General features: G+C 55.9%; 6 protein-coding genes and 1 pseudogene across 20 annotated transcripts; 3 read left to right on the forward strand and 4 right to left on the reverse strand.

Annotated features, from left to right (window-relative positions):
- Positions 1 to 7,851: 7,851 nt before the first annotated feature.
- Positions 7,852 to 17,038, reverse strand: TSPAN17 (tetraspanin 17). Of its 2 annotated transcripts, XM_023617166.2 has the most exons (9): positions 16,782 to 17,038; positions 13,351 to 13,401; positions 13,115 to 13,261; positions 12,083 to 12,253; positions 10,116 to 10,241; positions 9,266 to 9,313; positions 8,535 to 8,651; positions 8,385 to 8,446; positions 7,852 to 8,000 (listed from the first exon to the last, which is right to left on the reverse strand). In XM_023617166.2, exons 1-9 carry the CDS (start codon positions 16,866 to 16,868, stop codon positions 7,946 to 7,948), a joined length of 864 nt encoding a protein of 287 aa, XP_023472934.1. In that variant the 5' UTR covers positions 16,869 to 17,038; the 3' UTR covers positions 7,852 to 7,945. The 2 variants fall into 2 exon arrangements, with proteins under 2 accessions (XP_023472934.1, XP_070089002.1); XM_070232901.1 differs by lacking the exon at positions 13,115 to 13,261 and having other exon boundaries at positions 16,782 to 17,023.
- Positions 17,039 to 17,771: 733 nt separating this feature from the next.
- Positions 17,772 to 21,683, reverse strand: EIF4E1B (eukaryotic translation initiation factor 4E family member 1B). The gene is made up of 7 exons (XM_005599205.4): positions 21,557 to 21,683; positions 21,273 to 21,463; positions 20,937 to 21,032; positions 20,209 to 20,272; positions 19,363 to 19,476; positions 19,088 to 19,227; positions 17,772 to 18,737 (listed from the first exon to the last, which is right to left on the reverse strand). Exons 1-7 carry the CDS (start codon positions 21,572 to 21,574, stop codon positions 18,623 to 18,625), a joined length of 738 nt encoding a protein of 245 aa, XP_005599262.2. The 5' UTR covers positions 21,575 to 21,683; the 3' UTR covers positions 17,772 to 18,622.
- Positions 21,684 to 31,518: 9,835 nt separating this feature from the next.
- Positions 31,519 to 41,471, forward strand: SNCB (synuclein beta). Its single transcript, XM_023617169.2, has 6 exons — positions 31,519 to 32,146; positions 32,767 to 32,896; positions 35,793 to 35,834; positions 36,048 to 36,166; positions 40,362 to 40,451; positions 40,823 to 41,471. The coding sequence occupies exons 2-6, from the start codon at positions 32,776 to 32,778 to the stop codon at positions 40,853 to 40,855; spliced, it is 405 nt and encodes a 134-aa protein (XP_023472937.1). The 5' UTR covers positions 31,519 to 32,146; positions 32,767 to 32,775; the 3' UTR covers positions 40,856 to 41,471.
- A 17,577-nt stretch (positions 41,472 to 59,048) lies between these two features.
- Positions 59,049 to 62,987, forward strand: GPRIN1 (G protein regulated inducer of neurite outgrowth 1). Its single transcript, XM_023617177.2, has one exon. The coding sequence runs from the start codon at positions 59,188 to 59,190 to the stop codon at positions 62,020 to 62,022; it is 2,835 nt and encodes a 944-aa protein (XP_023472945.1). The 5' UTR covers positions 59,049 to 59,187; the 3' UTR covers positions 62,023 to 62,987.
- Positions 62,979 to 98,787, reverse strand: CDHR2 (cadherin related family member 2). 2 transcript variants are annotated; one of them, XM_023617171.2, is made up of 32 exons: positions 98,674 to 98,787; positions 88,584 to 88,650; positions 88,243 to 88,314; positions 83,612 to 83,751; positions 83,412 to 83,465; positions 82,181 to 82,270; positions 80,301 to 80,390; positions 79,547 to 79,672; positions 79,308 to 79,454; positions 79,150 to 79,225; positions 78,936 to 79,051; positions 78,600 to 78,818; positions 77,466 to 77,621; positions 77,222 to 77,383; positions 76,883 to 76,944; positions 76,379 to 76,619; positions 74,160 to 74,399; positions 72,212 to 72,281; positions 71,459 to 72,064; positions 70,603 to 70,674; positions 70,170 to 70,219; positions 68,665 to 68,816; positions 68,416 to 68,524; positions 68,236 to 68,324; positions 67,712 to 67,777; positions 67,527 to 67,604; positions 67,380 to 67,440; positions 67,169 to 67,293; positions 66,532 to 66,645; positions 66,371 to 66,451; positions 65,914 to 65,971; positions 62,979 to 63,294 (listed from the first exon to the last, which is right to left on the reverse strand). In XM_023617171.2, the coding sequence occupies exons 2-32, from the start codon at positions 88,633 to 88,635 to the stop codon at positions 63,160 to 63,162; spliced, it is 3,909 nt and encodes a 1,302-aa protein (XP_023472939.1). In that variant the 5' UTR covers positions 88,636 to 88,650; positions 98,674 to 98,787; the 3' UTR covers positions 62,979 to 63,159. The 2 variants fall into 2 exon arrangements, with proteins under 2 accessions (XP_023472939.1, XP_023472938.1); XM_023617170.2 differs by having other exon boundaries at positions 62,979 to 63,297.
- Positions 98,788 to 103,655: 4,868 nt separating this feature from the next.
- Positions 103,656 to 120,433, forward strand: RNF44 (ring finger protein 44). Of its 13 annotated transcripts, XM_070233850.1 has the most exons (13): positions 110,480 to 110,749; positions 111,046 to 111,273; positions 113,493 to 113,788; positions 114,956 to 115,107; positions 115,309 to 115,498; positions 115,894 to 116,061; positions 116,458 to 116,631; positions 116,738 to 116,899; positions 116,978 to 117,102; positions 117,361 to 117,448; positions 117,536 to 117,657; positions 117,786 to 117,885; positions 118,040 to 120,433. In XM_070233850.1, exons 4-13 carry the CDS (start codon positions 115,001 to 115,003, stop codon positions 118,100 to 118,102), a joined length of 1,299 nt encoding a protein of 432 aa, XP_070089951.1. In that variant the 5' UTR covers positions 110,480 to 110,749; positions 111,046 to 111,273; positions 113,493 to 113,788; positions 114,956 to 115,000; the 3' UTR covers positions 118,103 to 120,433. The 13 variants fall into 13 exon arrangements, with proteins under 13 accessions (XP_070089953.1, XP_023472949.2, XP_023472950.2 ...); XM_070233849.1 differs by lacking the exons at positions 110,480 to 110,749; positions 111,046 to 111,273 and adding an exon at positions 107,597 to 107,696 and having other exon boundaries at positions 113,493 to 113,848; XM_070233848.1 differs by lacking the exons at positions 110,480 to 110,749; positions 111,046 to 111,273 and adding an exon at positions 109,659 to 109,950 and having other exon boundaries at positions 113,493 to 113,848.
- Positions 120,434 to 123,959: 3,526 nt separating this feature from the next.
- On the reverse strand, positions 123,960 to 124,189 carry LOC100629300 (mitochondrial import receptor subunit TOM7 homolog pseudogene; annotated as a pseudogene).
- Positions 124,190 to 135,849: the final 11,660 nt, after the last annotated feature.

The raw sequence follows: 135,849 nt of genomic DNA on the forward strand, positions 1-135,849 counted from the left end.
CTGACCTTGACCATGACCCTCCTTGCCGTACGGCTGCCGATCTCTCAGCTCATCCCCTCCTCACGGGCCACGCTCCAGCCCACTGGCTGTTTCTTTTTCCTCAACCCCCCACACTCATTCCACTTCAGGACCTTGGCACTGCCTGTTCCCTCTGCCTGAAACACTTTTCCCTCTCACCACTCCGGTCTCAGTGACATGTTGCCTCCCCAGGCCACTCCTTAAAGGAGCACCCCCATTCAGTCACCCTATCACACAGCTCTGTTTATTTTCTTCTGAGCACTTGTCACCATTTATTAGCATCTTAAGTACTTATTTTCCTAGTTACTGTCTATCTCGCCCCACCTATGGAAGGATCTTGACTGTCTGGATCACTTTGCAGCTACCCAGTGCCTGGTACACAGTAGGCACTTAACAAATATTTGTTGACTGACTGTACAATGGAATCCTTCTTTCTGGTTGGCCCCATGACTGCCTGATCCAGCTTTGGAGTGCCTCCCTCCCTCCCCCACACATGACTAACCGGGGACACTGCCTGACATTGGAGCCCCAGTGCTCATAGCTTTCCTGGAATGCCATCCCAGAACTCCAGTCTCACCTCCTAGACTGGCCTCTGCCCCACTCCAGCAGGCAACTGAGTCCCAGAGCACCTCTGCCCACATGTGTGCTCGTCCTGCCCCAGGGCCCAGGCTGGGGCTGGATGGCAGCCTGTGGTGGGGTCGGAGGGCAGGGGACAGAGGCAGCTTCAGACTCCCCGGCTGAATCGAGGGCCCGCTAGGTGCATCTCCAACTCCTGCCCTCCTCTGTGCCCTGTGCGAGCCTCCAGGTGAGCGTCCCTTGGCGGCACCTCCCGCCTCATTCATCCCCATTAGCTGCTGTCCACACCGGGCTGGAGGGAGATCAATTACCGGCGCTGGCCACTGAACCGTGCTGATGAGGATGTACGCTTGCCCGGCTGGTGGCAGGGATGGGTGGGAGGGGAAGAGGAGGCAGAGGGGGCAGAGGGGCGGAGAGGGGTGATGAGGTCTACCTACTGAAGGCTTGGGGGGCAGGGCCCCTCTGGGGGCCCTGGAAGAAGCCTCCTGCCAGGTAGGGACCTTCAGGAACAGAGGTTTAGCTCAAACTGTGCAAGGGAGCAGAGGAAATGGCTGGCTGAGAATTAGAGGCTCAAGGAGCAGGGGTGACACTGGAGAAGAGGGGTTCCTCAGGCCTGGTCAGTCCAGGCATCCGCTGCCTGAGCAAAGGCCCTCTCCTCTGCCAAGAAAGCCCTCCCTGCATCTACGCCACGCCCCAAGGGCCAGCTCGGATGTCTCCACCCGCAGTGCGCCCAGACCACCTCCACCCTCAGCCCAGACGGAAGATCCCCTCCAGCCTTGTGGCTCCCCAGGCCCTTTGGACCTCGCTCTGTGTAATTCTGACTATACCAGAGTGTGCCGATCTGTATGGAAAGACACTGGACCTCTCATAAGAGCAACACAAAGGAAAACCATGGAGAGAGACAGTTTTCCTCTACCAGAATGGCAGAGATAGAAACATGGACAAAGGCAGTGGCCGCTCTAGCTGTGGAGCGGTAGGGCCAGGTGCCCCTTACTCACGGGCTGTGACCTCTTCAGAGGGCAATTTGGCAATAGGTTTGCAAATTAAAAGCACACTTGCCCTTTAACCCAGCCATCCACTTCCAAGCATTTATCCTCCGAGATACAAGTGCCCAAAGATAAGAGTGTGGGGTGCTCACTGCCTGGAGACATCCTGCACGCCCACCAGGGGCCGCCCTGCAGGCCAGCCAGGCCGCCTCTGGCGGCGGGTGTCCCAACCTCCTTGCTGTCAGGCGAGATAAGCAAGGCCGAGGCCGTGGCTGAACCGTGTGAGGAGTGAGCCAGCTAATACAGACAGAGCGCTGAGAGGAGCATCAAGCGTCCAGTAAGCACACGTTCTTGCTACATTATCGGTTTGCTGTTGTTGAAAAGAATTGGGTGGACCTACACTACAGATGTGTAATGGTTGCTGTGAGCGCTGTTGAGCCGATCCTGACTCCCAGCCACCCTGCGGACAGCAGAGCGGAACCCTGCCCAGGCTTCTTGCGCCATCCTCTCACCTCCCGATGCTGGAGCAGACAATGCTCTGCCGCTATCCATAGGGTTTTCGTGGTCAGTTTTTTTGGCGGTGGGTGGCCAGGTCCTTCTTCCTGGTCTGTCTTAGTCTGGAAGCTCCGCTGAGACCTGTCCACCATGGGTGACCCTGCAGGTATGTGAAATACTGGTGGCTCAGCTTTCAGCATCACAGCAACACACAGCCGTCACAGTATGACAAGCAGCAGATGGGTGGTGCAATTCCCTGACCAGAACATGAGCCCCGGCCGCAGTGGTGAGCATGCGGAATCTCAACCACTACACCACCAGAGCCACGATACGCAATTACCTCCCAGAAACGCTGGTCAGAGAAAATGCCAACAGCAGAGCGTGTGGAGAGGCCACCGTGGCACAGTGTGTGAACTGGGTTCTGGCTTGCTTTGTTTCCTGAGATCTGCTTTTGAAAGCACCGGCTGTCTCCTGGAGGACACGGACACAACCGAGAACAGTGGCTGCTTCCGGGGAGGGGAAGGGGACCAGGAGACGGGGGTGACAGGGAGATGTGTACACATCCTTCCACGTGGTTTGCAGGGGGGTTTCTGTTTTTGTTTTTTGGTGAGGAAGATTGTCCCTGAGCTAACATCTGTGCCAGTCTCCCTCTATTTTGCATGTAGGACACTGCCACGGCACGGCTTGATGGGCGATGTGTAGGTCCGCACCAGGGATCCGAATCTGCGAATTCCAGGCCGCCCAAGTGGAGAACACAAACTTAACCACTAAGCCACCGGGCTGACCCCAGTTTGCAGTTTTTAACTACATGCCTGCACCACCTATTCAAACAAATAAATCTCTTGTAAAAACTGGTGATTCACCTATCTGCGGCCCCCCCCAGACTATGAACCCCCTGAGGACAGGAACTATGTTGGAACTGCTGCCAAATTCCCAGTGCCCAGCACAGCCTGGCATATGGAGGTCCAGGGCTGGCAGGCGAGCAGCTGGCACTCCGCATGCCTCCTCTGCTGGACGCCTGCCCCCAGGAGATTCCCGGAAGACCCCTACAGCTTGGGGCTGGAGCAGCCTGGAGAGGGTCTGGCCCGGGGAGAGGCAGCCTGGAGAGCTAACTCCCAGAGAGGATTATCCCTTGAAGCAGGACCCAGGTGTCCAGCTGCGTCCAGGCCTCGGGGTGGCTACGGAAGCTTCTGTCAAAGGCTGGCTGCTCGGGCCACAGTGGAGGCCCCTCTGTACACAGGGTCCCCATCTGCCTGCACAGCGGCACAGGTGACCAGGGAGGAATTACCATGGCAACAGCCTCAGCAGTGCCACAGGGTTAATTGTGTGGCTATCACACCTCTGCTGGGCTGAGGTCCGGGCCTCCAGATCTGTGATAACACTGCCCATCGGGTCAATGCATGGGCTGAGGAGCAGAAATGAAGCCCCTGGGCCCGGAAAGAGACCTGCTGGGACCACCTCTGCCGTCTGCCCCAACTTGGAAATGGCTTGACTATCCACCATCCACAGGGGAAGGGTCGGAGAAGCAAAATATGGCTCATTCCAGTGGGGAGCCACCCGCGGTCAGGCGAAACGAAGCAGTTTCACGTGCATGGACATGACGAGGTCTTCAAAACACGTCATGGGGGGTGGAAAAGAAGGCACAGCAAGATGGGGACAACATTCTCCATTTAATGCACACACAAAATGATACTGGACATTTTCTACCGGTATGTAATTTGAGTGCAAAGTTGTAAAAATGTAAAATGTCTGGAAGGATCTACAGCTCACAGCAGTGATGACGCTGGGGGAGCGGTTGGGAAGGGAACAGAATGGGGCAGCGAGAGGACTTTTGTTTCTTCCATTTTTAAAGTAGATTGGCTTCCTATTTTACTGTGCTATCAAAATAATTTAAAAAACTGTGTCTTTGCTCCATCTCTGTTTCTCAGCGAGCTCCCCTCTGACTGCCCCATTAAACCCCGAGGCTGGCCCCACCCCCACTCCCAGGGCGCGGTGCTCTGACATTTCCACGGCACCCACCCTCCCCAGGGGACTGCTTATTACCAGGCCCCTGTGTAGGGTCTTCTCCTTTCCTGGGGCAGAGGGCAGAGCCCGTGAGGCAAATCCAGCCACTGCCTGTTTTTATATAGCTCCAGAGCTAAGAATGGTTTTATGCTTTTTAATGGTTGAAAAGCAAAAGAGGGATAATATTTTGTGACACATGAAAATTATGTGAAATTCAATTTTCAGTGTCCAGAACATTTTACTGGAACACTGCCATGACCATTTGCTTGTCTAAGAGCGGCTTTCTGCTATTAAGGCAGAACTGAGCAGTTCTTTGGCCCCAAAGCCTAAATATTTACCCTTTAGCCCTTTGCAGACAAAGGCGCGGACTCCAGGGGCTCGGGGGTGGGGGGGCGGTCTTCATGTTGTCCCTTTTTGTATCCCAAGTGCCTACAACAGTGTCTGGCACACAGCAGTGCCCAATCAATCTGGCTGACTGGGGGAATGGAGGGGTGTGTGGTGGAGCATATTGCTCTGGCCTCCTAGAGGGAATGACCCCCCAGCTCTGGCTGGCAGACATCACTGCCTGGGGCTGGGTCTCCCTGAGCACTGGGAGAGGCATCTGTGGGGCAGGCAGTGTCATCTGCCCCAAGTCCCCGGAGGAGACAGGGGCCTGGACTTGACACCAACAGGCTGGGCTCCCGCATCTCTGGAACAGTGGCAGTGTTCACTCAGCCACAGGGGCCTCCCCCAGTCACCCCCACACCTACAGCCCCTCCGCACCAGCAGCCCATCCTGCTGTTCTGTGCGGGCTATACTTTGGTGCCCTCTGGTGGTCACCGGGAGTGGCTCCCTCCGAGGTCTGCGCAGCCTTAGCCTTGCTGGCCATCCTCTGAGAGGGGACCCTGGCCCAGCCTCCCTCGCCCATCTGACTTCCTCACCCAGAGAGCCAAGGGCTCACCAGCTCAGGCTCCCTCAGTCCCTTCAGGTCTCTCCCTCTGGCCTTCTCTCTGGGGTAGGCTGAGGACACAGGATGCCCTCCCTCCACGGGAAGGGGGAGCCGCTAGCAGCCTCTCCTCTGGTTAGACCAGGCAGGCCCACGGCTCCTGGGGGGCTCCCAGGCTGCCGGACAATGTCCACCCATGTCGTCACCAGTGTGCACCCCTCCCTGACAGAGGGCAGGAGGGTGACCTTGGTCCCCATGGGCCACAGACCCACCTAAAAGGATGGACAGGGGTTAGCCTTATGAACTTGTTTTTTCTACGTCTGGAGGTGTCCCCATCTGGGTAAGGGTTCCTCAGTGCAAGGAAAATAATTGCTGTAAGTTCTACTCTGGGGACAGGAAATTTGTCTCTAGCCAGCGCGAAACACCACCTAGCAGTGACCATCACGTGCTGGTTACCACGTACACACTGTACCACTAGCAACTGTCCCGTGTGCCTCTGCCAAGAGACTGCAGGCTCCTGGAGGCAAGGGCAAGCTGGAGCCGCCCGCCTGCAGCCAGGGCCACCTGAGTGCCGCCAGCAGATGGGGGATGAATGAATGAACAGATGAGCGGGTGGGTGGACGTACCATAGCAGAACTACGCTTTGGAGAACTCCGGGTTCCCAGCCAGGGTCGCGACCACTCCTATCAGTCATTCCTATCCCATCTCATCTATCCTATTTCCAAACATATCCTGGTCCTACCACTTCCCTGTCCGTATCCTCTGGCCCTCACCCACTCCCACCTCTCCAGCACCCCAGGCTCCCGGGCCTCTAGGGCAGCTGGTACCAAACCTGGAACACCGTTCCCCTGGAGCTTTGCAGAGACGGTACCCCCTCCCCTGGCCACCCTATTAAGGGGACCCTTTTCCCAGGCCCCCTGGCTGTTGCACCTAGCCCGTCACTCTTACTTTCTTCATAGCATCTATTACTAACCCAAATGCTCATTTGCTTACTTGGTTGTCCCCCGTGCGAGAACGCAGCTCAAGGGTGGGAGCCTGCCCTCCTCCCCCTCCATCACCCCGACTGGGTGCTCTGGATCCAAGCTTCTCCCAGATGGAGCAGAAGGGAGGATAGGTGAGGTGACAACTCCACCAAGAGGGGTCAGCTCTGGGGGCCTCCTCCCGCTGCGTGCTCTGGGGAACTCCCTCCCCTGCATGAGCTGCAGCTTCATCAGGAAAAGGATCTCCACCTCACAAGGGGAGAGGTTTGACAGGAAATGAAATCAGAAAAGGAGAGACACATGTGCAGCATTGTGAGCCGCATTTATTGTCAGGCGTAGACACCGCCCACGCCGGTGCCTGTCAGGAACCCCAGGACACTGTCCCGCCTGTGTCTGGGAGCCACAGCGCAAAGTGCGTGCCCCACACACTGCCCCTGCAGCAGCTCCCGGCATCCCTGAATGGCAGAGCAGCCAGGGCCCTGCGGGTGACTGTCCCAAAGGGACCTATGGGGCACAGGGGCCAAAGCGGGGCCCCAAGCCTGTCGTTCAGCTTGCAGGGTTTTAAAATTTTTTTAATTAGTTGCCAACAACTTAAAAATCAGGACATCTCACATAAAAATCTGGATTTCTGGTTTCTCCAGATTCCTGGCATTAGCCCGCATTCTCACTTTACAGCACTTAGCTACAATTCAATGACAGCCGCCAACTTCAGGTGGGGACCTGTGCTTTGCCACAGTCCCCACCACACCCTATTGTCTCTCAAGGCCAGTTGCCATTACAACTTGATTGTGCAGATACTTCTCTTGTCCCAAAGCCATGTCTCTGTGTCCGTCTGCAGTAACAGCAGGAAAGTCAAAGTCGCACTGCAAAGGCCTCACAACTCAAAGGCCTACGTCATTCGCTTCTATAACCTGCCTGGCTCCAAGGGCATCCGAGTTGGAGACTGGAACTAGCTCCAACCCCTCCTCTCCTCCACCAGGGGCAGCCCGGGGCGGGGTGCGTACAGCCACTCCACACACAGCCCTTCACGCAGCTAGGAGTCAGAGCTGAGAGCAGCAGCCATACTCCAAGTCTGGGCCAGTGCGCTGCTTTAGAAGTCTTCCAGCTCCCCAAAGCCCAGAGCACCGGCAGTACCAGGAGGGCCGCAGCAGACGCTCGGCCCACCGAGCCCGACCAGGAAAGCTGTGCTGGCGCGCCCTCTGGTGGCCAGGAGGCAGTGCTGCAGGCCACCAGGAAGACAGTTCCAAGCTAGGGCCGAGGAGTCAACCATCCATGGCCCCCAAATCAATCTCCTCCCAACCCCAGGGGTGCCAAGCTCTGGGCTTCCAGATGCTTCCTTCCAAAAGCCTTCCTGATGTCTATCCCACCCCTCCGCCACAGTCTTGGGCACACGGGCAGCCTCTCAGTCCCAGGAGGGCCAGACCCCTCCCAGGCTGTCTCTTCAGCACAGGGTCCAGCCTCCCGTTCTTCACATTCCTGGGCCTCACCCCGGGCTTGGCCCACAGCAGCCCCACAGTGTCGACAGGGAATAACCCTACAGAGGCGTGGGAGGCCAACCCCAGGCTACCAGGTCAGGCACCGCACTCAGGCGAGCAGAATGAGCCAGGGGGCCTCAGGGAACAGGAAGCGCATGTCCCAGGAGACGTCGTCACTGAAGAGCCACTGTGGCCAGATGGCCAATCTTCACAAGAAGCCAGAGATCTGGACTTTCATGTGAAATAGACCAAGTGTTAAAGCTTGGCTTGAATGTATACACCACCCAGGCCGAGAACACGCGCTGGCAGGGTGGGCTGGGCCGGGCCCCAGGCGGAGAGCTCTGCCGAAGCCCTGCGCTGACAGAACCTCCAAGACGGTGGGTGGAAGCCAGTGCTTTCAAGGTTTTGTTTATTTGAGTAGTTTGTAGCCATCATCATGTTTGATCCTGAGAGGCAAGCAAGGGAGAGAAAATTCTTGGACCCAGGTTAGAATCTGAGACGCTGAGGCCAAAGTGGGCTCCTGGCAGGGTCAAGGTCACGGCTAGTAGAGAAGAGAGTTATGAAGCTACATGTGGCTCTGTCCTGACAACAGCAGACCCCCAGCTCGCTCCACAGCCATGCACAGAGGAGTGTGTCCCAGCCTGCACCGTTCCTAGTCCCCTGGAGAGCCCACCACCCAACAGGAGCGGAGACAGTGGCTCCCTGTGCACACCCCACTGGCACGCCCACCCTCCATGCACACAGCTCCAGGACAGGCAGCCCAGGCACAGGCACACGGCCTTCTCTATGGGCGCACGGCACATCCACACGCGAGCCCCATGTGGGGCTCGGGTCCAAGCAGAAACACCTCCTGCAGCCCCACAGGCACAGTGGGGGCTCCCTGGGTAGGCCGAGCGGGTGGCCATGGCCAGCGTGGCAGCCTCACCAGTTGGCCTTCACTGCCTTGATGTCGCTCACGAGGTTCTGGGCCAGGCAGATACCGAAGATCTGTAGGACAGAGGGCAGGCAACGGAGAGGCTGCCAGTGGGGCAGGAGGGCCCAGGGCAGGGTGGGGCAGGCAGGGCCGTGGCAGTACCTGGAGGAGGGCGATGCCCACAAAGACCCCAGCCACGACGATCAGGTTGTCCTGCAGCCACTTCTCGAACTGGCCCACACAGCCTTTGGTATGGATAGAGCCCTGCTGCTCCAGCTCCTGGGAACACACAGGCACCAGGCTTGGCGCGCCTGCCCCTGCGGGCCTCGTCTCAGTCCAGCACGCGAAGCTCAGCCCACCCGGAGGCCCCACACCTCAGCACCTGCTGCCTGGAGCTCTAGCACAGGCCTTTGCGTGGCTGGCTCTTTCTCATCACTGGGGTCTCAGCACAGACGGCCCCTCCTCCTGGCTGACCTCCTAGCCCCACCCCCATCACCTTTATTTCATTCTCTTCCAAGCTCTTAGCTGAAAACGTTACATGACTGTTCACATTTACTTATCAGTGTCTTTCTCTCTCCACTGGAGTGGGAGCTCCTTGAGGGCAGGGCCTCTGTCTGTCTGTTTGTCTCATTAGATGAATCCCCAGTGTCTAAGGCAATGCCGGGCACCCAGCGGATGGGCAACAGAATTGGAATGAGCACATGCACACATCCCCGTACCCACAGTCGCTGCCCCGTGTTTGGCAGTACTGAGCCCTATGTGCCTCAATGGTCCCTGGGACTCAACACTCCCTCCCCACAGAATCCCCAAGGCCTTTCAGAGGAGCTTATGGGAGGCCCCCTTCCCATTCCAGCACCTCCAGCAGCCCCCAGCCCTGTTCCCGCCCCTCTCACCAGTTTGAGCCGGACATCGTAGCCGCACTGGGTGTTGAGGACATCTTCCTAAGGAGAAACAGGCCAACGAGCGGCTTGGTGAGGGGCGCCCAGCACTGGAATGGTTCCTGCTTCTCAGGGGAAGCAGACAGAACCGCGGATTCCGCCACGCCCACTGCTCCTAAGCGAGGCTTGCTGAGGCCCATGCGCCTCTTCCCCTGGCACCTGGGCACACGGCTGCACACGCCAGCTTGAGCTGCCTCCTGTTTAGGAATCCTGCCTGCTTGAGTTTTCTAAGAACGGGAAGAAACCTGGCCCTCAGTGTCCCGGGTGAACCGTGCCAGGAGGGATGTCACGGTGAGAAGCTGCTGCTCTGAAGAAAGCCGCAAAAGGATCAGAACCTTCACCCCCTGCCACCCCAGCATGACGGCCCAGCGGCGTGGCAGCTGACTGTGGCCTAGGCAGCCCCTGCCTCACACACTCATGACTGAGGGAGGCACCCAGTCCTCGGCCCCCAGACAATGTCAAGGCTGGCCAGGAGCAGACCCTGCCTGGAGCCGCACTGAGCTGGGAACACAGGGTGCGTGAGCCCTCTGGGCCAGGCCCTGTGCTCCGGGGCCCTGCGTTTCTATCTCACTACCATCAAGGAGACAGGTTTTGCTGAAGAGGCACGGCCCCCACCCCAGCAGGCCTCAGTGCTGCCCATGGACGCAAACTTCCCAGCTTGGCAGGCACACCCATGTAAAATGACCTCCCCCAGACACCCAGGGCGCCCAGAGCGGGCTGAGCTGAGCGAGCCCTGGGGTGGGTTTTCCCAGGCTGGGACTGCACACTGCAATGCCCTCACCCCTCCTCACCAGACCCCACTCACCGCAGGGTCCCTGACGCAGCAAGAGAAGGGCACCCCGCAGCGCTCCCGGCTCGGGTTCAAGTCAGTGCAGTTGAAGTAGATATTGAGGTTCCAGTCGTTGGGCCCTCGGGCTCCGCAGCAAGACCACTAGAGGGCGGGAGGAGAGCCGCAGGTGAGCCAGGCCCACCCAGGAGACCCATTCTGTTTGGGGGCAGGCCCAGGCTGCAGGGACACAGGGCTGGGCTGGGAGGGGTCCTAGAAGCAGTTAGGCAGGTGGGCACCTCCCCACCGCACCCCCAGGAGACAGGTGGGCCTGGGCGCAGGGCCATCAGAGCAGCTCTGAGCGTCTGCCTGGGCTGGATAGGCAGTGGAAAGGGGGAGTTACCCCCCCGCCCCCCGATCTCCAGAGCTGTCCCTCTAACACAAGAGTGGCAGAAAAAGGGGAAGCAAGCATGTTGGTCCAAGACTGGCTTCCTCCAGGCCACACTGAGGAGCAGGGGTCTTGCCAAACGCGGCGGGGAGAGGCGCCACTGAACCCCAGATCTGTGCTGGGTCTCCCCACACCTGCCCCAGAGTTCACGGAGACCTTCTCCCCTCTCCGCAGGGACAGGAGGGCAATGCTGCCACCCTCAGAACCCTCCCATTCCACTTCACAACTGCTGCTGTCAGCACCCAGCCCCATGCCCCGGTCCAGAACATCGTGGGCCACCTCCCAAGGTGGGACAATGGCAAGTGGGGCGGTGATAAAGCAAGGAGCTCATGATTGAGTGGAGGAGAGAGGAGCACGTAGCCTTAACTCGCTGACGCGGCACAGGCTGCTGGAAAGCCGGCCCTTGAGGAGCCAGCCCAGTGGTAAACTCAGGTAGGCCCCCTGGGCTGAGTCGGGGGCATGAGGCAGGGCCATGTGGCTCTGTGCACGGGTCCCAGCACACAGCCTGGCCTCTGCCTGCCTCCTCATGCCCCGCTCAGCACCTGCTACTTCACAGCCCCCTCCTTCCCCTCCTCCAAGGTCGCCCCCTGAGGCCTTCCCTTCCCCACCCTTCCTCATTTCAGCCCTAACCACAATTTATAATTTTACACACACACACATTTGTTTACCATCTGTCTCCTTCCCCAGACTGCCATCCCAGTGAGGCCTCAGCTTTTTTCACCACTGAATCCCTAGCAGTGGCCCAGGGCCTGGCACGTGATGGGCCTGTAACAATTCTGTGTTGGAAGAACAAATAAATCCCATCCTAGCCTCCCGGCTATGTCTGCTTCCGCCCTGGGCTGAGACCTCCTCAAGGCAGGCACCGGCTCTGCTCCATCTCTGGATCCCAGAGCAGACTCTCGGGGTGATGTCAAAGGTATGTGACTGTGTACGTGGGTGTGAGTGGGTGTGACTGAGGGCGTGAGTGGGAGAGACTGTGCAGGCGGGAGGTGTCTAGCACGTCATGAACTGTTCACTGACTGCTTTTTCACAAGGGTTAGGTTTGCAAGCTTCAGGGCAGAGCTTCCGTCGGGGGTCTCAAACTCTAATATGTTCAGAGGCCAAATAAATGATATAAACAAGAGAAGGGGGCTGACAGGTGTAATAAAATACAGTGGCGGGGACGGTGGCAAGCAGAGAGCCCTTGTGCCAGCAAAGGAGACCGTGGCAATGCAGCCCTGGCCAACACTGTGGGCCCAGGGTTTAGTAGAGGGGAAATCTATATTTTTAACCCAAATTTCCTCCTGTAAGTGTGTTATATGCCCCGGCCTAGGATTCTAGTGCGGAGCCTCTGGCTTCTCTTCCCCAATCCCGTGTCCCTGCAGGGCTAGGCACATGCTGACCCGCAGGGATCACCAGGAGCTGGCTTCCCCTTGGACAAGGGGACTCCTGGCTCTCTTCCCTGGGGTCTGCCTGGCCTAGGTTGGCCAGGGAATGGTCCCAAGAGGGACCTTGCTCCATCACTCATCTGCCTGGCAGGTGCTTCCTGCACATGGCCCCTGCTGGACGCTAGACTCACGTATTCCTGAGCAAAGTCAATGAGGTTCTGGAGGTCAATGTCGTCCCGATAGGCCTTGACGTTGTTGTTGATGAAGAGGTTGAGCTGGTCTCGAATCCAGTCCTTGAAGACAAAGGCCAGGATCCCTGTCGCCAGCTCCAGGAAGAAGATGAGGCCAAGGAACACGGAGAACTGGGGTTTGGGGCAAACAGACACAGGGGTCAAAGACACAGGGCTTGAGGGTGCCACAGGACAGAGCGGACCCCAAGACAGCCCAATTCCCACTTTCAATTGCGTTACTATTATTTTATGGTGGTAAGAACATGCTGCTCTCACCTACCCATCCATTCCCCTTCCTCTGCTACTCACCCCGTTTTCTTCAAGAAACCACCCTCCACACATATTCAGTTTACGTGATTCAAACGCAGACACCTCCACCTCTTTCCTCATTCCCAGAGAGACAGCTGAGCATGCGCAGGACCCCACCAATGAGAGCACTCCCCTCCCCCCCCCCCCCCCCCCCCCCCCCCCGCCTCCCCGCTCCCGCCCGCGGGGGCCGCAGGGATTGGTCCAGAGCTGGCCAATCAGAACCAAGGAGATGCAATTAAAGGACTCGGCAGAAGGGTCGGGAAGAGGGAGCATCCGCCTCTAGGAGGACTTCCTAGGAGGGAAGCGTGAACCCAGCACCCGCCACCCGCCCGTTCCTGGGCATCCTTCCACCACGGTGGAGCCAACCCAGAGGGACAGAGCTAACAAACAGAGACCAGGCCAAGTGACACAATGGTGGACCCAAAGGTACCAGTGGCCAGTACACCCCTGGGCTTTTCTTAATGAGCCATAAATACCCTTCTATGCTTAGGCCACTGGGTTTCAATCACTTAGAACAGAAAAGATCCTATAAATACAGATAATACGAATCTGATTATTGTTATAATAACATAATAATAAAAGTACCCATTATTAAGCACAAACTATATGCAAGAAGTGGTTGGGAGGAAGTTGGGGTCCCCAGTGGATCTAGGCGGTGGGTGGGTGGGTGAGGGGGGCACTCACAAACTTGAGCAGGAAGGTGTTCTCCCGGAGAGCCCCTATGCAGCCAGCAAAGCCCAGCACAGACATGATGCCTCCCACTACTACAAACAGCCACACGGGGTCAAGGCCTCCCAGATCTGTCAGCGCCGAGAGGTTGGAGAGAACGCCCTGTGCCGGGAGGAGCAGAGGCAAGTGGGCGGGCTGACCTCCCCCCACTGCAACCCATAGCAGCCCCACACCCTATCCCACCATCTTACCTTCTCACCCCAGGCCCAGAGGCCGATGGCCAGAAACAGGGCTCCCAGCACCTGCAGAAGCAGCAGCAAAGAGCTGAGGGTGAGGCACCAACAGCCCTCCCCACTCCCAACAGAGCCCCCTCCCCACTAGTGCTCAGGGTCTTCAGGAAGCCAGGGGGAGAGAGAGGAAGAGGGGACAGGGCTGTAAATGGGATCCAGGGTCCTTTCCATCTTCCCAAGAACACATCCCAGTGCTCCTTCCCCATAGAACACCGCCTGGAAGACTGAACCCTCCCTAGCCCTGGGATGGACATCAGGGGCCCTTCCTGGAACTCAGAACTAGAGCAGAGGGTGGCTGAGACACTCCCGCCGAGCAGCAGCAGCAGTGTCCTGAGCCTCTGCTCCCACCCCAGGCCCGTGCTGAGTTCTGGGCTCCTACCTCCTTTCTGCCCCCTCCCAAATCCAGCCCTCCTACCCTACAACTGGGCCCACCACCCCACCTCCACCCACCATTTCAACCTCCCTCTGCCAGAGTCCAACCAAAGACCCCTGAATGACAAGGAACCTCGATGCACAGCAGGATCCAGCTGAGGGCCCCAACCTGGGCCAGTGGCTGTGTCCTAGAAAACATCTGGCCACAGCTCTGCCTAGGCCTTCTAGACACCACCCACCATCCTGCCTTAATTCCTTACTGGGATGAGCCCTGGAGGTCAAGGCCGCTGCCTGACCCTGGGCAGACTCTTGGATATCCAGTCTCAGAGGAAAAGCCCCCCTCCTGCTCTGCAGCCCTCCCCTACCCACCTGCTTTCTCTATAGGCTGCTTCCCCTCAGCACACAGCCTTGGTCAGCTCTGGTCACCTGCACCCATGCCCACCCACTTTCATCCCTTCCCTGCTTGGATCCCAGGCTCCTCCCACTGCTGTACTCTTTCTCTAGAAACGTCTTTTCTTCCCTCCTCCACACTGGATCTGGGATGTGAAACCAAACATCACTTCTCCTGCCTCATCCCATCTGAGCCTTTAAACAGGTGACCAACCACCACTTTCTCCTTCCTGAGCCTCTTCATGGTTAACTCAGTACCATTCCTTCCCCCTGCCGCTTCTCAGCCTCCCTCCCAGGACACACTTCACCTGCCCCGCGCACATGCCCGCCCCCCAGGTTCCGCCCTCAGCCTCCTGCCCTTCCTCCTCCTCCTCGCACTCATTTTCCACTCCATCATGACACTGGCATCTCCCGGATGTCCACCCAAACCTCTCCCTGGCTCCAAACCCCTATGTCCACCTGCCTCTGCAAACCCCTCCATGCCCCAGGCTCTGTTCCACGTGCTGGGAATAGATCAGCGAATAGCACAGATGAGCTCTCAGCCCTCACGGAGTTTACACTCCAGTGTGGGAAACCTACAGTGAGCCAACGAGGTAATTTCAGACTCCAACAGATCCTTGCAAGAAAATCCAACAGGGTGATGCAATGGGGAGGGCCCAGGGGCGGTGGGGCTGCTTTACAGAGGGTGTTAGGAAAGTGGTGACATTTTAGCTGAGGTTTGAAGGATGAAAAGCTGGAGCGAGGAGACGAGAATTCAGGCAGAGAGACCACAGGCAGAGACCATGAGGTAAGATCATGTTTGGTGGTGCAAGGGATAAACTGAGGGCTGCAGGGCCAGACCCTATGGGGCGCTGGAGGCCGTGGGGAGGAGTCTGGGCCATGTTCTAATGAGTGAGAAACCACCAGTTCTCACTGATTCTGTGCAGGCCAACACCAGGGTCTGCTTTACATTAAAACAAAAAAACCTCTGACCTGTTTCCTAGGCACCTCCCGCAGGCCACCTTTACCCAAACCTGAAACCCTCCCTCTGCCCCCCAAGTGGCCCAGTCCTGTCAATTCAGCCTCAAAACTCCCCCTGGAGCCTTCCTCACCTCCCCCCTCCCCCAGCTTGCCCCAGCCCTCCTCCCTGGTCTCCTCACCTCCAAGCCCTGCCTCTCATCCACCCTCCCCACAGCAGCCAGACAGATCTGCTAGAACAGACCCACCACCTCCCACTGAAGCCCTCCTTGCTCCACACTGCCCTCAACATAAAACTCCAATTCTCGGCTCCAGCCCTGGGGGCCTTCCGTGCTCCAGTTCCCCACCTCCAGTCCCCTGCCTAGGGAGCCCTGGAACAAGCCTAAGTCTCTCATGCCTGTCTCCGCTTGGCATTCCGGGGCTCCCTCTGCTCAGTGCTCTCTGCCTCACCTCCACCCACTGCCCACTAGGCTGTCACTTTGACTCTGTACTTACTGGCTGCATGACTAGGTTAAATGACTTAACCTCTCTGTGCCTGTTCCCTCATCTGTAAAATGTGGATAATAATAACGTAGATTCGAGAATACAATAAATTAGAATTCATTTAATCTGCCTAACAACCCTGAGGGCCAGGCTTCACCATCACCCTCTCCCAGGCCGGGAAGCTGAGGCCCAGAGAGAAGTGACTTGCTCTCAGTCTTACAGCCAGGCCTGCTCCGCCCAGGCCTCCAGACTTCCCCACACACTCCAGAGCTAAGCACCGCTGGGGCCAAAGGACACCCACGCACGGGTGGCTGCATGGTCAGCACGTGGGGAGAGGGCACTGCCACTGAGGTCTGCTTAACAAAAATGAATAGGCCTGGCATTTTGACCCAAGACGGCAGAAGCAGAGACTGCAGAGGCAGCATGCAGCCCTGGAGAGATGGGATGGGGGAGGGAGAAGAGAAAGATGACTTGGCAGGGCCCAGGGGCACAGATGCCACCCCAGGAGGGGCACCACCAGCTCCCTTCCCCAGTCAGGGGCAGCCGGCCCCAGCCTCGGTTTTGTCAGCTGTGGAATGTCGAATTCTGTTCCCCTGGGCCAGCTCCCGGCCTCTCAGCAGGGGAGATCCCCTGCCCCCGCTGAAGACTAGGGCTATTGGTCCCCCGGCCAGAAGCCTCTTAGTATGGGCCTGGGAGGCAGGGCTTTGACCCACCCTACTTTGCAGGAGCTTAAAGTGAGGCAGCAGGACCAGGTGCCGGAGGGGCAAAGGGACGGGCGAGCGGACGCAGCCCTTCCCCTCGTGGCACTTTCCTCCCTATGGGGGAAACCAAACCCTACGGGTGTTGGGTGGGGCTCCGCGCGCACCCCACAACCCAGAGTAGCAAGGGGGCTGGGCGGAAGAGGAGGCGACCTGCACCAAGCGTGTCCCAGGGGCCTTCAAGGAAACGCCTCCCCTTCCTCCGCCGGGCCCAGAGAAGACATAGGCGACTCCGCTTCTCCACCGCACCCCGTGCCATCCCCCTGCAATCCGGGCCTCTCTGTAGTTCTCGTGGGTGGTCCTGGGGTGGGCGGGAGGAATGGGGGCACGATCCCAAGCCCTGCTGGCAGGAGTGGTCTCCCCGTAGGAGGGGACTGAACCTCCTTCTCCTGCCACTGCTAGCACCGGGCCCAGAACCCACCCCGCGCTCACCCAGAAGACAATGTTGAAGCCAAACAGGAAGTATTTCCCGCAGCAGCCGACCTCGGGTTCCTGGAAGTGCTGGTGCTTGCCGGGCATGGTGAGCGGCCGCCCGCCGGCCCGGGAACCGGAGCCGGCGGCCGGGCTCAGCCCTCCGCGGGCCGCCCTGGGCTAGCGCCGCCCGGGGCCTAGCCCGGCGGCTGCGGCTTCATGGCCGCGGCCACACAGAGCGCCCGTCGGGCCCCGCCCACCCCGCAGGGACCGCCCCCGGCGCCCGGACCGCCCCGCTCCGCGCCAGCGGGGTCCCCTCGGAGCCGCACCGCCTCCAGGCCTGGCTCCGCCCCCGCCAACTCCGCCCCCTCGGAGCCCCGCCTCTGTGCCTGGCTCCGCCCCTGCCCTAGGCTCCGTCCCCTGCGCAGGCAGCTGCCCCGAGCTGCCCAGGATGGCTTGGACTCGCCTGAGACGCTTCCTGATGGCCCCGCAAACCACAGGCACCAAGGACTCCGGTTCCCCTCAGCCCGCAAAGCTCAGTACCAGCGCCACCCTGTCCCCGGCCTTGCTGTCGGAACCCATCCCTGAAGAGGAGTAACCACTGAGCTGGTGAGCGGATGGAGATGGTGATTCGGCTCGTGTTTTTCACACACGTGCAGGACACTTTATTACAGTGCAGTCGGTTCAGTTGTGTGTTTCACTCAAAAGAAATCCAGCCCTACCTATCCTGGCTCGCGCTCAGGCCGGATGACACCTGGGTCTTGCGGGTGCCATGCCCGCTGCTCCTTGCCCCTTCAGTTTGGGCAGAGGCAGATACCCCACACCCTGGCTCACACCACTTTGGTGGTTGAAGCCCTCCAGTCTTACCCCTCTCCGCATACCAGCTTGGGCCCTGAGTCTTGGAAACTGGGAGTCTCACATGAGTCCCTCCAAGGCAGGACAGGAGCAGATCAAGATTTTGGGGGCCTGAATCTTACTCAATTTTAGAGCCCTCCTTAAAAACCATTCCAATTTTGTTCAAAGTGAGTATTTATTTAGAACAGGAATAAAGGAGCTAAGTTAACCCACCTCTAGCAGAACCATGGTGAGGCCTGACCACCACTGTCCTCCTCCCCTTGGTGAGCCCCCTCCACCCACCTCTGGTTCAGCGTAGCCCGGAGGCAGGCAAGGCCCAGACCCCGGCCACAGCTGAGGAAAGGGCGAGAGCTCCAGCCCCCACGTATCCCTCTGTGAGACCACATTCGCCTCTCACCCTCCAGCCCTTGGGGTGTGGGGTCACCACACTCCAGGAAGGGATGGGGGACAGGCTGGGCTCTTAGGACACAAATCCGCAGAGAGGCAACCCACAAAGGTTTATAAGCAGAGTGATCACAAAGAGGAAATGTCCCCCACTCCTGTCCCTGCACTCCAGCTCTCAGTGTCGGTGGCCTTGAGCCCCCCCCCCCCCCCTGCCCAATAGAAGAGTCTGGCCCTCAGGCCCCCTAGCCCACTTAGGAGTAAGTGCTGGATCAGAGGATTCTCTCCTGTCATCTTTCCACCTGCGGTTGAGCTCTCCTTCCCAGCATGACTCACCTTACCCACTCACCCACCCCGGGGTGAGACAAGGAAACCCAGAGGTGTCCTCCCCTTTCTGCTGCCCCAAGTCCCCAGGCTGGCCCCTCCCCCAGAGCTGCCCCTAGGCCTGGCCCCCAATCATGTTAAAGAGTGTTCATATTCACTCCAGGAAGGTGAGAACCGGGTGATCTGCCCTCCAGTCCTGCCCAGCATCAGCAGGGTAGCCTAGCACCCCCTCCACACACACACACACACAGACAGCAGGGAGAGGCTCAGGGACGCTGTATGGGGAGTGGTGCCAAGGCCCCTCACAGCACAAACTTGTTCTTGGCTAGGGAGTTGCTCTTGGTGGCTGTGTCTGCGTGGGCCTGGTACCCGATGATGGTCTTTGCGGAGAGGCCCAGGCGCTCTTTGTAGACACGCCTGAGGTGAGTGGGAGAGGAAGTGAGACAGCAGTCAACAGCGGGTCCTGGAGATAACCCGGGACCCTGCGTCCTTTGCCCAGAGCTCCTACCCTGGTTCCAGCCAGTCACTCCTGTTTTGTAGTCTTACCCACATGTATACCCAAAACATGACTCTAAGGCAAAAGAAAAGTGTTCTGCTAGAAATAGTTTCAAATCTAGATTCCAAACCCTCTATACAGGTGGATAAGGAAGAAGCAGGAGATGGCATGGAGAGTTCCAGAGGTCTCGCTTGCAGGCCAAACCACCCCCCATTTCACCTTCTCCCTACAAGAGCCCCAGCCCCCACCCTGTGCCAGAGACGCCCCTTACCCAATGTGCAGCACGCCTGCCTGGTTCTCTGCCTCCCTCGTCCACACGGCAATCTTGTCCCCCTTGGTGCGGACGTTGACAACAGCGCCACACACCTCCCGGCTGTGCTCCTCAAAGCTCTCCCCAATCAGACACAGCAGCTGGGGCCAAAGAGGATGATGATACCTTCAGCTGTGGCACACGGATTGCCATCCTTGAGGCCACTGCCTCCGGGGGACTCAGACCAGCCCTGCCCCCTCCCTTGGGGACCCTCCTCTTCCAGCTCCCACACTCACCGTCTCCAGCCACAGGCGGTCCAGCTCACTGTGGCGCTGCTGCTTGGCGAGGCTGACCAGCCAGCGGCCACCCCGCTTATTCCTGCTGTCTTCCCACATGGGCTGGATGCCATCCTGGGAGGTGGACGGCAAGTCAACTGCCTCCCTCTGTTCAAAGGGAAGTGGAGGCCCAACCACCTTCCCAGGGCCTGCTCCAGCCCCTCCACAGGCCTCCACAGGCCCAGGTCTCTTGTGCCTCCATCCCCTCTGTACAACAGGTTCCACCACCAGCCGTTCAGCCCCCCAGCCCCTTCTCTGAGCTCCCGCAGGCCCAAGCCTCAACATGTGTCACCTTTTATAGGTTTTCATATGTGTGTGTTTCTCTCCTTTACTGAACCAAGTTCCTTGTGACAAGCGTTCAAATGGGAGTGATCAAGGACACCTCTGGGTGTTCCTAGTGTAGGCAACGGCACATCCCAGGCTTGGCAGGGCACAAGTCACCTGGAGAAATCTTTAAACACTGATGTCAGGGCCCCACAGCACATACCTCTAGGGAGGGGCCTGGACGTTGATGACGAGTGTCCTGGGGCAGTTTGATGCCTGTCCCTAGTTAAGGAGCCAGGCCAGAAACCCGGGCTCCTTCCCCCTTCCCCCTTCTCCCCTCCCCTTCCAGACTCTTAAACATCCTCCAGGGTGCAGCTCAGACATAACACTGTCCAAGCTTCAGTACAGCATTTCCTCCCATCAGAAATCATATCTTTGCTCCAAGGGAGGCTGTCCTCGGCACCCCACCCCCAACCCCATGAGGGAGGATGCAGAAGCCGGGAAGAATCAGGCCCCTGGGCCGGGGGGGACAGCAGAGCTTACCTTGAACAGGGCATAGTCACAGCCAGAAGAGAGGTTACTGGCCAGCTGGATGTGGCTGTACATCCTGGAGAGAGCCCCCGCCCCAGGGTGAGGCCAGGCTTCTCAGGGCCTGCTTCCAGCCGGCCTCAGACCCCACTGCTTCCCACGCACCTTCCCACCTCCAAGCCTTTGCCTACACTGCTGCACCCTGCCTGGAATTCCATCCCTCCTGACCCAAAGCCTCCAGCCCCACCTCCTCTCTGGAGCCTTCCTGGCCCTCCAAGCCCGTGGGGTGGCTCTTAGACCCTGGGGCGGGCACCTCTCCAGCTGGAGCCCTGGGGCACCTCACCCGCCCCTAGGGTTTGCACAGCGCCTTTCAGATTCCCTCACTTGTCACCCACAGACACTCTGAGGCAGCCTAATCCTCACTTTGTGGCCAAGACAAGCACAGAGAGGGGAATGAACTTGCCCAGGGTTGCAAAGCATGGAGTGGCAGAGTAGGGTCTACTCCTTGCTTCTCCCACCTCCGGGCTCTCTCCCTAATCCTCAAGAAGGCTTCGGAGGGCCTGTGCCCCAATGCCCTCGCCACCTCCCACAGAACCCAGCAAGGCCCAGCCCTCAGCAAGCACTGCAGGCCCCGGGGAGTCCTGGGAAAGGTGTGTAGGAAGCAGCCCCCTGGAGGAGTCTGGGAAGGACCTCGAGCCCAGAGCCCCTGGCCCCGGCCTCCTTCATGAGGGGCAGACACTCACGCCCAGAAGTCTTCCACGGTGTCAAACTTGGTGACCAGATGGAGGTTGTCCTGCCAGGCCCGGCTGCGATCGTTCTTGAAGAACCACAGAGCCCACCTGGGGGTAGGGGTGGCAGGAGAAAGTAGAGAGACCCTCACTCCCACCCCCAGCAGCACCTAGGCTGACAGGGAAGTCCTGCCCCTTCAAGGACAAACTGGCCCCCGAAGTGACTGGAGGCAGTTATCCTAAGGGGAGGAGTAGGGATTCTCGGCAGGGCTACGGCCAGAGGGGCCAACAGGGCGCAAGTCTTCGGCCAGCTCTGGCCTTTCCCAGACGAGGCCCTGGGGCCTGCCCTACCTGTTCTGCAGCGGGTGCAGCTCCGGCCCTGCCTCCGAGGGGCCCTCACCGCTGGCCTTCCTGCTCCGGGACCGCAGAGCCCGGGGAGAGCTCGGAGCTGCCTCTCCCATCGAAGCCTCCACTGCTGCCTCCTCTTCCTCTTCCTCTTTCTCCTTCTCCCACTTTCGGATTCCACCCTTAGCCTCTCTGGCCTGACCAAAGAAAGGCGTCGGGGTGTGCTGTGAGCTCGGGCCTCGGCGCCCCAGCCCCGTCCCTTGCCGAGGAAGGCTGGCGGGTGGACTTACAGGGCTGGCGGTAGCCATGTGGCTGTAGCTGGGCACCTAGCATTGGAGGAGAGGATGGGAGAGGTCCCCAGCTGCTGGCTTTTAACCTGCCAGTGCTCCGCCCCCGCCTGCCCAGGGCAGGGGAGGGGAGGAGCCGGTGTAGGGGAGGGGCTCAGAGGGGGAGGGCTTACCCTGTTCCCACCATCAGCAAGCCTTTAGTGAGCACCTTCTGCATGCAGGCCTGGGGCTGGGAACCCAGCTGTGATTAGGCAGATCCAGCCCTGCCCACATGGTGCTGGCCACGTCGGGGCCGAGACAGGAAAGTAAGGGTCATTATTAGCAGTTTGCCGTTAGTGAAACCACATCCCACCCAGGGCAGGTCCTGGATTTAAAGCAGACTATTCCAGAGAGGGCAGAAGCAGTGACTGACTTAGGGGGGCTGCGGCCAGGTCGGAGACCTCATACATGCACTGTGGTGTCTCCTTGTTTCTCTCTGCTGCCATTCACCCCCTGGATTTGGCCACCACTGTCATCTGACTCAGGCATTTATCTGGTCTCTGGAAGCATCTGAATTTTCTAAAAGATGTAATCATTTAGAAACAGGAAGACCATATATTAAAAATCCACACTTTTGATTATTCTTAAAAATTTGGAAAGGTCTGGCAACACTGGGCCTCCACCTCAAGGTCCACAACCCGCCGCAGCTGAGGCAGCCTTTGGACGGGCAAATGGGGCTCTATGCAGCCTGCCGGCCACCCTGCACTCAGGCTTCTTACCTCCTGGTCCGTCAGCTGTTCTCCACCCAACATTGATGGTGAGGGGCAGTGCGCCAGTCACACAGCCTGGGGTCAAGTCTTCCCTGCCCTGACCTCAGCCAAGTACCTGAACCTCACTGAGTCTCAGTGTCACATCTGTAAAATGGGCACGTTAATGATACACAACTCAGCAGCTTATTGTATTAAATGATAGAAAGCATGTAAAGCCCACAGAACGAGGCCTGGCTCAGCAGTCAATGGAAGTCAGCTGAGGGCTACCCCAGGGTAGGGGCTGGGAGGGGAGGGCGGAGGCAAAGCTCTGGCCCTGGATACCCTTTCCCTGCCTTCTGAACAGCACCCTTTTCTGCAGGGGCTGAAGCCCCCTCATTTCTTAAGCTTTCTCACCCTCCCCTTGGCCACCTCTAGGGTCCCAGATCTGTAAGGGGACCAGTCCCTTCCCCTACCCCACACCGCGGGAAGCCCATGACCACCTGGAGGCTGACAATGAATGCCTGTTCAACCTTCAACCCCTAAGCTCCAGGTATGGGCTCTGGTCTGTGATGGGAGCCAGACATCAGACAACCGCACAAAGACCTAGGTGATGACAGATGCGGAGCTCCAGAGGGAAGGGACTTGCAGGTGGGGGAAGGGACTTGCAGGTGGTAGAAGGGAGTCTACGACCTGAACTGGGGCCTTAGTGCACAGCAGTTCTCAAGTGCCCGGATCAGAATCACCTGCAGGCCTTTTTAAACACGGGCTGCTGGGCCCTGCCCCCAGGACTTCTGATTCCTTAGCGCTGGGCTTGGGCCTGAGAATTGGCATATCTAACAAGTTCCATGATGATGCTGGGACTCCATTTCAAGAACCACTGGCTTAGAGGCAGTTCACAGAAGAGGTGATGTTTGAGCCAGACCCAAAGTGTGAGCGAGAGTTAACTGGGTGGGCATCTCAGGGAGTGGAAACAACATGTGCAAAGGCTCTGGGGCCAAAAGAACATGGGGTACTGGAGGAAGAGAAGAAAGACCAGTGTGGCTGAAGCCCAGAGGAGGAAAGGATGATCAATCTTGATCCTAGGAGAATGGAGAGCCACTGAGGGCTTCAAGTGGGACAGGAGGGCTGGGGTGGTAATCAGATGGGCAATCAGTGAGTTCTCTGGACTGCCATGTGGGAAACACATGCCGTGGTGGCAAGAGTGAGTGGAAGGCAATCTGTTAGGCTGCTAACACAGTTGTCCAGGTGACAGGGTGGCAGGGAAGCTGGAGAGGACATGATGGGTTTCATAGGCATTTAGAAGGAGGACTGAGTGGTTTTGGTGATGGGTATGCCCTGGGGAGGTGGGCCATGCTGTCCCAGCCACCCATTGCTGCATAACAAACCACCCCAAGCTTAGTGGCTTAAAACAACAATAATCATTTATTTTGCTCACAATCTGCAGTTCGGGTGGCGCTCTGTAGGGACAGCTCTTCTCTGCTCCAAAGTGCCATTGCTTGGGGCGACTCCCAGGCGGGGGCTGCGGTCATCTGCTCATGCTGATGCTGGCTGTGAGCTGGAACCTCAGCCAGGGGTGTGCCTGGGACAGCTCTGCGAGGTCCCTCCCCATAGCTTCTTGGCTTCCTCACAGCATGGTGGCTGTGTTCCCAGAGTCAGGCTCCCAAGAGGCGGGAAGCAGGAGCTGCCACTTCAAGGCCTGGGCCTGCGACCTAGCTCAGCATCACATCCACTGCATCCTATCAGAGCCCCAGGGCTCACGTTCAAGGACGGGGACACAGTCCCACCTCCCAGTGGGGGGAGTGTCAAATTTTGGACAGAGGAAGCCCTGGAGGAGGGGCCAGCTTGGGGAGGGATCCTGAGTCTACATTTGATGGAGGAAAAGGGAGAAAGGACCCTCCCCAAGTGCCGGGTATGGTCTCAGTGCCTTCCAGGACCTGGCATGGAAGGACCCTGCCAGCCACAGCACCCCTTCCCACCATCTGCCACATCTTTCCAGCCTGGGATGACTAAGGAGAGACCCTAGGAGCAAACCCCCTGGTCCTACTGGGGTCCTGGTCCCTACCCAAGGCCTACCCAACTCTGTCTGTGGGGGACATCTTCACAGTGGGGTAGGACAAGCAGGGACTCTTAAAGCCCAATCCTGCCAGTCTGTTTCTAAAATGTCTTGAATCTGTCTATTCCTCTCCCTCCCACTGCCCCACCCAGGCAAGCCCTGCCATCTCTGACCTGGGCCACTACCTGGGTCTCTCCTAACACTCTCCTTGCTTCCACTCTTGCCTCCCTACAGAACATTCTCCATGTGTCTCAGAGGGATCATATGAAATATTAACCTGATCATTTATCTCCTCTGTTTAAAACCCTCCGGGACTCCCATGATTTAAAGTCCAAGTTCTGAGCCTGCAAATTCCTACATGATCCAGCTTCACAGTGCCCCAAGCACACTGATCCTCCAACAGGCCCGATGCTTTCCTGCCTCAGGGCCTTTGCACATACCATTCCCTCCACAAGTCTTTACATGACTGACTTCTCCTCCTTGTCCTTCAGGGCTTAGCTCAAATGTCACCTTCTCAAGAGGCCCTCCCTGACCACCATGTCTAAAGAAGACCACTCTTCCCCATGCACTCTTTAACTCATCACCCTGTTTTATTTCCTTCTTAGCACTTACCACCACTCATTCATTCATTCATTCAGCTATTCATTCACAAATACAGACCCAGCAGTTATTTTGCACCAGGCACTGGTTAGGCACTGGGGAACACAGCTCTGAATAAAATTGGTGGTTCCTCGTCTTTGCTTCAGAAGGTGCCCGGATGGAGCCCTTGGGCCTCTTCCCTGCTCTGTCAGCACTTGGTGTTTCATGATCTCATCAGTCATGGGCACAAAATGCCACACATACAGTGATATCTCTGGCCTCGACCTGAAACCCAGAAGAGCGTGTCCACCTGCCTGCTCCCAGCTCCACCTGGGTATCTAATGTGCATCTCAGGGTTCCTGCATCCAAAGCTGAATTCCTGACCTTGCCCTGTCCCCACACCTGCTCCTCCCATGATCCCCTCCATCCTTCCAATTGCTCAGCCAAAAATTCTGGAATGGCCCTGGACTCCTCTCTTTCCAGCCTATCAGCACATCCTATCTTCAGCTCTACCTTCAAAATAAATCCAGGAGCCAACCACTTCCCTCCATGTCCATTGCTACCACCCTAGCCCGAGCCACTATCACCTTGCCTGTATCACGGCGATGCCATCTGAACTGGTCCCCAGCTTCCACCCTTGCCCAAGAGCGAGCTACCCCCTACACAGCGACCACTTAAAATGAAAGTCAGATCATGTCGCTCCTCCACTCACAGGACAAGGGTCTGCAAGGCCCCGTCAGCTCTCTGCCCTCCTCTCCTGCTCGCTCTGCTTCAGCCACACTGGCCTGCGTGCAGGTCCTCAGCGTGCCAGACCCCTCCTGCCCTCAGGCTTTACACACCCGTCCCCCCCAGGGCTCACTCAGGCGAGGCCCTGCCTGCCCGCTGTGTCTAACCGCTCAAGCCTCGGCCCCACTCCTGCTCTCTCCACACTTCTCTTCTTCGCTTTCCCTCCTAGCTTTTATCACCAGAGATTTTACTTATTTATTTTACTTATCATCTGCCTTCATAGAACATAAGGTCCCCAAGGCCTCTTTGGTTCACGGCTGTGTTCTCCAGTGCCTAGAACAGGGCCTGGCTCATAGTAAGTACTCAGAGGTCAGAGTGAGGAGGGAGAGACTTAGCAAGGTGAGCGCGGCTGATTCTGACAAGAGCAACACAATCTAAGCATCTCATTTAGTCACTAGTTCATTTGTTAATTTGTTGCTTCCTACTAGAAAGTCAAGCTCTGGAGAAGCAAGCACTTCACTGGGCTTGTCCTCTGCTGACTCTCCGGTACCTAGAACAGTACCTGGCACACAGTAGGCAGTCCAGAAATGCTGATCGACAGGACAGAGCCGAGAGGATGCGCCCCCTCCTGGTGTCAGTTCCCTCTTCAGTCAGACAGGGACGGAGGCCAGCCTTGAAGGACTGTTTCAAGGGCTTTGTGACACAACGGATGCCGGGCCTGGCACACAGTGGGTGCCCAGAGAGTGCCACTCATTCCCCCTCTGTTCTTAGCACCCCTTCCTGCTGGCCTGGCTTCCTCCCCAGCCTGAGGCCTCTGCATAGCAGGAGGGTGATAAATGTTTCATCACACGTCAGGTACTGCACACGGAGTTATAAGGGTGCATCTTAGGTCTTTGCAGCACCCAGCAGGGCTGGGACCCCCCGGGACTCTCTTAAGAGAATGGCTTCTGCTCCAGCTGCTCCAGCTGGGACTTTCTCCCAACCCCTTCCCATACTCTCCGCCCCCCCCTCCCCTGAAGCCTCAATAGTCATTCTCTCTAGGCCATTCTTAGGGAGGGGAGAAGGCAGAGAGGAGGGGAGAGGCCCATTTTCCCAGGGCAGAGAGAACTCACAGGTCTAGGGTCTGGCCAGAAAGAGACCCAGGGGCCTGGGCTCTGCCATCCTAAGCCCTGAAGGGGGCCGGCAGTGTGACACGGGTGCAGAATCCATTGTGGTAGAAAGTGGTGACCCAGTAGCCGTGCTACCTTTTTCTGGGGACAGCACAGCCGGAGAGAGAGAAAGAAAAATGTAGCAAACATTGACAACTGGCAAATCTAGGTGAAGGATATTCGAGTGTTCACGGTACTAATGTTGCAACTTTGTCCATTTATTCTGGAGGTTTTGTTCATTGTGCTATTTTTGCAACTTTTCTCTAGGTTTGAAATTTTTCAAAATAAAAAAGTTGAGGGAAAAAATAGTGATGGAGGTGCTAGTGGCCCGCTCAGTAACCGTTCTTTCTCCTCGACTTGTACTTTGATTCTGGGTTAGCTAGACCTGGATTGATCCAGCCTAGCTAGATGACCACACTTTCCAGCCTCCCTGCAGCTAGGCAGAGCCAATGAGCGAGAAGCAAAAGTTTTTGGCTTCTGGGGAAACTCCTTATGAAAGAGACAGACAACTGCCAGGTGTTCTTCTCACCCTACTGCCCCTCCTGCTGCTTTCTGTACAGACATAAGGGCTGGAGCTGCAGCAGCCACCTTGGAGCATGAGGTGACCTTGAAGGTGGAATCCATGTACTAAGAATGGTGGAGCAGGAAGGTAGGAGTCTGGGTCCCTGATGACTGTGAAGTCATCACACCCACTGTGGACTACCTACTGCTGACTTCTTCTTTTTTATTTTTTTTGTGAGGAAGATTATCCCTGAGCTAACATCTGTGCCAGTCTTCCTCTACTTTGTATGTGGGATGCTGCCACAGCATGGTTTGATGAGCAATGTGTAGGTCCATACCTGGGATCCGAACCCATGAATCCTGGGCTGCCGAAGCAGAGCATGCAATCTTAATCACTAACCGCTATGCCATGGACTTCTTTAAGTGGAAGGATAGACACTTGCTTTGCCTAAGCTTCTGTACTAACAGCCAAGTGAACTTCTCAGTGATTGAGAATGTAACCTGTTTTCTGTTCCCTCTACACTCTGGCCTCTTCCACCTGCCAGATCCTCTCCTGGGAATGCTCACCACCACTTGTGAGATCCTTCTCATCTTTCAAAACCTAGCTCAAATGTCTCTTTCTCCTGGAAGCTTTCCCTGGATGCCCCTTCCTCCTGGGCTCCCATGGGCCCCTGTGCTGCTGTTGAACTCCCCACAGCCCACCAGCTGCCAGTCCGAGGGCTCCTCACTGCTCATGGCTTTGGCCTCTCTGTAGCACTTGTCCAGCTGTCCTCTGATCCCCTTGGCGTCCCTGCTCCCACTCTCTCCAGCTTCTCCTCCTCTCTGTTCTGCTCCTTCTCAGTCTTTTCCCCAGGTCCCTCTGTCCCTGGCCATGCATGAGGGGTGCAGTGCCTCAGGATTCTGTTCTGGACCCTGTCTTTTCACCCTCCATGTTCCCCTGGGCAGCCGTGTCCTCCCCGTGGTTCTAGCCATGACCTCCATGCTAGTGACTCCAGATCCAGTGGTGCATGGGGCTAGGTTGGACCAGCCGTGAGAACAATTATTAAAGTTTCAGGAATTTTCTGAGCCAGTTGTTAAAGCAATCATTAAAAATTAAATTATGGGCCAGTCCAGTGGTCACACGTTCCGCTTTGGTGGCCTGGGGTTCGCCGGTTTGGATCCTAAGCGTGGACATGGCACCGCTTGGCAAGCCATGCTGTGGCAGGCATCCCATGTATAAAGTAGAGGAAGATGGGCACAGATGTTAGCTCAGAGCCAGTCTTCCTCAGCAAAAAGAGGAGGATTGGCAGCAGATGTTAGCTCAGGGCTAATCGTCCTCAAAATAAATAAATAAATAAATAAAAATTAAAAAATAGTAAAAATTAAGTTATATAAACTTATGATTATATAAATTGTGTTAGAAACAAAGATAATAAACAGCTGAAACATAACATCCTATTTTTTTCACTATTATCTGTGCTCTTAAGATTATTTTATCTATTTTATCTGTATGGTGAGGACGCCATGAAGGACGTGCTCCCGTGTGTCTCTTCCTGGTCCTCTCATCAGTGACATCACACTGGCAGCTTGAAATCGACCACGCTGGGAGAGACTACACCATGGGTGTTGGCAAACTCTCCAAATCAAAGTGTTTCCCCCCCGGAGAGCTGTGTATTAAAGATTTCCCGGTTCACCGTGGCCCAAGTCTTAAACCTGAAGCCATCCTGGAGTGACTTCCTGAGCTCGGGGCTCAGCTGTCCTACCGTCTGCTGGGCACCTCCTCGAGCTCGTCCACCAGGCACGGCACATCCAGCATGCCCCAAACAAGCTCGTCGTCACCCCCCAAAGCTGCTCCCATCCCCTCGATGCCTATTTCATTTTGCAGCAGCATCACTCACCCTGTTGTCCAAGCCAGAAACCTGCGACTCTTCTTAGGCTCATCCCTCGCCCTCCTCCCCAGTAAGTTACCTCCTAAATGACACCCACATCTCCCCCTCCGGTCCTTTTCCAGCCACGCCGGGGCCTCCCTGCTGCAGGCTTCTGATCCCTCCCGTGGATTCTGCCCCAGCCTCCTTACCATCTTGCTGCTTCTAGCCTTGTCCCTCTCCCACCCACCTCCATTTGGCCCCCTAAAATGCAAATCTCACTTAGATCTCTCTTGTGCTTAAAATCCTTCAGTGACTTCCCAGGTTCCTGCAGTCGGAAGTACACACACCCTTCATATGTCCTTCTTTCTCTCTTCCTCCTCCCCTCCCTCCTGCTCAGTCTTTCTTCATCACCTACTCTGACATTCAGGGGTTCTCAGTCGAGAGTCACAAAAATCACTCCTGGCTAATTAAAGCAGATAAGTTTATTAACAAATAGTGGGCAGCGCAGAAACTCTCTGGGAAGGCCAGAGGATCCTCCTTGGGGACCAAAAAGCCAGGAATGGGGCCCCGAATCACACTGCCTAGCAGGCTCAGAAAGACTCCTTGATGCTACAGCTTGTCCTGTTGGTGCTGGATGCTCCCAGAGGCAGTGTCACTGCTGCTCGTGGTCCCTGGTGGGAGCTGCCACCGCAACACCGCCGGTCCTCACCAGACCAGACCCTCCTCCTTCCCTGCGGCTTCTGGCCCTAGCATCAGGCTCCAAGTCTGGGGCTGGAGCGTCTGGAGGCTGAGGTCACATGTCCTGACTGCAAGGAAGGCTGGGAAAGCATTGTCAGCTCCTAGAGAGAGAGGCAGGCTCTGCCTCAAGGTGGGGGAGCCCCCAAACACAGGAACGGGGCAATTCCTGTGCCGAGATGACAGATGCGCCCCCATGCTAGCTTTTTAAATTATACAAGTCAAATACTATTCAAGGTACAGTAATCAAACAGCACAAGAAGGAAGGCGATGGATTGTGCAAGCTTCTCTCCCTGAAGCTCTCTGTCCCCTTTGCTGGGGGCAACTCCTGCTGACAGTTTTGTGGAAGTCCTTGCAGATGTGTTCCTTGTATTCAGGGATGAGTAAGTACGCATAATTTGTATATAAGGTCTCTGTATAATGCATACAGTATGTGACAAGTGTGTGTGTATAAATTGTCTATGTATCGACGTCGGCTCGTCCCCCACACTACAGTTTGACACTACAGTTTGGCACTTTGCTTCTCTCCCTTCACGCCGAATCCTGACACACTCCCACGTCAGGACACGGGGGTTTGGCTCGTCCTTTCTATCGGCAGCATAGCATTTCCTGGGTGGGTGTCCCATAATTAACCAGCCAGTGCTCTGCGGTTGGACAATGAGATTGCTTCCAGGTTTGTGCTTTAATAGACCATGCTGCAGTGCACATTCTTGCACAAATGTCTCTGTGAACTTGTGTGAGTAGAGATCCAACAGATAAGTTCCTGGAAGGGGAACTGTTGGCTCGAAAGGAGCCTGCATTTATGTCTCCAGGAAACATCGCCAAATTGCCTTCCAAAAACCATGCGCCAATTTGCAGCTCTCCCAGGGGCCTGTGAGCATTTCCTCCCAGGCCCTGCATGCTCTGGCTGCTGGCTGCACCCTCGCCTCACCACCTGTCACTTACACACCCTGCATTTCCAGCCACAGGGACTTTGCCCATGCTATACCCACAGACTAAATGTCCCTTCCTCCCTTGTCTGCCAGATGAAATCTTACCTGTCCCACAAGGCCCACCTCAGATGTCACCTCCTCTGTACAGCCTTCCCTGACCCGCCTAAGCTGTCAGAGTCCCCTTCCTCTGGGATCCCACAGCTTCTTGGGCATAATTCTGTCACAGCCCCGACAGAGGGCCTATGTGTGCCTGGCATTCTATGGCCGTTGTGACAGTCCCCATCATAACCACACAAAAAAGGGTTTTGTCCACCCTCCCCCCTGCCTCACCAGCTGCACTGCCTTTTATCTGTTCCTAAGCACCGTCCTGCCGCAGGGCCTTTGCACTCGCAGTTCTCTTTCTATGGATCTCAGCCTTGGGGCCTCTCTGGCGTCTGATCCCGCTCACCTCCTCACAGAGACCTTCCTCGGGCACTTTGTCTCCAGCACCCCTCCTCTAGTGGCTCTGTCACATCACTGTGTTTTTATCTTCCTAACACTTCTCACAAGCTGAAATAACCTTGTTTGGTTTAAGTGTTGACACACGTTTTCCATCCTGTGTCCCATCTCTGCACACACACAAACACATCACTGTGAACCCCCTGAGAGCAGGGACCTTGTTTACCTGTCCCACTGTCCTCAGCCTCAAACCTGGCCGGCACCTGTCTAAGCGCTCACTGGATGTTCGTTGAATGAACCGTGTGTGTTGTACAGAAGAGGAAACTGACGTTCAGAAAGGAGAGCTTGAGCAGCCCAGGGTCCCACAGTTAGTACTAAGCGCACCCGAGATTCCAACCCGCCTGAACTCCGAAGCCAACTGCAGTATTTCTGGCCTACTCTTAGCACCCCGCATTGTCTCCCCCACCAGACTAGGTTCTTGGGAGCAGGACGCCAGTCTGACTCCCGGGGTCCCCCGCGACGCGTCCCGGGCCCGCCCGAGGAGGCTAGCGGGCTCCGTGGAGATGTCACCCTCCCCGCCCCCTGTCAGTCAGGCCGAGGGGGCGGTGCGGCCGCCAGGGGGGGTGCTGAGCTCAGAGTTGCCGCAGCGCCTGAGCCCGAGCCGGAGCGCGCGAGGGAGCAGGGCGCACGGCGCGAGTGGTGACTGGCGACGCACCCAAGGCCCGGGCACTGCTGCGCCCGGCTCAGGGCCCGCGCCCCGCCTGCTGCAGACCGACCTGAGCGCCTAGCCACGGCTCGATCCCCCATTGGCCCGGAGCCCCCCTAGCCCGGCCTAGCTGAGCCCCTTCCTTCCGCCCGCCGCAGCCGCAGCCGCCGCTCCATCCCCAGCCGGGGCCCCGCATCCAGGTGAGGCGGCCGCGCTCCAGGCGCCAGGGATGGGGAAAGGGCTGGGAATGGAGAGGGGACTGGGTGGGACGGGGAAGGGGCTGGAAGACAGAGAGAGGGCACCGGTGGGTGCTTGTCCGTGTGCAACCCGGGATATACGTGACTGCTGCTCTGTGTCTGCAGCTGCCTGGGTGGCCGTGTGGACGTGCGTCCGCGCCCGTGTGTCTGTGTGTGTCGAAGTGTCCATGCGCGTTTGAACGTCTGCGTGTCCTGTATGTGCACGTGAGCGTGTCCGTGGAGTATGTTTGTGTGCATGGCCGTGTGACTCTGTCATATGTGTACAGGCAGGCCCCGGGGCTTCGCACCGAGCCCAGCACTCCGGTTCCGCGGGGCTGCAGGTTGCAGGGTCCCAGATAACCCAGCCGGTGGCCCCTCCCGCGTCCCCAGCTTTCAAGGACGCTAGGACTCGCCGCAGCCCTGTGGTCTCGCGCTGGGGAGGGGGTAAGGTGGGAGGGGGCTCCGGGCCGGGAAGGACGCCTCAGTCTCTGGAGAGAACGGAGTGGGCACCGGCGTCCCTCGGGAAGGGCTGGGGTGAGGGTGCGGGGCCAGAGCCCCCGTGCCCTTGTGTTCGCCCTCCCCAGGCCGCCAGGATGGACGTGTTCATGAAGGGCCTGTCCATGGCCAAGGAGGGCGTCGTGGCCGCCGCGGAGAAAACCAAGCAGGGGGTCACCGAGGCCGCGGAGAAGACCAAGGAGGGCGTCCTCTACGTCGGTGGGCCAGGGGCCTGGCTTCTGGGGCGGCAGGGTTCAGGCGTCCTCCGAGGGAGTGGGGCTGAGGGAGTGAGGCCACGGTCCTTAGGAGGACAGAGCGGTGGGCTCTGGACAGAATATGAGTCAGCAGATGGGGCAGGGTCAGCAGGGGTCACAAGGGACATAGCCAGCCCTGGAAGCCCGGGTCAGTGATGGGACCCCCGGGAGGAGGATGAGGAAAGTGTTGGTGAGGATGGGGTTCAGTGGAAAGGCCAGGACCAACGCAGTGATCAGAGCAGAGAGCCTTCTTGTTCTGGTTCTTTTTTGCGTTATTCATAGTTACCTGGTGTTGAGCCCTAACTCTCTGCCAAGCACTGCACCATGTGAAGTGCCATAACATCCACTACCTGCCCATTCCATAGCCAGGAACACTGGGGTTCCGCAGGGTTAACTGTCTTGCCCAAGGTCACACAGCCGATAAAACCTGAGGCTGGAGTGAGCGCCAAGCTGTCTGGTTTCCAAAGCTCCATCTCTCCCCTTGCCTGACCCTCCTGTATTATTCGGGCTCCCTTCCAGCCCCCCCTGCGTCAGCTGCTTTCACCTCTGAGTTGCTCTCTGGGTCTCCCTGCCTCCCAACGCCTATGGTTCCACCATCGTCATCTCTTCTCTCGGTCCACCCTGCTTTCAGATGCCAGCTGTCAGGAGGAGAAAGGCCAAGTGGTTAAAATTTCTCACCCTAAGTCGAGGAGAGGGAGCCTGCAGGGGCATTTGCATAAAGGGAGGCAAAACCCAGAAACTGACATTTACTGAAGGCTGTGGTGACTCAGGGCTTGCCTGTGTGCAGAGGGAAGGATGCTCCCCTATGCAGGCTGAAGAGGGGTGGTGGACTTGCCCAGGGTTGTGGTACATTTGGCATTGTGGTACTTTGAAAAATATTTATTGACCACCTACTATGTGCTGGGAGGTGCTGGCTTTCCTGATAGTGGTACAGAACATTCCAATAGTGGGACCTGACATCAAGTGGCTGGGATGGGGACCACTTTGGTAGGGTGATCAAAGAGGGTGGCATTTGAGCTGAGCCCTGAAGAATACGGAGCCAGGAGAGGAGGGCAGGGAACAGTGGTTGGAGACGAGCTCAGAAAGGTAGGCGAGAGCTGGCTCATGAGGGAGCCCCTGCTTGTAGGCCAGGGCAAATCGTAATTAGAATTGCCACGAGACATTATAAGCTGGGAAACGGATGTGATCTGACTTCAGTATAGAAAGGGCCTTCAGCCTTCTGGGGACAGAACACATTGCGGGGAGGCCCACTGGAGGTAGTGGACCCACCAGACAAGGGTGGCTGGAACCAGGACAGAGGTGGTGGAGACAGGGAGAAGGCCTGGGCCCACACCTACCCGGCCCCAGCTCTGCTGTCCCTCCTGCCTCCTCCCCCGGCCCTTTTGCTCCTGTGGACCCCTAGCATCCCGACACTGCCTTCCTGCTGTCAGACTTGCCCCCCCTTAGACTGGCCCCTCCTGCTCCTCCCTGTACTCAGGAAGCCCCAGTGGCCCCCAGTCCCTACACGTAAAGGCCTCAGCTCCCTGCAGCCTCGCCTTCAGTGCCCTGCATGGTGCTGCCTCTGTCTGCGCTTCCATGGCTCCAGGCCCTGAAAGCACCCCTCTCTGAGCCCACACGTCATGCCTGGAAGGCCCTCCCAGCCTCCTTTCTGCATATCCGTCTGCTCCCCATTTGTCAAGTTCCAGGCAGTGCCCCCTTCCCTGTCACATAGCCCCTGGAGCCTGGAAGTCTGCTCCTCACTGCGTGAGGTCCCAGGCACTGAATCTGTTCCTCTCTTACCCCCTCTGACAGTGAGCAATTGGCCTGGAGCCTGGCACAGAGCAGGTGCCAACAGACGTCTGTGGGAGGAATGAATGGGTGCACACGCAGCCCCCCATCTCTGGGTCTGTCTGGCCTTCCGCCTGAGACTCCTGTCTCCCCAGGCCAACCTGTCCTCCTCCTCCCGCCTCAGCCTGCCCAGACACCCATGTCTGAGTCTCTCAGCTGTTGTCTGGGTTGCCAACTCCTTAGGATGGGCGACTCCCAACTCCCCTGAGGGCTCCCACTCCCCACCTCACATCTGGCCCCCTGGCCTTTCCCAGAAGCCCCACATTTTGATGTGACCAAGTCGCTACCCTCCCAGGAAGGCCCAGCCAATGCTGTGGGTCTCAGTCACAATCTGCACATCACCCATCCTGCACCCAAGACCCTCCCCACTTCGGCCAGAAGGAGGGATCGCACCCTTGTTACGAGAAGAGTCTTTAGAAGAAATGGGGTAGGGGTAGTGGATGTGGGTTTCCACAGGTGTGATGCGGGCAGTCATGCACGGGGGCACCGGGGGGGAACTTTCTGAATACACGGCCTGTCTGCATCTCCCAGGTCCACCCCCACCCCCACCCCCGCCCGCTCCGTCCTGGACTTCACAGGGTGGTGGCTGAAGTTTTAGAGTCAGACCTGAACTTGAATGTCAGTTCAGCCACTTACTAGTTGTGGGAGCCTAACTGAGCTTCTGTTTCCATCTGTGAGGCAGGCACAGTAACGGCACCACTTCCCAGGGCTGGGAGAGGGTTGCCCGAAGTGGTGAGAGGAGAGCACTTTGCCCAGTGCTGGCACTCAGGCAGCTCCCCCTCCACCCAAGGGGTGTGGGTGTCTATCAGGTGGGGGTGGGGGACAGACTGGAAGTCCTGAGGAAGTAGGCATGGGGGCCTCAGGGTGGTGATGTGGAGGGCACTTGTGGGGTTTGGGGGCCCAAGGAAACAGTGATGGGGCCAGATGCCCTCTCCCGACTGGGTCCCTCTGCTCACTCTGTAACCACCGTGTTTGCCAGAGTCTCTGTTCCTTAGCTAAGAGCCCTTAAATGTGCTCCTTTTTTCTCCCAACAGGAAGCAAGACCCGAGAGGGGGTGGTACAAGGAGTGGCCTCAGGTACCAGCCCAGCCCTGGCACAGCCCTCTCCCCTCACCCCAGCCTGGAGCTGGCTGGATTTGGGGGGTGGGGGTGGGGAAGAGGGCACCTCCAAGGCTTGTGGGGGGGAGTGTTCCATAGGAAAGCAGGTCCTGGGACACTACGGGGAGGGGGGCACCTTTGCCTCCTTCACCCTAGCCCCCAGCCCCCTTCCCCACTCTCCCCCTGCTCCAGTGGCTGAGAAAACCAAGGAGCAGGCATCACATCTGGGAGGAGCCGTGTTCTCTGGGGCTGGAAACATCGCGGCAGCCACAGGTCTCGTGAAGAGGGAGGAATTCCCCACGGACCTGAAGGTGAGCAGTCTTGCCACACACGTGCGCACGCGTGCATGTACACACACATGTGTCAGGCACACCCGTAAACCTGCCACTAGGCTCCCCACTCCCCCAGCCAGCCTGGGGCACAAGGCTTCTTGCTCCTGCTCTGCAGGGCCCTGCTGTACTCGGCTCAGGATGAGTCTGCATCGAGGTGTGTATGGGTGTGGCGCTCCCTGCGACAGTGACCCAGATCTGCCTGTATACGTGTATTCTGCTCACAAGTGTGACCCAGACCACTTCTGGCCATATCTGCATGTGAAACTGATTATTCATTCAGCAAGTATTCATGCCAGGGAAGAACTGTTTTAGGGGGTGACTGCAGTGAATAGGTTCCTGCATTCATGGAGATGACACTGTAGTAGGAAGAGATAGTAAAAAGCCAACCAATAAGCAAGATGATTTCAGACAGGGATAAGTGCTCTGAAGAAAAGACAAGGGTGACGGGATGGAGAGTCAAGGGGTAAGGGGGCTACTTTAGCTGAGAGGAGGTGACATTTGAGCTGACACCCAAGAGATGAGGCAAGCCACGTGGGAAGTGTATTTCAGGCAATAGGAACAGAATGTGCAAAGGACCTGAGGCAGGCCTGAGCAAGTGGGGGCAGGGTGAACTGTGTGTCACATGTTTGCATAGGCATGTTGCCCCAGGAGAGTGGTAGTGGCTATCCATGTGTGTATGAAGACAGATGCTTCCATTAGGACACGCTGTAGAATAAGAGATGAGAGCTCTGGAGCCCCACAGAGCCGGATTTGAATCCCAGCTCCTCTGCTTCCTGACTGTGTAACCCTGGGCAGGTCCTATCATGTCTCTGAGCCTGATTCTTTGCCTATAAGATGAAAGATGAACTCAAAAGGACTCTTATGTAGATTAGAGATAACATAGATCAGAGGTTCTCAAAACTGAAGTGTGCGACAGAATCGCCAGGAGGCCAGGTTACAATGCAGACTGTTGCCCCATCCTTAGAGTCTCTGATTCGGTAGATCTGGGGTGGGGCCTGAGAACTTGCGTTTCTACAAGTACCCTGGTGAGGCTGATGCTGCAGGGCTGGGGACCACACTTCAAGAACCACTGATAAAAAGCCTGGCTTGCATACTGTGAGTGCTCAGTAAGAGATAATGGCCCCATGATCATGTGAGTGGTCCATGTCTGCCCACGGGGGCTCATGTGACCACAGGTGTATGTGGAAATGTACCAGTGTGACAGTGCACTCTGAGGGCCTATACGTCCGTACAGACATTCCTCTTGTGGGGCAATCCGTGTCTGTCCACGTACACGTGCAGACTCTGCCTCCCCGGGGCCGGGGGGCTCCTATCTCAGCGTCCGGTCTGGGAGATCAATGCGCATTCTGCCTGAGCATATCTGTTGGGCTGGGGGAGGAGACCCCACACCACCCTTCACTCCAGACGTTCTGCACAGGTGGTTCCTTCCCCTGTCAGAAGTCTGAGACTCGGCTCAGAAGTTCTGGTTCAAGTCCTGCCTATGCATTTTACCAGCTTTGTGACTTTCCATTTCTTATCATTCTGCTTCCAGTGATCACTCCCATCACTGAGCTCTTATATGGGCAGGCACTGTTCTAGACATTTTACATGGAGTAACTCACTGAATCTTCATGGTGTCCCTATGAAGACGGCACCACAGTCAGCCCATTTTATAGATAAAGGAACTGAAACTCAGAGAGGTGAAGTGACTTGTTTGAGATCCCAGTTCCTGCCTGCCTCCCTGAGAAGGCGACTGGTAGGACAATCTCAGGTCCATGTCATCGGAGTTGCTTGGTGCTGACCCGGGGCCGGGCCCTGGGCTGAGAGCTGGGGTGCGGAGAGAGGCGGGTTTGGGCCTGAGCTGTGAGCCTCCAGGCTGTCTGTGAGGGGAACAGAACCATCTCTCGGGCCGCCTTCCTCCTACCAGCCCTCGTCCACACCTCAGCCTCCTCTCTCAAGGGAGCTCAGGGTCGTAGATTCACCATCCAGACTACAGCGCTTTGGGGGCCCCAGGCGTGGGGGACCCTATGCAAGCCCAGGCTGCACATTTCTGAGTGTGTCTACCTCCCAGGCTGCTTGGGGACAGTCATCCCTCAGTATCTGTGAGGAATCACTTCCAGGAACCCCGCCGATACCCAAATCCGAGGATGCCCAAGTCCCTTCTATAAAACGGTGTAGTGTTTGCATAGAACCTACGCACACCCTCTTGTATACTTTAAATCATCTCTAGATACTTATAACACCTAATACAATGTAAATGCTATGTAAATAGTTGCTATTCTGTATTGTTTAGGGAATAATGACAAGAACAGAAAGCCTGTACACGTTCAGTGCAGATGCAGCCATCGTAGGCCTTTCCATACGCCACTGGTTGCCTCTTCGGATGCAGGACCCGGATGCGGAGGCCGACTGTACATTATCATGGAATCCTCCGCGTGCTCCCACAAAGCAGAGAGCACCGTCTGGTTTCCCATCCGAGGCAGCTGAGCTCAGAGGGCAAGTGACTTAGCTGACGACACAGAGCTAGTGCGTGGCCAGGCAGGGGTGTTTTCTAAGTGAACTCTTTATTGAAGTCCAACACCCATGCAGAAAGCAAGCAGCCCCATGAAACGTTCACAAAGGGGACTGCCCACTGTCACCAGCACCCAGATGGAGACACAGAGCAGCAGCCCCTCAGAAGCCGCCGTTAGACCCCCTTCCGGTCCCTAACCCCAGGGCCAAGACAGGTGGGATGAGTGAGTGTCTGGGGCACAAAACGTAAGGGGGGCACTCATTCTGGGGTCTCGTTCGCATGGCTCTGAGAGTGGACACCTTCCTCACCTCACCTTCGACCTGGCCCGGCCTCCCCTCCAAGGGTGACTGCTTCCTGCCTCCTATCGCAAACACCGGTTGGGCGTTCTTAGCCCTAAGTACATGCTCTTCCATCCCGGGCTTCTTTCACTGGACAGTCTGGGTGAGATCCCTCCATGCGTCGCATGCGCTGTGGTTCCCTGTTCTCCTTGCGCAATATCCTTCGTGTGATCAGACGGCAGCGCATGCATCGCCCGTCCGTTCTACTGTTGTCGGACGTTTGAGTTGTTTCCAAACATTGTGCTGGGGCTGGGATTTTAACGCTGTGTTTCTTTCCTGGTCACAGCTGGGTGACTTTGAACAAACTAACATTTCCCCACCTCCTGGGCCTTGGTGTACCCATCTGTACATTGGGGAAAATGAGCCAGGGCAGGAGCTGTAAACTCATGTGCCTGCAGGGCCCGTCTAGCCAGGTCACGTGAAGGAGCTGAAGCTGCCTGGATGGGGCTGGGGCAACGAGGCAGAGGTGGTCAGGGTGGGCCTCTCGGTGCTGGCCAGCCCTTCAGGGTCTCAGGATTCCTGTCTCTACCCAGTAGGGAGGGACAGGGGTTACATGTGGAAGTGGGGGAGGTGCTGTGCCCCCAGAGGTTCAGGCATGTGCCAGTCCACATGTGGCCTTGTGTATGAACCCTAGGTTATTGTGTGTGCCTGTGTACGCAGCCAGCTCAGTCCCGTGTTTGTGCACATATGGTGCTCACCTGCAGGTGACTGGCCCTGTGTCTGGCAGCCCCCCACTTGCATGCCTACTGGTCTGCACCCCTCTGGGCAGCAGATGCAGGGGGGCGGGGAGAGTCTTAGCTCACACATCCAAGCAACACCACGAGCTGTTGCTTCCAGCTTATCTTAAAATAGCAACAGCTGAAGAAACCAGGCCACACAGGGCCCTGGGGGAGGGATGGGTGGAAAGTGGCAGGGGAATGGCTCAGAGCCTCTGCCCAGCCCTGCCCCGAGCCTCCATCTCCCTCCAGCCCAGAGGAGCTTCCAGGGTTGTCTCAGGGGACCTGAAGCCCTGCAAGGAACCTGCCACAAAGGGGGTACGGATAAATGAGTGACAGGGTGCTATCTCGCCATCCCATCCAGTCCAAGTGATGTTAGCACAGGAGGCTGCCAGCTGCTGGGACCCTGCTTCCCCTTCCCCGCCCCCCACTTCAAGCATGATTCCGAGGGCTTTCACTCCTCATACCTTCATCCCACTTGCGAGGGACTCCAAATAATTTAATTAAAAATTCTGGTTGCACGCCAACAAAGCCTAGCCTTGCCCCAATCAGTCCAAAGCTTCCCAGGGTAGGAGTTTGGGGGGCATCCCCAGCTGCCCTCACAGGTCCTGTCCTTTTTCTCCCCACAGCCAGAGGAAGTGGCCCAGGAAGCTGCTGAGGAGCCGCTGATTGAGCCCCTCATGGAGCCAGAAGGGGAGAGTTATGAGGAACCACCCCAGGTGAGGGGCGGCAGGGCTGGGTGGGGCTTTGGGCATCCCGGAAGATGGCTGCCATCCCAGCTGGGGTGGGAGGTCTCTGGCAGGGAAGGGTTGGGCAGGGAGCTTCAGGCCCCCCTTTTCTAGAACCCAGGCCCCAGGAGGTGGCAGCAGGGAGGGAGAACAAACGCGGCCTAGCACTGGGCCTTAGGCAGCCCTGCCCAGGAATGTCCAAGCCCTTTCCAACTTCCAGGTTTGTCCCTTGCCAGGGAGGAGGGGCATGCACTGTTCCTCCTCGAGGGGGAGGGTCTCAGGGCAGCTGGGGCCTGGCCAGTTGGTCTCCAACCCCTTCCTCTTTTGCTCTTCTTCACTCCACCCCCATCCCTCTGATGCAGGAGGAGTATCAGGAGTATGAGCCAGAGGCGTAAGGGCCCAGGACGGCCCCCCACCAGCAGCACAATCCCTTCCCTGCCCTCTGACCGCCCCCCCCCCCCCCGCCAGAGCCAGGGCTGTCCTTCTACCCTTTCCCCCCAAACACGAGATCTTCCTTCGCTCCGAGGCACCCCTCGGAGCCTGTGTTAGTATCTGTCCATCTGTCTGTCCTACCCGCCCGCGCGTCCAACCCTGGCGCGTGGACAGGGCCGGGGCTGCGGCCGTGGCTGGGAGCCTCACCTCACCTGTGTTGCCTCCTCCCTGCCCCATCCCGTCCAGTGTCTGAGCGGATGTAGCATGTTCTATGTGTTTTTAAACGAAGATCGGAAAGGGACGGCTTCCCCCGACCCCCGACAGAGGCTCTCCAGGGGCCCCCGGGCAGCCCCAGAGCTCCCCACCCCACTCTCACGTCGACCCCAAGAAACATTTTTTTAACCAAAACCAGGAACCAGGCTGTGCCATGCCCCCTCCCCCAGCCGGCCCGGTCCGAGGGCGGGCGTCGTGTGTCGTGATTGTGGCATGGAGAGTCCCCCACCCCCCGTGTGAGCGTGTCCCGGGCGGGCGGGCCCGGCCGCCCCCCGCGTGTCCATGAATAAAGCCAATCTGTCTGTAGCCAGCGCCGCAGGGCAGGGCTGGGGTGGACGGCGGGTGGGGGCGGCCGACGCGAGCTTCCAGGTCCCAGCCTGCCCCACTCCCCTCTTTGAGGCTTGGCATACTCAGCCCAGGTACAAGACTGACCGCCTCGGGCCTCAGCTCCTCCATCTCCTACCCTCCCCCCGCCCCATGACCGGCGGGGAGAGGGTTCCCCCAGGCTGAGACAAGCAGTTGCCTGGCAGGCGGAAGATGGCCTCGGGCGCCATCTGCTGGACCGTAAAGGGCCTGCTGGGGGTGCAGGGCGGAGGGAAGCCCCGTGCCACCGCAGGGCAGGGTGGACTGGCTCACACCTCGCCGCACACGCAGCGCGGGCACGCGGATGGCCACGCACACGCGGAGATGCGTGCACGTACGCTGGTGCAGGAGCGCCGCCCAGCGTGTCCGCACGCAGGCCGACACGTGCAGACCCCCGCGTGCACCCAGAGTTGCACACGCCCAGCGGAGAAACCCTCGGAAACCAGCAGCGCGGGCACTGAAAGACCTCTCCCCCCAGACGTTTACACGTATAGCACACACCCCTGCGCACACCTGCCCAGCGCAGAAAAACCCATCCAAGGGGATAGGGAACGCGCAGCTGCCTCACAAGGAGGCAGAGCTCCGGCATCCTCCTCCCGGAAAGGCGCCCGCAGGCTTGCGGCGGGCTTGGCTGAGGGCGAGGGTCCGCAGAAATCTGGGAAGCCAGCCTGGCGCCTCCAGTGGATCAGGATCAGCACTAGAGGGCCCCCAATACCGCCTCGCTGTGGGGAAGAAGGGGGCGGAGAGGCCGCCGAGCCGCGCAGAGGCCCCGCCTCCCTCGAGGCCAAGGCGCAGTTTTCATTTGCACAGAAGCTCGGCGCCGAGGCTCCGCCCCCATCGCTGAGGCGCTCCTGCCCCCTTTTGCCGCAGCCGCCCGCAAACCTCGCTGGGACGAAGCTCCGCCCCGCCCATGCGGGGACCAGTCTTTGCTTTGCCCCGGGGGTCTCCCACTCGCCTGCGCAAGACCTCGCTGCCGTCCCTGCCTCCGTCCGCCCTCCTTTCAGACGCCAGCCCCAAGGCTAGAAGGAGCTTGCTCTACTCAATTGGTCCCCAAGTGTCCTTCCCTGAATCCTTGGGGTGGGAGATGGTGTCAGGCTCGGGAAGGCCTTGAACGCTGCGGGAGACCGGTCCACTCGGGTCACCTTGGCCTGCAGTGTAGGAGCCTTTATTTCTGGAAGCAAGAGGCAGCTAGCAGACGTGACAGGGAGAACAAACCGAGGGGCTTGGATTCTCTGCCTTCAACTGCCGGTGCCAGGAGCTCCAGATCCCTCTGGCTGAATTAAGACACTATTTACAACCCACAGTCCGTGGGGGTTGCAAACTCATGGCCCTTAGGTTGAATTTGGCCTGTAGAGATGTTTAATTTGCTAGCACAAGGTTTAAAAGTGTTTTCATTTGATTCTAGTTGGCGACAGTCCCTTTGCCTCCCTGTCGTATTCCTCTCATCCACTTCCCTCATTTTCATGAACCGTTTAGCCTCTAAAGAATTTGAGTTTGCCACCTCCTCTCCAGCTATCAGCACCTGATCCCCATTTTTAGATGCCAAAACCAGGTTCGCCATCTGGCTTATGGAGAGGTTTGTTCCTTCCTGGGTGCCAAGCCACGCACCTGATTTTCTGCGCCTGGTTTTCTGCCCAGAGACCAATGTGCTCATCTGCTGGGGTCACTTTAAATACATTCCAGGCACAGGCCCAGAAGCATCAGCGGAAGATGCCAGCCTGTGTCAGATGGCAGTCCTGACTGTGGGTACGTGTGTGAGAACACATGGCTCACGGGCTCCCTCCTCGTGACAGGGCCAGAGCTGCTTCCCAAGGGCCCCGTGTGTCCCAGGTGTCCAACACTTGTCTCTGCTAATCTCACTTGAAACCGTCCTCAAGGATTCCTTGTTATTTAGCCCCAGTTTACAGATGAGAGAATGGAGGCCAGAGAGGCAAATTTACTTGCCCGAGTTACCTGCCTTCAACCCCAAGTCTGACTCCAAAGCCCTACTCCTTTGGAATTTTCCTAAAGGGCAAATTACTTACTTGCTTTAAGGGGAGACCAACAAACAAGCAACCACCAACAATAGGAAAATGTGGAGGCTGCCGAGCAGAGGTGACAGAGGCTTGTGCAATCTCACGGAGACTGCAAGTGAGATGCGGGAGGTGGTGAGCTGTGTGTGCACACCTACATACATGATTCGGGTGTATCTGTGCTCATACATGCACACCTGTTGCCCCCCTGGGCCATGTACCTTTATTCAGTCATTTGACAGTGTCTGCTGCACGCTTGCTCTGTTCCTGGAAGTGAGGGCCTGTGGGGAACAGCCACATCCCGTGGATCAACAAATACACAGAACATGATAATTTTGTTTCATAGAGGACAGAAAACAGAGTGATGTGACAGACTGTGACAGAGCGGGGGTGGTGAGCAACACTAAATTGGGATGGCCCGGTCAGCAGGTGAGCTTGGTGCTGAGACCTGAATGAAAGGGAGGTGGCATGGGAGATGTGGGGATACGAGCCTTGTGGCAGAGGAGGAGCCCACCTCTCTGTGTCTGCGTGGACACGGGGCATGTGATCAGTGAGGCTGAGCCCCCCGGGCCTCCTGAGATCCGTGGGTCCGGATCCCCACCCCGATCCACACCTTCCTTCCTTTGCCTGCACTCTGTCCTCCACCTGGACGTCTGCCCACAACTCCGCCTGTTGAAATCTTTCCCTCTTCTGAGCTTTCTCCAGGCCTCCAGCAGAAGCGGCTTCTCCTCATCACCCCCATCCCACTCAGCTGTGCACGTGGAGACCCCCTCCCCCGTGTGTCAGCACTCTGCGGACCTTTGCTGGCTGGCTAACCTGAGAACTGCCCTTTTCCCTTTAGGAAGGGCTGGGGGCTGTCTGCATGTCCCCACCATTCACCCGTCTCCCTCCCCGTCTCCCCGCCCCCACCCCCTAGTAATGCGGCTCCACAGCTTTCTCTGGAACTTTATTTTTGTTTTCTCCTTTCCCTATTTATAGCTCTCTCCCCTCCGAACCATCCCTGCATCCATCCCGTTGCCTAGAAACCAGCTCTGGGCTGAGGGTGGGGGAAGGCCAGGCCGAGCCCAGGCAGGGGGAAGGCAGAACTGTCACCCACTCCCCCTCTCAGCACCACCCCCAGGCTCCCGGAATCCCACCCCACCCTCTGCCCAGCACCCACAGGTGTTTTTTTTTTTTAAAGATTTTATTTTTTTTTCCTTTTTCTCCCCAAAGCCCCCCGGTACATAGTTGTATATTCTTCGTTGTGGGTTCTTCTAGTTGTGGCATGTGGGACGCTGCCTCAACGTGGTTTGATGAGCAGTGCCATGTCCGCGCCCAGGATTCGAACTAATGAAACACTGGGCTGCCTGCAGCGGAGCGTGTGAACTTAACCACTCGGCCACGGGGCCAGCCCCTGTCCCCCACAGGTGTTTTTAAAAGAGAAGACAAGATGTGAAAAACAATAGCCTTTGTGAAGTCCTCCACTGCTTCTACAGGGCCTGATGCACATGGATTCCCTGGCCCCTCTCACCAGACCGCCCTGCCAGGGGCCTGGGCCCATTTATTCAGATGGGGAAACTGAGGCTTCAAGAAGCAAAGGTCCCATAGCCCAAGTCTTCTCAGTAGACACTCCATGGCTCCAGACTTGTTACCCTTGGGATATTGGCCTGAAACTCTGGAAAGATTTTAAAGCATAAATAATTCTGTAATACATTAGTTGCAGAAGGGTAAAAAGAAAAATTTTGTCACAATCCTGCCATAGCCAAGCCATCAGCCACGCCCCCGCTGTGCACTCTGCCATGGCCCCCACCATGGCCCCCCCATGCCACTCCACATTCCTGCTAACATGCCCACGCCAAGCCCAACCACAGCATGACTCCCAGCCCCAGTGCTCACCTTCCACGGAGTGGACCAGGAGCCTGGGCTTGCTTCCTGGCTCTGTTACTTCACTGTGTGACCTTGGAGAGTTCACGCAACTTCTCTGAGCTTCAGTTTCCTCAGCTCAAAAGTAAGGATGTTAATTTTCACCGCATGGGACTGTAAAATAATTAAATGTGATACTGGGGAGAAAATGCTTTGAAAACTGTAGAGTACTGTAACATGTGAGTGATCAGTTAGAATAGTTAATATTGTTCTTGTTGTTATTAGGGCCAAGAGGGGGAGGCAGGGGAGCCAAAGTGGGGCCTGGGCTTACAAAGGGAGGCCCCGGCTTGTGTCCAGGCAGAAGGACCCCTTTCCCTGGCAGAACGAGGGGCGTGAGTGGGGGCTGCCTGAGAGCTCCTGCAAACCGCTAAGGAGTGGAGGGGGGCACAGAGGCCCTCTTGTGCCTGACTCCTCCTTCTTGAGCACCCCCATCTCCTACTGCCTTCGCTCCCTGTCCCCCACCCCAAGGCCCACCTCTGCCTTCAAAATAGGCTTTCTGGGCAGAATGGGGGAGAGGGCTGCCAAGGAGCAGCTGGGCCATGATTCAGCCTGAGTCACCCATCCAAATCCCAGGGCCACCCCCAGCTGGGCCGGGGCCTGCAGCTGCTGGGGGTGGCGGTGTGGAAGGGAGGGAGGGGGTCTGTGTGGGCAGCAAGCTGCACGCATACGTGCCAGGCCAGGGGCTCTCTTCAACATCAGGGCAACACTGTAAGGCCCTGGGAGTGGTATATATGAGGAGGATGGAATTGGGAAGGTGACCCCATGGAACTCAATTATCTGGGCTTACTAAGGAAGAAGGGGTTGTGTGTGTGTGTGTGTGTGTGTGCCCATGCATGCATGGGGGTCTTGCAAGTATAACTGAGTAAATGAAGAAGGGCTAATAATGTGAGCTGGAGTTTGGCTCCCAGCTTTGTCACTTTCCAGCTGTGTGACCCTGGGCAAGTTACTTAACCTCTCTGAACTTCTGTTTCCTCACCTATGAAATGGGAATGATAATATCAATCTCAGATGGTTTTCATTAAGGATTAAATGTTATAAGATGATGACTGTAAAACCATTACGCAGTCAGTAAAGGATGCACACCATTATTATTGTCATCTACGGTATACTAGGTTATACACTGCATGCGTGAAAACAGGTACATATCTGCATGTCTGTATTCAGGAGTTTATCTGTACAAACCTCAGGGGATGGGGGTTTGGGTGAGTGTTTCATAAAGGAGCTGGTGGATGTGTGTTGTGCATCTTGAAGCAAACACAAGAACTTTCCAGAAAGTTGGGTTTATATGGCATTGCCTGCCTCTCTCACACATACCACACACACACACACCCCTTCTCTAGGAGCTGTGATTTCCTAAAATTCACCCTAGACCAGGACCAGTGTCCAGGCAAAGGGTCAGGAACTGTGGATGCTGTTGTATTGGGAATCTCAGACCTTCGGAAAAGCCTTCAGCCCCAAGCAAAGCTGCAATGGGGGTAACTGGCTAGACCTCAAGAGTGGGTGTGCCTGGGTGTGAAAGGGGGACTGTGTTTGATGGAGTGGACATGAACATGATATGAACATGAGAGAGCATGGCGTGTGTGTGTGTGTGTGTGTGTGCGTGTGCGTGCAGGGGTGGCACTGGGGGGTGGCTGCTGTCTCTGCTCTGCTACAGTCTGCTTGTCTCCATGGTGCCTGTTGCCACACAAGCTTGCTTTTCAGAAAGTCACTGGGATTGTTTATTCCGCCCCCAGCCTGGGCGCCAGCCAAGGAGCTGCGGGCACTTGTTTATCTTCTGGTGCGTACGAGTGTGTATGGCCTCCCAGTGGCAGACCAGCCTGAGAGACAGGCACATACACACTCACACGGGTTTGGTAACCATGTTGGTTGTCACAGGATGAGCCCGAAACCCCAGGATGAGTCACAACCCCAGCCCAGGCATACTTGCTCCACTTGGGGACAAAGATGACCCCCAAGCAGATCCAGGCGGACACACCACCGATTTAGAAACCCCCAAAGCTCCAGGAAAGTGTGAGAGTCAGTTGCCCTGGCCAGTGATCTGCCACCCACTTCCAGAACTAACCACTGCTCAGCGATGGCCACATCTGGGTCACTGCTCACCCCTAAAGCTGGCAGTGGGGTCAGTCGCACCCCACCACTTGGCCTGGAGTGGGGAGGTGGTTCCCTAAGGAAAATGGAGGTGCTGTGATCAGAAGAGAGCGTGCAGTGCTGGGCTTGCCATTATCCTGGTGTCCACCATGAGTGCTGCGCTGTGCCTGCTGCTTGGGTGGTGGTGTTTGTTTTTTCTCCCTACATCCTCCTCAGCTCTGAGAGCTCAGAGTTCCGTATGATGAAGCTGAGGCTCAGAGAGACCTCAATCAAGGCCACACAGCCAGTAACCAGCGAGGGCAGGATCTGAACCCCCACTGCTGCCTCCATGCCCTTTTTGAGCTCCCACTTTGCCTTAGCAAGTGTTTCATTTCCTTGTCTGGAAATTTTCATTTTTAAACGTGTTTTTATCAACAAGTCCCCATGGAACAAGCGGGGTTGGAGAGTGTGGCAAAAGGCACAGATGGAAAGAGGCCCTGACTGTGCTCACGTAGGAGACATGGCCAGTGCTCTGACTACATCCCCTCAGATGACCTTAACATTTCTGTGCCTGCCAGCAGGACTCCCAACAGCCAGTACCTGCATCTTTGTCAAAGAGCTGCCTCCAGGCTGTGGAACCCCCTTTGCCCACATGCACTGTGGGCCAGAAGCGCCTGGGAATTAACACACAGTCCCATGGGTCAGCTCTTCACCAATGTCTGCCAGGCGCTGGGATATAAATACACCAGCTCCCTTGCCCTCGGCCAGGAGCGTTCTGAGACGTGCACTTAGCCCATTTCCCAAGACTTCCTGCAGGAGTAAGCGTCACTCACTCACTGTGGTAGCTGGCTTAATAACCACCTCTTATTGGATGCCTTCCCCTCCTGGGTCACCTTCCCTTTCCCCTGCTGGTGTCCCTGTGCCTCCCAAATAAACTACATACCCTCAATCTTCATTTCAGGGTCTGCAAGCTGCCCCAGGATGCTGGATGCCATCCTATTCTTCCGCCCTGAGCATCTGGGCCCAGCCATTAGGCCCTCCCCTCCTGGCATCTCCCCTTTCCCTCTCTACGGGCCCCTTCCCATCAGGATTCAAATACCTCCAAGCCTCCTCCTGTCCCCCTGTAGAGACTATCACATCTCCTTTGTCCTTCCAAGCCCGAACTTGTCGAGAGGGTCCTCTACTTGCCCTCTCCACTTCCTTACTCCCATTTACTCATCAATCCTCCCCCTAAGTCTGGCTTGACCCACACCACTCCATTGACTGTGCTCTCATCAAATTTCTGTTACCTTCCTTTCAAGTTTGGAGGACATCTCTCAGGCCACATCTTGCCTTCCTGATGCGGTTGAACATTCTCTCCCCTTGGCTTCTGGAACATCACACTCTCCTGGGCTTCTTCTGGTTTCTCAGGTCACCTTTTCTCATTCTTCTTTGCAGCCTCCTTTTCCCAGCTGGTCCCTTAAAGTTGGTGTTCCTGAGGGTGGTCCTGGGGCTCTCGTCTCACCCTATTTGGTCTATACTCTCCCCTCATATACTGACAACCCTCATGACTTCCATCATCAGTTCCCTGGTCTGTCTTTAGCCTTGGCCACTCCGGAGCTCAGTTTTGGACTTGGATATCTCAGTGTGGCTGTCCCACAGGCCCCTTCTGTCCACAGGGCTCACCAGGTGTCTGTCCTCCATCCTCTTGGCTCCCCAAGGCAGAACCTCAGAGAGGCTCAGAATCTTCTCTTTCCTCTCACACCCACATCTACATCATGACCAAGGCCTGTTGACTGTGCCACTAAGTAGGTATCAAATCTGGCCCTCCTCTCCGTCTCAACAAACACTGCCGTGGTTCAGGCATCATCATCTCTCACCGGACGACTGCCACGGCCTCCTCACTCATGCCCTGGTCCCGCTCCTGTCCACCCTCCCCTTGCCCCAGGGAGAGCTTTTTAGGTTACAGGTTGGTTCTTGCCACTTTTCATTCCTGGTGAACCTCCCCAAGCCTCGATGTTTTCGTCTGTATCATGGGGCCAATAATGTTTACCTTAAAGGGCTGTAGGGGGAATAAAATGAAACGATGAACGTAGAATAGGGTTTGTAAACTGTGAAGCGAAATGCCCTTGTGGGCAGTGAATGAGCAATTTTCGGGACCAGAAACATTAGGAAGCAGAGTTGGTACGGGTGTTGTCCGTGGTGCTGAAAATTGGTCCGGCACTCTGCGGTTTTCTGCTTCCCTGGGATGCTGCCTGAAGATGCCGGTCTGATAGATAGTCTTCATTTGCCATCTAGACTTTTTAAAGAATTTTTTTTTAAGATCACGGTGACTTGGTTCACCAGGTAAGTGAGAGGAATAGAAAGTAAGGGTTAAGCGTGAGGTTTCAGGAATTAGACAGCTCCACTACTGACTAGCTGTGTAAGCACAGACAAGTGACCTATCAGTGTCTCAGGTTTCTTATCTGAAAAATGGGGACATAATACATTAATATTGACTTGCCTCTAAGTGATTGGGAATAGAAATTAGATGAAACCTGTAAACAAAATTTAGCACCGTGTCTGCCCCTAAATAAGAGTTACCTTAATGGTAGTCGTCACCATTTTTAGTAGGTAGTTCCACAGTACAGGCGACAGGGTTTTATCACCTCTCGGCAATGACAGAATTATTTTTTCTCCTCTGGGAAGTCAAAGCGGAGGTGACTATTTCTCTGCCGAGAAACGACGCGGCGGGGGGGGGGGGGGGGAATGGGCAGTAAGTCCTCACGTCCTTGGCAATTCAGATTCAACGGGAAGTCCCTGAACACCTACTTCAGGCTGCTTTCCAAGACCACTGTGAGGGGATTGATGTTAGTCCCGCTTCATAGATCGGGAAACTGAGGCTCAGAGAGGTGAAAAGACTTGCCCGAGGAACCCAGGGATAGGAGAACCCGGCTTGCACAGACTAGAGGCAGGGCGGGCAGGGAGGATAGGGATAGGGAGGCAAGTAGCAGGGATATCGAAGGCGCCTCTCCCCACCCCCGCCACTCGCGGGAGCGTGGGCGGCGGCGAGACAAAGGCGGGGGCGGGGGAGAAGGCCGGAAGTGCGGCCAAGGCGGAGGCGGGAAATTTCCGCGCAGGGGCAGCTCCGAGATCACGCCGACCTGGGTCTCCTTCCAGGCGCCGCGTGTCCTCCAACAGGTGGCTTCCCTTCTCTAAGCCCCAATTTCCTCCTCGGTTAAACAAGGAGGGGGCATTCGCGGAGCTGGATTGAGCGAGATCCGAGACAGCCCGCCCTGCCCTCAACTGGCGCGCAGCAAATGGCCAGCGCTCCGCCTCTCCGTCTCCTCGTTTGTGAAATGGGAACCGGGTCCAGGAGGGCGAGGAACCCAGGAGCCCAGGGGCTGCGGTAAAGGGCGGCGGCGAGGGGTGCCCCTCCCTCGGTTCCTCGAGACCCCGCTTCCGCGCCGGCACCGCCCCCTCCGGGTTTCCGAGGCCGCGAGTCGGCCAGCGCGCATGCCCGGGGCGGGGCGCGGGGCGGGAGCGCGGAGCCGGCGCGGGGGACGCCGGCGCGGAGTCCGCGGGTCCGCCCGCCAGCCCCGCCGGAGGCAACCGAGGCCGCTCGGGTGGCGGCAGCGACGGCAGCAGGATCCGGAGCGCAGCGCGCCGAGGAGACAGAGCGACGGCACGGCCGGGTAAGCGCCGCGCCCGCACCTGCTGCCCTCTCTGGGCGGGCGGTGTCGACCCCCTTCCTCTCGCGGCCGCATGGGAGCCGCTGTCCAGGGTCTTCGAACCGCCTAGGTGGCGGGGCTCGGGCACCGCGCGCGGCTTGTCCGGCGTGCGCCCGGGTGTGTTTGCGCGCGAGGCCGGGGGCGGTGGGTGTCCATTTCTAGGCTCCTTGCCGGGGCGGGGCGGGGCGGGGGCGGGTCCCGCAGTCCCGGCAGAGCACCCGAGGGGTCCTGCGCACCAGCCCACCCTGTGTGTAGGACCCAGGCCCCGCTCCCGGCTTCGCCGCAGGCGGCCGCTTTGTTCGGCACGGCAGTGCGGGAGGGGGCGCTTCCCACCACTGCGGGGAGGGGGTCCACCGTGTGGATTCATTTCCCCGTTGGAGCAAGCTTGGCGCTCCAGTGGCTCTACTGGCATCCCTGAGCACACTCGCCGTCGCACGCTCCGTGTGGCACACACTCACCGCGCGAGGCCACGGGTCTGCACCCACACCCACACACACACACACACACACTCTCACACTCACTATGGCCCTTGGTCATTCCATCAGACTAATACACATGGCCACCTGTGCACCCACCCGGTACACCAAATGGGAGCCTTGTGTACACACCCAGGCATAGCTACGCACTCACACCAGCCATCGCCTATTACAGCACACTCAACTCAACAATACTCCCAGATCACAACACACGGGCAGCTACCCAGCTCTGGCCTGCTTGTGCCTGTTCACACCTGCTCATCATGGTGTTCCTCATATACCCCCAGACCCTGGAGTAGGTTATCACATGTGCACACAGTCCTTGTCACACACTACCTTTTAGCTGGCTGTCAACCCCCTGCCCACACTCAGCCCAAGTGTGCACACCCCAGCATGTCCGCTCTTGCCCTCCTGTGGATGGATGGACCAATGGCCTGGAGGCCATTTCTGGGAGAAGGTCTGGCTTCACCCTTTGTTAGACAGCTTCTTCTCTCCAGCCCAGGCAGGAAGCTTTGCTGCTCTGAGGGTACTAGGAGACGAGGGGACGGGAGGGTGAGGGACAGCAGCCCAGGCTTGTCAGACACACACACAGGCACACACTCACGCCTGCCAGAGCCCCACAAGGCTTTGTAGGTCTTGCCACCATCGGAGGAAGTATTTGCAGGTGCCTGGCAGCCCTGGCTCCAGTTGGGAAGACATCCTGGATGGAAAGGAACAGACTCGCCAGGTCCCTGGGCTGGAATGGGCATTCACAGGGGCTGCTGTGCCTGGGAGCTGGGCACAAACACCTGTGCACATACCCAGGCCAGCTCCCCCATGAGTGAGACTCTGAGGCCATGTGGCCACACGTGAGCACACCCACAGGGTCCAAGTGGCCCCCACAAGCCCAAAACACAGGCCGTTCTGCACATACAGGTTGCACATGTGTGCATCAAGCTTTTCTTCATCAGAATGTAGGAGCCAGGTCCTGGCTCCCAGGCTGGCCTAAGCTGGCACGGACATCCACGGGCAGTCTCCATGTTCCTCTGCAGGCCAGGTGAGCCGGCCCATACACCTCAGGGGTCATTTCCATCTTTTACCTCAATCAAGTTGCACAAGTGTGCAGGCTCCTCATTCATAAGGTGTGCAGGTTCCCGCAGGGGTATGTGGGCATGTGGGGACACTCTTGCTTCCACTGTTGCCTGTTAGGTCCAGGGGATCAGGAGGACCCTTGGCCTGACCTCAAAAAGCAGAAAGGAGTTTTAAGAGCTAAGTGTCAGTGTCCAAGATCTTAGCTGATACAAGTGGGAAGAACCCAGGCTTTGGGTTCAGACGCAACAGGCTTTGAACCACAGCCCCCTCCGCCGCCAGCTGTGTGCCCTGGGTCGAGTCTTTTCTCCCTCTGACCTCAGTGTCCGCATCTGTGAAATGGAATGAGAATACGGCCCTCATGAGATTGTTGTGGGGGCCAGATGGTAAAGCGAGCCTGAGAGTCCTGGGCCAGGACTGAGCACACGGGGCAGTGGGCGCAATGGAGCTGGGTTCTAGTGGAAGGTGGAGATGAGGAGCTGGTGCCCCAGGCCTGGGCTGCCTCTTGGAGAAGTGGCTGGAGGATCCTGAGGCTTCCTCAAGAGCCAGGAAGGGCCCGGCAGAACTGTGAGCAGCAGGGCCTCTGAGAATGGGGGTCTCTGCAGATCTAAACCCAGGGCTGGGCCACCTCTTTTAAGTAGAACTGCTTCCCCTCCCCCTTTCACAGATTGGGAAACTGAGGCCCAGAATGTGGAAAACCTCACCCACAGTCATGGAGCAAGTCAATGACTAAGCTGGGGCTTGACCCCACGTCTTTCTAACTCTCTGGCCAGGCTCTCTGTCCCTACCCCGGACCACCTGTGCTGGAGAGCTGCAGGCTGGGCACTGAGGAGCCGACCTCTTCCGGGGGCTTTCCGAAGGGGCCTGTTTTCAGCTGGGCCATGCCTGCCTCCCAGGACTTCAGTTTCCTCCTCTGAAAGTAAGAACACCACACCTGCCTGGCAGGGGTCCAGGGTCTGCACGTAGTAAACAGTAAAGGCTTGATCTGTGCGAGGTCACCTCCTACCTTCTTCAGCATCGAGGTCAATGGTCAAAATTCAGGTGGCTACCGACTGGGTGGATAACATTCATGAGGGGCTGGCCACAAGAAAAATGACAGTATAGTGTCAGTAATCAGTGGCAAGGGACCATCAGCCTCAGTGTTCAGGACACCATAGGGAGGGGTGGAGATTGTGGCTAATTGGAGAGTAAATCCCCATCAAAGGAGGCAGCCACTGTTGTCTCCAGCTGACTTGCCATGCAGGAAGCACGCTCAGATTGCCAAATTTCAGTTTTCCAAGAGAAGCTGATTTTCACATGAAATCTTCTAATTTTAAAATGTTAATCAGTTAATTTATTTTTTTATTATTTTATTTTATTTTATTTTTTAGCCCTCTGGATCAAACGAACTTGTTTGAGGGCGAGGTTTTGCCCATTTGTGCCCCTGCTGCCGGCCCTGCCTGCCGGGCCCCCTCCTGGGAGCACAGCTGGGCTCTGACAGGCTGAGTAGATAAAAGCAGGCCTTCCATGTACACAGCCCGGCCCTAACGTGAGCGGAGCTGTGCGCACCCCTCATCTTCTTTCATTCTCACAGCAGACCTGCGGGAGCAGGGGGTGGGTTTGTCAGGGTGCCCAGTGAGGAGAAGGGACTTGCCTGAGGTCGCAGAGCTGGTAAGTGGGGAGCTATCCTGACTTCCTGTGGCACAGGCCACACCCAGGGGAGGGGCTGGTGCGAGGGGACCCAGGGCTGGGCTGCCAGGGGTGAAAGGAGGGGTGGCAAGGACTCAGAGCATCCTTCCAGCTCCAGCCCAAGCTCCCCATATGCCTGCCAGGCAGCTGTTGAACTCATGTCTTCCAGAGAGGAACCCGCGGTCTGAGAGCCGGGCACGGCAGGCAGATCTTACCTTCCCCAGAAGCTGACCTTTCTCTTGCCCATCTGCCCAGTCCGTCTGGCTTATAGCATCCTTTTCCACAGCCCCAAGGACCAGATGGATCGGAGGTCACAAACAAATGACCTCGGGGTCAGAGTTGGCCCACAAAAGTGATTTCTTTGTCCTGTGTGGTATTTTAAAAATTAGCCAAAATTTAAAATATAGGAAAATCCAAATTTATGACTTTGCCCCCAAAATTAGAAGACCTGGCTACACAGGACATTTACTTCCCTGCTTAAAACACGGTGGGAGTTTCCAAGTACCCATAGGATAGGCCCCTGATCCTTTTCACGGCCATGTGTGGCTGGACCCGCATCCTCTCCCACCCGCCTCCTCCCGCTCCTCCATCCTACTCCACTCCAGCCACTCAGGCCTTCTCATGGCTGGCTCAGAGGCCTCCTCCTCGGAGGGCCTTCCTCAACCATGTGTCTAAGCCAGCTACCCACTCCTTTGTCTTCGCACCATGTATTATTATTTTAAATTAAACTGTTTATTTGCTTGCTTGTTTATTACTCTCCCCTCAACCTTTCCTCACCTGGAGGCAGGGACCATGCATTTCTTATTCACTGCTGTGTCCCCCGTACCAAGGACAGTGTTTAGAACATTGCATATGTGCTCAATAAATGTTCAATTAATGGATGAACTCCTAATTGGCCACAGTAAGTGGAAACTGAGTGTACTGGCCCCTTTAGAAGGGGCCAGTGCTCTCTAGTTTACCATAGTCGCCACTACTCCCTCTTGTCTCCCTCACTCAGGAAGTCAGGAGTCATTAATCACCTCACTTGCTCTGTATTTTTTCCAATGGGAGAAAGATACTTATCTGTGCCCATATCACCATCAAAAGGCAAAAAATGAAGATGGACCCAGTCCATACCATTCAAAACTGATGCCTGCCTGACATCTCTAGGCTGGTGACCTTCCAACTCCTCATTTTTATGCTGCTGAAAACCAGATCCAAAGAATTTCAGCCAGGCCTCTCCTGTCCTTCACACCTACCTCCCAGCGGCTTCCTGGACATCCTCTCTCTAAGTCCCATAGGCACCTCAATTCAGCTTCCCTACCGTCTTCTGCAAAACTGCCCCTCCCGCAAGGTCCATGTTATGGTGATGACCCCATCCCCCATGTCCCATAAGCCCAAAGCCTGAGGGACCCAGTGGTGAGCAGTATCAGCTGAGTCCCCATGCAGGGACCCCAGGTCTCAGCAGGGACCAAAAGGTGTAAAGGGCTCCATGCAGAGTGACATGACTCTGGTTAGGGAAGAACGAGAGGCCTTGGGAACCCCAAGGAAGCTGGTGGGCAAAGAAGGCTCACTGGGGGAGGAGGCGTCCAAACTACAACCTAAGGGTTTCATGAGAGCCAGGCAGGAGGGTGTGTGGAGGCCAAGATGGGAGAAGATGTGAAGCCCTGGATGAACCCAAAGAGGTTGTGCGTGTGTGTGTGTGCGCATGCATGTGTGTGTATGCACTTTGGGGGAGGGAGTGTGTAATGAAATATAAAGCCTAGCAGGTAAGTCAGTACACAGGGGCGTGGAGGCACATTATAGAGTCGGACTTGACCCTAAAGGTAATAGGGAATCATTAAAGGGTTCTTTTTTTCCTGTTTTAAGAAAAGGTAACGTGCACATGTAACCAAAATTCAAACATCACAAAGGAGCATACAAAAAAAAATGTCTTCCAGGGTCCGGCCCGGTGGTGCAGCAGTTAAGTCCACACATTCTGCTTCAGCAGCCCGGGGTTCACCAGTTTGGATCCCGGGTGTGAACCTGCACACCACTTGTCAGGCCGTGCTGTGGCAGGCATCCTACATAAAATAGAGGACAGTGGGCATGGATGTTAGCTCAGGGCCAGTCTTCCTCAGCAAAAAGGGGAGGATTGGTGGCAGACGTTAGCTCAGGGCTAATCTTCCTCAAAAAAAAAAAAAAATCTTTTCCACCCCCAGATCTGCAGTCTCGCTTCCCAGAGGCAATTGCTGCTGAAAGTTTCATAGGTTTCTTTCCAGAAACTTTCTCTTTATAACTAAACCCATAGATGTGTGTCTGTCCTTTTCCTTGGCTACATGCATGGGATCCCACTAGCCATGCTGTCCCCTGGCCTTTTTCACTTAATTTATCTTGGGCATCTTTCCTCATCACTCCACACATTCTAACAGCTCTGGAGGGCCCATGTGGTTGTCCTGCATTTCACGAACTCACTTCCCAGTTTTCCTCTCATCACTTGCCACGTTCTCACGTGCCCTGCGCACACCATCCATCTGTCCTCAAGACCATCCCTGGAGGTGGGCCTGCTGGCCCAGATGCATTGGAAACTCTGATAGAAATTGCTAAATGTCCTTCCCAAAAGATTACAACCAGTTTATTTCCCCCGAAAGAGTGAAGAGGGTTTTGAGCCAAGGAGCGGTATGGTTGGACCAACACCATAGGAAGATCAGTCATTCATTTAACAAGTATTTATTTGGAGCTACTTGCTTACTACCTGCCAGTCATCGTTCTCAGCCCGAGGGTACATCAGGAAACACAACAAAGTCCCACTCCTGGAGCTGACCTTCTACTGGGAGAGACAAGTCATAAACAATAAACAACTGTGTGTATTATGTCACATGGTGACAGGTACTGTGAAGACAAACTGAGCAGGGCAGGGGGGTGGAGAGCGCCAACCAGAGTTGGGAGGAGGCAATTTTATACAGGATAACTTACAGGGAATCCCGGGGAGCAGCCCTTGCAGATATGCGGGAAGGAAAGCATTCCAGGCAGAAGAAACAGGGAGTGCAAAGGCCCCAAGGCAGCGGTGTGACTGGTGCAGCCTAATCTCGGGAGAGTGCTGGGAGAGCAGGCCAAGGGAGGTGCCGTGGCCAGAAAATGCAGGGTGCCGGGGGCCCTTGTAGGGAGTGTACATTTACTTTGCATGAGACCCGGAGCCACTGCCTGGTTCTGAGCAGAGGAGGGATGAGATTTGCCTTGGGTTTTACTCAGATCCTTCTGGCTGCTGTGTTGAGAATAAACTGGAGTGAAGGAAAAAGCAGGGAGAATCCAGATGGAAGATAGTGTGGGTCTAGCTCGGGGTAGTGGCCAGATTCTGGATATATTTTGAAGTAGATTCATTATGTTTTGCTGATGGTTGGGCCATGCGGTGTGAGAGAAGGTCAAGGGTGACTCCAGGGATTCTGGCCTGAGTGCTTGCGAGGTGGCGCTGGAGAAGATGGCGGGAGGAGTGGGTTTGGGGGCATCGGGAGCTCTGCTCGATTTGGCTGCCGAGCGTATCATGGAACAGAGTCACTCACAGACACAGCTGCCTGCCAGACCCTCTCCCTGCATGGCCGCCAGACACCACACTCTTGGCTTGTCCAAAAGGCGACTCCTCCTCTCCCCAGATCTCCTGCCCAGCACCCCATAGCCAGCATCCTGGGGCCACCCCCATCATCACCCCCTACAGCTGCTGGTTCCTATCAGTTTTCCCTCAGATCTCTCAACCCTGCTGCCTCCATCCCCAGGGCCTTCACTGTGCCATGTCTCTTCCAGACTGTTCCAGAGAAGGGGTTGGGTGAATGAATGAAGAACTGGATGAATGAGAGATTGAATGGATGATTGACTGGCCACCTCACAGGACTTGGCCCGCCCCCTCCTCCAGCCCAGCCCCACCATCATCCCAGAGCGGTCTTTGAAAACACGCATATGGGACTATGTCCCTTCCTCTGTAAACTGTTCACGGCTCCCCAGGGCCTACATGTACATAAACTGGTGGCCTACAGACAGAGTTTATTTGGCCCACATAAGTGTTGTTGTTTTTTAATCTTGAATTAACTAGGATATTTTATGTTAAAGTTCTGGATTTCCCACTTCTCGCTGGTATTACCAGGTTGCATTTCTGCAGAGCAATACTTGGCTGGTGGAGCAGTGGCACCCCTTTAGACAGGCTGTGCACTCTCTGGTTTGCCGTAGTCCCCAGCACCCCCTATTGTTTTATACCCAGCCTTCTTCCCTCACTTAAATTACCTACCTGGCCCTGGTGGCATCAGAGTTTGTGATCCATGGCATAGAGGACAAAACCATAACTCCTGGGAGCATGTTGCATGGGGCGGGCTGACAAAGGAGGGGAGATGGCAGATGAAATTAAAAATTAGACTGTGGCCAAGTTGAAGGGCCTTGAATGCCATGTTAGACAGTCTGACCTTTATCCAGAGGGCCAATGGGAGCAGTGAAGCAGGGGAGCAGCATGGTTGGGTTCATGGTTTTCGCCCAGGCCCTGTGGACAGGAGGGAGCCAGACAGGGGCAGAGAAGCAGGTGAGGAGGCCTTGCCACTGGAAGGAGGGTGAGTGAGAACAGGTCCCTGCTGGGTCTCCCTTGAGTCTGAGTCTGCTCTCTCTGTGTTTCAGAACCAGACAGCAGCCCGGGGCCCAAGCATGGTCATGAGGGCGGTTGGGCAGTGCTGAAGACCCAGCCTGGCTCCAGCTGCTTCGAAAGGACTCCAGCCCCCCAGGACCCCAGCCCACAGCCCTCTGCTGCCCACAGGATGGGAGCCTGGGGACTAGGAGCCCGGCCATGAGGGACTGCTGCCCCTCCCAGCAAAAGGCCAGCCCTGCACCCCCCAGGCACACGCCTGCCCAAAGCCCAGGCATGGACTCTAGACACAGCAGCTCCAGTGGGGCTGGGGAAGGGGCCTCCTGCTCTGAGGGCCCTGGCGGGAGCTTGGCCTACCCCTCCCTCATCTGCATCCCTCCCCAAGAGGCAGCCACCAAAGAGGCATTAGGGGCACATGGAGGCTCGATCTCAGGAACACCAGAAACCTCCTTCTCTGGGAGGCCAGAGCCTGTGTCCTCAGTGATAATTGATCCCTCATCCCCGGAGAACAGAAATGCTGTGTTCCTGGAAAGGATGGATTCCAAGTCTTCAAAGCAGCCAGATTCCACTTCCATAGGAAAGGAAGATGCTGGGTCCTTGAGAAAGGCAGATCCCACCTTTATAGGAAAGACAGAGCCTACAGTCTTGGGAAAGGGTGATCCTGTGGCTTCTGGAAGGATGGATCCTGTGACCTCGAGAAAGGAAGATAGTGGATCCTTGGGAAAGGTAGATCCTACATGCTCTGGCAAGGTGGATACAGTGTCCCCCGGGAAGGAGGATCCTGGATGTTCAGCCAAAGTGGATCCTGCATTCCCAAACAAAGAGGAGCCCAAGTATTCAGGAAAAGAGCTTCCTGTGTCCTCAGAAGAAGGGGGTCCTTTGTCTCCAGGAAAGGTGGATCCCATGTCCTTGGGAAAGAGAGGTCCTGGGCCCTCAGGAAAGGGGGATCCCATGTCCTTGGAAAACATGGATTCTGCATCTGCAGGAAAGACAGACCCCAGGTCCTTAGGAACTCTGACTCCAGGGTCATCAGACAAAACTGAGCCTGTATCTTCTGGAACGGTGGCTCTGGGGTCATCAGGAAGGGTCGATCCTACATGCCTGGGGGTGACAGAGCTTGCATCCACGGGAAATGCAGAAAGTGTGTCCTCTGCAAAAGAGGCCCCTCAGTTCCCAGGGAAGGTGGATCCTGCCTCCTCAGGAGAGGGAGACCCTCTGTCTGTGAGAACGCCGAGAACTGTGTCCGCTGGACACGTAGATCTTGTGTTTTCAGGAAAGTTGGACCCCACGTCTTTGAAAACTGTGGACCCTGTGTCTTCAGGCAGGGTGGGTCCACTTTCTTTGGGAAAAGCAGATCCTGTGTCCTCAGGAAAAGCAGAGCCCTTGTCTCCTGGGCAAGCGGAACTGGTGTCTGTGCGAAAGACAGAAACTGAATCCCCAGGAAAGGAGGACCCGGCGTCCAGAAAGGTGGATCCCATTTCTGTGAGAAATGCAAACGCATCATCGTCTGGAAAACTGAATCCTGAATCTTTAGGAAAGACAGCCTCTGTGCCCTTAGGCCCAGGGAATCCCAAGTTCTTGGGGACAGTGGGACCCTCCTCCTCTGCAAAAGCTGAGGCAGTGACTGGGGGGGATGCAGGTCCATCATCCTCGGAGAAAGCAGGTCCCCTGGCCTCTGGAAAGGGGGGTCCCACGGCCTCAGGGAAGGCTGACCCGCATGCCTTGGGCAAAGAGGACCCTCTGAGCAGGGGGAAGGTGGAGAGTGCTCCCACTGGAGAAGTGGACTCCGTGTCTTCAGGAAAGCTGGCCCCTACGACTCTAGGAACAGTCCTGGCATCCTCCGGAAAAGCAGAAGCTGCCCCAGAGGGTAAGGCGGATGTAGAGCAGGGGGATCCTGTGAACTCAAAGGCGGATCCCAGGGCTTCAAAGAAAGCAGAACCCAAGTCTGAGGGCAAAGCAGAAACAAAGCCCCTTAGGCAGGAAGGTCCTGCTTCATCAGACAAAGCAGAGGCTGCATCTCTGCAGAAGAAGCCAGTGGTCTTGGAGAAGGGGGAGCCTGGATCATCAGGAAAAGCAGACCCTGTTGCCTCTGGGAAGGTGGAGCCTGTGGCCCTGGGGAGGGCGGACTCGGCCCCTCCGAGAAAAGCAGAGCCCCCACCCTCGGGGGTGGTACCTCCCCTGACTGCGGAGAAGGCGGAGGCCCCCTCCATAAGGCTGTCAGATGGTAAACCCTGCGGCTCAGCCCCTTCTCCCGCGGGGGCCGGGAGCGGCGGGGGCCGCGTGGAGCCAGCGCCAGCGTCCAGCCCCGAGGCCCCCAGCCTCGGCCAGAAAGGCCCGGCGGCTGCAGCTCCCCCGCCGGGGCCGCGGACTCGCGACAACTTCACGAAGGCGCCGTCGTGGGAGGCGAGTGCCCCGCCGCCGCGCGAGGACGCGGGCACCCAGGCGGGCGCGCAGGCCTGCGTGTCGGTGGCCGTGAGCCCCATGTCTCCGCAGGACGGCGCGGGCGGCCCGGCCTTCAGCTTTCAGGCGGCGCCGCGCGCGCCCAGCCCGGCGCCCGGGCCGCCCTCGCGCCGGGACGCGGGCCTGCAGGTGTCGCTAGGCGCCGCCGAGACGCGCTCCGTGGCCACCGGGCCCATGACGCCGCAGGCCGCCGCGCCACCCGCCTTCCCCGAAGTGCGGGTGCGGCCCGGCTCCGCGCTGGCGGCCGCCGTGGCGTCCCCGGAGGCGGCCGAGCCCGTGCGCGACGTGAGCTGGGACGAAAAGGGCATGACGTGGGAGGTGTACGGCGCCGCCATGGAGGTGGAGGTGCTGGGCATGGCCATCCAGAAGCATCTGGAGCGGCAGATCGAGGAGCACGGCCGCCAAGGGGCGCCCGCGCCGCCGCCCGCCGCCCGCCCGGGCCCGGGCCGCGTGGGCTCCGTGCGCGCCGCGCCCCCCGAGAGCGCGGCCAAGCGCCCGCCAGGCCTGTTCCGCGCGCTGCTGCAGAGCGTGCGCCGGCCGCGCTGCTGCTCGCGGGCCGGGCCCACGGCCGAGTGATCTGCCCCCCTTTTGTACGCCGGGTTTCCAACCTTCTCAGGCTCCCTTCTCTATCCCAGGCTCCTAGAAGGGATCCCCTCGACGCGCGACAGGCCTCCAACGGGTGGGCAGCCTATAGGGCTCCTCATCCCCTTCTTCTCAGCCCCGCCACCACACAAATGAACCCCCTCCACCCAGCTCCCTCGAGGTCATGAGCCCACGAACCCCGTCCTGGCACCCCATTGTCCCCTCATGGCCCTCAGCTCCACTCCCGGTCACACCTGTGACTTTGGAGACCTGCTCAGCACCCCCACCCCCAGCCCTGAGAGCTGAGGCAGGCTCCTGAGAGGTCCAGACTGGAGTGCTGAGACTCCAGTGGCGACCAGGTCCCCAGAACGAGAGCGTCTCTCTACAAAAGCTCCAAGTGTGCAAGGATTAGTGTGTGAGACCCCCGAGTGTGCAAGGCTCTGAATGTGAGGCCCTGGGCGTGTGTGAGTGCATGTCCATGTGGCGGGCTGGCCCCCATGGCCCAGGCATCTCTTGCATGCTGGTAGTCGTCCCCAAGTCCTGTCTCCCCTCACCTGGCCCCACCCCTAATCCTATCTCCACCCTCACTGGACACTGGTTCACAATTCCCAGACAGGAGAGGGCAGCTGTGGGAGTGCCCTGGGGGGCAGCCAAAAGGAGAGTCGCAGAAAGATCAGAGGGTCTCAGACTGGTCTGAGATCACGCTCAGAGGCTCACAGAATTTCTTGGGCCCAGGCAGCCTGGGTGACAGCTGGTCGTGGGTGGTGGGGCAGGACAGAGAGCTCATACACAACACAGTTGTCCCTTAAAGGCCACCCTCTCCAGCCCCTCGTCCCCCCCGTGTGCTGTGAGCTCCACAGATCCCTTGTGACCACTCAGTACCCCGTCCCCACCCTTCCAGCCACAGTTTTTGGCTACAACCTGTCACAATATACATTGATAATAAAATTTTCCCCCAACTCGTGTCAGCTGTGATTGGCTCTGAGCAGAAGAGGGCAGAACAACAGGATATATTATTATGTTCAAGGAGAGGTAGGTATAATGAGGGTGACAAGGTCTCTTTCGAGGTGGACCAGAAGCGTAGGAGCCCACGCAGGGCTCTGTGGCAAGGGTCCAGTGGCAGGGCCCCCATCACAGGTCTGTGGTGTCCAGGCCAGCGTTGGCGAAGGACAAATCCTCCTTCTGTCCACCCGTGCCCCTCTTCCTTCCTTCCAGCACCAGGCTCAGGGGCTCTGGATCTGGCTCCGTCGGACAGGGCAGGGGCTTCTGCTGTGGGGAGAGGGCGGTGTGAAGAGCAGGGGCAAGACTGGGTGAGCTCCCCAGTCCTTAGGGGAGTGGGTGGCCCTTCAAGCCCATGAGCAGATGGCTCCTTGGTTGGGGGTCCACCTGCTCCCCCTGGGGCCTCAGTTTCCTAGCTGTGTCCCATAGGTGACCATGGCCACTGGTGGTGAAGCATGGGCCTGGGGGTCCACTCTGGCTTTTGCCCCACCCATGGACACAGCAGCACTTTGGGCTTCTGCCCAGTCCTAAATAATGCCGGGCCCTGTGTCCTGTGCCACGGAGCCAGTCCAGCACGGTTCCTGTCACCTGCACCCCACGGCAGGCACCATGGTAGGTGCGGTCCATCCACTACTTCAAGTATCCACTGGAACCCCCTTGAGGGAGACATTGTGTCCCCCATTTTATACATGTGTACACTGAGGCTCGGAGGCTCTCATGGTCAGGAATGGGTAGAGCAGGGTGTAGACTGCTGGTCTCGCTGGCTCTAAAGCCTGTCCGCGGTGCAGTGCTGTCCCTGGCCGAATTTGACATCTCTTTCTGCCACCCTCAGAGGGACACGTCCCCCCGGGGTCCCACCTGCAGTTCATGGTGCACACTCATCTCTCTGCCTTTCCTCTTGCCCCCCTCACGTGACCTGCTGTACACCTCCTCATAGGTGTGCCCTCCTGCGGACCAGCCAGGCCCCTGGGCTCAGCCACTCAGACAGAGACCCCCCCGGGGGCGGAGCCCTGCTGCCACCAGCCTCCGCAGGGCACTCCAAGGGCTTTCTCCGGACGGGCTGTTCAGTCCCTGGTAAACAGCGGAACATCTGAGGGGCCCCAGGAGGGACTAAACATTCTGCCCCTGCTCCCTGGAGCCCTCACCACAGACACCTCGCGGAGCTGTTGGCACCGTGCAACCCAGGAAAATGCGGCCTGGCCCAGGAGACAGGAGGCCCGGGTTTTGGGCTGCTCTTGCCTTGCAAGCTTTCTGACCTTGGGCAAGTCAGCACCCCTCTCTGGCCTCAGTTCTGGAAAAGTTGGATTGAATGAGCCCTCAGTTCTCTCAGACCTTCTGCACAAACATTTCCTGAGGTCTTGGGTGAGTCAGGGCACTGAGGGATCCACAGAAAAGGGCCGCACCTGTGTTCCCCACCCAGAGACCCAAGGCCCGCCTCCTGTGGCAGGAGAGGGCTTGGAGCCTGGGGCCACTTCTCCAATTGTAACAATTCCTGTACCAACCCCCTGCAGTCCCATGACAGATTGGCTCTTTCCTGGCTTTGAAGGCTCTCAGCGGCTTGGCCCCCTCCCTCTCCAGAATCTTCTCTCAGAGCTCCCTGCTTCTGCCCAGCACACAGGGTCCCACTGCTGGGGACCCTGACCCCACTCCCCTCTGGGGGTCAGCTTTGGCCTCCGCCAGGGGCCACCTGCCTCGCCACAAGTTCTGGCAGGCAGGACTGCTCCCTTGGGCCTCAGTTCCCCCCCAGACATGTTCATTGGAGTTTTTGCCTCAAACCATCTTCAACCAGAGATGAGCTGTCTACCCAGGGGCCACCAGCGCTGCCTGGCAGCCTGGATTGTCACCCATGACCTCTATCCTTGGGAACCCATTTAGAGACCTTCATGCTACAGCCAGGTCCCTGTGCAACATTCTGGCATTTTAACACCCATGAGAGGCTCTGGTTGACCAAATCTTTCCAAGTAAGGGTCCTCAAGGGAAAATAAGTCCTGAAGCCTGAGGGAAGGCTGAGACCCCCCTGGAGGGCAAGGCCTGGCTGAGGGCAGGACCCAGAGAGGGGTGGCAGAAAGTGGATGGTGGGTGGATACCTACCCCCGGCCCCCACACAGAGAACTGACATCTTTAAAGCTCAATGGGCCTTGGAGCTCCTACTGCAGAGTGGTTTTCAGAGGGGAAGGAGAGAGGATAGTTCCCTCTGGTTCTGGCGCCCCATCCCCCACCCAGCCTGCTGGTCTGCTCCCATGGTCCTCAATCCCACCTGCTCTTTAGAACCCCCGCAGCTTTAACAGTATAGTCACACCCAGGCCCACATGGCCATTGGCTCAGAATCTCTGGGCTGTGATCTAGTATCAGTATGTCTAAAGAGCTCCTCCCGTGATTCCCATCAGCAGCCCAGGCTGTGTGAACTCTTGATCTAACTGAACCAACTAACCTATTGAACAAATGATGATACTGTTGTTTACGTGAGCCTACCTTCTCTCCTTTGCTAGATGGTATTCACCTTCAGGTCTCTTCCCCCACCCTGCCAGCTTTTATATAAAGGATATAAAGGGAAGGAACCAGATTCCTGAGCACTTGCTTTGTGCCAGGTGGTTTCTATCCCTGTTCTTATCTCACCCTCACAACAGCCCTGCATGGCTGGTGTTCTGATCCCCATTTACAGATGAGAAAACAGAACCAGAGGGAAGAAGTCACCCACCCAGGGTCACAGTGAATGAGTAGAGAAGCAAAGATTGGACCTCATTGCAAAGCCTAGGGCTTCCCAGGGCTTGGTGCAGAGACATGCCCAAGTCAGCAGCAGGTACTTCAGCTCTGTCCTGAACCCCACCCCTTCAGAGAAGGACCCCAAGTCAGAAACCCCAGGCACCAACTCATCCCCCATCTTGCCTTGATTTTCTGCTTGTCCTTTTCCAGGTCCACGGAGTTGTCATCCAGGGAGTTGAGGCTGTGGGGTAGATGATGGAGCTCAGATAGTTGGCAGGCCCTGTCCTCCCTGTCTGTAACCCACAACCACCACTGCCTCCACAACCATCACCACCACCACCACACCATCACATCCACCACCATCACACCATCACCTCCAACACTACCATCACCTCCACCACTACCATCACTGTCACCACCACCATCACCACCCCCAGACCACCATCTCCACTGTCACCACGACCATCATCACCACCATCACACTATCACTGTCACCACCATCACCTCCACCACCACCATCACCACCACCACTACTACCATCCCTGTCATCACCACCATCATGACCACCATCACACCATCACCATCACCACCATCACCTCTACTACCACCATCTAGCCTGGCTTTTAGGGGCACTGCTCACCTGACGTTGTCCAGGTCACTGGAGGAGGATTGGGACTCAAAGCCCAGGTCCTTGGTGGCGAGGTTCAGCATAGGATTGGCCCTGGAGAGAAGCCACAGTCAAGTGGCGGTGGGCCTCAGCCACCCCCTGGGGTCTCTTACCCACCTCCAACCCCTGCTTACCGCTCAGAGGTGTACATGTTGGTTCCGGGGATGGCTGAGTCTGAGGGCATCATCCCTACCGCTGTCTTCCGGGCCTCCTTGGCAGCCTTCACAGCCAGAAGCTTCCGGTGGTAGCTGTGGGGAACCGAGAGGGGGTCACTACTTTCCCTGCAAACACTGTGTGCGCCATGCAGGCCCTGAGAGGGGAACTTCACTGCGCCCCTACAGGTGACAGTGTCAGCTCCATTTTACAGAGGGTACAAGTAAGAGCCAGAGAAGGGAAGTGATTTGCCGAAGGCCATACAGCTGGCCAGTGACAAAGTCTACACTCAAACCCAGATGTGGCTGCTGACTCCATGCGTATTGGAAAGGGAAAAAGAAGCAGAATTTATTCAGTACATCGTATGTGTCAAACATCATGCTGGGTGTGAAATGCAATTGCTTCCTGAGTGCTCTGAGGAATCTAGTGTCATGCCCATTCTGCAAATAGGGATGCTGAGGCTCAGGGAGAGAAGATGACCTGCCCAAAATGTCACAACAGGTCACTGGGAACTGAATACAGATACAGCTGACATGGAAAGCCCCGCTCATTCTGCCCCCAGCTGTCGTGGGCGGTGGGAGAGGTGAGGCTGGAGACACAGAGTGATGGGAGCAGCACCTTCTCCGGGCACACACAAGGACTGTGGTCATGATCACAATGACCAGCAGCAAAGCCACTCCCAGTCCTATGATGACGCCAGTGAGCACCTTCGGCGTGTCTGCCTCCTGGCTCTCCTGGGAGCCCTGGAAGAGAAGGAGTGTGAGGGAGGCTCTGGGGCCAACCTCCTCCCTCCTCGCTCCCCCATGACCTTTGCCCTGCCGACACTCACCAGCACCACCAGCCCCTGCTGCAGCAGCCGCGTCAGTGAGTCCTGGTCACTCCGGATCATCCTGGCCACAGAGCCCAGCTCAGACCCGAGGGACACTGGCATCCCCCAGGCTTCCTGCTTACCCACCCCAGAGGCAGCCCTACTCACGAACTCAGCTCGTTCAATGTCAGGGCCGTCCCATTCGGGAAGACAAAGTAGGCATCCAGGTAGGACCGGCCTTGGGCCCTGGAATAGGGCAGGAGTGAAGAGTCAGCAGCCTGGAACCAGGCAGCAGGCCCTTCCTGCTGCTGCTTCTCTTCCTCCTCCCAAACACCGGGCCTGTGGGCACTCACCGAGCCGTTTCCATGTCCTGAATGTTCACAACGTAGACAGTGGTCCTGGTTGCCTGGGCAAGAGCCCTGCAAAGAGGACAGGTGTCAAGAGTCCTGGGGTAGGGGCCTTAGCCCAGGCATGTGGCCAGGGCTCTGCCAGTGGAATTAGGAATTGCGTGAATTAGAAAGAGGCATCTCTTCTGGACAACTCCATTGCCTAAGCAGGTAGTACCTCTGTGCAAAGTAGACAAAGAAACCCCTTCCCCTGGGCTAGGTTTACAGCTTAGCAAGCACAGCGCCTTTGTGCAGCGCACATAGCCTTCACAGCTGTACATGGCAGCCCCGTTTAGGCTTCTCTCTGCCCAACCAACCATAGGCTTCTGGGGACATGCAGAAAGGAAGGGCAGGTACAGGGTCAAAGACAGGGACAAGGTGAAGTGTGGGTCAGGGACAGGGTTGAGGGGCAATCCATCCAGGTCTTGTCGGGGACCACGCTCCCAGGCCCTGTTCCTCCCCACAGTCCCTTCCCAGGCTCCCAGACATACGCCTTAATCTCCTCCAAGTGGGCGAGCACCTCCTCCTTGTTGGTGGAGAACTGTAGCCTCACACGGTAACTCTCGTCCACAGTGAAGAGCTGTGAAGGAGGACGTGGGGACAGATGAGGCACAAGGGACGCAGGGGCTGGCAGAGGGCCCTGGCGGCTGGAGGCAGGGCCCGACACTCACGTTCAGGGTGATTCTGGCTTCCCGGGCAGGGCCTACGGAAGGTCTGTCCTGGGCCCGGACAGTCACTTGGTAGGTGCCTTGGAGAGTGGAATCAAGGTTGGTCACCAGCCTGTGGAAGGTAGGAGGGCACACCTCAGACCTGGAACCCCAGCTGGAGTCCTCTGGAGCCCACCTGTACACCTCCCAGGAACTCAGTGCCTTGAGGCCCCCTTTGGCTCCCCACCCCATCCAGGGGCTGCCCGCAGTTACACAATGTTGCCAATGAACTCATTGTCCGCCGAGGAGGTGGAGACCCGGAATAAGCCCTGGAAAGTGGTCGTGGCTCCATCCTTAGTGATGAAATCCACTTGGAGGATGGAGAACAGGATGGCCCCGTTGTCTCCTGAGTCATCGTCTCTGGCCTGGGGGCAAGAGTGGACAACATCTGGCGGCCAGGCCAGGTACCCTTGCACCCCTAGCAGGAATCAGAGGCTAGGGTGGCCTGGGAGGCTGGTCCTCATAATCTCCATCGGCCTTCCCCAGGCCAGCCCAGCTAAGCAAGTGTGTTAGACAGTGTGCGTGCTCTGCAAATCCAGGTTTGGACAAGTCCCTGCCCCTGGGCCCAGCTCAACAGGTCACTGCTCAAAGTCCCTCCCACGTGGAAATGCTGCCTGTTCCCTTTCCCTCCACTGCTACACAATCGCACAGCACGAGGACCCTCAGAGTCCCTGAGCACCTGCCGTGAGCCAGGCACCTCCCGTCGGATCCCTCGTTTCCGTGCTTACTGACTGAGGATGAATTCCCGAGTGGACCGTGAAATGACGGGAGAGAGGGCACAAACATTTTTACTCATTCTAGTGCCTTTTAGAGAAAAATACAGCCAGCACACAGAGCCACCAGTCCACTGATGTCACTGTTCCGGATGAGGCCACACCGGGTGTTTAAGTTTCAAAAACGAGTTGATTTAACGAAAACTGTTCAAAGCCATGGCCAGACTCATGACACTGGAATGAACAGACTGAGATTGGAAAATCGACTGTGTGAGGCTTGAAAGAACCTAGAGAGGGAGAACCAGCACCCCATTTTATGAGAGGAAACTGGGGCTCCAGGAGCGACTGTGTCTGCCAAAGACTTGGGCCTGAGTGGGGAAGGCCCGGCCGGCCGCCCCGACGCCCGTGCCCTTTCCACAGCTCAGCACCTCCCAGATACCTCCCACCTCTTGACCCAGAGAGGCGACCGCCAGGCAGCCGGCATCCTGTCCAGGGAAGGGGAGTGTCAGAGAGGCATGGCAGCACCCCAGGGCAGTCAGAGGGCCACAGGCCTGGCCCCGGCTGTGTGGGAGGCCTCGCCCCGCATGCAGAGCCACCACCCTCCAGTAAACACACCCGCATCCAACACATTCGAAAAGACTGAAAGTATTTTTATAATTTTGCTCTGGAAATTATTTAACTACGAGGAACTCATTTAATTTACAGCTGCTGTGATTTCTCAGTAATCCTCCAGAATTACAGCGCAGTGCGAGAGAGCTAGCCGGCAAGTGGTTTTTATGATCATGAAATTTTTATGAATACTAAATTTAACAATTAATGAAGTTTAATCATATCAATTAGGCAGGTGTTCATTTCCATTCTGGGGTATTCTTCTCATGTGTTGGAGCCAATAAATTTCCTTGCCAGTGTAAGAAAATTTTGAGGGCAGCTGAAAGGCCTGAAGGCCTTGGCCTGGGGTCTCCTGGGGCTAATGTGACTGGACAAAGGCCGAAGCCAAGGACTTACCCGGACAGAAGCCACCTGCTGGTTGGGAATCACAAGCTCTGGGATGATCACTGCAAGTGTGGACAGGAAGAGGTCAGTGGGGTCAGAGCCATTGCCCACCTGGCCTAGCACGGGCCACAAGCCCAGCTCAGAGCTCATCCCCCCAAACCTGCCCTCAGCCTCTCCACCACCAGAGACCCCATGACAACCACCCCTGAGCCATTAGTTAGCAGGTCATCCGCCTCCCACTGTGCAGATGGTGAAACTGAGGCCCAGAGAGGGAGGGCCTGGCCCAGGAGCAGATGTGAGTTGGGGCAAAGCTGGGGTGAACACTCAGGCCTCCCCGCTTGTTGAAACCCTGGGGGACAGGCGGGGTTGGAGGCCTTCTGGGAGTTGCCCAAGGGTAGTGCCAGGAGAGCATGGTGTGGTGGGGAGGGAGCGGCTTGCTGCTTACCAAACGTCTTATCCTCAGGCAGAAAGTAAGGCGCGTTGTCATTCACGTCCTCGATGGTGATGGGGAGGCTTCCTAGGGGACAAGGTTGGCTGGCTCTGGTCTCTAGCAAAGGCCTGACCCAGAAAACCTGGGCCTTGGCCATGCTCCCAGCAGCGTCCCTCACGTGCATCACCCATGCTCAGCGCCCTCCCCTCCTCCTGACCCGGGGTGCCCACTCGGTCTCCTCCGGCCTTTGCAGGAGGGAGTATCCTCCCCAGACCTCAGAGAGGGTAAACAACTTGTCCAGAGTCACACAGGAAGAGTGGTGGGCCAGATGGAGCCCCACCCAGGTATGTCCCACCTGACTACAACGTTCTACTGACACTTCCTACCTGTGTAAGCCAGGTTACTGAACACCCACCCTGTGCCTCAGTTTCCTCATCTATAAAACTGGATAGGGATTACCTACCTCACGGCTTGTGTGGGACTAAAATGAAGAAATGCTTACAACGTGCCTAGCACAGCTTTTGGCTGTAGGAAGGACTAGCTGCTACGCTGGCCGTTAATATGGTTCTTTTTGCTCCCCAGTGTCAGAGGTGGGGTACGTGTCCACACCTGACTCCGGTATGCTCTTTCCTTCACACTGCCTCGCAGCAGAACAGCATTAATTCAGGGCTTACTCTGGGCCAAGCCCTGCGCTAAGCACCCTACACACATGTTCACATCCAATCTTCACAGCCAAGCTCCCACCCAACCTCACTTCATAGACGGGGAAACTGAAGCTTTGGGTGGTGTCACCCCTTTCCCAGCTGGTAAGGGCTGCAGCCAGGATTTGAACCCAGACCTTGTGGGTGCCCCCAAGGCCAGGTTGCCTCACCATTGTTGCTGTAGGCCTCGAAGCGGGGGTCCGTGGTGAGGTCACAGGCCCTCACGACCAGCGTGACCAGGTCACAGGTCTCATAGTCAATGGCCTCACTCTGATTGATGAACACAGAGCCGTTGGCCAGCACTGAGAACCAGCCGTGGCACAGGCTGCCCACGTCGACTCCGGCCTTGGTGCAGAGGACATTCACAAGCTGCACCTCCAGCTGGGCCATGGTATCCACATCTCGGGCCACCACTTCAGCCACCAGGCCATGCTGCGAGCCGTTCTCAGCCACACGGATGCCGTGGAGCGAGGCTGAGTCCAGGGTGGGCGGCTCGTCATTCACGTCCTCCACTTCCACAACCACTTGTGCCGTGGCCTCAGCCCCCTGGGGGTCTGGGTTCTCAGCATTCACGGTCAGCGTGAAGGAGTTCTGTGTCTCGTAGTCCAGGCTCACATCCGAGGGCAGCCAGAGGCGGCCCTCAGCCCACCCAGACCCCAGCACCGAGCCTCGGAGCATGAAGTTGTTGGCGCCACTGCCCGACAGGCTGAAGCTGATGCGGTTGTTGGCTTCCGTCTGGTCTGCATCCCGGGCCTCCACCACGCCCACCAGCACTCCTGTGGGCGAGGGCAGAGTTCCGAGGGGCCCCTGGCCTGGCCACTGGAGGCTTCCTCTGCCCTCAGCTCCCTCGGGCGCTCCAGGCCCACCCTGGGAGGGGTCAGGTGCCCCAGCCCCCGTGCCCAGCCTGCCCAGGGAGGACTCACCTGGGTCCCTCTCCTTCACCTGGAAGGTGTAGTTGGACTTGTCGAAGATGGGCAGGTTATCATTGATGTCCTGCAAGCAGAGGGAGTTCTGAGTCCAGGGACGGCAGGAGCCCCAGGGCTGAGCCTCCCCAGAGCCACTCTGAGAAGCCAATACTTCCCCTGGCCGCAGGCACAGACTGTCTGTCCGTATCTCCTCAGATATCACTGCCCACTTCACAGATGAGAAGACGGGCTTTGAGAGGACAGAACTAGCTCAGGTCACACCTCCGGGGCTCAGAGGCCTGTGGTGGGACCTCTGAAGTTAGCTAGATGCTTTCTGGGAGCCCCACCTCCTCCCTGTTTCTCAGACCGTAGTTCAGAGCTGTCTTAGAGCCTGCTTTCCGCAAGGACAGTTCCGAGTCCTGGTCTGTGTCCTTCTCTGGCCCAGCTTGGCTCCCCATCTCGCAGATTTATTATGTTGGAACCCATACCACTGTGTTTCCACAAGGCCCTACAGCCCAAGCTTTCCCTCGCCCCCTCTTTTCTCCTGTCCCTCTTGCCCTCAGCCGACCCCAGGACACTTGCTCTGTGTTCACGCCGAGCTGGGCTCAGGACGCCTCCCAGGGCTTAGACCTAGTCCTGCCCTCAGACGCTGCTGTTTCCTGTTCTCCGCCTTCCCTCTCCAGCCCTGGCCGCCCTGCACAGATGGAGTGCTGCCACCGTTGTCACCGCTTTGTCCCTGTCACTGGCATGTGCTGGCCACGCCCTGGGCTCTTCCAGCCCTTCCCCAGGGCGGCCACAGGCGTCTGCTTGTGCGTTCAGCTATTTCTAAATAACGGTGGAACGGACATCTTTGAAAACAAAGCCCTCTCCCCGCTAACGAGGTATGTTTTCCGGTGGTGATTTCCCAGCAGTGGTGTTACTGCTCAACGCACGCAGCCAGCTGCCCTCTCAGGGTCATCCTGACTCAGAGGAGCGGCTACGAGCACAGCTCTGAATGGAACCCGGCTCCACCTTGGCCTCGCCTGTGACTTCGACCTCTCTTGGCCTCAGTGTCTTCATCTACAAAATGGGATCATAGTCCCCACTTGCAGGGCCCTGTGAGGACTGGCTCACGGGTATGAAAGGGCCATGCTCACTCAGTGAAGGCCATTCTGCTTTCTTCCTTCTTTGTGGCCGACTTCCACCCCAGGGACAGCTGACAAGTCATCATTTAGCTTCTGTTTCTCCCTTTTCCCTGAGGTCTCACTCTAATCCTTGTAGGAAAGCAGCACATCCTAACCCAGTGGGAAGCAGGCTGCTGTGCAGGGTGGCATAGGTTGTGCACTGCACAACCCCAGGGGGCACCATCTACATCACGGACATTGCAGAGGTGCATATTTGCCACAACACTTTTCTAGAGGAATGTGCCTCGTGGACTGGTGGTCTCCTTAGAACCGGACAGACTGGGTTCAAAACCCCATTCTGCAACCCTAGGCAGGCTACCAAACCTGTCTGTGCCTCAGTTTCTTGATCAATAAAGCAGGACTAACCATTCCTACCTTGCAGGGCCAGGTGTGCAGGAGACACTATAAATACTGACAGCGACCCCGCCTCTCTGCCCTTGAGTGGCGGTGGGGAGCTTGGACTGCATAAATGGTAACAGAAGCTGATGCTCACTGAGGGCCCTCCCCAGCTCAGACGCTCTGCAAAGCGCTTTCCATGCGTTAACTCACTTTATGTTATTTTCATCCCCGTTTTACAGATGAGGAACTAGAGGGTGCAGGGAGGCTGAGTAATTGCCTAGGGCCACACGGCCAGGGAGCCAGGATTCTAACCCAGGCGGCCTGCTCCAGAACATCTTACCCAGCCTACTGCAAAGGGCAGAAGTGTGACTCAACTTGTGGGGAGGGGAGAGCTGGCCATCTGCTCAGGGGCCCCTAACACAGGGCCGCCCTGGCCCCCTAACCCAGGCCGAGCCAGGCCTCACCTCCACAGTGATGGTGACGTTGACCTCAGTGCTGAGGACAGGCACGCCACAGTCCGCCACACGCACGGTCAGCACAATGCGGCCCCCCAGGGCGGGGTCAATGGCCTCTCGGTCCAGGGGCCCCAGGTTTCTGAGGATCCCACTGTCGGGGTCCACTGAGAAGTTGTGGCTGTAGGGGCTGGGCAGCAGGCTGAAGAGCAGACGACTGTTGTTGGTGTCTGGCTGGTCGTTGTCGTGAGCCTGTGCAGACGGGCAGGGTGGGCGCGTCAGCTGTCAGGTGCTCCCCAGGCCCTCCCCTGCAGCCTGGCCGCCCCTCTCCAGCTCCCATGAGGGCAGTAACTGGGCCTGAAGCCAATGGGACACTGGCCAATCTCCCAGCCTCAATCTCCCATCTAAGAGGGTCAGCTCAACAACTTGCAAGAGCTTCTGAGATCTTAAGCACTGAGGTCATTCATTCAGCCCACAAATGTCGACTGTGCACCTACCATGTGCCCGGCCCTGTTCCAGGCACTGGGACTAGAGCTGCGATGAAGAGGGTTCCCCTGTGGCTGTGATATTCTAGGGGCCAGGTGTATGGAGGCAGCATATCACAGACATTCAGAAGGTTAAAAAACGTAAGTGCGAAGTCCAACAAGATGTTGATTTTCCCACAATGACTACTTCAGCGTTCTACTTTTAAAATAGCTGATTCTTTACCCAACGTGTGTGTGTGTGTGCGTGTGTGCACACACATGTTCCTGTCCTGCCAAGGTCCTGAACACATGCTTGGTTTGCCTTTGGGATGGTCCAGCATGGAGAACACAAGAACAACAGGTTCTTCCAGGTTCCACAGGGCCTTTGCACATGCTGTTCCCTTACCCAAAATGCCCTCTACCCTTCTCTACCTGACTCCAAGCCAGGCTGGTGTCTCCCTGGGCCTCCACACCCCTGTGCTGCCTTCAGCACAGCTCAAGTGACACCCTTGGGCAACTGTCTGGCGCCCTCTCCTTAACTGAGAGCCATCTTGAGGCAGAAATTATGGCGGATTCATCTTGGAGGGCCTGGGCCCAGCCAAGGGCCTGGTGCATAGCGCGTACTCAGCAGATGTGGCTTTGATCCAGAGCTGGGCTGCTCTGACTCGGACCCAATTCTTCCCGCTTCCTCCCTGCCCACCCCCACCTTCAGCTCTCTCCTCCCAGTTCTGTTGGGATCTGTTTATTAAATGTCTCCTTTGTAGACAGGCCTGACCTTGTCTGTTCACCCCTCTGCGCTCCGAACTCAGGCCACTGAATTCGCCAAGTGCTTCTTGGGGCTGACGTCGTAACCACGGTTACAGCAGCGGAAGTGAAACGTTCCTGCCCCAAGGAGCTCACAGAGCAGAGCGAGAAGCATCAAAGAGCAGGGGGCCGAGGCCCAGGTTACAGGGCAGAGAGGCCTGAGCTCCAGCCCCAGGGCTGCCATTTCCAGGCCCCACAACCACAGGAAAGTCACTTAACCTCTTTGAGCCTGTGTTCTCCTTCTGTGAAGTGGGGACCATTAGAGCATCTCTTCACAAGTCGGTCACGAGATGCGGGATGGGAACAGCCCCAGAAAGATGGGAGGGACTCTGCAGCACAAGACTGTCATTCTGATGACCTGGTTTATTACTTCTCACAAGACTCCCTTTCAGATTACTCAGAGGAGAAGCTTCTCTCCAGTGTTTCTCTGGAGCCAATAGTGGGTTTTTATCTCACAGATTGTGAACCTGGCCACTTATCTTTTATTTCCTTTTTTGCTTTGGCCATTAGGAGGCTCAGAATTGAATTTTCAGCCCACCCCTAGCACCTGTATGGCTCTGGGTTCTAACTCTACTTTCATGTCTTTTAACAATGCCACCCTTATTTTCTTTTTTCCCTTATTTCTTCCATATTTTTGTCTTACTTTTTAAGCCACCTCACATCCTTTTCAGAATGACACAGGGGCCTGAATTAAAAAGAGCAATATGTTTTTGAAAGCTTGCTCTGTGCTAGCCCTTGTCCTGAGCACGTTACATCCATTATCTCATTATTCCCCAGTGACCCTGGGAATAAATACTATGATTGTCCTCATTTGCCAAAGAGGAAATAGAGGCCCAGAGAAACTAAGTGAGATTCTCAGGGCCACACAGCAGAGCCCAGATTCCAATCCAGGGCCAGCACAACTACAAAGCCAAGCTCGGTCCCCTGCCCCATCCCACCCACCGGGTCCAGGCCAGCTCGCACCTGGATGGTCACGGAAACATTGCCCTCCTCCTGGACAAAGATGTTATAGGAGCCGCTGACCACCGGGCTGTTGTCGTTGATGTCCAGCAGGAAGATGTGCAGTGTGGTGGAGCCCGACAGGTTCCCGCCATCTGTGGCCTGCAGCGTGAGGTAGTACACGGCCTGCTTCTCCCGGTCCAGCAGATTGCTGTCGCTCACTGTCACTGTCCCTGAGTCTGGATCCACCTCAAAGACGTCTGCCCTGTGCAGGATGACTAGATTTAGCAAATAACAATACAGGATGTCCACTTAAATTTGAATTTCTGATAAACAACAAAAAATATTTTAATACATCCCATGGAATATTTGCAACCTACTTATACTAAAAATATCATTTGTTGTTTGTTCAGAATTTAAATGTAAAGGGGTGCCCTATATTTTCTCTGGCTACCCTGGCCCCGTGGCATGGCAGAGCAGTGGCCCTGGCCCTGCTCGCCCACCTGCACCCCCACCCTGAGGCCTTACCCGTTCCCCGAAAGCAGGCTGTAGGTGAGGCGGCCCCCTTCGCCCGTGTCTGGGTCAAAGGCCTGTGAGGCAGAGAGATGGATAATGGGACACCGTTTAGAAGCCAGCCATGCAATTGATGGGACAGGACTGTCCTGTTTCCTGACACAAAGGGGAGAACCCCCTGACACACTCAGATTCACACATAGACACCTACCGCCCCACACACACGTACACTCAACACATGCATGCACACTTGCTGGGACCTGATGACATCAGATGAAACAGACACTCGGGCAGGGTCACAGTCCCAGGTCTGCCCTTCTCGTGTCTCTCCCAGCCCGGCCCCTCATCACTCACATGGATGCTGTCAGTGACCACAAAGCCGTTTGCACTGTGCTCGAAGACACTGAGGTTGTACAAGCTGTGAGGGAATGTGGGCCTATGGTCATTAATGTCTCTGAGGTGGATGGTCACTGAGGCGACAGAGGAGTTTCCGCTGACCAAGTCAGTGGCCGTGACCTGAGGGCGGGGAAAGAGGCAGAAGCATGCGGACCAGAGCACCCTGCAGCCTGTGCGCCCCAGCACCTAGAGCGCCCCTCACCTGCACCAGCATCAGCGGCTGCCTCTCGTAGTCCACCAGCGACGGCACTCTCACCAGCACCTGCACGTCGGCGGAGCCCACAGCCCGCTGGGGGGAGACGCTGAAGGCTTCGGCATCGGGGCCCCCCAGGGACAGCAGGAAGGTGCCGTTGTTGCCCTGCAGAGGTGGGCTGTATGAGAGGGACCCCACTCCCGCAATGCACCCACCTGCATCCTTCCCCCATCCCTGACCACAGGCGCCGGCCCGCTGAGGTCCCATGAGAGGGGGCTCTCAAAAGACTGAGGCAAGAGGGCCCCAGGAGGGTGTGCTGGTCGCTGGTCCCAGCAAGTGTGGGCTCATCACAGCACTTCCCTTGGCAAAGTGGGCCCCAGGCCTGGGCCACAGGGACGGAGCCTGGACACCCCCACTCCCATAAAGCATCACTAGGAGCCTTCCTACCGCTCCCACCCTCCACCCTCCACACCAACACCAAAGCCCACCACAGCATCACCCATTGCCCACCCCCTCCTCCACCGCACCCTCCCCTCAGCACCAACCACCAACCACAACCCACCCACCTACCACCGTTCAACACCATCCTCCACTCCACATTCGGTATCAGCTCAGTATCACCGAACACTACCAAACACCGTCCACAGGACTCATCACCCAACACCACCCCTCACCCATCACGCAGCACTAATCTCCCCTTAAGAATACCCTCCAACTTAACACACACTCGGACCACTCTGTGCTCCACAGAGCACACGCCCCCAGTAGCCAGTGCTACCCAACACCCCTCCCCCTCACCATCCACCCATCACTGCCCTCTACTCGACACCACCGAAAATTACCTTCCACTCAACATTACCCACATCCAGCACCAGCCTCCAATCCACTCCACACTGCCATTCTGTTCACCGCCACCCTTCACCGCCCGGAGCACACGACCACCAACCAGTTCACCATCACCCAACACTTCCAAATATCACCCACCCACTCTGAGTTTCACCACCACTCGTGACCAACACCCACTGCTCACCTCCTCACCATGCACCACAGTACTGCGTTCTCCTGGTCACTCCCCACCTCCCGCCCCCAGCCATCTCCCACCATCCATCCCGCCCACGCCACCCCTTGTCTGCGTCCACCTGCCTTGTCTGGGTCAGAGACCACCATGGTGAGGTCGTCGATGGGGATGCGGGTGGAGGCGTGCTCATCCACGGAGCCAGTGAAGTTGTCTTGGGGGGTGCAGACTGTGAGGCTGCAGTTGTAAAACTCAGGCTTGTGGTCATTGACATCTGTCACCCTCAGTGTGACCCATATGCTCACCTTGGCCTTCTGCCCATAGATGTTGGGGTGCACCTCGGTGGCCTGAGAGCAGAGCAAAGGCCGGAGGGCAGAGGTCAGAGAAGCAGCACCCAGAGAGCTGAGATCAAAGGTCAGAGGATAGAGTGCAGGGGTGCAAAGGGGGCGGTGGCCCTTCCTCACCGTGACCTGGAGCTGCACCTCCTCATCCTCCTCCAGCAGCTGCTCGCGGTCCAGGGAACCGCTGACTCTGATCACCCCGTCCGGCCCGATGTCAAACCAGCCTGGCCTTGTGGAGTCTGGCAAGAGGCAGCAGGAGCAGCTGCTTCCAGCGGCTCGGACAGAACCCCCACCCCTCCCCTGCCCCAGCCCATCCTGGGGACAGCCCCATTCTCACTGGAGATGCTGTAGGTCATGAGGTCATTGATGCCTTTGTCGCCATCCACAGCCTCCACCTGCAGCACTGAGGTTCCCTGCAAGGAGGCATGGTCAGGGGCCCAGCCCTTTCCCGGCTTCTGGTCTCCACCCAGGGCCGCCCTGTGTCCCCCAGCACACCTGGGGTGCGTCCTCGGCCACAGAGGCCGAGTAAAACTCCCTCACAAACTGGGGGTCCAGGTCGGGCTGGTCGACCACAGAGACGGACAGGAAGACAGGCAGGGAGCACTGGATGACGAAGCTGTTGTTGTACAGGCCGCCGGAGTCCTGCGGGGAGACCGCGCGGTGAGCCCGGCCGTGGCCCCGCCCGCGGCCCCGCCCGCGCCCCGCGCCCCCGCCCCCGACCGCGCCCCACTCACACAGGCCTTCAGCTCCAGCTGATAGAAGGCGCTCTTGTTGTTGTAGCTGAGGCTGCCGTTGAGAATGATGGAGCCGTTGGGCAGGATCTCAAAGAGGTGCTTGCTGTCCCCGGTGCTGGGGATGACCTGAGGCACAGCACAGTGAGGCTCGGCCCGACGGCCCTGCCCCGAGAGACCTGGGGGCGAATTCCAGCCCTTCCCTGGACCAGCCCTGCCACCCTCACCAGGTCACATAACCTCTCTGAGCCTCGGTTTCCACCTCTGGGAAGTGGGCTCGGATGTCCCCTTGGTGGGTTAAAAGGAGGGTCGAATGAGCTAAGGTATGTGTCAGGCATGTAGTGGGCACTCAGTAGACGGGGGCCACGGCCAGCAAGTTTGTCTTCATGAGGACTGGGGTCACACCCCTATTGTCTGTGTGACCTTGGACAAGACCCTGGGCTTCTCTGAGCCTCGATTTTCTCTTCTGTGAAGCCAGGAGTGCGTCAGCCACCAGGTGGTGTAACACGAACTCGGCAAGGACCCTGACAGTGCCCGGGACAAGAGGGTGGACAGAAGGGTCCAGTCCCTCCATAGGCAGCTGGGCCAAGTGAGGTCCGGAGGGGCCCGCGGAAGCCTTGGGGACCAGGGCTGGGCCCGGCAGAGCCGCCGTCCCGGCCCCGCCCTCGAGGTCCCTGCGGGTTGCGTGCGGGATGCTGCCCCCTGGTGGCGGTGAGGAGCGCGGGGCCCCGCGGCCCGCGGCCTCGCGCGCGCTCACCTGCTCTATGGAGTACACCACGGCGCCCGCCGACCCCGTGTCCTTGTCCACGGCCAGCACGGAGAACACCAAGGAGCCGACCGGCAGGGTCTGCAACGAGGGACTTGTCACCTTGAGCTCCAGTCCATTTCCATCTCCGCCCCGCCCGCGTCACGCCCCTCCCTGAGCTTCGGCTCCCCAGCCGTCGTACTGCGGGATAACGACGCGCCTTCCGGGGCCTGCTCCGAGCCCTTGCCTTCCCATCTGGGCTGGGCCTCGCGGGGCAGCCTGCTCCTCTCCCACGCAGCCTCCCCGCCCCTGAGCTGGCGGCTGATTTTCAGAGCCCCTCAGGACCCGGAGGAGCCGTCGTTCCAGACCCCAGGACGTGCCACTTCTCTGCTCAGACATCCCTGTGGGCTCTCTGTAGCTTACAGCAGTAGCTTCCAGACAGCACCCTGCAGAGCTGGAAGGTTCTATGGGGCGGCCTTTGCCCCCTGAGACCTGGCCCTGCCATTTCTGTCTACACCCTCACTGTTTCCGCGTGGTGCCAAAGAGATCTTTGAAAATCATGAATCGGACCACATCACTCTTGTGCTAAAAATCCTCCCATGGCTCCCCCATTCCACGAATACCGGCCAGACAGCCTCCACGGCCCTCTGCAGTCAGGTCGCTGCCCACCCCTCTGCCCTTCCCTCCCCTCCCTGCCCCCCCCCCCCCCATTCATACTGGCTTCCTGGCTATGCCGTGAATGCTCCAGGCTCATCTCCAACTCAGAGCCTTTACATCTGCTGTTCCCCTGCCTGGAACATCCTTTTCCTGGAGCATCCCAGCCTGGCTCCTTCCTGCCATATAGGTCTCGGCTTAGATGTCGTCACCTACTCAGAGAAGGCTGTCCTGACCGCTCAACCTGAAGCACCCCCCCCCCCCCCGTCACTGTCTCTCACTTTGCCCTGTTTTTTGCTCTTCCTGGAGCTCAACACCATCTGAAATATCCTGTTTCTTTAATGTTTCATTGATTGTTGTCTGTGCGCTTCACTAGGACGTCAGCTACTGAGGGTCGCCACAGGTCTGGCTTGTTCACCATGTGTCCTCGGCACCGGCGCCCTGGCTCTGCGTAGGTGCTCCGTCAGAGCGGCTGTCTGGACCTCACCAGCCTCGTGTCTGGCCTGGGGGGCCCCACACCCAAGGGGCTTCGAAGCCACATGGTAATGAAGGTCCAGGAGTGGTGTTGTGTTTGCTGCTCAGGGGCCATGGGAACTTTCTCCCTCCCATACAGTTCCAGTGGGGCTGCCCTTACTTGCTAGAGGGGAAAGCCCATGATGCAGACCTAGCCAATCAGAGTGTTCCACACCCCTAGATTGATGGGTACATGACCCAAAATGGGCCAATGAAATTCAGCCCTGGAGTTTTGATTGGGACCACTGAGAGAGAATCTGTGTTGAAGTTGCAGAGCTGGTGGGATGTGAGCCTGGAGCTGTTGGGGGCAACTTTTGTCATCACAAGGGAGAAATGCCCCCTACCTCAGGATGGGGGCAATGAGAGAAACAGAAGTGAAAGGTGAAAGGAAATCTCTTCTTGATGACACGGCTTGGGTACCTAGATCCAGCCATGCCTGAAGTTAAACATATTTCTAGATTTTTCAGATGCATGAGAGAATCAATTCCTTTTTTTTAAATTTTGCTTTCTCAATTGAAAGAATTTCAATCCAGTCTGATTGGTTGATTGCAAAATGTTGCTGTAACTATTGTTCATGGGGTTACGTCCCCCTGAATTTGGTTCCTGCAGCTGCTCCTTCTAGGAGGTGCTTCTCCCCATCCTGGATCCCCTGCTGGCCTTCTCACTCAGAAGAGATTCTGGGATGCCCGCCTCATACACAGACGCCCTGTGAAGGCAGATGTTACCTCGTTGATGCTGGTGGAGAAGCCGGTATTCTGGAAAACGGGGGCATTGTCATTTCTGTCCTCCACGATCACGTACATTTCCTTCTGCACCTGCAGGCGAAAAAGCCCCAGTGAGCCCAGAAAATGTGGGCACTGGAGAAAACAGGGCAGAGCGTCCGACGGGGCAGCAAGTAGGCCGGGCTTCTTGGCGGAGGATTAGGCAACTTTTGGGGCAACTTTTTATTGGATTCAACTTCAAACACCAGAAGAGCTGCAAGGATAGTGCAAAGACCTCGCAATCCCCTTTGTCCAGGCTTCCCCATTGTTTGGTTTCTCTCTCTCTCCACATGTTTACTGAACCATTTGAGAGTAAGTTGCTGACATCATTAGGTCATTTTTTAAAAAATCTAACATGTGCCTGTCCCGGTATAAGAATGCTCATGTAGCTTGTTTGGCATAATGTAAAGCTGTGGGCAACCTAAGTGTGCACCAGAGGAGGCCAGCTGGAGCCCCACGGTGTGCCCCACGCCTGACCAGACAGCATGAGAAACAGGGGCTCAGGTACAGACCCAGAAAGAGCGCCAAAGCGACTCTTGAGTGACAAGGCAGCTTAAGATGATGTGTACAGTAGGATCCCATTTGAGTATCAGAAAATGCACAGAAAACTATGCTCTTTCTTTTGTGGATGCATATACGTGAATACTTAGCCAGGGGTATGAAAGAACACAGTGACAGTGGACACTTCAGCAGGGAGAAGGCTGGGAGGGGCTGCCCAAGGGGATGGGAGCTTCTTTTGCAATTTTTGACATGTTTATAATGAGGAGGTACTCATGAATATCCAAGTAATTAAAATGATTTCTTTTTTTTTTTTGCTGGGGAAGATGCACCCTGAGCTAACATCTGTTGCTAATCTTCCTTTTTTTCTTTTGCTTGAGGAAGATTAGCACTGAGCTAACATCTGCGCCAATCTTTCCCCACTGCATATGTGGGTTGCCCCCACAGCATGGTTGATGAGTGTTGTAGGTCCACACCCAGGATCTGAACTGGCAAACCCCGGGCCACCGAAGCAGAATATGCCAGACTTAACCACTACACCACCGCCCCGTATAATTTTGAGAAAAATAAACATTAAATTCATTTTTTGTTAACTGGGCCTCTCTGCTTATTTGAGGCAGGGGACACAGTCGGGAGTGACCCCCAGCCCCCTGCTCTCCGATCCCTGGACCACCCTCCCCTCCCCACTTTGACTCACTGGGTTGTTGTGACCGTCGCTCACAGAGATCGTGATGAGTAACAAGAATTGCGTCTGCAGTGGGCAGAGAGAACGGGCATGTGGTGAACCCCCGCTCCGAGTGGGAGAACGGGCAGGGCGTCACCACCAGGACACTGGCTCCAGAGCCCTCCCCGTCTCCCCTTCCCTCTCACAGCGCCACCCAGGCTGCTGCCCTTTACCTCGTAGTCCAGAGGGCTGGCCAGCTTCACTTCCCCAGTGGCACTGGTGACAGTGAAGAAATAGGCATTGGGGCCACTAATCCCGTAGGTCAGAGGGTCCTGATCCAGGTCCTCAGCCATCAACCAGAAGGCCTCAGCACCTGCAGACGGGACAGGGAATGCCCAGGGTCCATGCCACCTCTTCCAGCATGGCCTGGCTGAGCTGCCCACAAGGCAGGGCTAGGGGGTCTGACTTCTCTGTGCAGGAAATCTGGGCCCTCCCCAGCCCCCAGGGCTCCAGCTCCTGTGGTCGTGGGCATCAGATCTGGTTGTTGTCACTCAGTACCCACACAGAGGCCTTTTGATAACAGCATGCTGATTTCCCTTGGGGGACCACCCCAGCTGTACCGGACGCAGGAGGGCGGGCTGTGACTGAGGCATCTCCCCCTACCCTGGCCAGCCCCTGGACCTGCCCTCCTGGAATTCACTGAGAGAAGACCAAAGATGGTTGACGTTAATGTGCCCACTGCAGCAGCTGGGTACATCCCAGGGTGGGGGCCGCTGAAGACCCTCTGGAGGTGCCTGTGCCTCTTCTCAGCCTTCCCTTCCCCCTGAGAGCTTGTCCAGGGCTGCCAGACACTCTCTCTGCTCAAGAGAGCCAAAGCAGCTTCTGCTGCTGGCCTCCCAGAAGCCCTGGCTCCCGCTGCACGCCCCGGGCAGAGCAGGGCCAAGGACGTGTTGGGCTCTTGAAAATCCCAAGGTCATCGACTCTCCAGCGTGAAAGGAACTTTTTACAGACTCATCAAACCCACGCCTGCTCCCCCAGCCTCACCTCCTTTACCACATCCAGCCTCTGCTCGGCCACCTCCACCGCCGGAACTTACTCCCCCTCAAGTCCCCCTTCCTTTGCTGGACAGCTGTTCATCAAAACCTGCTTCTCAGAACTCCCACCCATGGGTCCCCGAGGGCCTCGTCTGTCCTGCCCAGGAGGTGCAGTGCCCAGGGCCCACAAGAATGTTTAACTTCTTTTAAAATCAGAAGAGCCAAGACATGGAAACAACCTAAATGTCCCTCATCAGATTAATGGATAAAGAAGATGTACCACACACACACACACACACACACACAGAGGAATATTATTCAGCCATAAAAAAGAAGGAAATCCTGCCATTTGCAACAACATGGATGGAGCTTCAGGGTATTATGTTAAGTGAAATAAGCCAGAGAGAGACAAGTACTGTTTGGTCTCACTTATATGTGGAATCAAAAAAAAACTGAGCTCATGGGTAGAGAGAACAGATTGGTGGGCACAGAGGTGGGGGTGGGGGCTGGGGAAATGGGAGAAGGGGTCAAAGGTACAAGCTTCCAGTCATAAGGTAAACAGGTCCTGGGGATGTGGGGTCCAGCATGGAGACCATCGTTAGTACTGTGCTGCATATTGGAAAGTCGCTAAGAGAGTAGATCTTAGAAGTTTCATCACGAGAGAAAAAAATACGTAACTATGTATGCTCAGGGAATGTTAACTAGACCTATTGTGGCGATCATTTTGCAATATATAAATATCGAGTTATTATGCTGTACACCTGAAACCAATATAACGTTACATGTCGATTATACCTCAATTAAAAAAATGGTAAAAAAATCAGAAGGAAAAAATTATGATCCAGCCTGCATGGTATTTGTCTTTCTGCCAATGCAGTCATAAAATACACTTTTAACATATTTTTCTGGAGGAAGGGGCCCACGAAGGCTGAAGTGCCACAAAAGTCACATGCGGTCATGGGGCCCGGTGCCCAGTCTGAGGGTCTCAGGGAACCAGCCGGCCCCCCCGTGCCCATGACCCCCCTTCAGGGATGGGCTCAGCAGCAGGCCTGGAATCTGCTCTTTGATTAAACAGTGCCAGCTCCTCCCACAATTCCTTGGAAAGCTTGGTCACAGTCCCTCTCCACTGAGGTCCCCTCCTCTGGAAAGACCACTGGGCCAGGGTCCTGCTAAAAAGACATGGGTGCCTGCATTCTGTCCTTGGTTGCAAGACACTGTCAATTTAATGGCTGCTTGGGGCGGTGGGGGGGTCCCTCTGTGTTAAGTGACTCTCTCAATTGTAAGACACACCCCAATTCAGAAATGCCAGAATGCAGACAGATGTGGCCCTCGCAGCTAAGGAAATACGGGAGGCGAGTGGGTGTGTGGGTCCTCCTCTGTATGAGTTTGTCTGGGACTAGATCAAGGAGGAAACGCTTTTTCAAAAGTTTGTCTGAAAACAACGTGGATGGACCTCGAGGGTATTATGTTAAGCGAAATAAGCCAGTCAGAGAAAGACGAACTCTATATGACTCCACTCATAGGCGGAAGTTAACATATTGACAAGGAGATCTGATCGGTGGTTACCAGGGAAAAGGGGGGTTGGGGGAGGGCACAAAGGGGGAAGTGGGGTACCCACAACATGACTAACAAAAATGTACAACTGAAATCTCACAAGGCTGTAATCTATCATAACATTAATAAAAAAAAAAAAGTTTGTCTGAAAAAAATTAAATGTAACAAACCAATAAGAGCTACAAAAATAAAGGACACATTTTAGGTCTCTGTATATTAAGAATTGTATGTTTGTCACTAAACTCAAATTTGATATTTAAAATACCATAAAAATAAACATTTTTTAAAGTCTGCCTGACAAAACTAAACTATTATACAGTGTTAGCGTCAGGAAAACGGGTCTCGAGCCGGCGAGAAAGGACGGGGCGTGAGCGGCAGGGGCGAGAGAGGGGCTACTCCCAGGCGGTTACATGCGATAATTCAGTGTTCTTTTCTGTAAGTATCTTATACTTCAAAATAAAAAGTCTAAATAACATATTTTTAAAAATCTGACTGAAAATGCTTTCACATCTCAAGAGAACTGTAGAATTCACCTCAGGAAGGGGGAAATTGCTCGTTGGTTCCAGAAGACCCGCAGAGGGGCCCTGTGGTTATGAGAAGCCCCTCCCGCATGTGGTCTGGCCGAGACCAGACCTGACACTAAAGGTTACCTGGTAGAATGGAGATCCTGAGGGCATCTGGGTTACACATGTCTGTGACATTCGTTAGGAGGTGCGTGTGTGTTTATCTGTGACCAAACAGCTAGGAAACTGTAGGTGTAAAATATCATTAACATGTATGTGCTACTTCTCTGTTCTACAAAGAACGTTCATAGATGGCAATTTACCCTCAGCTCAGCCCTGCAGGCAAGATTGTGCCAACTCAGAGTGTAGTGAGACTGCCACCTGCTCTAAACCTTTGTTAATATAACCCTTAACAAGCAGCCACATCCAAATGGACGTGGCCTCCGTGGTGGCAAAGCCCGTGGCTCCTCCTTTCCTCGTGCACCCAGACCCAGGCTCCTGAATCCCAGGGCAGACTTTGGGTGTCACCTTCTTGGATGCAGTCTCTTGCTTCATCTGGTAGCTTTAGGTATGTGGGATCCCAATTCTGATGCTGCAGCAAAGACTGTCAGCTGTCCCCCATGTTCACGTCCCCCTTTCTCTCGGACTACATAACCCCGGATCTTGAGCTAGGCACATGGCCGAACAGAATAGGGACCTCATTTCATAGGTGCCCTCGTTGCAAGGTGTGGCACGTGGCTCCGTTCTGGCCAGTGCGATGTGAGCAGAAGTAGCAGGTGTGGAATCTGGAGCCTGTCCTTATGACAAAGGGAGGAGCTGTCCCCCCTCTCCCTCCCTCCCTCTCCCGCTGCTCCAGGAACAAGCTGTGGAGAAACCATATTGGACCCACGGATGAGGGCCCCGCCCTAGTGAAGCCACGGCCTGGAGATAGAAGGAGGGTGCCTGACCCCAGAAGAATAGAGAACAGCCTGATGGAACAGACTCCCACAGCCCCGGCCTTGCTGCTCTGGACGGCTCTGTGAGATCACGACAAAATGTGACCTCATTCACACCTGTTATTTGGGGTCTCTATTAGGCATGGCTGACCCCATACCCCAGTGAATACAGGCATCTATTGTTTCTGCTTCCCCAACCCATATCCTGCCTGCTGGGAATTTGATCTCCAGTCCCTGTGGCTTCACCCTGAACAGTGTTCCCAAATGTGTCCATTCCCGTGCCCGGCCAGTCTCACCACACCCGCGTCAGGGACTCAGGGCCCTTCTTTCAGTAGACTCATTATCTCATGTAAACACATTTTTCTTAAAAGCCAACTTTAGATGGTTGCTGTCGATGGAAAACTCATCTCCCTTGCCACAGACAGAAAGTAACTCTACAAATGGAGGACTACAAGCCAAGGGAAGGTGTCAACTTCCAGTGGGACGCGCAAAAGGCTCCCAGCCGGAGCCTGCTCGCTCTGTTCGGAAAAAAGAGCAGGAGTAGAGGGAGATTAGCAGGGCAGAAGGTGAAGAGAAGTAATGGAACCAAATGGATACTTCCTCCTCAGGGAAATCGGAAAGACTAAAGAGACGGGAGACAGGAGATGCTGTGTGAGGGCCCTTGACCCAAAGGCTGAAAAGCAGAAAAGAAACTTCTGGAACAAACTCCCTTCAGGTCACCTTTGCCCCACAACGAGCCATGGAGCTGCAGGGGCGGGGAGCAAGCCCACGTGGGAGCCCCTGGGAGCCTCTCGTGGGTACGGGCCTAGCAGGGTCTGGGCACAGGGACAGTACGCACCCACTGGCAGGTCCTCAGGTAGACTCACTGTCGTCATGTTGCTCAGGAACATCGGGGCCACGTTGGCTGCCACTGTAGGGACACAGAGCGCTGGAACATCTGGACAGCCGTGCAAAGCCTGCCCCCTACCTGCCCCAGAGGCGTCCACCCCAGTCCCACAGGCCCACTTGCAGCCCAGCTCTCCTGCCTGGACCTGATTCCTCCCTGGGACCCCTGGGCAGCCAAGCCAGGGCGGGGCCAGGGAGCTGGGTGTTTGCTGACGAGGAAGAACTGCTCCTTTCTGGAGGATCCTACCGAGGGTTCCCAAGTTAGTGTTGCTCTGGGGAAAGGGAGGCACCCACCAGTCACCACGAGGGCAGGAAGCAGGAGGCAGGACAGCCACGGCCTCGCCATCACGTCTGGAGGGACCTGGGGGAAGAGGCGTCAGGGAAGGGCTCGGCACCCTCTTCTCCTTTGGCAGACCCCCATCTGTCTAAGTCTGACCCAGGCCCACCCCCAGCACCACTCAGGGCTCTCCCCCAGGCCCCTATCAAACTGCCGCTTTCCAGATGTTCCAGAGTCAGGGGAGTCAGGAGGAATGGGGGGCGGGCGGGGTAGCTGGGCCTGGTCCAGAACCCCAGCCTGACCGACCCTGAGCCCGACCCCAGAGCTCAGCACCCACTGTGTAGCTGCGCTGAGCCGAGCACATCACACGCGTCATCTTGTTGTTCCCACAACTGTGAGGCGGCTGCCGAGAAACCGAGGCTGAGAGCGTAAGGTGCTTGCCTGAGGCTGCACAGAGAATCAAAGGAAGACCTGCTCCAAACACAGGTCTTCTGGACTCCAGAATTCATCCCCTCAACGGCTCCCCTCCCATCCCTGTTTAAAGTGCCCCAGCTAATAGCATCCTTCACAATCAGGGGCCTGGAGAGGGACTGTGACCTGTCCAGTCCCATCGAGAGACTGTGGGTGGGCAGGGTTCTTTGTCCCACTTGCTGACACATTTCATAGCTGCCTTTGCAGCCTTTCTCAAAGTCTGCTCCGTGGAACCTTGCCTTGCCAGATGCCCCACAGCAGAAGGGTTCCCTGAGCAAGTCAGTTTGGGAAGGGCTCTGTGCTGCTCTTGTTGATTGAGAGATGGGCAGGGACCCTTGGAAAACTCTACCTGGATCAGTCATCTTGATCATCCTATGTTGCAAGCTGTCCTTTATCCAGGAAAAGGGGAAAATGAGGACTTTGATTCACTGTCACTGAGAGATACCTGAAACCCCAAGGCTTTTCATCCCAAAAGACAACTGATATGTGACACCAAAGAAAGGAGGCAAGCAGGAGTCCTGCAAATGTCTCGCTTCTTGCTCTCTGTCAAGGAAGTGTTCTGCACACTTACTCCTCTGCGATCATTCGGTAAGAAGGGCCTCTTTACTGCATCCTCTGCTGTACCTTTTGGACTTTGTGCTGAGTGAACATATTAACTTTCCCAGAGAGACATTAAATTCAAGGTTCAAAGGAAACAAAGGAACACAGTGGCTGCCCAGCACCCTCCTGGCTCCTGCTCCGGCAGCTCCCCCTCCATGCCCCTTCCCTCCCGCCCCAGCGTCCGAGGCTGGCGGCTGTTTCCCAGAGAAGCCTGGCCCCAGAGCCGCAGGGAACCAAGAGGCAAGGAGCCCAACCCACTGCAGACTCTCTAAGACGGGGCCTGGGGGCAGAGAAGGAAGGAGGAGAGAGCCTGGCTGCCAGGGCCTTGGCCATGAAGGCTGGAAACCAGACCTCCTCTCTCCAGCACCACCTGCCCCTCCTCCCAAGTCCCCCTCAGAGATGCACCCACTTCCCCAGGTCACCCCTGACTCCCCATCTCCACAATGCCCACGGCCAGTCCACGTCGCCTTCTATATTTCTCTCTGGTTTGCCAGCATCTCTCCATCCCACAGCAGTCACCCTCTCTCCCCTGGCTCAGCCCTCCTCGAGGTCTCCTCCCCTTCAGTCTCTCTAACTCAGCCTGCGCAGCCAAAATAATCCTTCCTCACCCATCTAATGTCCTCCCTCTCCTGCCCAAAACCCTTTAATGGCTCCCCGTTGCCAGAGTCCGAACTCCATAAAAGGGCTTCCACAGACCTTTCGTGCCCTGACCTCTGCCACCCTCCCCAGCTTCATCTCTAACCACATCCTGCTTCACTCTCCTCACGCTTTGCACGCCCACAGGCTCACTCTGCTTTCCCTCACTGCTGGGCCTTTGCACATGCAGTTCCCTCTTTCTGGAATGCCTTGCTGCCTGGTAAGCAGCTCCAGCGTCACCTTCTGTCCAGCCACCCTCTCAGTACTGCTGCAGGAAGAAGTGGCTCCTTTACCGTCCATCCATAGTAACCACACAGGACCTTGCTCAGATTCCAGTGTAACCTCTGTAGCTCACTCATGAGCTCTTTGCAGATCGGCCTTTCCCACCAGACCAGGAGACATGTGAGGGCCAGGTCCAGATCTGCTTCATCTCTGACCCTTGCACCAAGCCCAGGGCTGAGCCCAGTGCAGGCTCATTTCTGAAATGAATGGATGAATGAATAAGCCAGGGAATCACGGTAACCCCAGTGGGCTGATGTGGAACACCTGTGAGATGGGGCAGAGCCTCATGGCTCAGTATGTGGGCCAGAGAGCTTGGCTGCTGATCCAGGATAATATTGGGCAAGTAACTTAACCTCTTTGGGCCTCAGTTTTCCCATCTGTAAAATGGGAATAATAATAGCACCTACACCACAGGGTTTGTGTGAAGCTTAAGCAGCGCCTGGCTCACAGTCACTGAGTAATAAATGTTGGCAATTATGATGGAGGAAAGAATGTCTGTCTCCTGCCCCTTTCATGCTTGGAGTCCCCACACCTCACTCCTCTCTTCTCCCAGACTCTGTCCTGGCCAGGCTGGGTCATCTCACAGGCCCCCTCTTGGTCAGTGTCCGCTGGCTCCAGTCTGACCCCCACCTCCTGCACTTGGCCTGTCTCCACCTGCCCGGAAGTTCCGGCACCAGCCTTCCTCTTTTAACCCAGAGTGGTCCTTGCCCCAGTTTCCCCAGACCTGCTGGGAAACACAGGGCGATCAGGAGGGTTGATAATTTTCAATATCCGCTGACATCTCCTGAACACTACCATGTGCTGAGTACCCTGATTCGCTCAGTCATTCCTGCATGAATGTGTCCTGGGTGCCCATGGTCCACCGTGGGCAAGACCTTGTTCCCAGCACTGGGGATACGATGAGCAAGAGAGTCTAGGTGCTGCTCCACTGGGCTCCCGGCTTCATGAAGAAGACAGACCCTTTGTACGGTGTAGCTGCTTACTGCAGAGCGCTAGGAAGGAAGGGAATGGGGGCGTCATGGGAGGATAAAGAGGAACGCGACTCTAGGCGGTGTGGCAGATAAAGAAGGCTGCATGCTTTTTGACAGTCCGCACCAGCAAGAGATGAGGACTGCTCCCTCGAATCTGGTGCATTCATCATGTTTTTATTTCCTGTACTTTATGATGCTTTGACACCTCGGGGCCCTGCTGGCTGGGGCGACTGCCCCTCCCAGGGCTGGATAACTCTTAGAGACGGCAAACGACTGGCCTGCAAACATTCCTCTCATATGCAGACCAACCAGTCCGTGCCCGTACCCCCAGCACCTCCTTCATCTGACTCTCACACGCCCAGCCAACATTCCTGTGCCCTACATCACCCCAGAGCCAGGCACTGGACATCTGAGGACGACCCCTACAGCCTGCCAAGATTAGTCACACTATCCAATACTAAAGCTTGCTCAGCTGCTCAACCTGCAGCTTCTCTCCCACAGAAAAGGCAATAAAGGTGGTGGGTCCTGCATTCCCTCGCTCCTTCTGCTTCCTGACCAAACCTGGTGCTTCCTCATTGGTCCCGCATGGTGAGGTGTGCCCCTTCCCGTAGGGACTGTGAATAATAAAAATCTCCTTTCAATGGCCTTAGTCTCTCCGCTGTCATCACTCAGTCATCTCCATTACATGTTTTACAATTAAGATGTTTTACAATTAAGACATCTGGGCAGGCCCTGTGACTGAGCAATGGAAGGCGGCACCAGAAATGCTGGGCTAGCTCCCAGCCCCAGCCCTCAAGACACCCGCAGTTTCCCCTCACTCTCAGAACTTAGCAGCCATGCTATGAGGAAGCCCAAGCAGCCCCTAGAAGAGGTTTGTGCAGAGGAGCTGAGGCCCTGGCCCACAGCCCAGCTGAGCTCCCGCCCATGTGAGTAAGCCATGTGAGGGAGCCATTCCAAAATGACCCTCCGCCTCCAGACAAGCCGTTCCTGCTGAGCCCTGCCCAAATGTGGGCTGCTGAGCCCACTGAAGGATGACTGTGCTCTTTGCCTGAGTCTTGGGGCAGTCTGTTATGCAGCAGTGGACAAGGGGACAGAGAGGTGGAGTCTCTAGGGGGACGTGTTAGCAGAGGCCTGAGGGATGAGAAGAGGGCCTGTGTGAGGGGTGGAGGAGGGAGCTTCCTGGTAAACAAGGACGACTCACCATTTATCTCCACTTCCTCCTCCCTCTTGAAACCCCACTAAAATGACGGTAAAGATCTTAGAAGTTGGAAAGAAATGATACGAGATGATCAACTCAGCAAGATAATGATGCTTAAAACCAGAGAAGGGATAGGGGTAGGGAGCACGCACAGGAAACCAGCTCCAAACCCCAGCAAGGCTGAAGGATTGAAGGTTCTAGAACCTTCTGAAAGTAGAGGGTGGGGTGGCCTGAAAGCAGGAAAACCCGGTTGAAAGTTTGCATGAGAAGCAATTAGACTCCCAGATGCCTCTTCCCTCCCCCTGCCCCACCCCACCCCCACCCTGGAGCACCTGGAGGCGACTTCCTGGAGAGGTTGAGTCAGAGATCTGGACTCAGGGACGCTTGATGGACACAGCAAAACGGAGGGCTAAGTGAAAGATGGCACATTCAACCCTCTCCGCCCTCAGTCTCAAGAGCCCTGGCGATGATGTGACATCTCCCCCAACAATCAGAAATGAAAAATGGAGGAAACTGGCTTGCCCAAGGAAAATCCCCACAGATTCCGAAATGTGGGGGCCTCCAGTGGACCACTTTATGGCGTGACCTCTAGGAGATGAGCCCTCCCCACACACACACACAACCCAGGGCCCCCTGTCAGCTGTTTAGAGCCTCGTTCTTCTTTATGAACAGCCAGCCAGGGGTCATCAGACATTGATGGGAAAACAGAGATGGCAGCATGCTGGACCTGCTACAGAAAATTGCCAAATTGGGAGGAATTTTGCAAGCTGATTGATGTTATGTTAGTAGTTTGAAATCAGTTAGGATGGGGCCAGCCCTGGTGGCCTAGTGATTAAGTTTGGTGTGCTCCACTTCAGTGGCCCGGTTCAGTTCCCAGGCGCAGGCCTATACCACTCGTTTGTTGCTGGCCATACTGTGGCAAGAGCTCACGTAAAAAAGGAAAAAAAGAGGAAGATTGGCAATGGATGTTAGCCCAGAGCAAATCTTCCTCAGCAAAAAAAAAAAAAAAAAGAAATCAGCTAGGGTGGAAGTATTTACACCACAGAAATGGGCAAACACGACAGATTGTGGAAAACTATGCACGATGACAGACAGAGAAACCCAAAGCAATCAAACAAAAGGGTGGTAAAAAAGCAGCTCAGAGGCTGTTTTTTGCTATAAACCTTGTAGTATCATTTGATAATTTTGCATTAAATATCCGTATGACTTTGATAGCGTGAGGAGTGACAGGGACTAATTTACTTTTCTGAACGACCTTCCCTGGGGCTCTCTTGTGCACAGAGGGAAGGCTGCCGCCTTCGCCCTCACCCAGGGCTCCAGCGGGAGAGGAAAACCCCAGGTCAGCTGTGGACCCAACACTTTCAAAACATTTGACCTAGTAACCCAACTAACCTAAAATAAGGAAACGTTTTGTAGAAAATTGTTCATCATAAGTGGTTATTTATAATCATGAAAAATGGAAGTAAACGTAACATGGGGCCCGAGGGGACAGTGAAGAAAGGTGCGAGCCAAGCCCTCAGCAGAACGTTGGCAGCCGTTAGACATCATGGCGACCAACAGCAACAGCTGCCATGTGAGAAACCCCTACCGCGTGCCTGACACCGAGCTGGGCACTGTCCAACACCAGCAAGAACCCTTCGTGGTAGCAGCCACTGCACCCACCTTACAGATGGGGAACGTACGGGTCAGAGAGGCAAGAGCCTTGCTGTGTTTAAGGAGCTGAGAAGCCGTGGAGTCTCGCTGGGCAACTCACTGCCCTTCTCTGAGTGTGTTTCATCATCTGTCAGACGGGAGCGTTAACTCTGACAAGTGATGAGGGTGGGGGCAGTGAATGAGAACAGAACGTGCCAGCTCAGCACCTGGCACACTGTAGGTGCTCAGCAAATACAAATCCCTTCCTTCAGCATCTTGTAGGGTCATCTGCGCCTCCTGATTGCTACTCCTGGTGCGGTTACCATGGAAACTGCTGCTGGCTCTCCCCTGTGCCCAGCATCACACCCATGCTCTGAGTTGAATATAGAGGTCAGAGCAAGGTGGGGCTGTGTGTGGATGAAGCCAGGGACTGTATTTCTGGTCACTGCCTGCAGTGTGACTCCAGCCAGGGCCCCTTGGGAAGCAGCTATGAAAACTGCTGGCTTGCAAAGGTCCCCAGGGATGATAGCTGGGGACAGCCCACATGCTGGACAGCAGGGCTACGCTCGGCGAGGTTGGGAAATGCAGCTGGACCTGGCTGCTTGAGAGGAATTAATCTCTCCAGTCCTCAGAATCAGGGGGGCTGAGCCGCAGCCCTCAGTGAAATGGAGGTTATGCTGTGGAGATGCAACGCTGAGGGAGGTGCTGGTGTGATGGAGTTGGGGTCAAGTGCAGTGACAGAGGCAGCCCTGGAGCTGATCGTGAAGGCGGGGTTCGGGACAGGGTCAGCGGTTCAGTTGGGGGTAGGGATGACCATGGGAGTGGTGATGAGGTGCGGGTGGACACACTGATAACGTTTGTGATGACGAGGGTGGGGACGCAGGTAGAGCTGCTGGTGGTGATGGTTGTGGGCAGAGATGGTGATGGCGGCGGGCTGACAGCGGAGATGCAGATGGAGCTGGGCAGTGGTGGTGGTGACGGCAGACTGCTGGCGTCCACCACGTGAGCAAAATCCAGGGCCCTTCCATACTGGCTGGACGCGGCTAGTCTGGGTGACCCCTCGGGGTGTGGCCTTAGACAGACCCCCATGACCTCTTTCTTCTCTCACTTCTCCTCCTTTGGAGGTGAGTCAGAGCCATAGGATAGTTAGTCATGAAGTGTGTAGCCACAGGGAGGCAAGGTGTGCTCCTCGCTGTGACAAAGTTCGCCTCAGCGCAGCTGCGCAGACAGGAGACTCCTGCCCTCCATCCAGTCCTGAGGGGAAGGGAGCTGCCAAGGGTGGCGGCGTGCTGGGGCTGGCACTTTGCACCCATTACCACTTAGTCCGCAGCACACTGTGGTCCCGGAGAGGAAGAGACGTGACCCAGTCAGTAACGGGGTCAGAACCCAGAGCCGGAAGTCTGGTTTTCTCTTCCCCTCAGGCCGCACAGAGCCCCAGGCTTGAGGGGGGTGGACAGCGACCTTACCCAGGAGCTTTATTCCGTAGGCTCCCACCACCTCCGGCCCCATCCTACACCCAGCGACACTCATCGCTCACTGAAGTTTCTTCCAACTTCTGCCCTCCATTCTCCAGAGGCCAGGAAGCCCGCTGACCTGTCCTCAGAGCAGCACGATGGCCCTTTACATTTGTGTGTGGCACACAAGGTCCTTCCCCTGCGTCTGGACCTCACCACCTCTCTGGAAGGAAGAGATGGGTCGGCAGCCCCCTTTATGCCCAGCTCCCGCCCAGCACCCTGAGCCAGTCAGGGCAGAGCTGGGCCCACCCCTCAGACTCCCTGTCCAGTGCTATCCCCTGCTGGGTCCTGCCTCCCCTCCCTCCGGCACCACCTCAGGCCTGGGTTTCATGCAATCTTCCCACCTCCTTGAACAGAGACGTTTACAAACACACGCTCATTCGATCATGATGAGATCAAAGTCCCACAGTCCAGAGTGTTATCCTCTGGACTCACTCACCTGAGGAAAATGTGCAGAGCCTGACTACGTGATGAACCTGCCCCACCAGTGAGCCTTCCCACCTGAGCGGCACAGCCACTCCCAAGCTCGAACCCCAGGCCCCCTGGCCTGGCAGGTTAGGTCCTCGGAGGGGCTGGGTCTCTCTCCCCACACAAGCTGGCCTTCGTCCCCTCCTGTGATCCAAGAGCATTGAATGCTGCTGTTCTTGATACATGCCCTGTGTTGGCCTTCCTCCAGGCATTTGCATATGCTGTCCCCTCTGCCCAGAATGCCTTCCCTTGCCTTCTGAGTGTGTGCAAAATCTCTCCATCCTCTAAGGTCAGGTCAGGCGTGGAGCCATGTCCAGGCATTGGTGGCCTCTAAGCTGGTACCCCAGCAGGGGCAGGGGACAGGGCGGGTGCAAATGAACAAGACGAGAGTGGAGTTGCCCGTGGGCTGGGCCTCCAGGCCAGTCCATCCCCAGGCCTCCGCTGTGCCAGGCGGCCCTGGCCAAGGCCTGGGAGTGAAGGAGGCACAGTCTCTTTCCAGCCCCCAGTCACTGCACAGCTGGACCCAGGGCTCTTCCTGCCCCCTCTGCCTCTCAGTTTGCCTTCTCAAAGGTAGGACTATCGACATTCTAGGGATTACAACCTCCTTTCCCCCAAACTCCCTCTACCTCTGCCCACCGCTGTTCTCTCCCTACTCTTAAAAAGTGCTTGGTGAAGGGTCAAAAAGGACACAGAGGCAAATCAGGGTGGCTTCTGGACCCCCAGCCCATGAAACACGCAGGCCCCTGGGAGTCCCCTCTGACTTGGAGGAGACTCACCCACCTGAGCCCTGAAGCCTGGCTCCTCAGCCTCAGCAGGAGGAGGCATCAGCCACAGCTCTGAACAGCCCACAGCTCCAAGACTTTCTAGGACTTGGAGCCACTGGGAATGGAGACTTCAGGCCTGCCCACAGCCTCCAGGACAGCCAGAGAGGGACGTGGCCCTCCTCATCCACAGGCCCCCAGTGGGTGGGTCAGCCACCACCACCGCTTCCAGCTCACCACACGCTTTCACTTCCGCTTTCTTGTTTATTACTCACAGCTGTTCCCCAGCTGTAGGAACTACCATTCCGCGGTTCAGGTGAGGAAACTGAAGTTCAGAGCAGCTCAGAGGGGGATGCCCAAGAGTGAGGCACAGAGTGTTGGACCAGACTGGCTCCAGATCCAGGAGTCCCGGGGCAAGCCTTGTTCTGGGCTCCACTTGACTCCCTGGGAGCTGGACCGGCACCCATAGGGCAGACACAAGCCCAACCAGAGTGCGCTAATGCAAGGATGTGACCCCGAGGGCATGGGCTCCCTGCACGGAGGCTCTCTAGTGCCCATCCCTTGGGCTGCTTTGGCAGCAGACAGATATGGAGTCAAATGGCCCCAGTTCAGATTCCAGCCTTTCAGTTACTCACTGTGCCACCCCAAGCAAGCCCTTACCCTCTCTGGGCCTCAGTTTCCCTGGTGAGAAATGGAGTGAGGATAAGAACCATAAAGTCCACACATGGGTCACATCCTGTTTCCATCAGTGGGATCCCAATGCTCCCTGAGCCCCCCGCCTTGTGCCTGATGCCCCAACCCAGCAGTTCCGCCACAGGGAAGAGACCCAGGCCTGGCCCCACCTCTCAGCTGAGTCTCCACCTGGAATGCCAAGGCGAGGGGATGTGTCAAGGCCTGGGAATGGGCCAGAGCTGGGGGCCAGGCTGCGGTCAGTCCCAGCAGACCCCTTCCTAGTGCTGGCAGACAGCACTGGAATCCATCACTGACCACAGGCCCAGCTCTGCTTCAGGGGTTCTTCAGCTTCTTCCCTGCACCGTTACCATCCCCATTCCGCAGACGAGGAAACTGAGGCCCAGAGGACTTACAGAGCCCACCCAGAGTCAGGGTGGAGCCGAGGTCTGAACCCAAGCAGGTGGGCCGCAGCCAAGTTCTTTCTCCTCAAGGTCTGGGGCCCCCTGGCTCAGCCACCCCATCTTCACACCCTCAAGCCTTCTGTGAAAGGGGCCAGGCACGTTGACTCATTTCCTTGGGGGACCTGCCTCCCTTCCATCCTGTGAAGAATCTTCAGAAGGTCCAAATTACCCCCAGGACTTGGAAAGGAGGGGAGCCATCAGAACCCTGGGTATGGGCATTATTAGCCTGGCATCACAGAAGAAACTGAGGCCTTGCAGCCCTGCTGGGACTCAGCTCCAGGTCCACCCAACCCAGCGCCGGTCCTCGCTCCCTCTGCCCAGCGCAACCACCAGCTTCGTGGGACCCCCAAAGCTTGCCCTGGCCCCAACGACCCCACTGGGTGCCTAACCATGGCAGGAGGCCCCTGCACCTCTGCCGCAGCTGAGCTGTGCGGTCCCTACCTGTGCCCCACAGGGGCAGTGGAGGCGGCGGATGGGTCCCGGCGCCGGCCGAGGTGGGCACCATCTGGGGCCTGCAGCAGCGCACACTGGCAGACTTTGGCACCATCTCCGCCTACTCTGAGCAATCATTAACCCTGCCAGAGACCGCACCTCCCGGGATGGGGATGGTTCCTCAGCAGGTGCTGACCACAGCTGGGGAGGGGACAGAAGGGCAGGACCGAGGTGATGGGCCCAAGTGCTCCCAGGACTGGAGGCCCAGGCCACAGGAGAAAGGGCCTGAGAAAGCCTGAGCCCAGAGGACCTGGGGACCAGGCCCAGCCCGGGGCAGGCTGGAGGCGTGGAGGGGGTGACAGTCCACAGGCCCCTCCCTACCATGAGTCCTCCGTGACAGGGGACCTGTGGAGAAGGCGAGGGGGTTAGATCAGGGGAAGGAGCTAGTAAAATGTCATCACAATCAAACACGAGGTTTTCCCCAGGGAGTAAGGGCGTCCTTGAGCTTGGATGCACACTCTCCCAGCTAGTGTTGCTGTCGCTCCTTCTGCTGAGGCCCTCGGAGGTACCTGCCTCCCTTAGGGCTTCACCCACCCCCAGGCTGGCTGTCAATACCAGTGCTGCGCCCATGGCCTCGCCGCAGGGTCCGAGTCCCCACTCCCTCCTCCAGCCACACATGCCAAACCATCCTTGTGTTGACACAGGAGAAAAAGGGCTTCAAGTTCTTCTGGCTGGGTGGCCTGGGGAAGTTACTGCCCATCTCTGAACCATGTTGACTGTGTCTGGACTATGAGACACAGAGTCCTGTGAGGGTGGACAGGGAGACACCCAGTCCAGGACGGACACTCAGTAAGGCCTGGAGCAGCCAAAAGAGATGACGAGATGCAAACACGCTCTCAGCTCCAAGGAAGTCCTGGGGGAGGATGTGCTGGTGCCTTCCAAGAGGAGTCAGAATTGGCATTTATTGAGCACCCACTGTGTGCTTGACATCATGGTCTCCCTCATGCCTGACATGGCCTGGGAGAGGAGGTACAGTTATAAACACGCTCACTCCAAAGAGAAGGAACCTGGGGCTCAGAGAGGGAGGGGACCCCGCACACCCTCCCCAGAGAGCAAACAGCCGAGCCAGGAACCAACTCCGACCACAGCGCCGAGCCCCTGCTCTCCGCCTCTGCTCTGACCACTGGGGCCAGCAGCTCTGAGTCATGGCTCTGGCCCCCAGAGGGCGTGCCCTGGCCTGCCCAGACCTTTGAACAGCATCTGGATGAGCCAGGTGTGAGCAGATGATGCCCTGCCCATCTCAAAGGGCCCTGTCTGCCTGCCACAAGGCAGCCTGGGCAGCTCACTGGGCTCTGCTGTGATGATCCAGGCCTAAGTAACAGGCCAGGCCCGGGGTCAGCCTCAGGGAGTGGCGGGTGGCCAGGCAGAAACTGGGGCTAAGAGGCCAGGATGTGGACTCAGATGACCTGGGTCATAACCCCTTCCCCACCACTTACTAGCTGGGGGCCTTGGACAAGGTCGTTGCTCTCCCTGAGCCTCAGTGCCCTCATTTGTAAAATGGGCACAATAGCAGAACCCAACTCATAGGTTTGTTATAATGACTAATGCAGTGAAGCGCTCAGCACAGGGCAGGCGAGAGAGCTGCGCACAGGAGGAAGCAACTCAGATACACACCAGTGTTCCTTCACAGCCACTGTCTTAGGTTTTTGGGTTTTAAAATTTTTGATCAGAAAAGCTTCTCATTGCCTGTCTTTGCTGGCAACTTACTGTGTGCACCATTATGTGCTCAGAAATCGATCAAGTGGAAATCAAGTCCCCACTTGCCTCTGACCAGCTGGATGACTTCGGGCAAGTCGCTCCTCTTGGACCTGCCACTTCATCTGCAACATAGAGACCTCCTCTCCCCCAGTGTACAGCTCCAGAGGTGACCTGGAGAGCCTGGGCTGAGGGGGGCTCTTTGCTGCGAATGTGTCCAACCCCTCCTCAACTTTCCAGTCACCCCCCTCTGTGCTGCACATGGCTTTGCAGAGTACAAGCTGCCTTTGTTGCTGTTTTACAGCGAGGGACGAGCCCAAGAACAGCCCCTTGGTGTCAGAGACCCACGGCCTCCCACCTTAGAAAGAAATTGGGGACCCATGAGATCAACTCCTCCCCACCCTCCAGACCCCTGAGCCCCTTCCCAGGGCACACATTCCCTCTAAAGGACTGGCTCAAGTGGCTGATCTACCATGGATTGCACACCTCCAGTGATGGGGAGCTCACCACCTCCCATGGCCTCCACTCCATGGCCCTAATTGTCTGTGTTTTATTGAGTTGAGTGCTGCCCCAGCCACTTCCACTGGGCCTGACTTCTGGGGGCACCAGACCCTGCTTGCTCTCTCTGCTCTGGGCTGGCTCCCCCCAAGTCTTCCCGTAGGTTCTTCCAACCACTCCCCACCACCACCATCACAGGCAGGCACTGCAGCCGGGCAGACCCGGGTTTACATTCCAGCTCTGTCTGTTCCTGGCTGTGTGACCTAAGGCCAGCCACTCTCCCTCTCTGAGCCTCAGCTTCCACATCAGGAAAATAGGGACAAGTAAAATAATCATGTGGCTGTTTTCTTTCAGTCGTTAGTGGACTTCTGAGATGGAACATAATGACTATGAGCCCTCTAGGAACATCACCTGATGCCACACAACCCTCCTGGCCCCCTGCCACTTCTGTGTTCATTCAACAGACAGGGGCTGAATGCTCACTTTGTGCTGGGCTCTGTGCTTGGCTCTGGGCACTGGTAGGGGGTGGGGGGGCATCCCTGTCCCCACAGAGGGAGACGTGTGAGAGCAGAGTAGGCCAGGCAAAGAGGAAGGAAAGGGAAGCCCAGGCAGAGAGAACAGTGTGTCCAAAGCCCCACTCTGGGAAGAGCCTGGCCCCTGGGGGAACTGAAAGACCAAGACAGCTGGAGCTCAGATGTCATTTGTTCAGAGGATTGGGTTTCAAAAACTATTGTACATTCATACAATGGAATACTACTCAGCAATAAAAAAGCACCCTCCATGTTCACTGCAGCATTATTCACAAAAGCCAAGACATGGAAACAGCAGGTGCATAGACAAGGAAAAGGCAGTGTACATATATACAATGGAATATTATTCAGCCATAAACAAGATGAGATCCTTCCATTTGTGACAACAAGGATGGACCTGGAGGGCATCACGCTAAGTGAAATAAGCCAGATAGAGAAAGATAAATACTACATGATCTTACTTACATGCAGAATCTTAAAAAAAAAAGAAGTCAAATACATAGAAACATTGTAAAATGGTGGTTGCCAGGGCCTAGGGGGTGGGAAATATGGTGGGATGTTGGTCAAAAGGTACAACTTTCTTTCTTTTTTAAAGATTGGCACCTGAGCTAACATCTGTTGCCAATCTTCTTTTTTTTTTTTCCTTCTTCTTCTCCCCAAAGGCCCCTAGTACATAGTTCTGTATTTTTAGTTGTGGGTCCTTCTAGTTGTGGCATGTGGGACACCACCTCAGCACGGCTTGATGAGTGGCACATAGGTCTGTGCCCAGGATCCGAACCAGTGAAACCCTGGGCCGCCGAAGCAGGGCCTGCAAATTTAACCAGTCGGCCACGGGGCCGGCCCCACAACTTTCAATTACAAGATGAATAGTTCTGGGGATCCAATGTAAAACAAGCTGACTAGAGTGAACAATACTGTATCGATCTTATTCTCAAAAGTTGCTATGAGAGTAGAGCTTTAACTTCTCACAGTAACAACAACAACAAAATGGTAATCATGTAGGTGCAGGACCTGCTGACTAACTTTATTGCGGTAAACATTCGGCAATATATCCATATATGAAATCATCACATTGTACAGCTTCAACTTACACAATGTTATATGTCAAAGATATCTTAATAAAGCTGGGGGGTGGAAAGGACAGAGTGGTGATACAACAGGTTGGATTGCAAAAAAATGACGTGGGTGGGGTGTGGGGGAGGGAGAAGGCAGCAGTTACACAGCCAGCCCTTCACTGACACGAAGTCTAAACTGGTGAAATGAATCTATAGTGACAGGAACCAGATCACCGCTACATCTGGAGGCCACTGACTTGGAGGGGGCAAGAGAGAACTTTCTGGAGTGATGAAAATGTTTTAGCTCGTCATCAGAGTTTTAGTTATACGGAGATAAATTTGTGAAAAATTCACCAAGCTACACACGTGGGATTCTGGTATTTTACTGCACCTCTGTAACTTTACACCCTAAATTAGACCTGAATGTAGTTCTGACCACAACAGAAACCCGGCCTTTGTTAAAGGATGGACCAGAGCGACGCTGAAGGCCAGCTCCAGATGTCAGGCTCCAGCAGAAATCCTGGGCCCTGCCACTTCCTAGCAACATCCCTTCACCTCATTTTGCCTCCCATTTTCAATATATTCCCTCACTGGGCCCTTAGACTTTAAGGACTAACCAAGTTAATTCACGTTAAGCACTTAGAATATTGCTGGGCACATGGTAAGAACTCAACAAATGGAAGCTTTAAAAAAGAAGCGGGCGCGGCCTGGTGGCGCAGCGGTTAAGTGCGCAGGTTCTGCTTTGGTGGCCCGGGGCTCCCCGGTTGGGATTCTGCCTGCAGACATGGCACCGCTTGTCAAGCCATGGCGCGGCAGGCGTCCCACGTATAAAGTAGAGGACGATGAGCACGGATGTTAGCTCAGGGCCAGTCTTCCTCAGCAAAAAGAGGAGGATTGGCAGCAGTTAGCTCACGGCTAATCTTCCTCAAAAAAAATAAATAAGCCGGCCTTGAAGCAGGGGCCTGACCAGCCTTCCGGAGAGGGGCCTACTGCTGGACTGAGAAACAGGAGCCTCTTGCGGCAGTCTCCGGGGAGGCAAAGTGTGCAGGGACTACAACTCCCGGCATGACCCATCCGGAGCGGGGCACGCTGGGAGTTGTAGTCCTCGCCGGCCCAATACACCCAAGGATGCGAGGCTGTGAGGCTGCCCTCTGGGACTGGGGATGCCCGGGAGGATCAGGCATCAACCATACTCTGTCTAAGCTGGCTCTAGCGATGGGCAAACGCGTCCTCTGGTCACTGTAGTCTCCCAACCTCCTGAAGGAGATATCGTTGCTCCCACTTCGCAGGCGAGGAAAGTAAGCCTCCGGGAATGGCCCAAAGAGGGTAACCAAGATCTGGTGACCCAGTCTTTGCTCTTTGTATATCGACCCCGGGCTGGGGGAGGGGACAAATTGTCCGGGAAGCAAAGTTTCTTTGAACGGCCACGGAGTCGTGTTACTTTCCCAATTTCACAGACGAAGAGACAGAGACAGTCTCTTGTCCAAGGTCACGCTGGCCGCGAGCCGGCGGCTGAGAGGCCAGGCCCCAGGCGCTTCGCCCTTGCACGCCCTTTGCCGCCGGAAGCTGCGTGGGCGTGGCCGAAGGACGCCCCGCCCCTTCCACCCTCCGCTCCCGCGCGCTTGGTGCCGTCCTGGTAGTTCCACGCGCTCCCGGGAGGGGGGGGTGAAGCTGCGCAGCCGACGTGGGCCCCGCGCGCGCGCGCGCGCGCCCGGGTGGTGAGGTCTGCGGACGGTTCCACTGCGCGGGGCCAGAGGGGGGGCCGCGGCAGGCGGCGCTCGGGCCGCAGCTGGACCGGGATCCCCGGCTGCAGCGGGAGCGACGCGCCGGCCGCCCGGTAGGGGTGGAGCCCCGCCGCGGCCCCAGGTAACGCTCGGCCCGGCCCTTGCGCCGGGCGCCCCCGGCGCGGGGCCAGCGAGGACGGAGCGATAGGGAGGGCCGCGGGCTCGCAGAGTAGCTCAGGGACTTCCAGCGAGGCCTCTGGCGGCGTCCGCAGAGCCGGAGCTCGCTGTCCCGGGCCCCGGAGCCAGAGCCGCTCCGCTCATCTGTCCGCCCGCTAGGTCCCAGTGCCCCTTTTTGGGGAGCCCTTGGGAACTACATGTCCCACCGTGCCCTGCGTCCCGCGCATGCCCCAATCGCAACCCCCGCGGGTCCCGGCTTCAGCTGGGGCCCGGGCGTCCCGCACAGAGCAAAGAGGTGCCGCAGTTCTTTGGCCTCGTTGCGTCTGCCCCAAACATTTTACCAACGCTCCTTTTACCAGCCGCCGGGGAGCCAGAGCGTCCTGGGCCCTGCCCTGGAGCGGCTGTGGGTCCGGGAAACACAACTGCACCCCAGCGCCGTCGTTACTGCTTTCAGGATGTAGAACGCCGGGGGGTCGGGGGGGTCCAGAGAGGGTCTGTGTCGTGCCCAAGGTCACACAGCTTCCCTTGCCTGAGGGCCACTAAGCCCGAGTCGAGCTGGTGCCGGGGGGGCGGTCAGGAAGGCGGTGTGGGTAGGGGGTGCGGTAGGAAGCTGGCCCTCGAAGTAGGAGAGAAACTCAAGATGGAGGGAAAACGGGGAATTCGGTTGGGCTCATCTCCCCGGGCCTGCTAGACGCCGCGCTCCTGCAGCCCTGGTTTTCATCTCTGGACGTCGTGGTGGCGGTACCTGTTCCCGCCCCTGCAGACCCTGGGGATTCCAGTGGTGAGAGCTGCAGGGCGGGAGGGAGTCAAAGGGAGCTCATCCCGACGCCACACCCACAGCACACACGCCTCGAAGTGCAGACCGAGACTCAGAAAGTCGGGCAGGTTCCGCCAAAGATGCACACACAGTGACAGCCACTGCTGACTCCCTGGGGTAGGTCTCTCACCATTTCCCACCTGGACCCACAGCCTCGCAAAGGTGGCGACTTCCTCAGGGTCACAGGCCTGGTAGGAGGCAGAGCCGGGGCCCAGCCCAGCAGGCTGGCGGCAGAGGCTCTATATTTAAGCGTCGGCGTGGTCCGCCCCTCAGTGGCCCATGGCAGGTGAACAGCAGTGCTGCTCCCACCGAGTGCTCAGGAAAGGCCACTGTCGCCAGTGCCGTTCTCGTCGTCCTGATTTTACAGAGGAGAGACAGCCAGAGAGCTCAGAGGGAGTGAGTGCCACAGACCTGAGTCCCAGACCTGGGGCACCTGTACAGACACCCTGCCCTCCCCATCTGCACAACGCAGCTGCTGCTTTTTAGGGGAGCCAAAGCGTGGGGCTCAGATGTGAGGGCAGTGTGTTCAGGCCTGCCTTGAGCAGAGAGGACTTGGCAGGGGGCCTGTCAACCCCACCCTGGAGTGGGAGGCCTTGTGGTAGCTGGGAGGTCTGAGTCCTGAGCTGTCTTCACCAGGCTGTGCTGTGTGTCCCTGGGTGCTCCCTCAATCTCTCTCTTCTGCCTGGAAGGCTACTGGGCCCTGCCTTTTTGGAGGAGGGTTTGAGGGGTCTTAGAAGAAAGGAGTGGGGTGCTTTCTGACCCCCAGAGGGAGAGTGGCAGCAGGGGTCCAGGCTCTTGGGTATGTGGATGGAGCAGGGCAGGGCCGCAGCAGGAACAGATGACCCTGCCTTCTTCCTGCCCAAGCAGAATCCCTCCCACCTCCTGCAGAGGCAGCCTGGGGGTGGAAGCTGGAATGTAGCATCCAGCGCTTTGCATTTAGAGGGACAGGTTTCTCTGCCACTCAACACCCTGTGATCTGGAGCCACCCACTAGTCTCTGAGCCTCTGTCATCTCTCTCCTCTTGCCCCTGGGACGTCTGTGCTTTGGATTATCGAGCAGCTCTTGGGGACCCTGTGCTGGCCTTTGCATTGCATGAACCGAACTTAATGTGAGGTTAGAATGTGATTGCAGGTTTGCCTGTGGATGGCGAGTGAGTCATATTCCCTCTCGCCTGAGTATCCTCATCAGTAAAATGGGGCAAACGTTCCTGCCCAGCTCTTAGGTCATTCGGTCTTAGGGAGACCAGTGAGAAGATGATCAGGTTGGGACTTGCCCAGACAATGCGGGAGACCCTAGAACCCCAATTTTTCCACAGAACTTCACAGCAGATGCCTGGGCAAGGGTAAGCCACCCCTCCCTGTGGTTTCTGGAACCCACTGGGCCACACTTCCAGGATCCGTGGCTTCCTGAGCCGCTGTGCTCCGTAAGATGAAAGTAACAGAACCTGGCTCTGAGAGGGCAGGGGTGGGGGTGGAGGTGGGGTGGCCTGATGACAGTGAGGACGCAGGAGGTGTGCAGGCTATGTCCCCACATTGGGGTGTAAGGCCTGAGACTTTGGTGAGCCTGAGGGGATTCACAGGGAAGTCTGGATTTCTGCTTCTCTGGAAAATCTGGTAAAATTGAGCGTCTTTTGCACTTGCTCCAGAGTGATTCTGCACGTGCCCAGAAAGGTTTTTCAGGTCAGGGGGAGATGTTCTTGGCCTCTGGTTCTGGGGGGATCCCTGAGGGGCTGTGGAGATGTGCTGAGGGCTTCCCAGGGGAGTAAACCAGAGGATGGTGCATGAGAGAAGACAGGGCGGGGGTTTCCTGGCGCTGTAGCATGAGGGGCGAGGGTCAGAGCCCTTCCTTGGGCATCCACCACCCAGTGTGCGCCAGGCCCTGTGGGGCAGGGGAGCCGGCCACAGAGAGACCTTCTGCTGTCAGGAGGCAGGGTGGTAACAGTCCTGCTTGTCCTGAGGAAGCCAGAGCAGTCAACTGCCAGAAGACAGGGCAGGGGGCTCGGGGAGGCAGCCTTTGGGCTCAGCCCCAATGGTTGAGCAGGGTTTTGCCAGAAGTGAGTAGGGAGTGTTGCGGATGTTTTAGGCAGAGAGAATGGTACAGTCAGAGGCTTGGTGGCTTCAATGTTCAGAACTGGATTGTGGCTGAAGAGTGGCTTTCTGAGAGTGGGGAGTAGTGAGGTACTGTTCTCTGTGGCCTCAGGCAAGTCACTTCGCCTCCTGGAGCCTCAGATCCTAACCTGTCAAATGAGCCTGGTTACCCACTGGTGTCTGCTTCCCAGTGAAGGCTGGACAGCAGTGCATTCAAAATGCTGAGTCCCTCAGGCCAGGAGGGGTTTATTGAGACATGAAGCAATTGTGACAGGGCTGTGAGCAAATGAAATGGCATGAAGTGAAGATCAGGGTGCATCTAGCCTTGTGTTCAGAGATGGAGGAGTTCAGTACAAGCTGGAGACTTCACAAACAGCTTCCTGTAAGAGGTGAGATGGGAGCAGAGCCTCAAACAGCAGAGAAGAGGAATGGATTGGTATAAAGGAAGAGAGAGGGCATCCCATGTGGGCAGTTGAGCTGAGCAAAGGCAGGAAGGTGGCAGGCAGGGAAGGCCAGAGGGAGCAGCACCATGACTGTGGGAGAGGGCCTGAGGAGAGGTGAGCCTGAGAAGTTTGGTGGGGGAAGCTTGTTAAGCACAGCCCCGAAGACCAGGCAGAAGGGAGCCATTGCAGGTTCTGTCCTTAGACAGGTTAGCATGGGGGTGATCTTAACAATGTAGGCACCTTCGAATGTGGGGAGGATTTTACATAGTAGGAAAACTAAAAGGTTGGAAGGGATATAGGATATATAAGGAGAGGGTTAGAGAAACGCATCGCCAAGTACAGCCCTGTTTATTCTCAGGCACACGTCGTTTTAACTGTGATGGATAGAGTTTGGCATTCAGGTAACGTGTAGCACTGCATCATGAACCTGATCTCCTGTTTCTAGAGATCTGCAAACAACCCCTGACCACCATCTTCAGTCATTGTGTTGCTGGCTACACAGCCACCATGCAGTGTCAGATTGTTGCTGGTCTCAACAACACTCTGATAGCATGTCTGTCCTCAGACTTCCTTCTGGATTGGTTCCATTGGATACCTTTCCTGAAGGGGGGTTTTTGACTCTAAGGGAATGGAAGTTTTTATGGTGTAAAAGACTTAAAACATACTCTTTTACAGTAATTTTCTTTAGAATTTTCAGTAGGGGGGCTGGCCCGGTGGCACAGTGGTTAAGTGTACATGTTCCACTTCGGTGGCCCGGGGTTTGCCGGTTCGCATCCTGGGTGTGGACATGGCACTGCTTGGCAAGCCATGCTGTGGCAGGCGTCCCATGTATACAGTAGAGGAAGATGGGCACGGATGTTAGCTCAGGGCCAGTCTTCCTCAGCAAAAAGAGGAGATTGGCACCAGTTGGCTCAGGGCTAATCTTCCTCAAAAAAAACACAAGAATTTTCAGTAGGTTATATGGTATAGGGTTTTTTAAAAGGAGCAAATGTATAAAAGCATATACAATAAAAAAATCTATCCTTCTGGCCCAGTGTTCTCTTCCAGTTCTCCCTGAGGACAATTGTTAATCAGTTTCCTGTATATCCTTCCAGAAATATTTTATGTGGATATTGTATATATCCAATTTTTAAAAAAGTGATACATACTGTTGTATCTTGTTCAGCATCTTGCTTTCATTTTTTTAAATTTGGGATTATGTAATATTGCAAAGAAACATAGAAAATGACACCCCCCAGTAGCCCACTACACAGACTTAACAAATGTTAGTTAACCTTTTGCGCTGGCATCTCATTTAGGACTGTCTTGGGGAAGCCCCGTGTCAGTGCAGCTCCATACAGAAGAGTCCAGTTATTAACTATATGCATACACCATTCTTTATTTGGCCTGCTCCCAGCTTTTGGATATTTAGGGTATTATTGATTTTTTTTTTGCTTAAATTATCGATGTGGAGGTAATACCCCACTTTGTATAATGTCTGCCCAAGGAGGCATCAAGGCAAAGAGGAACGAAGCTCTGCTTTGGCTTGGGTTCAAATACCTGCTCAGCCAGACTTCCTAGCCGTGTGACCTGGGGTGAGTGACGCCCCTCTTGATCCTCTTTACCCATCTGTAAAATGGGCAGGCTGTAGGAATCCCTCCTTCTCATAGCTGCTGGGGGGAGTACAGTAGAAAACTAAAGACTTTATGGGGCATAGTTCCCCAGTCCCCCGAGGCAGTGCTCTCTGCGGGACACCAAACTCCAAGGCCGGCCAGGCAACTGAGGCGGCGGGAACGCCGGACTGCCGCAGCTCACGCTTCAAGCTGCTCCCCGCCCCTTTTCCTGGCCACGCTGGGGGCGGGGCGGTTAAGTGACTCTGTGACGTCACCCCGCGCAGCACCAATCCCCCTGCCAGGCAGGCGTTAACTCGTTTGCATGGGTTGCCCGCTATTGGTCCGTTGGGCAATCCAGGCCGTCCCAGCTTTTTAAAGCCGCCGCGTAGTATAAACAAGGAGATGCGGGGCGGCCAGGGCATGATGTCATCGCGGCGCTGTAGCTCCTGGGGCTGACGTCATCTCCGGGGAGGTTGCCGGACCAGGCTGTTAGAGCCTGCCTAACCACTCAGGGCTTAAGAGGCCGCCCCTGCCCTGTCGAAGGTCAGCCCCATTGCACTTCAGTGTCCCAGGCTGCGCCCCGTCCTCGAGGAGGGGACCGAGACACAGTAAGTCCGAACTGCGGCTCTCCCAGCGGGACCCATTTTTCCGGCAGAGAAACTGAGCCTCCGAGGTGCGAGTCGTTCGCGAGCCTGCGTAGCAAGTTGGAGTTGCAGCCGATAGGTCTTGCCCACCCCGGGGGGGGGTCTCCCAACTTTTGGTCAGGCCTTGGGGCCCCGCCCCTTGCCTATTATGTCTGCGGTCACTTTAAGTGCGAAGGTGGGGGCGAGATGGAGGTTTAAAAAAAAATCTGCCTTCCAATATGGCGGCCCACTAATCACGTGTTTGCTCGTGGCGAGTGATTGGCTCTCGGGCCTCCGCGGGGCGGGGCTCTCGGTACGGGGCGGGGCTGCCGCGGGCAGCAGCCTGCTACTGTTTGCCGGAACCTCCCGGCGCGCCCCCGTGATCCCCCCTCCCGCCCGACGCGCGACCCCGCCGCTTCGAATGTTGTGAATCAAATGTGGGGTTTGTTACATTCCGCCGCCGCCGCGGACAGTTCTTAAAGGGCCAGCCACAGGCAGCTGCGCAAACCTAGCCGCGTCCTGCGCCGCCTCCCGCTCCCAGAGGGCCGGGGCCGAGAGAGGCTGACCGCGCGTGGGCCTCGCGAGGCAGACGCCGGCGGACGGACAACAAAGAGAGAGGGCCCCAGAAGGAGCGGGACTGCCCCCGGACTGGAGGGTAGGGAGGGAAGCACATTGTTCCGCAGGGCGGGGGCTCTTAAAGGGTCCAGGCAGCCTCGGCCGCCAGCCCAGCTTGGCCGTCCTAGATCGGGAACAAAGGAGTCAACGTGTGGCCAGGCGGCTGAAGGTGAGTCGAGGCCAGAGCCCCCAACTCCTGATTTCCGCATCCCTGGAACTCCTGGCCCCCTCCCCTGGGACTGGGGCTGTGATCTTAGAGCTGGTTCCGCAGGGGTTAATGGCGGGCGGTCCTGAGGGGGAACGGCGAGACCTCTAGAATCAGGGCCACCCTCGTCCCCCGCGCCCCCCAAGGCCAGGCCGAGTCTCCCTTCTCTGGAGGCTGAGCGCTGCGGTTGGAGAGGAAGGAGCCGCCCCCTCCCCCTGCTGCCGCCACTTCCTTTGTTGTTGCTTTTGTCTCACGCCAAGCACATGGTCCGGGAACCTCGGCTCTTAAAGTCACAGCGCCCTGGCCCCTGCGCCGCAGTCCGGCCTCCTGCCCCCGGTATTCCTCCGAGCGCGGCACTAAGGAGTGAGAGCGAGACGTGGGAAGGCCCCTCTCCGGCTGATACCCGCATCTCGGCCCCCCATCCTCATCCCCCGGGAGGGGTGGCTGAGGAAGCTCCCCGGAGTCCCGCTGCCTGCGCCTGCCCCGCGGTGAGGAGGGGCCTGCCCCTCAGGGACACTGGACATTTTCACTAATGTGGCCAGTTGGTTTTTTTGCGTCTTGTCTTTTCGGGCTTGATTTGGGCTCCCTGGGAAGGAGAGGTTTCCACCCCCATTTTACAGTTGTGGCAACTGAGGCTCACGCGAAGAGATTTCCTTGATCAAGGTCACTTAGGGAGTCTGGGCTAGCCAAGGACTTCTATCTCTGAGCTCAGTGATCCAGCCCTCAGCTACCACCGGGCTCCACACGTCGGGGAGCTCTGCTTGCCCAGCAGGCAGTGCTGGGCCTAGCAGGCCTCTTGGGGGCGTGGGGGAGGGGGGCCGGGTAGGGGGGTGGTGAGGAAGTAGGGAGGTGGGCATCCTGCCTGAGTCTACTCATGCTCTCAGGGGCTGATTTTGCTTACCTGCAAAACAGCCCCTGCTCCTGCAGACAGCCCCCAGGCCTAAATGACATGGCAGGAGCACCCGACCAGGATGGGGATAGCTGCTTGGGGCACTAGAAATAGGCATTTGGCTGCCTCCTGGGGGAGAGGGTGGATGTAAGGTGCGGTGCCAGCTCCCAGGCAAGATTGGGTTTAGGGGTGGGACCTTCAAGACCCATTTACACAGACCTCCTGGAGAACACAGCACAGAGAAGTGTGGAAAGCAGAGCTGTTAGGGGTGGCCACTTGGCCACCCTTGCTATGCTGTTTGACCTTGAGCAAGTTGCTAGCTTCAACTCTGAGCCTCACTTGCTTCTCTCCATAATAGGGCTAGGCACTGGTGCCTGAAAGAGAAAGCTCTCCCCAGTTCCTTTAGGACCTGGAATAGAGACTTGGGACGAGGCGCTTCTTGGGGCTGCTGATGTCCAGGGTTGGCAGGATCTGACCTAGGGAGCCAGCCAGGACCAGTTCTGTCCCTCTTTTGCTTTGTGGCCTAGAGCAAGTTACATCCTTTCTCTGGGTCTCTGTTTCCTCAACTGTGCAGGGGGTGTGTCCCCTCTGTGCCACTTCTATTCCTAGTAGGACTTCAAGAACCAGGGCCCCTCCCTTGCCAGTTGCGGTATTCCCCTGCAAAGGCATATTTCCCAGCCGCCTCCTGCAGATCTTGAAGTGGCACCTGGGTTCTGCTTGGGAGGCGGGGATGGAGGTCAGGCTGTCTTCTCTAATAGTGACCAGGCGCATCTAGGCTTCACAGGTGTCTTCTGCAGTGGCCTTCCAGCACACCTTGCAGTCCACTGGGAGGTGGGTATCGGGCTGTTCCCATTTTGCAGATGAAGAAGCTGAGGCTTAGAGAGGCGAAGTGATGTGTCTAATTTTCAGCCAAGACTCTGGCCGCAAGTCGAGGTGTCATGTGTGAAAATGCAAGGGTTGACACTGTCAGCTTTGGCACCGTCACAGCTGGAGGCCTTTCTGTCTGCTGGTTTGGTTTCTCAGCTCTTTGCCACTTCTCTTTCCTGAGGAGTGGGTATCTTTGAAGGCATCTGGCTGCAGAGCAGATTCCCATGGGCTTGGGCCTCTGTGGGGTCTACACCCCTGAGTCTTGACACTGCCCAGACTTCGGCACGACAGCCTGGTGCAAGAGGAGCAGTGGAGGCCTCTGCCCAGGTCATGTCCCAGTGCACTCTTGGCTCTGGCTAAGTGGCCTTGGACCTCACCTCAGTGTCCCTACTTCTGAGAGTTGCTGTGAAGGCTCATCAAGGTGGCACAGGGGAAGTATCGTAGTTGTTAATATTCCTCATGGGCAGCACTGTGGGCTCCCAGGACCTCTGAGGTCAGTTCGAGCAGAGGTTCCCAAGCCTGGCTGGCTGTGCTGTAGAAACTGCTGGGGATTTGGTAAAAATCCCTGTGCCCTTGTTCGCCAGCCCTCCGAAGATTGCGCTCCAGAGAGTCTGAGTAGGCCAGGAGTTTCTTGTTTAGTTATTTGGGGGTTTCCTCTGAGTCTCTCTTGGCCCTTGTTTGCTGGGCTGGATTGTAGCAGGAATCAGGGAGGTTGTGTATGTACACACGTGTGTAAGGATGTGCACTTGGCCCACACCAGGGGGTCACAAACCTAGTCACCTCTGGTGGGCAGGCGGGAGTGGGTGTGGGGTGGCCTGGAGAGGAGGCTCATGCTCCGGGTGAGGGGGGCCAAGCAGAAACAAGAGCCTAGTGGGACTAGATTCCTGCTGTCCCCCCTCCCCAAGAAAAGCCAGATTTTTACATAATCCTTCCATTTTTAATCACTGGCAGTAACTTCAGTGCTGTCAGACTGTGGCCTTGGACCTGTGTGATCGGCTCTCCAATGTGCATTTACCACATCAGGCCTCCTCGTGCTGGACACAAGCTGGTCACTGGGCCCTGCCCACCCCTCTGCCAACTGCGCGAGCCTAAGTCGCGTGGGAGAAGTGTGAATTCCAGCCCTTATACTTCCTGTGCGGCCTTGGCCGGCTGCCGTCCTCTGAGGTGGAGAAGAGACCCCTTGCAGGCTTGTAAAGCCCAGCACAGGGGAAACGTTCTTGCCGCCGTCGGCAGGAAGGAACAAGGTGGTAAGGAGACAGCACGCTGGCTCCCTGGCTGTGTCATCAGGAGGCCACACTTAAAGCTGGGTATGAAAGATGTGCAGGAGTTTCATCCGATGGACAAGGGCTGGAGGGGCTTCCCTGTGGCAGGAACAGCAAGGGCTGGTCCTGTTTGATGCACCCTTCAGCTGTGCAGGGCCTGACAGATTCCAGAGCTTTCCCTGCCAGAGCCTCGTCCCAACCTCTGAAGTTAAATGAATAGTCCCCCACCTGGAGCCCCAGCTCCCAGCCGAGGGAGGAGACCTGCTCCCCTCCCCCCATTTCCGTCTGCTCAGCTTCCTCCCTGAGGTTCTTGCTTCCCCTTTTTTCTCAGCAAGCCTCACCTCCCTCTTGGGGGCTGGGTTGGTTGTGTCTGTCAGTGGCCAGCTTCCTTCATCGCCTCCTATGAAGCCTTGGGCTGGACCCCACTCCCTGTCGATGCAGTGAGGGTGCAGTGAGGGGCTTGTGGTCAGCCCACCTCCCAGCTTTGACACTTGGGCAAGTCTCTTCCTCTCTCTGAGCCTCAGTTTCCTCTTCTGTAAATCAGAACTACCAACACCTTCCTTGACGAGCAGGTGAAGTGGCACTTGGGTAGGCACTGTGGGGACAGGTTATGGAAGGAAGGAAAACTGACTTGCCTCGGACTAGGAGCCCCCAAGGGTAAGAACCGGGTCAGAACTTCTTACCTGGCAGTAGTGGAAAGAGGGCTGGGCCCCAGGCCTGACTGGAGTCCCCCCCCAGGAACCCCAGCTGCCTCGAGGCCAAAGTTTAGACCCGCACCCAGGACAGGGTGCCCTGGGGATCCCACCCTGAGGGAGCCTCACCAGAGCCATGTGGCCCAGAACCATGTTGGCCAGCCCTGTGAACTCACCACAGCCCTCGGTGAACTCCATCCCACTTCGCAGAGCAGGAAACTGAGGCCTGGCTCCCTGCAGGCTAAGCCTGTCCCTGTCTGTCAGCCTTGGAGCCTAGTGCCGAGAAGAGGGCCACACCCAAAGTGCACGCGGCACGCGGCACGTGGTGCCTGGGGGCGTGGTGGATGTCAGTGGCCCCTGGAATCGGACTGCAGAGGTTTGATTCTGTCTCCCTGATCCCTGAGGGGGCAAGTAACTGGACTTCTCTGTGCCTCACTTTCTTTGTCTGTTTGTCTCTTAGGGTTGTGAGCCCCGGCCCAGCCCCTCCACCCTTCTGCCACCCCTGATGCGACCATGGGCCCTGGCAGTGACTAGGTGGCCGCCCTCTGCCCCTGCGGGTCAGTGGCGATTCTCTGCAGGAGCCAGCAGCACCCCGGGCCAGCTCCGGGGAAGGTAGGAAGGAACCTCCCAGCCCTGCCTAGCGCAGAGGCCCCGGTGCGGGGCTGTCAGCTTGGGCTGGAGCACGGGCGGGGACTGGGCCCAGGGCCCTGAGCTGTCTTCCTTCCCCAGCGGGTAGTGACCTTGGCTTCTCTCCATGCTCTGTGAGTGAGTGGCCCCCCTCAGTCCTACTGGGGCCTCCTCTCTGTGGTGCAGCCCCGGCCGCGAGGGCCCCCTGGCCGGCCCGCCTGCCCAGGATGAGCGCTTACCCTCCCAGCAGCCGCTGCCCCGGCCACCACACCTCCCCGTAGAGGAGCGCCGCGCCTCGGCTCCTGCCGGCGGGAGCCCACGGATGCTGCACCCGGCCTCCCAGCAAAGCCCGTTCATGGTTGACCTCCACGAGCAGGTAGGCAGAGCAGCCCTGCCCGAGGCCACCTGCTGCGCCCTGCCTCAGGCAAGCCAGTCTGCGCTGGTCCCCGGTTCCACCAGGCTCAACCAAGCTCAACTCGGGGAGGCATTATTAGCCCTGTTTCACAGGTTAGGAAATGGAGGCCCAGAGAAGGGAGGGGCCTTCCCTGGGGCCCGTACAGTGGATGAGTGGTGGAGCCAGAAGCTCCTCCCAGGTTCCCAGAGGTTCTCTCTGCCCTCTGGGCCCTGGGGCCGGGGGACAGCCCGGTCTGCACCCAGGGAGGCCCCAGCTAGAGAAACGATGGGAGCTGGCCTGGCAGGACTCTCTCACCTGGGGGCAGCCTCGTGGCCAGACTTCCTTTCTACAGTGGTGAGGTCTCTGTCTGCCTACAGGTGCACCAGGGACCTGTCCCTCTGTCCTACACAGTCACCACAGTGACAACCCAAGGCTTCCCCTTGCCTACAAGCCAACACATCCCTGGCTGCAGTGCCCAGCAGCTCCCAGCATGCTCCGTGATGTTCAGTGGGCAGCACTACCCCCTCTGCTGCCTCCCACCCCCGGTGAGTGAGCGCCCCCGCTGCCTCCCTACCCCGGCACAGGCAGCAGCAGAAGCCCACCCAGCTTATGACACCCATCCAGGCTGTCAGCGTGCCATCCCAACTCCAGGCTGCACCCCTGCCCAGAAAAGCACATGTTCGTTCAGTGCATTCCGGTACAGTAAGAGCATTTCAGGGCTCAGGGCCCTCCCTGCGCCCCAGTGCCTGCCTTATGGCTTAGAGTCGTAACTCTGGGACTTAAGAGCTTAGTGTCCTGCCTGGGTGGCCTAGGCCAGGGATAGGACGGCCCACTGGACTTCAGTGGGGACCTCCAGCTAGATGGAGTGGCCCTTGGCCCTCATCACGAGCATAGCCCAGCCCAGAGGAACATTCTCCAGCCCCTGCCCACTCTCTCGGCAGCTGATCCAGGCGTGTACCATGCAGCAGCTCCCCGTGCCCTATCAGGCCTACCCTCACCTCATCTCCAGTGACCACTACGTCCTGCACCCCCCCCCGCCAGCCCCACACCCCCAGCCCACCCACATGGCGCCTCTTGGGCAGTTTGTGTCGCTGCAGACCCAGCACCCGCGTATGGTGAGTCGGGGTGATGGGTCCGCTGCTAGAGGGGATGACACGGAGGATGGGGGTGGGGGGCTTCCCTTGTCACTGACTCTGGCTGACCCGCTTCTGCCTCTTCCAGCCCCTGCAGCGGCTCGACAATGACGTGGACCTGCGGGGGGACCAGCACCCCCTGGGGAGCTTCACCTACTCCACCTCTGCCCCGGGCCCGGCCCTGTCCCCGTCCGTGCCTCTTCACTACCTGCCCCACGACCCACTGCACCAGGAGCTGTCCTTCGGCATGGTGAGTGCTGACCCTCAGGCTCTGGGGCAACCGGGAGACAGGCCCGCCTGCTGACCTGTACCCGGCCCCCTCTCGCAGCCGTATTCCCACATGATGCCACGGAGACTGGGCACCCAGAGATACCGCCTGCAACAGCCGCTGCCCCCGCCACCCCCGCCGCCGCCCCCACCCCCGTATTACCCCAGCTTCCTGCCCTACTTCCTGTAAGTACTAGGCATCTGCCCCAAGCTGGGGCGCTGTGCCCTCCTGGGGCCTCGAGCCATCTGGAATCCCCACCAGACACACACTCACACTCCAGCTGGGCTCCCTGCCCTCCTGCCATGTCCTGGGACAAACTCGGGGTCTCCAGTGTGAACGGTACAGGCTCTGGGCTTTGTTTCATGGAGGAAATCAGGGGAGCGGCTCTGTGCCCCCGTACCTACTCAGCTTGACCCTGGGCCCCCGTACCTGTCTCGCCCTAGCTCGATGCTGCCAATGTCACCAACAGCAGTGGGGCCCACCATCAGCCTGGATCTTGACGTGGATGACGTGGAGATGGAGAACTATGAGGTCCCGTGGAGCCCTGTTCTGGGAGGTGGGGGCTTGGGGGACCTGCGGCCTTGGGTGCTGCTGACCCTCCCTCCTGCCTGTGTCCAGGCCCTTCTGAACCTGGCGGAGCGGCTGGGAGACGCCAAGCCCCGAGGTCTCACCAAAGCGGACATCGAGCAGCTTCCGTCGTACCGCTTCAACCCAGACAGCCATCAGTCGGAGCAGACGCTGTGAGTGCTGGGCCCGATTCCTGCCCCTCCGTGTGCACAGATGGCCACAGGGGGCCCCCTCTGAGGGGATCCACTCTGCCATGAGCCTTCCCTCAGCATGGAGATGACGCTTTGTGCCCTCCTCCCAGGTGTGTCGTCTGCTTCAGCGACTTCGAGGCGCGGCAGCTGCTCCGAGTGCTCCCCTGCAACCACGAGTTCCACACCAAGTGTGTCGACAAGTGGTTGAAGGTAAAGCATCCCCGGCCATTCCGTGTGGTGAGGGAGGGGGCAGGCCCGGAGGGCGTCCCTGCTCGTCCCTGTCAGCATCTAGGAGTCCTGGCTCCACTTGGGGCTGAGTCCTCACCAGGCGAGGGTGGAGCCTGATGTGCGGCTGTCCCCGCAGGCCAACCGGACGTGTCCCATTTGCCGGGCTGACGCCTCCGAGGTGCCCAGGGAGGCTGAGTGAGGCGCACCGCTGCCCAGGAGAGCCCTGCCTGAAGCTCTGGAAACTCACGGGGACCCAGGGAGGACGGGGAGGGAGTGGCCCTGGCCTGCCCCGTCTCCTGCCTGCCTCTCCAGAGCTGGTGCCAGGCTCAGCCCCGAGAGAAGCCCCTGCAATAAGCCCCTGCGTTTGCCAAGCTCCAAAGACTCCTCTCCCAATCTGCCTGCCAGTCCACCTGCCACGGAGCCGCCTGCGTGTCCCTGACTCGGTCTCCCTCCTGTTTGCCCATGGGTCTATCTCCTTTCTTGCCCGTGCTGGGAGCCAGGGGTCCATTCCCCCAGTGCGGCTGGTGGAGATCTTTGGCCCCAGGATGGGCAAAGGGAGCACCATCCTGGGGTGGCCTGGTCTCTTGCACTGAAATGGTGTGCCCTCTGCCCAGGTGGCACTGACAGGCGCACGGACAGACGGTGGCATGAGGCCATTGCCTGAGCCCCAGGCCTGGGTCCTCCTGTCTTGACACCCCCCACACACAGACTCAGGCAGCCAGCCCCGCCCAGGCTGCTGTGAGGGGTGGGTCTGGCTCCCTAGGGGATCCTCACCCCAGGCACAACATTCCAGCCCCACCCCCAGGCTGGAGGGTGTCAGAGCCAGCCTCCTCAGCAGATGGGAGTCAGGCCCTGAGCTGGGGGGCATGCATCTTGAGGGCCTGGGCTACGGTTGGGAAAGCGACCTGTGTTCCTGTGGCTGCCCCTTCCTGGCAGTGACAGGGCCAGCCCCACGCCCAATCTCCCCCTCTGTCTTTTTGCATGAATGTGCGGAACAGCAGTTTTTGTTTATTCATTTGGCCCAAAATCGCGTGTAGGATTTGGGGGTGTGGATTTTTAAACAATTTGTTTTCTTTTGGTTTAAATGGGGGGTATAGGGACCAACCAGGACCAAATGCCCAGGGGGCAGGGAATGGTCCGGTGGAGCCGCCTGGTCCGCATGCATGTGCACGGCTGGGGTGGGCCGGCGGCTGGTGGTCATGGGCGGGGTTGGGGTCTGTGCTCAGCTGATAACTGCCATGCACTGCACTGCACACGTCCCCAGAGCCTCCCGGGACCGGACGCTTTTCAGGGCATTTCTCCTCCAGCCAAGGCCCGGCTCCCACCTGCCTGGGTGAGTCTCCTCCAAGGGAGTCCTGGGGGGACAGGGACCAGGGCGGGCATGGACCCCACCTCTAGGGGCCTCCTCCCAGCCTGAGCCCTGCTCTCCAAGGTCAGGAGGAGCCCCCTTGTAGGGTCTGGCTGGGCTCCCACTCTCTCCCTCGTGGTCCCATTCCTTTCCTTCCTTACCCCCAGCTGGGGTTGCTGCCCTGAACGAACTGCGTGTGGGGCCGGCACATCCTAGCAGGCAGCCCCTGGCGCCTGCTGCCTCAGGGATGCTCCAACCACCCTCGTTCTCCCCGCAGCGCCCTGGCTCCTGCCTCCCCCTGCCTGCCATGGGGCCCCATCAGCCTGGCCCCACCCCATGGAGAACCCAAAGTCTTACTGTATATAACTCCAGGTGACCTTTCTATATTTATAGCAGTGTTGAAACCCCACGTGTTTTACACAGAGAACTACCCTCTCCAACCCTCCTCCCTTCCCCACCCCAACAAAAGGTTTTCAAAACGCTCCCGGTTCCTGGGGCAGGCAGGGACAGGCTCACGGGCTGTGTGTTGGCTGCGGCAATGATTCCAACGAGCAGCTATCCGGGGGGAAATACATTTAAAAAATAATTTAAAAAAAGATTTATGAAACAATTACTTAGGATGTTTGTGATTTGCCGACCTTGCTATAGATGCCATGTTACCAATGATTTCCTGTGGTGGGGGCTTGTCATTGTTTACTCTTCTTTGCCAACTTCTGGCCTAGGCATGACAGTGGGCACCATCCCCCAGCCCCGGCTGGGCCCAGCACCTGTGTTCTGTGTTAGAAAGGTTCTTTATATATATATACTTACATATATATATATAAATATATGTAATTTGGGGGCCCTGTTCCTTGCACATTTTACAGTTACCTCATTTTTCCCATGTATGTATTTGAGAAAATGCTAATATATAGAGAAAAAAATGGTTCTTAAAGCTTAAATGTGTGGTTTTTTCCATTCCATTGGATTCACATTGGTTTGTAGCATTTAACATAACTAGTATGTTTTATTATATATATGTGTATACTGATTGAAATTTTTAACAGATTTGTACTTTTTTTAAAATGAAAGTTGCTAGTTCTGCTTGACCAAGTAGTGCAATCATTATTTTTTTTAATATTGTTGCTGATTTCAGAGGGATATTCACTAATAAACGTATGATGTATACCAAGTATTGCCCAAGCTGCCTTTGGCCCGCTGTGTTCTTTTGGTGGGAAGCGGGGGATCCGTCTGAGAGTGAGCGGGGACCTGGGATGAGGTGGCAGAAAGGACTGTTCTCCACTTGGAGCCTGGGAATGAGTGCCTCCCACTGGAGAGGCTCCGCCACACCACCTCTCCGATCACTCGTTCTGGGCCGTCTGCTTCACCCAACAATCAGGCAGGATTCTGTTGGCAAGTGACAGGACTCCCCCTAACTGGTTGGAGGCAAACGTCTCTTGTTGGTCTGTCATTTAAATTCTGGAGGTAGGTTCTGCTTCAGCATGACTGGATCGGGCTCAGGCATGTCATAAGGAACAAGGTCTCCCTTCATCTGATGATAACTTTTTTTTTTTTTTTGAGGAAGATTAGCCCTGAGCTAACATCCACCCCCAATCCTCTTTTTGCTGAGGAACATTGTCCCTGAGCTAACATCCATGCCCATCTTCTCTATTTCGTATGTGAGATGTTGCCACAGCATGGCATGATGAGCGGTGCATAGGTCCACACCCAGGGTCCAAACCGGTGAACCCCAGGCTGCCAAAGCGGACCACGCAAACTTAGCCGCTACACCGCTGGGCCGGCCCGGACAACTTTTTGTAGGAGCTCTTCCTATGTGGTGGTTTGTGGTGCCTCCAGCTCGGTTTCCTCTAGTCTAGCGTCATATCTATGGGAAAACCATTTAACCCAGGAATTCTAAGCATTTCTGGGAGGAAGTCTTATTAGACCAACCTGGGTTATATGCCCATCCCTGAACCATTTGCTACCGTCAGGGAGCTACAACAGCATGATTGGCTCAGCCTGCATCACAGACCGCCGCCCCACAGGTCCCACTGACCAGAGGAACTTGAGTCCCTCATCCCCAGGCTCAGTGGGGATGAAAGGCCTGAGAGCCACAGAAGGGGCCAGACAGGTGATGCGGCTGCATTCCTCTCAGCCGGGTAGGTGCGCGGTGCTGCAGGGACATCAGCTGACTAGTTAGCGGCACAGTCTGGGGCAGGAGCAGTGAGCTGGAGTCGGGTCCTGGGACCTTGCGTCTGTCTGACGCCACTAGCTGTAGCCTGGGTTGGGGCACTTCTCTTTTGGCATTTGTATCATCTGCAAATTAGGGGATAGAACCATTGAATGATCCCGTAAGCGTGTTTCAGAGAAAGTCTTGTGGGAGCATAATGGAGTTTGTGCAAAAAAAGGGCTCTGCGGTAAGATAAATTTGGGAAATTCCACACTGAAGGTAATAGGAGCCTATACTGCAGAGCTTCTCCGAGCCTTGGCTAGGCTGATGTGTACTGTGAATCTCTAGGAATGGATACATACCGTGGGCAGCATTTGCTACATTTGGCTTGTTTGGTCACCTGTAGGGTTCAGGTTGCATTCTCTGGAGCACGCTGGGACATGGTGGACTAGACCAGTGGTAGCAACTGAGTTCCCAGGGCCCTAGCCTGAGAAAATTGTCAAATGCAGAAGTCTTTAAGCTTTTTTCAGTATTTCAAAAGGCCTAGGGGAAAGAAAAATCACATTGTCATGGCAATTGATGCAAAAAATTTGCCAAAATTTCACATTCATTTATGATAAAAACTCTCAGTAAGCCAGGAATAAAGGGTGACTTCCTCAACTTGATAAAGAGCATCTACAAAAACCCTACAGCTAACATCATACTTAATGGTATTAAAGACTCAATGCTTCCTCCCTGAGATCAGGACAAGGCGAGGATGACCACTCTCACCACTCCTATTCCACATTTGCTGGAAGTCCTCATTAACACAATAAGGCAAGAAAAAGGAAATAAATTAGGCATTGGAATGGAAAAGGAAGAAATAAAACTGTCCCTATTTGTAGACAATGTGATGAAAATTTATGTCGAAAATCCCAAGGAATATACAAAAAAAAAAACAGAACTAAATGAGTTCATCAGGTCATGGGATACAAGATCAATATACAAAAATTGACTGTATTCCTATAAACTAGCAATGAACACAAGGAATTCAAAATTAAAAACACAAAGATACTATTTACAATCACTTAAAAGAGAAATGATACACATGTATTAATCTATTGAAACATGTTACGAGAATTGTATGTTGAAAACTGAAAAACACTGATGAAAGAAATCAAAGACCTAACGTTAATGAAGAGACGTGTCATGTTCTTAGACTGACAGACCCGGCACTGTAAAGAAGTCATTTCTTCCCAAACTGATCTGTAGGTTTAATGCAATTCCTATAAAAATTCCAGCAAAGTTTTTTTGAGCTATAGACATGCTTATTTTAAAATTCATATGAAAAGGCAAAGAAACTAGAGTAGCTATGATAATTTTGAAAAACAAAACTAGAGTGAGAAAAATTGCTCTAATATTTTTTTTTAATTTATTTTTTTGCTGAGGAAGATTCTCCCTGAGCTAACATCTGTACCCATCTTCCTCTATTTGTATGTGGGTCACCACCACAGCATGGCTGCCAATGAGTGGCATAGGTCCACACCCCGGAACTGAACCCAAGCCGCCAAAGTGGAACACACCAAACTTAACCACTAGGCCATGGGGCTGGCTCCCCTCGTTTCAAGACTTACTCTAGAGCTGCCTTAATCAAGACAATGTGGTATTGGCAGAAGGATAGACAACTAGATCAATGGGACAAAGAACCCAGAAAAAGACCCACATGAGTGCAGCCAACTGATTTTTGGCATTCAGTGAAGGATAGTCTTTTCAACAAATAAACTGGACTATTTGGACATCTATAAGAAAAAAAAAAGGAATCTTGACTTAAACCTCACTCTTTATACAAAAATGAACTCAAAATGGATCATAGATTTAAAGCTGAAACATAAAGCTAGAAAACTTTTAGAAGAAAACAAGTGAAAATCTTCACTAGGGCCTAGGGCTAGCTGAAGCGTTCTTAGACACGACGCCAAAAACACAACCCATAAAAGGAAAAACTGACAAATTAGACTTCATCAAAAAATAATCTGCAAGTCACATATCTGACAAACAACTAGGATCTCAGATATGTAAAAAACTGTCAAAACTCAAACAAACAGTCCAATCAGAACAAAAGACTTCAACACGCATTTCGGCAAAAAGGATATTTCATACATCCAACACCATCGGCCATTAGGGAAATGCAAATTAAACTACAATAAGATTATTACACACCTATTAAAACAACTAACATAATAAACAGTGACAATATCAAATTCTGGCGAGGATGCACTGAAATCAGATCTCTCATACGTTGCTGTGGGAATGTTAAATAGCACAGCCACTCTGGAATATAGTTTGGCAGTTTCTTTTTTACCTTTTTAAGCATTGTTTAAAATCACTGATTTTGCTACAGTCCACCATAAATAAGTCAGTGGAGGTCTCACTGTCATACGTGCATCTGTGAAGTCCGAGCCCTGAACCGTTCAACTGGTGAACGTGTGAACGACGTCCCAGCTCTTACCCCAGCCGGAGTGCACACCTTCCGTGTCGTTCCTGTCCACTGACTGCTTCCAAATCCAATGACCAAATAGTCCTTTATCCCCAAAGCAAGCTCAGAATGGTTGGCTCAGGCATTCCGGGATCCGCGCCCTCCTGAAGCCCAGATGAACCTGAGCGGAACACAGCCCAGCGGGTCGGCTGCCCTTGAAGAGCTGCTCAGCCTCTGCGTGGCCTCTTCGCTCAGCTTCACGAGGCGATGGCCCGGCAGTTTCTTATAAAACCAAAGATATACTTATATATGACCCAGCAATTGTACTCCTAGGCATTTGTTCCGGAAAAATGAAAACGTCCACACAAAACAAGTGCACAAATGTTCATAACTGCTTTATTTATAATAGTTCCAGACTGGGAGCAACCCAAAGGTTCTTCAGTGAGTAAATGGTTCCACAGATTGTGGTACAGCCAGATGGTGGAATACTACTTATCAATAAAAAGGAACGAACTATTGATAAATACGACGACTTGTATGGCTCTCAAGAGAATTATGCTGAATGAGAAAAGCCAATCAGCAAGGTGACATATAGTTCCATTTATACAACATTATCAAAATGACAACATTAGAGAGATGGAGAATACATTAGTGGTTGCCAGGGGTTAGGGATGGGGAAGGGATGGTGGGGAGGGTGTGTGACCATAAAAGCTGGCAGGAGGAAGGCCTTTGTGGTGGTGGAGCAGTTCTGGATCTTGATTATGGTGTGGTTGCACAAACACACACATGTGGACGAAACTGAGAGAACTACCCACAGACACACAAACGGGTGCATGTAAAAATGCCGAAATCTGTGGATTGTGCTGATGTCGATTTTCTGGTTTTGTACAAGATGTTAACATTGAGGGAAACTAAGGGTTCCTAAGACCTTTTGGTAACATTTTTGCAACTTTCTATAAATCAATATTTATTTCCAAATAAAAAGTAAAAAAAAAGGAGCCTGTGGGAAATTGGACGAGACCCGACCTTATGAATCAGATTAAGTCCTATCATCTTTGGGCTGCAGTTCTTTTTTTTTTTTTTTTTTTTGAGGAAGACTGGCCCTGAGCTAACATCCATGCCCACCTTCCTCTACTTTATATGTGGGACTCCTCCCACAGCATGACTCATCAAGCGGTGCCATGTCTGCACCCAGGATCTGAACTGGTGAACCCAGGGCCGCTGGAGCAGAACGTGCACACTTAACCGCTGCGCCACCGGGCCAGCCACTGCAGTTCTGTTGTTTTAAGGTGTGGCAGTGGTGGGGGCAGGAGGTCGTTCCGGTTACCTCCTTCTTTTCAGAAGCTCTGCCTGCCAGCAGCTCACAGTGCTGGCCGGTGGGGGCCGTTCACTGAAGAATGAATGAACTGGTAGTAAGCAGTTTCTCTATTTTAGTAACACTTGGTATAATAGGCAACGTATTTCCAACGGGTACGCACCACAAGCTGTCCTCGGAGGGAGGCGGATGGAGCTCCAGGAGTGGATGCTTTCTCACCGCTTTTGGCCTCAGTATACTTTGCGCTCAGCCTGTAGACTGACAGAAAGAACTTTCAGAGTTCTCTAGAAGGGCAATTTAATCGCCACTGGGTCCTCAGGGCCTGGTCAGTTGTGGCATGTCATTTGTGCTAAACAAATTCATTCAACAAAATTGGCTGAGTGCTTCCATCCAAAGTCAGGCACTGTTCTAGGCACTGGGAAACTCCAGGGAATGAGACACTGTTCCTGCCTCCAGGAAGCCAGGATTCCAGAAGGAGAGCTAGACAATAGACAAGTAAACAATAATTTCAAACTATAACAAGGGACATGAAGAAGAACACAGGGGCAGAAGCGTTCTGACACAGAGGTGGTCTCTCAGAAGAGGTAACATTGAGATTAGTGAGTCAGGAGAAAAGCATTCTAGAAAGGGGGAACAGAATATGCAAAGGCCCAGAGGCAACGAGTTTGGGCAGGAGCACAGTGAAGCTGGAGAGGAGGGCAGAGGCTAGGTCTCAGGGGACGTTATAAACCACAGTGTTTCCTTTGCTCCTCCACATCCTGAGGTATTTATTATCTCTGGGGGTTGGAAGAACCAAGGCTCCAAGAGGCCCCAGTCTAGGCCTAGGTAGAAAATGGGAGAATCAGGATAGCTTCGTAGTCTCCACTCCTGCATTCTCCAAGTCAGAGAATCCACTTTCGAAAAGCCCTAACAGAGACCTCCCTTCAGTCTGTTCGTCCCCCTCCTCCAGACTCCAGGCTCGCCTTCCCCCCTGCCCCCACCCCCTCCTAGCCACCTACAACTTCCTGGACGCAACAAGAAGTGGAAAGCCTTTGTCCCTATAGGGGTTCTTCAGGAGCTGGCAGCCACAGAAGGAGTTACTCTTTTTTTTTTTCTTTTTGGTGAGGAAGATTGGCCCTGAGCTGACATCTGTTGCCAATTTTCTTCTTCTTCTTTTTTTTTTTTTTTTTGCTCCCCAAAGCCCTCTAGTAGATAATTGTATCTCCTAGTTGTAGGTCTTTCTAGTTCTTCTATGTGGGACACTGCCACAGCATGGCTTCATGAGCAGTGTGCAGGTCCACCCCCAGGATCCCAGCTGGTGAACCCCAGGCACTGAAGCAGAGCATGCGAACTTAATCACTGGGCCACGGGGCCAGCCCCCTGTTTATTTTTCCTTTTCCATTTTTTTGGGAATGGGAAGACTGGAGTCAGACTGGTTTCAGCTCTGAGTATAAACCTCCTTTGTCATTTCAGAGGAAGATGGCTGACGTCAAAAGCACGAGCTTCCATGCCTGCCCGTCCCTCCTCTCCTGTCTTCTCCGGCTTCCCCGTGGGCGGGGATGGAGGCCGGGAAGCACCAGTGTTGCCATCTAGTCCCGCGCTGGTCGGCGCCTGCCTGCCCCGCTCCCGGCTGCCCTCAGCTCCCACCGTGTCCCCAGCAGGCCCTGTCCCACCCCTGCGCGCACCCACCGGCACTTCGCGAGCGCCCACCGCGCTGCCAGGTTCCCTCTCAGGGGTCCTTCTTCTGCTTTCTCGACCGTAAACTGTTACCACCCTCCTCACGGCCCCCACTGAGGACTGAGGCCAGAGAGGGCGAGTGCCGGCTGCCCCCCGCCTTGCCCTCGCCTCCCACCGCGTCCCCGGCCCGCGCCCCTGCTCCGAGCCCGGCGGCCGCGCCCTCCTCCGGCGAGCCGCCCCAGGCCCCTCGAGGCACACGGGCCGCCTCCTCCTCCGGGCCCCACGCCCGCCGCGGGGCGGCCCCTGCACGTCTCACCCGTGTGACCAGTGCTGCTGGCTGCCGTGTCTGCTTCACCAGACCGAGGGCCATCACTTTTGCCACATTCCCAGACTCTGGCAAAAAGGGAAGGATGCCACAGGCGACAGTGAGCCTTTTCTGAGCAGATGACTGAATAAGTAAGCAAACGAGAGAGCTGCTGGGAGAGGAAGCATGGGGGATGTGGATGCCGGTCCCAGGGCCCAGGCGACCTTACGCAGGTCCTGCCCTCTCTTTCTTTTCAGTGCGAAATTAACTTCTCTGTCCCCTGTCCAATTACTTTTTTTATATACGATGATGACTGCTTTTGTCCCCCTCCCTGGCCTCCGCAGTTCTGACAAGCTGGGACAAGCCACTGGCCTGGGCTGTCGTTTTGACCTCAGATGAGCTCTCTGGCGGAGAAGTGCATGCTGGGAAAGCCCTCCTACAACAGAGGGCTCCTGCCGGTCAGCGCCCAACACAATGGCAGGTCGCCGGAGGGGCTGGCACCGGAGCCCAGCTCAGCCAGAAATTAGCTACATCTGCTGAGCACGAATGGATTTATTTTAGCAAACGTATAAACATTTTATGTTATGTTATGTTATTTATTTATTTATAGCATTTCTTGTATGCAGGTCTGCTGGTGACGAGTTCTCTCAGTTTTTGCTTTTTCTGAAAATGTTTATTGTGCCTTCATTTTTAAAGGATATTTTCACTGGATGTAGAATACTAGTTTGACAGGTTTTTTTCTTTTTTCTTTTTTTTTTTTTTAAGATTTTATTTTTTTCCTTTTTCTCCCCAAAGCCTCCCGGCACATAGTTGTATATTCCTCGTTGTGGGTCCTTCTAGTTGTGGCATGTGGGACGCTGCCTCAGCGTGGTCCGATGAGCAGTGCCATGTCCGTGCCCAGGATTCGAACCAACGAAACAGTGGGCCGCCTGCAGCGGAGCATGCGAACTTAACCACTGGGCCACGGGGCCTGCCCCTATGTTATTTTAACCAGTCTTTCCAGAGGTAAAAAGCTGGAAGCAAATATGCCAAAATATTAATGTTAATCATTTTGGTTGGTGGGAATGTGAATAATGGTATTTTCTTCTTTACATTTGTCTGCAATTTTTAAATAGAAAAGGTTCTGCCTTGTATGGGGTGCAACCAAGAACAGAAACCCAATCACGCTTGCCAATTATATTTCTCCACCCCAAAGGTGTCCTCTACCTCTGACCACCCCGTGCCCCCAACCCACTCTTTCTGAAACCTGGGCCCTGCCCTTTCTGAGGCCTGGCTCTCAGTTCTGGGACCTACCCCATAGTCTTACAGAACATCCGTTTTTGCCTTAAATTAGTTAGGGTTTCCTGTTTGTTGCTTGCCACTGACAACCTCTGATATAGGCCCCAAGGGCAAGAGCTGTGTGAGAACACCCAGGTGTGTGCAGTTTCTACATGTCTAAATGGGTAACCATGCCAATTATGATTTGCATCTACTCTCCTTGCCAGTACCTGGGTTACAATGAAGCCAGGATTAAAGCAGAGTCTTATGAATGTGGTTCTGGAAGCCCAGTCATGTGGTCTAGGCCCTTGCCTTGCTGGCGTCAGAGGAGTTTGAAAACTGACAGCATACCCCTTAAACCACTTGAGAATCAGCTGTCTCCGTCTCGCTTTAGGCAGGAGAGTGCACAGTGTGTGTAGGGGACAATCAGGGGATCTGTGTGGTTCCTCAGTGTGACTGCGCGGGGACAGGAAACAAAGCTGGCAAGTTCTGCCAGGGCCCCAAGTGGAAGCCCTCAATTGTTAGGCTGGGGAGCTGGACTTTCTCCTTGGACAAAGAGGTCACTGAGAGCTTTTGAGTGCCTGCACGTGACCTCTGCGTTCAGAAAGAAATCGGCGGCAGGGAGGAAGGCAGACCTGTGACAAGCGGCTCCCTTTTCGTGCCTGCTTCCGCCGTGGATTCTGGCCTCCCTCTCGCCCGAGCACTCAGTTCGCCCAGAGTGTCTTCTAAGTCTCCTACACTGCCCCCTGCTCCCTAAAGCAGCTATTCCAAATCTCCTGTCTTCTTAGACCTCCGACCCTATCACTTCCTCCCAACCTGACAGAGGACAGATGCCATCGCAGGGGACACCCTCCACTTCGGCTCTCAAACCCACAAATGCACCGACTTCCCCTCTCACCCTTCCTCCTAAGGCCACCCCCTCCCACCACCCAGTGGCATCTCTGTGCATCTTCACCTCTTTCTCTAAAATATCATTGCTTTTAGCATTTAAACATAATCCAGTCTCTCCTACCTTAACCCAAATAAATGACCCTTCCTCCACGCTGGCTCCTCTCTGGCTTGCCCTATCCCCCCATACCTTCACTGACAAGTCTTGTGAGAGCTGCCTATATTCAGTCTTTCCACTTCACTGCCCATTCATTACTTCTGCCTTCTGACATCGCACTCCACTGAAATAGCACCTGTCAAGGTCACCGGTGACTGTCTTTGTTCCTAAATCCAGTTGTCAGAACCTGGGTGTCATTCTCAATCTCTCACTCTCCTTCACTTCCATATCTAATTAGCCTCCAAGTCTTGGTCATTGTGTCTTCTAAATAGTGCTCACTATTAGCTCACTATTAGCATTAGCTTCTCTCCAGCCCCATGCCACTCCTAATCCAAGACTCCATCATGTCACCTTAGTCTTGCCCCCTCACACCAAGTCTCCCCACGGTGACAGAATCAGCTTTCTAAAACCAAAATCTGATGTGTCACCCTTGCTTAAAGCCCCTCAAGGGCCCTCAGGATAAAGTGTGAATTCCTTAAGCTAGTTTACATAATCTGACCCGCCGACCTGTGGGAACAGAAACAAGGCGACACTTACTCTGTCAGGTACCAGCGGGGGAACTTCTACACTCAGAAAGGTCTTGTAAGAGGTCAGTGAAAGTGGTAATTAAGAGGTTGCAGGCAAGGGCCAGCCCAGTGGTGGAGTGGTGAAGTTCTGTACACTCTGCTTCAGTGGCCCGGGGTTCACGGGTTCAGATCCTGAGCACAGACCTACACAACACTATTCATCAAGCCATGCTGTGGCGGTGTCCCACATACAAAATAGAGGAAGATGGGCACAGATGTTAGCTCAGGGACACTTCCTCAGCAAAAAAAAAAAAAAAAAAGTCACAGCCGACCATAAGAAATGAAGGTATAATTAACAGCAGGTTAAGAAGGATGTGGAGGCTGGTTGTGCAAACTATCTGGGTAGGAAGGCAGACACGGTGATGACTTGTTAGGTAAAACAAGACTTAAGGTTTTGTAAAGGAGGAGACACCAGACATTTTCAGATGGAAGCTAGAGGTCCAAGCAGTTGAAAAGGAGACAGTTAATGTAAAAGTTCTGGCGATGGCATCACGGGTGGGAGAGACTGAGCGTGCACTGCAGATAGGAGTATAAATAACTTTTCTGAACTACAATTTGGAGATAAAACAAACATTTAAAAAAGTAAAAATTTCCATTCCTTTTTGACTCAGTAGCTTCACTCCTAGGGTTCTTTGTTTTCCTGAGAAAATAGCATGGAAGTGCACACTTCGCTACAGGGCTAGTTATCAACCTGCCATCTAGAAAAGCAAAGAGAAGTTTAACAACCTAAATGTCACAAGAAGAGTTTGATGAATTTATAGTACATTCAGTAATTAAAAAATAGAAATGTGTGAAAGAGAAAAAAATAGAAGTGTGTGTGAAATGGAGAGAATACAGTATTTACAATATTATCCCATTTCTGTAGGAAAAACTGATTTTATATGCAAAATCTGGGAGGATACACTTAGAATATTAATGGACATCTCCGGACAGTGCAGTATTATGAATTTTGTTTCTCTGCACTTCCTAAATTTTCCTATCATGCAGGAATTACACTTGGATCTGGAAAACAATTTATAAAATCATACACACACATGCTGAGTCCATTACATGAAGTTAAGACCAGGCAAAACTTCTGTGGTGAAAGAAGTCAGAACAGTGGTTATCTCTGAGGGCCTAATACTGGGAAGACACCAGGGAACTTTCTGGGGTGATGAGACATTTTGCATCTTAGTCTTGGTGTACCCATACATAAAATTTTATCAAGCTGTGGCTTTAAGATTTGGGTATTTTACTGTGTGTAAATTATATCTCTTTTAAAAGAAAGCACACCCACAAGACAGACGGGCAAGAGGAAGCAGGTGCTATCACAGAACAAACATGAGGTGAAAAAGGGAGGCGATGTTCTGTGACAAGACCTTCAGCTTCTCAGAAGTGGGCTCTAGTAGGAACGGGCCCAGAGGAAGGAGGGTACAGGTGGGCTTGGACTTGAGAAAGGGGACGGCGCTGGGCAGTGCCTAAGTGGTAGAAGGGCATGGGGAGTTTCCTAGAGCCGGCAAAGGCGTGGGAACCCACCTCAGGGCTCCTCAGTTCGCCGTGACACACGCTAGGATGCAGCTTAAGGAGCAAGAGAGAAATCAAACGGTTGAGTTTACTTCAGGAATTGTGACAGTGAGTACTGGCTTGTCACGGAGAGGGGCATGAAACCAAGACAATTCTAGTAGGAACTGAGAAGAGTGGGGAGGGACAACAAGGCTTTGAGGGCAGAGCAGGGGCAGTGGAGCTGGAGCGAAAAAGGCCGTGGTCAGAGAGGACTGGTTCTGAGGTCCTGGGGGAAGCAGGTCCACGTGGAGGCCAAGCTCAAAGCTCAGAGCACAGAGCACGGCCGCGGGGGCGCCAGGGCAGGAAACACATGTTACTACGCATCCCAATACGCCGGGCTCCTCAGAGACCAGCTCATCTCAATGGCACCCGCACTTCACGAGTAAGTACCGCCGTGATGTTCACTCGCCCTGGGTGGCTCAGCGAACCGAGCAGTTTCAATCCAGATTTGACCCCAAAGCCTCTCTCAAGCACGCTCAGCGGCCACACAGGTCAGACCAGGATTTTAGGGAATCCACGTATGTAGACGTGAGCCATCTAGGTTGCTGGTGGAGAGGAAGATGTCAGTTGCCAACACCTGGGGAGTGGCCAGTAGCAGTAAGAAAGGATAAAGTAGTCCAGGCAGACAACATGGGCTTCAGCAGCCCTATCCTGGAGGACAGTGCATCAAAGTGGCAGAAGAGAAATACCAACACTGCTTCCTGGTGCCAAGATTGGAGGAAAATGAGCAGCGTCTGCTTAAGGGTTTTGTGAAGTGGTGTCTTCAAGGAAAAACGACGTTTCAGCTTAAGGGGAAGAAACCCGGAGGTTTGGGCATCATTCTGAGCCAGCAAAAGGGGCAGACAGGAGAGGGGAGGGGAAGGGATGTGAAAGGTGGGAGAGGCTCACGACTGTTAGCTGAGCTCACAGGCATGAGGAAGGGGTAGGGGGCTTGTGGCTACGTCAGGCTATAAGGACACAAGGTGTTTCAATGGCAACACTGGAGGCGTGTCAAGAAGCAAGTGTTGGGCACTATCTGCCCATAAGCAAAGCCTCAACTTACCTCTCACCTTTTTGTCTCTTCCCTTTATCCATGTCGAGGGTGAACTGTTAGCAGTGGGCAAACTACCACCTATTTTGAAAATAGTAACAGGAGCTATTATTTGCCCAACACCTACCACGTGCCAGGTGCTCTGCAGCAGCAATTCACTGAATTTTCAATGCTCCAACCGGCCCCACTGCACAGACGACGAAACTGAAGCCGAGCTGTCACTGGGCAGACATCAGGGCCACAGCCAGGATTTGAAACCAAGTGTCTCTGGCATCAGACTTTGAACTTTCCTTGCCTGTTAACTGACGGTCAACTTTTTACGTGTAGAATTAGTCAATTTTGAGTGCTTGTCTTTATGGGCTCTGACCCCTTTAAGGTAAATAGACTCTTCCTGCGCTCACTAGACTGAGACGACATTCTGTTTTACACTTAAAATAGACAGAAAAAGAGGAAGGCCTCACATCTTTGGGTGAGCGATAGGGCAGACTCTGAAGGTGACAGGAATTTCTAATTCACAGGAGTGAGTCCTTTGCACAAGGACAGACAGTGGGGAAGAGAAAGGCAAAGAAGTGAGGCTCAATGAAATGCAAATAGGAGCAAATACCCCAGGAGGGGAGTTCCAACAGTCTAGAGCCGGTGACTCTTCTCTAGCCACTTATTTGCAAGGACATAGGTCTGTTCTAGCCCGAGTACAGATGTCCCTTAAGAAACTGACAGTTGTTAACCGCAAGAAAATATTCCTTCAAAAAACACTCGCGTGGAGCAAGGGAGCACACACTTAACGGCGCCTCCGCGTCAGGCGCTTTATCCACATTGATTTGATTCACTCTACAAACCTCTCCTGAGGCCGATGGCGTTACCTTAAGTTGGGGAAACTAAAGTTTGGGGAAGCTGAAAAACGTGAGGTCACAGAGCTGAGGAGTGACGGAGCCCAACCTTGGACCCAGATCTGCCTGGTCGTCCTGCTCCCCTACAGGGCCGGAGCTGCCATTCTTCCCAGGAATGCAGAGGATCTCTTTGACTCCTTGCTTCTCTGTGATGCCTCCTTGCTTCTCTGCAATGCAATACCCTGTTCGCTTGCCCAGTGTTTTCCAACCTTCCCTTCACACACAGAAAAATACCTACCACATCTCTCCTCAACAGAAAGACCCACAACTTGTTAGGAAGTTTTTGTTATAAAACATTTAATGTTAACCTACAATACAATGTAAACTTTTATGAAAAAAATTTAAAGTACACTAGATTTCTTCAGTAAATTGCCATGTAATTATTCAGGTGCAGTACAGGTCGGGGCACTGCATCCCTGGTGGATGGTTCCTGTTGCTGCGTTCCTCACCAGTCCTAAGAAACCAGTTGTAAAGCGGAGCTCCTTGTTCAAGCACCAGATAACAGCCCCCGATTCTGCATTCTAGGGGTCATCGCTCTTTCCACAGTCATTTTCTGAAACTCTTTCCTTGGCCTTGGCACCATCAGCAATTTTCATAATGACTGCTTAGTTGAAGATTCTAGGTTCATTTTAGTTTTAGGTTTTTTTTAAGAGATAAATATTCTCCTCTGGCCATCTCTTATCCAAACATCATAGTGGAGGCAAGCAAGGAGAAAGAAATATTTGCTGCAGGAAATTCTGCAGAAGTGGAAGGAAAGATCACAAGGGCCCCACTGAGGCTGAAGAAATACCACTGACTCCAACTCCAAGTGGGTGTCTTTGCTTGGTCACGTCCCATGGTTATTCGGCTGAACCTACAGCTTCAGTCTGGGGAGTGCTGAACAGACCTTGAAACAAGCATTCTCGGTTAGATGATGACTTGTCATTTGGACACAACAGCTGAAATAACCCAGAGGTGATTTGGAAATGAGAAAATACTTGCAATCAATGGCTTCTTAGCGTTTTCTCCCTTGCAGGTCCCACTGAGTTCCCGGAGGTCCTTGGGAGTAACACAGATTGTACTGGCGTTAAGTGACAAAATGTACATCTTTCACAGAGGAGGAAAGGAGATGGCACCTAGGCAGCAGCTCTAGGGCCAGCAAGGAGACAGGAGGGGGTCTGGGTAAAGCACGGCTGTTTCCACATGGACCAGGAAGGAGCATGTACTTTGGGTGAAGCCTCCTGAAACCTAAAGTAAATAGGCAGGCCACCCCAAGAGTTGTACCGAGATAAATACTTTTTCTTTATATTCTGGCATCTGACCTTCACAGAACAAGTTATCAAAAGGCAAGAGGCATAAAGTGCACGTTGTAGAATAAGATGCAGACTGAATTACTAAGGAAAAAAATTTACCACTTCCCAAAGAGGTGTGGGCAAGAGACTCAGTACACTAGCGCAGGGCCTACTACCCTCCTGTGTCCTGCCAGGGAAACAGCTGTGAATTCCAGACACGGAGGGAGGATCTGAGTTAAGTGGAAAAATTCCTCTCTGTGTGGTTGTCAGCAGGAAGCAGACTTCACATACGGTTAAGCGGAGAACATGGGTTAGCCTGGTGTTCACTCCAGATAAATTTTATGACAACAGTCAGTGATTTCCCCACTCATCTGCCCTTGTGATAGCAGAAAACAAAGTGGAAGAATAAGACGCAGCCAGGAGCAGAATTAACTTTTCCTAGAGATGACATTCCAGACACCTGTAGCAAAGCCTTGGGGAAATGCTCAGGCTCCCCAGGTGACATCTGTGAGGCCCCTCCCCCCTCCCTTGGTGTTTACCCCAATCACTGAGGGCTGCAGAGCACAGGAGCCACGCACTGCTACCTAAGAGTGGGCCTTAGGGTTTAGTTAAGCAAGACAGAAAGCCTTTGCAGACCACAAATCTAGCAAGTTAGGCTTTCTCTTGATGGAACCCCGTGGCTTTGCAGCACGCTCAGAGCTACAGTAACTTGGGTAGGCTGCAGTGTTACGATGAGCCTGCACCAGTCTAGCTAGAGAACACTTTCGAATACTTGTTAGCTCATGCTAGCATCTGTTAACACATGGCCTGACCCATGCACCCATTATCATAAACTCAACCACAGACAAGACATCCAGAGGTTCAAGAACCCAGTACTTCAACACAGCAATAGAGAGGAGGATAAAAACTGCCTCCAGCAGGTGCCTACACCAGCAACTGAAATGTGCCTTGCAACAGTTTACACAGGCTGAGGAGTTCTGTCTTGGCTCTGTTCAAGGACCCTCAGTTCTATCCTGAAACACCACCACCACCACTCTCCCAGAGACAGGCAGGGCTCTCTCACCTGGCTCTGCTGGTTCCACCACAGGCCCTGCTAGTCCTTGGAAAGGCACCACGCTTGGCAC

This window comes from Equus caballus, chromosome 14, assembly GCF_041296265.1.
Source record: "Equus caballus isolate H_3958 breed thoroughbred chromosome 14, TB-T2T, whole genome shotgun sequence".
NCBI classification, from domain to species: domain Eukaryota; kingdom Metazoa; phylum Chordata; class Mammalia; order Perissodactyla; family Equidae; genus Equus; species Equus caballus.

Coding starts and splice junctions, on each gene's coding strand:
- SNCB (XM_023617169.2), top strand. CDS start 32,776: ATGGACGTGTTCATGAAGGGCCTGTCCATGGCCAAGGAGGGCGTCGTG. Junction 32,897..35,792: donor GGAGGGCGTCCTCTACGTCG/GTGGGCCAGGGG, acceptor TTCTCCCAACAG/GAAGCAAGACCCGAGAGGGG. Junction 40,452..40,822: donor GTTATGAGGAACCACCCCAG/GTGAGGGGCGGC, acceptor CCTCTGATGCAG/GAGGAGTATCAGGAGTATGA.
- EIF4E1B (XM_005599205.4), bottom strand. Junction 21,033..21,272: donor CTGCACCCGCTGCAGAACAG/GTAGGGCAGGCC, acceptor CCCTACCCCCAG/GTGGGCTCTGTGGTTCTTCA. Junction 19,477..20,208: donor GTGACTATGCCCTGTTCAAG/GTAAGCTCTGCT, acceptor TCCACCTCCCAG/GATGGCATCCAGCCCATGTG.
- RNF44 (XM_001502632.5), top strand. CDS start 111,049: ATGGTCCGGGAACCTCGGCTCTTAAAGTCACAGCGCCCTGGCCCCTGC. Junction 115,499..115,893: donor TGGTTGACCTCCACGAGCAG/GTAGGCAGAGCA, acceptor GTCTGCCTACAG/GTGCACCAGGGACCTGTCCC. Junction 117,658..117,785: donor CATCAGTCGGAGCAGACGCT/GTGAGTGCTGGG, acceptor CCCTCCTCCCAG/GTGTGTCGTCTGCTTCAGCG.
- CDHR2 (XM_023617170.2), bottom strand. CDS start 88,635: ATGGCGAGGCCGTGGCTGTCCTGCCTCCTGCTTCCTGCCCTCGTGGTG. Junction 79,455..79,546: donor AGCTGGAGCTGAAGGCCTGT/GTGAGTGGGGCG, acceptor GTCTCCCCGCAG/GACTCCGGCGGCCTGTACAA. Junction 63,298..65,913: donor AGGACAAGCAGAAAATCAAG/GCAAGATGGGGG, acceptor CTCTCCCCACAG/CAGAAGCCCCTGCCCTGTCC.
- GPRIN1 (XM_023617177.2), top strand. CDS start 59,188: ATGAGGGACTGCTGCCCCTCCCAGCAAAAGGCCAGCCCTGCACCCCCC.
- TSPAN17 (XM_023617166.2), bottom strand. CDS start 16,868: ATGCCCGGCAAGCACCAGCACTTCCAGGAACCCGAGGTCGGCTGCTGC. Junction 9,314..10,115: donor GCTGCGTCAGGGACCCTGCG/GTGAGTGGGGTC, acceptor GTTTCTCCTTAG/GAAGATGTCCTCAACACCCA. Junction 8,652..9,265: donor ACGATGTCCGGCTCAAACTG/GTGAGAGGGGCG, acceptor GTGTGTTCCCAG/GAGCTGGAGCAGCAGGGCTC.